This window comes from Andrographis paniculata, unplaced genomic scaffold, assembly GCF_009805555.1.
Source record: "Andrographis paniculata isolate CXL003 unplaced genomic scaffold, ASM980555v1 Contig38END, whole genome shotgun sequence".
NCBI lineage: Eukaryota > Viridiplantae > Streptophyta > Magnoliopsida > Lamiales > Acanthaceae > Andrographis > Andrographis paniculata.
In genome coordinates, this window is record NW_026137571.1 from 222,555 (window position 1) to 333,663 (window position 111,109).

At 33.6% G+C, this 111,109-nt stretch overlaps 15 protein-coding genes and 1 long non-coding RNA gene across 25 annotated transcripts; 6 read left to right on the top strand and 10 right to left on the bottom strand.

Annotated features, from left to right (window-relative positions):
- Positions 1-638: 638 nt before the first annotated feature.
- On the bottom strand, positions 639-4,558 carry LOC127251021 (uncharacterized). 2 transcript variants are annotated; one of them, XM_051274550.1, is made up of 10 exons: positions 4,430-4,558; positions 4,187-4,362; positions 4,022-4,084; positions 3,875-3,930; positions 3,515-3,608; positions 3,166-3,226; positions 2,325-2,406; positions 1,416-1,471; positions 1,247-1,310; positions 639-1,132 (listed from the first exon to the last, which is right to left on the bottom strand). In XM_051274550.1, the coding sequence occupies exons 2-10, from the start codon at positions 4,316-4,318 to the stop codon at positions 1,069-1,071; spliced, it is 672 nt and encodes a 223-aa protein (XP_051130507.1). In that variant the 5' UTR covers positions 4,319-4,362; positions 4,430-4,558; the 3' UTR covers positions 639-1,068. The 2 variants fall into 2 exon arrangements, with proteins under 2 accessions (XP_051130507.1, XP_051130505.1); XM_051274548.1 differs by having other exon boundaries at positions 4,187-4,517.
- Positions 4,559-9,335: 4,777 nt separating this feature from the next.
- On the top strand, positions 9,336-16,060 carry LOC127250934 (uncharacterized). 2 transcript variants are annotated; one of them, XM_051274421.1, is made up of 9 exons: positions 9,340-9,467; positions 9,767-9,996; positions 10,868-11,053; positions 12,267-12,359; positions 12,952-13,134; positions 13,213-13,315; positions 13,400-13,585; positions 13,945-15,029; positions 15,137-16,060. In XM_051274421.1, exons 2-9 carry the CDS (start codon positions 9,772-9,774, stop codon positions 15,518-15,520), a joined length of 2,445 nt encoding a protein of 814 aa, XP_051130378.1. In that variant the 5' UTR covers positions 9,340-9,467; positions 9,767-9,771; the 3' UTR covers positions 15,521-16,060. The 2 variants fall into 2 exon arrangements, with proteins under 2 accessions (XP_051130377.1, XP_051130378.1); XM_051274420.1 differs by having other exon boundaries at positions 9,336-9,996.
- Positions 16,061-18,722: 2,662 nt separating this feature from the next.
- LOC127251162 (transcription repressor OFP1-like) lies at positions 18,723-20,370 on the bottom strand. The gene has a single exon (XM_051274764.1). The coding sequence runs from the start codon at positions 20,126-20,128 to the stop codon at positions 18,863-18,865; it is 1,266 nt and encodes a 421-aa protein (XP_051130721.1). The 5' UTR covers positions 20,129-20,370; the 3' UTR covers positions 18,723-18,862.
- A 1,450-nt stretch (positions 20,371-21,820) lies between these two features.
- Positions 21,821-26,255, top strand: LOC127251119 (uncharacterized). 4 transcript variants are annotated; one of them, XM_051274707.1, is made up of 4 exons: positions 21,821-21,962; positions 22,145-23,804; positions 24,163-25,166; positions 25,931-26,255. In XM_051274707.1, the coding sequence occupies exons 2-4, from the start codon at positions 22,371-22,373 to the stop codon at positions 26,052-26,054; spliced, it is 2,562 nt and encodes an 853-aa protein (XP_051130664.1). In that variant the 5' UTR covers positions 21,821-21,962; positions 22,145-22,370; the 3' UTR covers positions 26,055-26,255. The 4 variants fall into 4 exon arrangements, with proteins under 4 accessions (XP_051130664.1, XP_051130666.1, XP_051130667.1 ...); XM_051274709.1 differs by having other exon boundaries at positions 21,840-21,974; XM_051274710.1 differs by having other exon boundaries at positions 21,849-21,953; positions 22,040-23,804.
- Positions 26,256-26,557: 302 nt separating this feature from the next.
- Positions 26,558-28,888, bottom strand: LOC127251121 (CBL-interacting protein kinase 2-like). The gene is made up of 2 exons (XM_051274711.1): positions 28,754-28,888; positions 26,558-28,378 (listed from the first exon to the last, which is right to left on the bottom strand). The coding sequence occupies exon 2, from the start codon at positions 28,052-28,054 to the stop codon at positions 26,711-26,713; it is 1,344 nt and encodes a 447-aa protein (XP_051130668.1). The 5' UTR covers positions 28,055-28,378; positions 28,754-28,888; the 3' UTR covers positions 26,558-26,710.
- A 1,288-nt stretch (positions 28,889-30,176) lies between these two features.
- On the bottom strand, positions 30,177-32,803 carry LOC127251148 (WEB family protein At2g38370-like). Its single transcript, XM_051274748.1, has 2 exons — positions 32,447-32,803; positions 30,177-31,860 (listed from the first exon to the last, which is right to left on the bottom strand). Exons 1-2 carry the CDS (start codon positions 32,615-32,617, stop codon positions 30,370-30,372), a joined length of 1,662 nt encoding a protein of 553 aa, XP_051130705.1. The 5' UTR covers positions 32,618-32,803; the 3' UTR covers positions 30,177-30,369.
- A 6,792-nt stretch (positions 32,804-39,595) lies between these two features.
- On the bottom strand, positions 39,596-42,379 carry LOC127251003 (cationic peroxidase 1-like). Its single transcript, XM_051274523.1, has 4 exons — positions 42,067-42,379; positions 41,192-41,383; positions 40,910-41,075; positions 39,596-40,228 (listed from the first exon to the last, which is right to left on the bottom strand). Exons 1-4 carry the CDS (start codon positions 42,280-42,282, stop codon positions 39,843-39,845), a joined length of 960 nt encoding a protein of 319 aa, XP_051130480.1. The 5' UTR covers positions 42,283-42,379; the 3' UTR covers positions 39,596-39,842.
- A 4,178-nt stretch (positions 42,380-46,557) lies between these two features.
- LOC127250805 (EP1-like glycoprotein 3) lies at positions 46,558-48,413 on the bottom strand. Its single transcript, XM_051274229.1, has 2 exons — positions 47,808-48,413; positions 46,558-47,729 (listed from the first exon to the last, which is right to left on the bottom strand). The coding sequence occupies exons 1-2, from the start codon at positions 48,210-48,212 to the stop codon at positions 46,758-46,760; spliced, it is 1,377 nt and encodes a 458-aa protein (XP_051130186.1). The 5' UTR covers positions 48,213-48,413; the 3' UTR covers positions 46,558-46,757.
- A 639-nt stretch (positions 48,414-49,052) lies between these two features.
- Positions 49,053-51,218, top strand: LOC127251147 (uncharacterized). Of its 2 annotated transcripts, none has more exons than XM_051274746.1 (4): positions 49,053-49,369; positions 49,656-50,270; positions 50,421-50,765; positions 50,844-51,218. In XM_051274746.1, exons 1-4 carry the CDS (start codon positions 49,241-49,243, stop codon positions 51,117-51,119), a joined length of 1,365 nt encoding a protein of 454 aa, XP_051130703.1. In that variant the 5' UTR covers positions 49,053-49,240; the 3' UTR covers positions 51,120-51,218. The 2 variants fall into 2 exon arrangements, with proteins under 2 accessions (XP_051130703.1, XP_051130704.1); XM_051274747.1 differs by having other exon boundaries at positions 49,055-49,369; positions 49,668-50,270.
- Positions 51,219-60,210: 8,992 nt separating this feature from the next.
- LOC127250865 (regulatory-associated protein of TOR 1) lies at positions 60,211-73,427 on the top strand. 2 transcript variants are annotated; one of them, XM_051274303.1, is made up of 23 exons: positions 60,211-60,997; positions 63,000-63,102; positions 63,441-63,523; positions 63,835-64,008; positions 64,107-64,223; positions 64,314-64,471; positions 65,230-65,384; positions 65,483-65,627; positions 65,723-65,801; positions 66,433-66,534; positions 67,085-67,168; positions 67,274-67,384; positions 67,921-68,274; positions 68,422-68,608; positions 68,774-69,388; positions 69,558-69,890; positions 69,966-70,089; positions 70,781-70,905; positions 71,017-71,162; positions 71,291-71,392; positions 72,138-72,223; positions 72,511-72,595; positions 72,677-73,427. In XM_051274303.1, exons 1-23 carry the CDS (start codon positions 60,662-60,664, stop codon positions 73,013-73,015), a joined length of 4,143 nt encoding a protein of 1,380 aa, XP_051130260.1. In that variant the 5' UTR covers positions 60,211-60,661; the 3' UTR covers positions 73,016-73,427. The 2 variants fall into 2 exon arrangements, with proteins under 2 accessions (XP_051130260.1, XP_051130261.1); XM_051274304.1 differs by having other exon boundaries at positions 63,835-63,993.
- Positions 73,428-74,063: 636 nt separating this feature from the next.
- LOC127250949 (TOM1-like protein 6) lies at positions 74,064-78,076 on the bottom strand. Its single transcript, XM_051274446.1, has 9 exons — positions 77,751-78,076; positions 77,203-77,281; positions 76,926-77,024; positions 76,360-76,473; positions 75,928-76,088; positions 75,715-75,796; positions 75,550-75,635; positions 75,182-75,466; positions 74,064-75,099 (listed from the first exon to the last, which is right to left on the bottom strand). The coding sequence occupies exons 1-9, from the start codon at positions 77,900-77,902 to the stop codon at positions 74,244-74,246; spliced, it is 1,914 nt and encodes a 637-aa protein (XP_051130403.1). The 5' UTR covers positions 77,903-78,076; the 3' UTR covers positions 74,064-74,243.
- A 7,040-nt stretch (positions 78,077-85,116) lies between these two features.
- Positions 85,117-86,127, bottom strand: LOC127250772 (protein LURP-one-related 15). The gene is made up of 3 exons (XM_051274191.1): positions 85,790-86,127; positions 85,459-85,686; positions 85,117-85,391 (listed from the first exon to the last, which is right to left on the bottom strand). Exons 1-3 carry the CDS (start codon positions 86,036-86,038, stop codon positions 85,242-85,244), a joined length of 627 nt encoding a protein of 208 aa, XP_051130148.1. The 5' UTR covers positions 86,039-86,127; the 3' UTR covers positions 85,117-85,241.
- Positions 86,128-86,880: 753 nt separating this feature from the next.
- On the bottom strand, positions 86,881-87,738 carry LOC127251124 (protein LURP-one-related 10-like). Its single transcript, XM_051274720.1, has 3 exons — positions 87,478-87,738; positions 87,154-87,372; positions 86,881-87,047 (listed from the first exon to the last, which is right to left on the bottom strand). The coding sequence occupies exons 1-3, from the start codon at positions 87,736-87,738 to the stop codon at positions 86,910-86,912; spliced, it is 618 nt and encodes a 205-aa protein (XP_051130677.1). The 3' UTR covers positions 86,881-86,909.
- An 81-nt stretch (positions 87,739-87,819) lies between these two features.
- Positions 87,820-96,318, top strand: LOC127251125 (uncharacterized). Of its 2 annotated transcripts, XR_007838839.1 has the most exons (4): positions 87,820-87,952; positions 88,028-88,668; positions 94,206-94,362; positions 95,825-96,318. It is a non-coding gene; the product is annotated as an uncharacterized LOC127251125 (long non-coding RNA). The 2 variants fall into 2 exon arrangements; XR_007838838.1 differs by lacking the exon at positions 95,825-96,318 and having other exon boundaries at positions 94,206-95,507.
- Positions 96,319-97,478: 1,160 nt separating this feature from the next.
- Positions 97,479-106,626, top strand: LOC127251142 (uncharacterized). 2 transcript variants are annotated; one of them, XM_051274740.1, is made up of 24 exons: positions 97,480-97,898; positions 98,014-98,085; positions 98,175-98,218; positions 98,290-98,401; positions 98,520-98,591; positions 99,019-99,081; positions 99,550-99,627; positions 99,723-99,815; positions 100,188-100,307; positions 101,236-101,322; positions 101,454-101,660; positions 101,750-101,797; positions 101,947-102,198; positions 102,407-102,513; positions 102,725-102,969; positions 103,471-103,539; positions 103,691-103,755; positions 104,172-104,341; positions 104,422-104,500; positions 104,921-105,176; positions 105,344-105,389; positions 105,700-105,808; positions 105,894-105,956; positions 106,195-106,626. In XM_051274740.1, exons 1-24 carry the CDS (start codon positions 97,584-97,586, stop codon positions 106,264-106,266), a joined length of 2,844 nt encoding a protein of 947 aa, XP_051130697.1. In that variant the 5' UTR covers positions 97,480-97,583; the 3' UTR covers positions 106,267-106,626. The 2 variants fall into 2 exon arrangements, with proteins under 2 accessions (XP_051130698.1, XP_051130697.1); XM_051274741.1 differs by lacking the exons at positions 105,700-105,808; positions 105,894-105,956; positions 106,195-106,626 and adding an exon at positions 105,560-105,648 and having other exon boundaries at positions 97,479-97,898.
- Positions 106,627-108,321: 1,695 nt separating this feature from the next.
- Positions 108,322-109,691, bottom strand: LOC127251016 (short-chain dehydrogenase reductase 2a). Its single transcript, XM_051274541.1, has 2 exons — positions 109,467-109,691; positions 108,322-109,365 (listed from the first exon to the last, which is right to left on the bottom strand). Exons 1-2 carry the CDS (start codon positions 109,541-109,543, stop codon positions 108,567-108,569), a joined length of 876 nt encoding a protein of 291 aa, XP_051130498.1. The 5' UTR covers positions 109,544-109,691; the 3' UTR covers positions 108,322-108,566.
- Between the last annotated feature and the right edge of the window lie 1,418 nt (positions 109,692-111,109).

Here is a 111,109-nt window from a genome sequence, read left to right on the forward strand (position 1 = left end):
AACAAAGAGCATTACCAAGATAGTTCAAAGTAGAAAAGACAAAGTCAAAAAGAACCAGAGAACACTGGAACAGACTTACTAATTTTTTTTTAAAAAAAAAAAACCACTCTTATTATAAAGAGAGTGAAAGTTTGATTATCTGTACATGGTCATTGGTAGTGGTCACAAGTAAACAGGTCTGGTGCTAATGCCACTAGATTAGCAGCTTTAGTTGGACTTGTCTGCAGCAAGTAATAAGAGATCCTGTTGTTTTATCCATTTATTTTTTCTTCTCTCTACCTAAGAAAGTCACAGCAACATTTAGATGGAAATCTCTTTCATTTTTGTTAAGAAGAGATCCGGGGTTCCAACTTAAAACCAACTGGTATTAAGTGGAATAGCCCTTTGCAATTATAAGTAAGGGGGAGTTCCCAAATTTTCCCGATGTAGGGCAATATTCAACAATCTCCCCTCGAGATGAGGATACCATTTTAAGGCAACTCTTATCACCAATTGCTCTAAGGATGGAGCCCGGATTCCTTTCTTAACAGTTCATCAGCAAAAGCCGCAAAACTGGAAGAGCAATTATATTTAATTATAAAAATTAAATAGCACTTGAATGGCACATAACAGCGGCAAAGAGATCATTAACAGGAAAATCAGGTTAAAAAAAGAATTATATTACAATGGAAGAAAGATCACTTTCTGCTCTATAACCAAACTTAAACAGCTGAATTATAATGAAATGGATATTGCGTGAATAATGCATTTGGGCCAAAGGCCATTATGCAATACTCAATCCGAATATATCCTATAATTACCAATACTATTAGATTCCAGGTATTATCCAGTTATGGAAATAGCCCTGAGCAGGCCTTCCCATAAGCCTATTGGATGCAGTCAGATTCCATAAGATTTTCTAGTTTCCAATCTAACTCAATACCAACCCATTAAATGTTTTGATAAAATGATTCGCGATCAGTCATGATACCAATGTGGGCTGAAATCTTTCACAGGATAAGTAGCAGTTTCCAAGAGAAATTGATCACATCTACGGCAGGCGCACACACCTTGTTTTTCAAGGAAAGATCACTCGACTTTAGCAACTCCCCCGGCAGGCATGCTGCTTTCGGCTACAGTCTCCTTCACAAACCTATAGTCGCAAAATGCGCAACACAAAGTAAGAACTACAATTATAAGTCTTCAGTTCTTTCATGATAGCCAGAAAAAGAGATGACAAAGTAAGTCATGTTGGAGGGAATAACACCTTGTCAATTTATCTTGAGATGACTGTAAAACATAGATTGCAAGAATGACAGAAAGCATCAGCCCTGCTTGTGAACCAATTGAGGAAAGAATATTAAACACAATATGTTCATCTCAGTTAATAAATACCTCAAACCTTGAGCACATCAATTTATTAAAAATTTGCTTACCTGACCCAAATAGAAAATAAAAGCCAGATGCCACATCTATCTCTGACTGTTCATCCCTGTAAATCAGAAATGCAAGCACATATGCTTCAAATATGATGTGAATTGTAAGCATGTCAAAAGGTAGATGCGGCTCAGAAATGATGTGAATTGTAAGCATATCAAAATAGATCCCTAGAAGTATGATTCAAGCTCGCTCATGAAATCAACAACTGGAAACTTAATGAGCAACCCAGTTTTGTTTCTCCAAACATTGGTATATTGCAGCTTTCTGGATATTTATGTCTAGTTGTCACTGTACACCAATCTTATGAAAATTAAAACAAAAAGGAGGCCCCCCACAAGTTACTTGCATGTGTAAAACGTTGGAATAAGTATTATATAGTTTTATTTGTAATAAGTGTCACTGAGACCTGAGGTCACAAGTTTCAACTACTCTTTAAATTAGCTTATATAACAAATCTTTTGGAGAGAAAACTTTTGTACAGGATGGGAAAAACGGATGGTTCACTTTGCAAAGCCCAGAACCACGCCTGTCAAGTTTACACCTTCAATTCTAGTCACTATGCCAGTTCTTGATTCTGGCATTTAGTAAAAGCTCAAGCAAACAAAGTTCTTTTTCCACGCCTAAGCAACAAAGCACTTTTCTAGTTGCTTTTTCAGACTTGACCAAATTTAGCATGTGTGTCAGATATACACAGTTTATTTCCTTGGAGTACTAACAAGCTCAACTTAGAACATCTACCAACATACATCCACAAAACCTACTTCACAAGTGTAGCATGCATGGACGAAATTATCCAGATAAGCCGACAGTGTCCAGGCAGAAAAACTATCCCCTTTGCCAACACACACATAAATAAATAAATGAAAAATATTCCATCCATAAATGAAATGGAAGAAGCAGTATACCAAGTGTATCGCACAAGAATGTGCTTTGGCCACTGCTGCTGATCCCAAAATTGTTTACGAATATCAGGATGAAGTTCTACATCTGCTTAAACAAAAGAATATATGAGAAACTCAGTATGAGCAATCGAACAATTGAGTTTTAAAGAAACTTCATGTACAAAAGATGTAAATGGGCTCTAGACTAATGATGCCAGGGTACCCTGATTACAAATACCATGCTGCAAAAAAGTAGTAAATCAAACAGATAGAAATTGTTTACAATGAAAAGTTATCAGAATTTGTAGATGAATGCTTCTGGCCAGGAGCAGAAGAAGAAAACAGAGTTAAAATTCTAAAAATGTTGCAGCCGTAAAATCACCACCAAATAACAGCAGAAGGAATAATAGTATAATACAGGTGTCAAATTCATTGAAAAGTTGCAGCATTGATCATCATAAAAATAGTCTGAATCGGAAAGGAAAATTTTCAGATAAACAATATATATATGCAAAAAAAAAAAAACAATACCCATCATATTCACTATTTTATTATAACTGGAACCAACTTAACAAATATAGTAGCAAATAGAACTTTCATGTACAGAAAAGTCGCCTTTGAATCATGATTGGATCCATGAAAAATATCATACACACTATCTTGAAGTTAATATTGAACATGAGACACACATATGATCATAAAATATATGTCTTCGCCTATGAGCATTGTGATAGAAGGTGATATCATTGAAGTCAATGTATATTTAAGTTGTAATATTTGAAATATAGAAGTCAAAGAGTCATGCAAATGTTAACAAACAAAGATTATGATTAAGGGTAGATAGCATTAAGGAAGGGAAACTTACAACTGTTAGGCATATCTATAACTTTTGCAGTGACCCCAAGCAAATCACCCCCTGAATATCTCTAAAAATGAAGCATGCATCATCAATTAGCATGACATACACACAAGATCAACATCTATTAAGTATTAACACGGCATATACACAAAATCAACATTATATCGGCAATGGTTCATTATAGTGCATCTAAGTGACTCATCTCCAGGAACATGAAACCAAGCACATATTTTAATTCAAGTGTATCAATCTCAATTGCGCTCTATTAATACCAGTAAAAAATACATAAGAGCAAATAATGTTCCGAATTTAATAGCTTGTGAATATAGTATCAAATGCAGACCATAGGCCTTACCAGATGCATCTCAATCATTGGGACATTAGAACTCTTTCGGTTTATCACAAAAAGCCATGGGACATAAAACTTTTCTCTTCCAACTTGGAATGATCTGTACCATAATAACTCTCAGAAATGAGTGCCATGTCCAACTCAAATAATCATTGACATAGATTTCATGCACATAATTCTCTTCTCATTGAAGAATTTTTTGACTGCATCTGCACCCTGAAGATACTACATAATTAACAGAGCATGTATAGAACTCAATTCCTAAACTTCTCTTCTTACACCACTTTTTCTTCCAATACCTTCTAATTTGATCCAATTATTAGTTGTTCTTTAAAACTAGAACGAGTTGAAACGAACAAATCATACATTTTGTACGGGTCAGCTCCAGTGTATCCAGTGGGCTTAGGTATAGGAATCAACGCCTGCACACAAAATTAAACAGCAATGAGCAAACCCAAACAAGAAACCCCTAAAAGCAAACCAAACGAAACCCTAAATATATATATATATAACCTCACGATTAACAGCGAACATCGGACAATGCTTGCCGATCATATCATGCCAAACGGTTCTACTCTGCAAGTTTCTCAGTTTATCAAAGACTGAATAAATCATCAAGTAACAATATATAAGTCGTTCCATAAATATCAAATTCACATAGAAGAGCGAAAAGATTACTGAGTGGTATTGGCCCATGCGGCTCATGGGAACGATGTCCCCCGGTCGATAAGCTACGGCTATAGAGATCGCCTCACTCAATAAAACAACAAGAAACACCGCCATTCGAGTGACGCCACAAAATCTGTCCATGGTTTCGCCAAGCACAGATCGCAAGCGATCGGGGATGTAAAAACCTGTAGAAATCGTTAATTTGACCAAAAAACCTTGAAACTTGACTTGAAGGTAGGGCTATGCTGCTACCATGGCGGTTGATAATGCCAGTGAAAAATCCTTACTGCCACACCAGAATCATGCGAAACCTCTCAACTATCCCTCCAATTTAATTTGATTTAATTCTAATTTCTTTTCTATTTCATCTTTAAATATAACAATTGCGCCGAGTGCCGGTTACTTTAACTTATCCCTCGGTCCGGCTATATCATAGGAGTGATACTTTTTAACCGTGGTGCTCAATTCAGCAGGTGAAGTATTATATTACGGTCATGTTTCCTTTTACCAACGGCAAGGTCTATATAATTTAAAAGTATATTAGTGAAAATAATTATTTTATAATATAAATAATTATAAATTAAAATTAATATAATTTATTAATTTAATTAAAATTAAAAATAAAAAAATTTAAATAAGATTAAAATATGTAATTATTTTTTTAAAAAAAATGTCTTAAAATATGGACAACAAAAACTACAATGTCAACATAACAAGTGGGACAGAAAAGTTATATTCAAATACTCACAGTGAGAGTTATTTTTATGTACAATAATATTTTGGAAATAATGAATAGATAATATGTCATTTCAAAATGGAAAAGTTCTAAATAAAATCACATATCAATTTTATATTATTTTGCCTTAAAAACCGATACAATTATACAAAATAATACACTATCTTAATATAAAAATAATATAAATAAAAAAATTAAATAAAATATTATTAATCAGTAAAGCACGAATTTGACTAGTTGAATACATTCGTTATTGTTTGGTAAAATAAGAATTTATTTTTAACAGTTTATATGTTAAATAAAAATTAAAATCATTTGAATATTTTATGTTTAAAATATTTAATTGTATTTTATAGGATTATTAGAACAATTATTATTAGTTATTATAAATTATGAATATGTTATTAAAATATTTTTACTTTTGTTACTTTTTAAATATTATGTAATAAAACTACCACTTACAATGGTTACATATTTTTATTTTTGGACGTTGAATTACAAAATTAATATTTCATTAAATACCTTACTTTTTTTTCAATAATACTTTTACTTTACATCACATCATAAGTTTTGCAAAAAAAAAAATAAGGGCAAAAATGTCATTACATTACTTTTAACTACATATAAAAAATAATATTTTATTTGTCAATTCAATTGTGCTTTTATTTGATCGGGGCACGAATTTAAGAAAAATAAATAAAAATATTTTTTTAATTTAAAAAATTAGAATAAAAATTAAAATAAATTTAAATAACGGATGAAGTAATACGTTAAATTTTTATGAAAAATAAAATATATATTAAAAATTGTGTAAAATAATTATGCAAGCAAACTAGTGAATGTATTTAATGTATTAATATTTAAAAACAATATGATAAAGAAAATTTAGGAAAAACAAAGTCATACTCATTATTACTATTATTATAATATAAAAATTAAAATAAATATTCAATTTACTATTTTTAAGAATTTTTCTTAAACCATCTCGTTTTTCTCTAAACTAGCGGAATATCTATGTACGGTGAAATCAACCAAAAAATTATAATCATATTTTTTTTTGTTTAATAGTAATTTCTTTATATATTATATATATTTTTAATCAATATAAAAAAAATAAAATAATATCAGTAAATTATACTATCTCCGTAAATATTAAATTTTGTAGCATTTTACTTTTATTTCTTAATTGAATATAAGATATAATAGTATTACTTAAAATAATTTTAAATGCAAAATAAATTACATTTTAAAAATTTAATATATTTTTTTTATATCTTCTTTATAACCGTAATTACAAATAAAAATTATTTATCAATATATACATGGTAATTCTAGAATAAATTTAAAACATAAGTCTATACTTTTTTTAAACATATATATGTATTTACATAATTATTTTAAAAATTAATAAAATATATGCATTTAACTAGTACTATTCATTTATTTTAAATGTATTTTATCATTTTTAATTACAAATATATTAAAAATTAATTAATAAAAAAAATATATCCACAATCTACACAACCTCATCTTTCCACTAAATATTATATAATAAATTAAGAAAAAATATATATAATTTGAAATAAATTTTTCATTCTACTGCTTAATATACAAAGAAAAGCCGGATTTTCTGCAAACTCGAACTAAAAACACCATCATCATCTACCATCATCCACTAATTCTTGGTCAAACACATGCACCAAATAAAGTTGGCATCAGTTCACCTCTGCAGAAACTTTTCCGGAAATAAATATGTAATATAAATTATGATTCACATTATATATTTGAAATAAAATATGCAATATAACTAAAATAATTTAATGTTAAAATTTGGAATAAAATATGCAATATAACTAAAATAATTTAATGTTAAAATAACAATTTAATTTATTATGAACAAAATCAATTAAAAAATATATAAAAACTATACATATATTTGGATATGTTTATAATTTGATTGATTATGAAAATAAAATTATTATTCATATACATATTACAATTTCTGTTTTTTACAACTTAAAAAATAAAATCAATTCCTAAGATAACTTAATTACAGTATTGCAACTTTCTATGATGAAAAAAATAATAAAAATAACATATAACTTAATATAAATTATGATTAATTGATAATAAGAATTTAAATTACACTTAAATTTATAATAAAATAATTTTTATATATTACAAATTAAAAAATCACCAAACTTATCGCTAACAACTTCCGATATAAACAATTTAGAAAAAACCAAAAAAATCTAAAAATTATAAATATATATATAAATAAAATACTATCAATAAAAATAATATTATCAATAAAAAATTTTTTATCAAAAAATATTTGAGATTCCATCTTTATGACTGGACAGAAAAAACACAATAAAATAAACAATTTAGAAAGAACAAAAAAAAATTTAAAAATTATAAATATATATAATATTATTAATAAAGAAAAATAGTAAAACAACTCAATATTATCAAAAAAAATAAAAAAAATATTATCAATAAAAAAATTATCAAAAAAACAACAATTCATTGTAAATGCATTGATAATAAATTTTAATATTCTTATTCTCACCTTTCTTTAGTCGCATTACCTCTCTTTCATATGTCTATGAAAAAGAAAAAAAAAAACAGTTTTCTCCACTAACAATCTTAATAATTTTACAAAATGTGGAGTCCAGTTTTAAACTCTTATATATATATATATATATGATACTTCCTCCGTCCACGTGTTTACATATTTCTATTTTGGGATGTCCAATTACAAAGTTAACATTTCATTAAATATTTTACTTTTTCTACAAATACCCTTACTTATATCACATCGTTACTTTTATTATAAAAAAAAAAAATATATCATTACATTATTTTTAATTACTTTTATACGAGGGATGAAGCATATGATTTGTAGGGCAGCGGTTAAAATGATGGCTCCAATGGACCTTGCCTTTTTATAGGTAGCACCCACGGCCCACCTAGTTGGATGGGTGCTTTTTTTATTTTTTATTTTTTATTTTAAAAATTCTAAAATAATTTAAATATATTCATAAATTCTACTTTATTTTATTTTTTTATATTTAGTTTTGATTGTTTATAAAATAATTATTTTTTTATATTTAAAGTTAAAAATATTAATATTTCCCATCAATTATATATTTATTAATATTTATAATTAATTAATTATATATAATTACGTAAAAACTAATATAAATTATTTAATTATTAAATTTAAATCATTATAATACACATTTAATAATATTATAAATAATGAAATAAATAATCAATTATTGTAACAATAGCAAAATGTTGGATGTTATTTATGAATTCAAAAAAATGATATAAAATAATAATATAAAAAATATTTTTTAATCCAATAAAAATAAATGGTGGAAGATAGTCATAAAAAACCCTCAACGCACAATTAATTGCTTTGTTAGACATAAATTGGCACACGGATTATCGAAGCTCCTGGGACCGCAAAACCTTGGGTGAAGAAGTCCAGGACCTTTCATTTTCTGGAGTTATTTACGGGTTCACTCTCAGCGTCCGGCTCCGGCTCCGTCTCCGTCTCCGTCTGTTTTTATTTATTTTTTTAAAAATAATATTTAGAAGATCTATAAGTAGTAAATAATTTAAAATATATTAATAAAAAGATTTTTAAATTAAAATTAAATAACAAATTAATTTAATTAAAATTTAAAAATTATAAATTAAATTTTTTTAAATGAATTTAAAGTGTGTAATTCTTTAAAAAGAAAAAAATGACGGAATAGGTGGTATACATAAAAATAAAAAAATAGAACAAAGTAAATGAGACTACTATTTTCGTTTACTTTATAAGTAGAATGTATATATTTATTTTTTGATATTTTAATGATAATAAATAATGGTTATATACATAAAATTATTATGAAACAAATAGGAGAATATTTATAATTTATATTGAAGTTCGTTTAGAGAAATGAGTAGTATATATATGCTTACAAGTGGAGGGAGAGAGAGAGGAAGTATAAAATAAAAGTTTATTAACTCAAGGAATAAATACCATAGAAAAAAGGACGTAAACAGTGTCTTTTCTTGCTTTTCTTTATGCAGAAGGGGATAAAAAGAATTCGTTACATTACACCAGTCCATATCTACAACAAGTCAAGCACACAATCATACAATGCATACGAGAGTGTTTTGGTTTTTATTTTTTTTGTGATTGAGGGGAATACAAATGATGATAGGTGACTTTTAAGTTTAACTGTGGTCGGTAATTCGGGAGTAAATTAGAATGATTTAAAATTTTACTCAAGGGGAAAAACAAAGTAAAAAGACACAAATTTGCCGTGTTTGTTTGTGTGAGAATTTATAGTGATCCGCAGTAGGTAGATACATGTGTGAGTATATATATATATATATATATATTTGACATATGCGTGTGTGTATATATATATGATTGGGTATTTAGAGGAACGTTAGCACTTCAAAGGCCAGACAGATTTGCGGGTTTATGTTTGTGTCTACGCAAATCCAAATCATACTCGGCGGAAGCTCTCCAGTGTTGTCGTCTTTGTGTGCCCTCCGAAACCCCTTCTCTCATTCGGTTCATTTTCTTCGCGTATTTTGGTTTTTGGGTTTTCCCCCAAACCCCCGCTTTTGACCCATTTCGCGCAGGGACGGAAAAGAAAGCGTCGTGTTGCTTTCGCGTTCCGATTTACTTCTGTTCTTTTTTTTTTCTTTCCAATTGAAACCTGTTTGCTAATGCTGCTTTATGTTTGTCGGGTTTTAATATTTGTTTGTACGGAATATTGAACTTAAAAACGGATTGATTGATTCGCTGATTTTCTCTACTGAAATCGATTGAACGATAGATTAAATGGGTGATCCTGTGGGCGGCGGTGAAGCGGCGGAGATGACACCCGCGTCCACCTCTTCCGCGGAGCCCTACCCATTGGGGTTTGGCGGAGAGAATTGGGTAGGGGCAGAAAGAGCCGCCTGTGAGATAATCCGGAAGGTCCAACCCACTTCTGTTTCTGAAGGGAGAAGAATAGAGGTTGTTGATTATATCCAGAGATTAATCAGGAATGGCCTGAGTGTGGAGGTGGGGAAATTCCATCTGCCTGTTTTGAACTGATTTCTATGTGTTACATTCATCTGTGTGCATTCTATATTGCTCCTAATAACAGGTATGAGTGCATCTTCTGTGATATTATTGCACATGTTTTTGTTTAGTGTTTGGCTTGCATGCATGTGCATCTCTGGTGTTGACTGCCGAGGTACATTAATGGTAATTCATCGCCGATAGGCGATAATTTGTATATTCGTAAGTATAATGAAATGGGATAAGGTCGGCAATACAAGTGTCATATTTCTAACGCTTGCGGAAGCTTATCTTTAGGAAATGATACACTTGTCAAGCTGTCTAATTTATTAGGAAAGTGCGGCTGCCTTTTACCACGTGTCGTGGTGTAGCTACTAGAATTTGGATATTGAGGTAATCCTGGAAGCTATCATTAATACAATGTTGTAGGATCTGTTAGTAGTTACGGCTTCTAAAAGCACTTCTAGACGGGTACGTGTTTGTCCGTTTAGTATATATGGCTAAAAGGTGTTTGTTTGTCAGATTATGTATGTATTATTTGATCAAAGTTGTTACACGCTTTGTTGCCTAGGAACTTCAGGTAATCAATATTGCTTGTTTGTTGAAGATCTTAACATGATGCTGAATTGTGGTTCCTTGTTTAAGAATGGTTATACTTATTGTGGCTTCTTGCAATACTATATTGGTGTCCTCTTTATTGTCTGTAGTTTATAAAGAAGGAATATTTTACTATATTTCTCTTTTGGCATTTTTTTTGTCATCATGTTCTCTATTAACCCCACAGGTACAGGATATGAATGATTCTGTCAATTCTTACTTTGGTCTCCTACTCATATTTGTGTTCATTGGGTTAAACAATTGAAAATTTCAGGTATTCCCATTTGGCTCTGTGCCATTGAAAACTTACCTTCCAGATGGAGACATTGATTTGACTGCTTTTGGTGGTGCGAATGTTGAAGATGCTCTGGCTGATGATATCAAATATTTATTGGAACAAGAAGAAAAAAATATGGCCTCAGACTTTGTAGTAAAGGATGTCCAGCTCATTCGTGCAGAGGTTTGCACATTTTATTAGTATGCGGAAAGATTTACTAAATTCTTTAACAAATTTCTCACATACCAGAATTGGAAATTTGCATCTAGCGCTTTAAATTTATTGAGATTCATGTTTTCGCATCACTTACTGTAACATAAAATGTTGTATTCTGGAGGCAGGTTCAATATTAACTCAGTAACACAGATGCGTATGCTAAAACTGTGAGAGGTTAAAATAAGAATGAACAATGGATCTTGGATAATGTGATATCTGTTGCAGCATAATTTGTTATAAGCAAATAACTTATAAAATCTGGATCCACTTTACCAAGGTTGCCAAAGAGGTTTTCCTGAAACTGGCATAGTGACAATGATTTAAGTATTAGTGGCTGTCTTTGGGAGAAGGTGCTAATCTTCCTGTAGTTATTTTGCCATGAAAATGGATCTATTCACTGAACTTTGCAATATATGGGCTTCATAAAAGAAACCTAGGCCTCATGATTAGGTTTTCTACTTCCGGTAAGTATGATTGGTAAGTACATGCTATGTATAAATTATATAGCCACAGCTGCCATATTGGATTTGGAATGCACAATTTGGCCCAACAGAGAATAGGGGAGTCATATTGGCTATGGCTGCCCATTCGACACACTAGGTTTAAGTTTGTATTGCAACTAGGTATGTTTGGTCGAATGCTGCATGAACCACTTCATAGCAATTAGAATACAGCAAAGATTTCGTAACAATGATGGCCGTCAACTTTACATTTAATTTAATGCCATTGGATCTAGTTTTCTTGCATTTGGACTGCCTTTTTCAGTCTCCAATTTCATGCGCTGCCCATTTGGAATCCATAATTGATATTTATACATGACCACGTTGTCTTTTTTCTCTTGTATCTTTATTTCAAATTATTGTGGTTTTCCTGTTCTGCTGACAGAAATTTCAGGCCACCTTTGAGTGTACCTTTGAATTGGATATAATGGCTCAACATACCACATGAACTAAGTATGGATTTGTAGAGTTAGGACAATAAATTTTATTGGTAAATTTAAGCACAAGATTGTGATAAGGGTAAAATGTTTGTTACATATATTTCGAATTTTTTTTGTTCCCTTATGTGTAGGTTTGTTATTTTTATATTCCTAGTTCCACTGCACACCACTTTGAAATTTGTCTTTTTGAGTTTTTGAATTGTAACCGTGCCTCATTGACACGTGGCTATTATGTGGCAGGTAAAGCTTGTGAAATGTATTGTTCAAGATATTGTTGTAGATTTGTCCTTCAATCAAATCGGTGGTCTTTGCACTTTATGCTTTCTTGAGCAGGTAACTATGCTCTAAAAATCTTGAAGGTGAAAAATTGTTGAGATATTTATCTTATTGCTCGAAAAGGAATCTTATCAAGACTGACGTTCCATTTGTCTTATTTGTATCTGGTATGGTTGTACTTAATGAATTCAGAATTGATCAATTTGTTTATCCATCACATAAAGCTTTTCCTTTTTTTGTGACTTCAAAAGAGAGAGAAAACACTGCTACTCATGTTTTCATAGATCCATATTTGACTCGTGATAATCTCACTGTACTACTGCTTGAAATGTTATGAATTTACTGCAACTACTCAAATGATTTTGTGTTTGTGGGTATGTGATATCTACCGGAGAGAGTATACAATAAATCTTATATGCCTTGTATCAAGTGCAGTAAAATGATTGCCTTGGGGTGATGTATGCAAAGTGAAAACATCTATATTCTTGTGTTCATTTATGCAAAGTAGGACTTGATAATTTTGTAACACTGTAACTTCAGCCTATGAATGATTGCCTTGGGGTGATGTATGCAATGTGAAATAACTTTCAGATGTAGTTGAAGGAGGATCCAATTTATGATTTCACAATTGCTGTGATTAATATTACAGGTTGACCATCTCATTGGCAAAGATCACCTCTTTAAACGCAGCATCATCCTTATCAAAGCGTGGTGCTACTATGAGAGTCGCATCCTTGGTGCTCATCATGGATTAATTTCTACATATGCTTTGGAGACCCTGGTGTTGTACATTTTCCAATTTTTTCGCTCAACATTGGATGGACCTTTAGCTGTGAGTGTACTAAGGACAATTTTCGTTTCTTCAGTTTGTCTCCACAGCAGTAACCTAATGATTAAAATTTTACTTTAGGTCTTGCATAAATTTTTGGTTTACTTCAGCAAATTTGATTGGGAGACTCACTGTGTTAGCTTAAATGGCCCTATTCGCCTTTCTTCACTGCCTGAAATTGTTGGTGAGATTCTTTTTAAAGTTTGAGTTACATATCTTAAATTATGAAGATGTAATGATTGAATTTTATCTGTTTATCCTGTTTCAGTTGATTTGCCAGAAGATAGTGACAGAGGTTTGCTTTTGAGCAGTGATTTCCTGAGTTCTTGTGCTAGCAGTTTTTTAGTTCCTTCTAGAGGTAGTGACAGAAATCCGCGTGGGTTTCAGCTCAAGCACCTTAACATTGTTGATCCACTTAAAGAGACCAATAATCTTGGGCGTAGTGTGAGCAAAGGTATGATCATTTATGTTACTTCCTGTTCAGTGGAAATGTCATTATTGCTTGTGAGAGAAAACTATTGATTGCCAAGTACCATAAACTTCAGCTGCGTAAATTATTTATGAACTAAATGACATGGTTTCTACTTTTATATATGATGCTTGTTAAAAATGTGACAATAAAATTTTCTCTTCCAGATTGATGTTTGGCATTTACAACAGATCGCATTTCAGAGAAATATAATAAAGCTAAACAGCCTTATCTACACCACCTTTTTTAAAACTGTGGTGGCTCCCTGTCGCTACTTGATTTATACTTTCAGTTATTTAGTTTATTGGTATTTGTTTAAATATTTACCATTGTGTTTTATACAGGTAGTTTTTATCGCATACGCAGCGCCGTCTCTTATGGGGCTACAAAACTCGCACAGATACTTTTGCAGCCTGAAGATTCTATTGCCGTTGAACTTAATAAATTTTTCTCTAATACTATGGCAAGGCATGGAGGTGGACAGTGGCATGATGTTCAGGGTTTGGACCCAACACTTATTTCTAAGAAGTCTACTTCTGGAATGCGGATTTCTGACCACTCATATGAGTTTGATGAAGAGGCTGTCTCTAGTGGAGCTCTGCAGTCTAGGTCAGTTAAATTGTCCCAAGATTCACTCAAATGGGTAGAGGGATCATCTACAGATATTGCTGCAAATCGAGAGCCTTCTAAACACAATTCTCTGGGTCCTGCTTTTCATGGAAGCTTGAGTGACCTTGCCACTGTTGGTTTTGGAGGTCTAAAGATTTCTTCTGATTCATCCAATTTTGGAACTCCTCATCTAACAGAGAGTCCTCGTGCAATTGCTAGTTCCAAGACCATAGCTTGTAATGGAAGTACACAGGTTGTTGACCCAAATTCAGCTAGGCTGGAGAATTATGAAAAGAATACACTTCCCCGGGTCTTGTCAGGAGTTTATGGGGAAAGAATTGCTGGTACTGGGCGCCCAGACAAGAATCAATTGGTAGACAGTGCCGAAGCTGTGGCTTCGAGTAATTTCAAGGCTGTTTCTTGGGCTCTAAACACTTCTTCTTTATCAGTGGATCCTACTCATATAGATGTGGAACAGGCCTCACCTGACAGGAGTGAGACATCTGACCTTTTAAGCACATCCGATCTCACAGGGAATTATGATAGATTCTTGCAATGGCTACACTTTGGTAGATGGTGCTATGAATATGGCTTAAGTATGCAGACTTTGACAATGCCACCTCCCTTGCCAAGCACACAATGGGACGGCCTCTTGCCTCCATCACATTTTGAGCAGAATGGGTTTTCCCATGGCCCCTATAATGGCTTGCATCCAAGTCCACCAATGTATGTCTTGCAGCCCGTGCTAATACCAGGTGCTGCGTTCAGGTTTGAAGAAGTGGCTAAACCCAGAGGAACAGGAACATATTTTCCGCATATGGTATGCTACACTATGTGTGCCTAACTTTGGACCTTTTAAAATGTATTTATGACTTGCTAGTACTCACGGCTTCTTTTACCATCACAGTAACTTGTTTCATTATGCAGGCTCAACCCCCACGGGGTTATAGGTCTTCATCCATGAAAGGAAGGAATCAGGGATCATTAAGATCACCGCGTGACTATGGAAGAAACATGATTTTTGCGCCGCATCTGATAGACAGAAGCAGAAGCAACTATGAAACAGCGCAACCTCAAGTCCCCGTTGACAGAAGTGTGATGGGCTGTAGTGATAACCATCCGGCAGCGCTCTCTCCTCGAGGTAATGGGTTTCCAGAACCAGTTGGGTCATCTGCCCAATCTGAAGGAGTGGTTGAATTGGGGTTGATTGGACAGTCATCTAGATCATCCATGTTAGGAAAGAGCAGGCGGCAAAGATCTGCATCTGCATCCTCATTATCTCCTAGAAGTTTGTCTGATAGAGCAGGATAGGTAGAAGGATCTTGGAGCATGCCAACATACATACACATAAATACTAGAAATGTGGCTGGCTGTTGCTGCGGATGAAGATGATATCCCTCCTCCATTGCCTGCCCCTCAGAAAGACAGAGAAGATTTAAAAAAAAAAAAAAAAAAAAAACGAAGGTATTTTCTTTGTAGAGAGCAAGCCTGTTGTTTACACATTTGCATGCACTCAGAGCTTGTTTATACAATTTTACAAATATTTTTTTTAGGAAGAAACGGGATGGATTGTGTGTTTGTATGTGGCAACTTTTTTCTCCCCCTGGTGGGTGTAGTAGATTCATTGTGAACCTTATATGTATAGAGAGAAGCATTCTAGCCTCCAGGCTCCAACCATCGTATGGATCCCATATTGTATGCTGGAGTTAAATGGAATGATGTCCAGTGTAGTGAGGGAGAGATGGGGAATTTTGGTGATTCATCAAATACTAGTGATAAGCTTATGTTGTTAATTGGTTAGTTAGTTCACATATGAATGATATGATATGGATTTTGGGGTTGGTTATCTTATCCTATCTTTGGGCTGGGCTGTGGTGACGGTGGTTGTGGTTTATGTATATGGTTGGTGGGATGTCCAGCCGGCGATAGATAGATAGATAGTTGGCTTGATCGATCAAATGGTCATCATCCTCGCCTGTCCTATTCTAACATGTCCTCTCTTGGTGGTGTTTGAATGCAATTGCCCAACAATCAATCACCAGCCATCACATATGTATTGTTCTGTGTTGTATACGTATTGGTAAGGGGCTAAGGAGTAGGTGCAGGGCAGGGGAGGGTGAGATTGCTCTGCTCTTCTATGTCGTCTATACATCATATTGGGGATTAATTTATAGATGGTTTTGATCTATCTGGTGTGGTGAACTGGTGGTGGTGGCCTGCCTGCCTGCCATTAACGTGCAAGTGCAAGTGCTAGTGCTAGCTAACACAACACAAGATAGTACAATGTCACTAGGACAAGACGACACAGTCAGTCTCAATATTAGTAGAGAGCTATGGTAGCGAGCTTGCAATATAATCTAGTTTCCTTCCTCCTCCCTTCCTTGATGATGATGATGATGATGATGATAGTGGTACAGTAGAGTCATTTTTACGTGGTGGGGAGGGATTACTTAGAATAATCATTCATACATATACATACATACATATATATGATTTGAATCAGATGAATGGGAGGAGGAGGAGGAAGAAGACCTTAGCCTGGGGGGTGCGGTACGGTGCCCGTGCCCGTGCCCGTGCCCGTGCCCCCACAAAGATATCTAGTAATGTCACCTGTACTGCACCCACAATAAATAAATAAATAAAATAAAATTCAATATATATTTGATGTGGGAAACTCAATCAGATCAGATATCGTATCTGCAAACTTACACATCACACGAATTCATTCATTCATCAATAATTCATCAACCCAATCTCATCATCATCACTGCACTGCTGCTGCTTGATTCGATCGATATGATCATTGATCATCATTATTAGTATTATTATATTGACGAGACACTGATAAGCATTTTAGATGATAATAACAACAGTAAATGTAAGTGATTAGCAATTAGAGAGAATGAGAGTGAGAGAAGGACAACAAGCAGTAAGTACAAGGATGTGCATTATTGGAGAGAGAGAGAGAGAGAGAGAGAGGAAGGAGGATCATGACAGGTACCATATATACTATATTATATTATATTGCTGCATTCGTGTGCGTGCTGTGGCTACCAGTGATCTGTATGTATATATTGTATATGAGCACAGAACTCTCTGCTCTGCTCTGCTCTACTCTACTCTCCTCTCTTACATCATAGTAATATTCATCTATATATATATATATATACATATGACATGACAAAAGTACTGGCTGGCTGGTTGGTATATATATTTGGCAAAAACTACAACTTATTTACATGCACACATTTGTAGTTGTATAGTACGTAGCGTACCATAGTCTAATTTAATTAATTAATTGTACATCCAGAATCTGCGCCTTGTGTTGGCTGGCCTGCCTATTTCCACACCTCTACACACATATGTATCCATACATGAATATGAATATGAATATAAATATATATATATATATATTTTTTTTTTTTTTTTTGGTGCCGACAACCCACCCTACCCTAGCTAACCATTTCTCTTCCTTCAATAATACTACTAATAATAATAATTCTCAACGTAACATTCTGTCATACATTTGATTGATTAAACTCCAAGTGCTACGACTATTAATTATATACTAATTAATTGGAGATAGCTAATTAATTAAGACTCCAGTATATATGACCATGCACACACGTACGTACATTAAAACAAATTAAAACGTTCATATTCCGACCAGAGATATATATATATGTGGATGGGTAATTTAAACAACGATTCACAATCAATATAAATAATACAGAGAGAGAGAGAGAGAGAGAGAGAGAGAGAGAGAGAGAGAGAGAGAGAGAGAGAGAGAGAGAAATTAAAGGTGAAAGCGACGAGTAGAAGAGGACGACATCAATATCTTATTCAATTAATGCCAATGTCACATGCATGCGTCTCTTCTACCTTTATTAATTATTATATACTATCATCAAATTAATTACTTCACATACCTACCTAACGTTCCCATACCATTTGTTTTTAATTTTTTTGTAATTTTGCATCTGCCTGCCTGATCCATCGAATTGAAAAGTAATTAAATCAAATGTATGTGAGTGAGTGAGTAGTTGGAGAAAATGATTATATAAAATGGAAAAAGATCAAGTGTATCAAAACGTATCTTGAATGAAAACGTTTGTCCCTCAAAGCCTAGACACCCACAATCACCGCTGCATACCTTTCAATATTTAATTAAGTAAAAAATTCATGCACCGCGCAGTGTCAAAACACACACACATTCCTACGTTAAACATAAATAAATAAAAGTAATGATATTTGTGTAATACACTGTAAGGTGTGAAAGGATATTTTTTTCTTTTTTTTATGTTAAATAGATAGTACAATTACTAAATTAAGAAATGATAAGTAACGAAAAGAAAAAATAACGTTTGAGTATGTAGTTTCTTTCGATTTCAACACAACAGCTGGCTTGGCTGGGCTGGGCTGGGCTGAGCTGAGCTGAGCTAGGTATCTTCAATTTAATTTACGTAAAGCTGAATATAGCACCTACCTAGAGACATACTAATATACAAGTTCATAAAAATAAATGAATGGCGTGGCTATTTAATTTATTTATTAATATATACACATACATCCATACATATAATTGGAATGGAACTTAAAGCTGGCTATCTGCTTAATATTAATGGAGACCATTTAATTTAATTTTAAATGAAATTAGTTAATGTGAAACCAAATGTGCTTGAAGACGTTGATGATGAGGTCATGGTATTCGTCAGCATTGAGCGAGAGATAGCAGGCCAGCAGCTCCTCCAAATCCTTGGAACCCCGTAGCTCGTTCTCCACGATCATCTCCACCATCGACTCCATGAAGTCCCTCCGCGGGTCCTGGGACGATTTCACCACCGCAAATGCACTCTCCGACACGCTCCGCCGCCGCCGCCACGCCGACGCCGGCGACGATGATGATGTGCTCTTCCTCCGCCGCCCGTTTGAGATTCTCGGAGAATTCGTGCGGAGCCTCACCCCCGCTGCACCTGGAGACGACGCCCATGGATTCCGCCTCATTTTGTCGATCTGCTCCTCCTCGCCGCCGGCGGTTACCAAATCCTCTCTCACAACCCTAACGCGGAGGGATCCGTACGCGCTGCAGCTCTTCTTGGTGGCAATCGGGGGCAGATTGGAGGCACTCTGATCTGCACGCCGCACGCCGCCTCCGCCGCCGCCGTCGTCTATCTCGAGCACGATGTCGTTTCGGGCTTTGCACTTGCAGGAGGGGGTTGAGCAAGAAACCCCACCGCCGTCGTCGTCGTCGTCGAGTGTATAATCGGTGGTAAGGCCACGATCGGAGCCGCATTCAGGGACGACAGAATCGTGCTCCGAATTAGAAGAGGTTGGATCGATAATATCCTCCGGGGAATTGGGGAGCGCTACGTCGGGAGCGGAATCAGGGGGCTTCGCCGCCGCCGCCGTCGTCCAGACGGAATCCACGCTGGCACGGCAGCTACAGCTTGGCGGAGGAGTGGGAGGCTGAGGGTGAGGGTGAGGGTGGGGTCGCTTGAAGCTTCTTCTTCCTCTGGTTTTCCTCTTGGGCTTGCCGGCGATGGATGATTTTCTTGGAGGGTCGTGGTGATGTTTGACAGGGATGAGGTTGTCCTGGTCCTGGTCCGGCCTGGTAATATAGTAGGATTTTCTCTGGTCTGACAGGTGGGGCTGCTGCTGCTGCAGGGTGGAGCTGGAGGAATGATGTTGGTGATGATTTGGCAGGGACGATGATGATGAGGATGATGAGGAGGAGGAGGAGGAGGAGGAAGATGAAGATGAAGAGGGAGCGTTCGTGACTTTGTTGTTGTTGCTGGATGATGGAGGGGGTGGGGGTGGGTTGTTGGTCGATTTGGCCATGTCCCTGAGCTTGTAGAACCAGGTGGAGCTGGGAATCATGTCTGATAATCTGAACCTCCTCCTCCTCCTGTAATTGCCCATTGATCGATCAGAACAAAGCCAAAGGCAGAGGCAGGTGGATAATACTATAATGGAGCGATGGAGAATATATATAGTGGTATAATATAATGATCACTGCTGCTTGCTTGCTTGCTTTCATAATTGTCTTAAGATTATACGTGATCTTTATTTATTTATATATAAAGATATATGGAGAAAGGGTGGGGCTGAGCGAGCCCACGCACGGCACGAACAAGAAATTTGTACGCTTCTGTCGCCCGACACTCTGCAAAATGGTAATACTACTACATATATATATATATATATACTATTGATTACTTATATTACTGGTGGAACGAGATTTATTTATTTATTTATTGTTTTATGACTTGGGAATTTGCAGGTGATCTGAAGCTTCGTAAGCTTCGTAGGTCTGGATTCATGACCTCATGGTCACATATCCAATCCTTACACTATCAGACAATCTCCTACGGGATAATTAAAATGAAATTTTTGACCTGACCTCAGGTGAATGATTAGTTTTCAAAAAATATTTTCATATTAAAAAATTAATTTTTCAAATATGAGAACATATATATTTTTAATTAATTATTATATTATAGTATTGTAAATATATTTATGAAACATGATAAATAAATTTACATTCTATATATATATATATATATAAATAAAAATGGTAGAGAAGCTTATTTTAGTAGTCTTCTTTTGTTTCAATTTAAAATTATACTATATTAGTAATGTATTTCATAATTGTTAGGTCTTTTTCTTCCAACATTCCCCTCTCTCTCTCTCTCTCATTTGCATTTGCATTTCGGTACACCGCACCACTACACTGGAGCGAAGAAAAACAAAAATTGAAGGAAAGGGACCATATATGTATGTATGTATGTATGTAATAATAATGATAATAATAACAAATTAAGGTAATTGATGATAATGGTGCTAGCTGTCGTTGTTTGTAGCTTATTCATATTTAAAGAAACTTTCTCCTTAGCTTAGGTGTTTTGATGGATTTAGAATTATATTGGCAGTATAGTAGTATATACACATCTTTGTTATGTATAAATACTGAGTGACTGATTGATTGATTGATTAGTGATTACTCAACCCAAAGTGCTCATCACACTTTCATTTCTCCAAAGCCAAAGTCAATACCCCACCAATATCAAATTCATAGAAAAAATATTCGTCTTCATCTTCATCTTCATTTTGCAGTCACTCACGCAATAATAAATCTTAATCATACTTAATACTCTTCTCTACGTATGCATATATATATATATATATGTATACATGTATGTTGCAGTAGTGATCTGATCTGAGAGAATCTGAAACACACACGAGCAGATCAGTCAGTGGATCTATCTTAAATATAGCAACTGAGAGTGCACTCAACTTTTCGGTGTCTGTCTCCCACAAATTAATTATTTTCATTATATTATATATATATTTTTTATAACGTGAAAATTTATAACATTTATCCTAAAGTGAACTCGAGATAAACTCCGATCTAATCTAATACTTTGCAAACTAAGGTCCAGCCACGCTAAGCCTTGTCTCAATGTCTGTCTTTCATCAGTCAATTAATTAACCGTTATTGGACCGAACCTCCACCAGTGCTACTACATGGGCCTATTGGGCCGAACATAGTAGTCCAAGGTCCAATATTTGGGTCCAACTTCATTCCTTCCAACAATTCACAACATAGCTAAGCTAACTAGCTACTTTGCACCCGCCTCTTAATTGTCTCCTCTCTCCCTCTGTCTTCTTGTCGAATCATTTCGTAAAATTTATATTGCAAACCTCGAATGCCAAGTTCGCTGGGGACGGACCATCTCTGATGACTGTAATAGACGTACGCCTTCAAGTTCGTATCTCTCGTTTTTGTTGTTCCGCTCTGTAATCGATTGTTGTGCTTTTCGTGATATCTAGGTTTCGCAGCTTGATAAAACGCGGTTGGAATACTTAGTAATTCAACTTTTGTGGATTTCAGAAGCTTTGCGTTTTTATCTCTTTTTGTAATTTTTTGTTAATTAGGACGTTCCACGTAAGTTGCTTCACCGCTTGGAGGGGGAATTGAAGGAATTGGTTTTGAAATTGAAGCATTGAACAGAACAAGCTGGGAGGCTAGGGTTTACCATCTTTCTCTTGTTTTTTTTGGGATTCGTCGGATTATCTGATTACTCGGTTTGGGAAGTGAGGTTTCTTGAAACGTTTTTCTGTTTTCAAGAGTTGGGAAGAAGGGGTGTTGGTGGGGGAGGATATGTGTATACTTTGCGTTGTTCAGAAGTGGTCGCGGAGGATTGCTACCATGTTGCCGTGGCTGGTAATTCCACTGATTGGCCTCTGGGCTTTATCACAGCTCTTTCCACCTGCTTTCCGGTTTGAAATTACGTCATCAAGGCTTGCCTGCGTGTTGGTGCTACTGGTAACCCTGTTCTGGTACGAGGTGTTGATGCCTCAGCTGTCAGCATGGCAGATCAGGAGGAATGATAGGCTCAAGGAGAGGAAGAGGTCTGAAGCTATTGAATTACAGAAATTGCGAAAGACTGCTACTAGAAGATGCAGGAATTGCTTTACTGCTTATCGTGATCAGAATCCAGGTGGGGGTAAGTTTATGTGCTCTTACTGTGGCCATATTTCAAAGAGGCCAGTTCTCGATTTCCCTGTGCTTTCAGGGATGGAAAATTCGGGAATTTGGAAGAATCTGGTCAGTAAAAGTGGAAAGATATTAAATGGCAAGGCTTGGCTAGATAATGGGTTGGTCTGTGGGCAGGAATGGCTTGAGAATAGCAATTGTGGAAGCGGACCTATTTACCGGAACTCAATCGATAGACAGAAGAATAGTGGTGATTTATTTGGAGATCATGACAATTGTTTGACAGAAAGATCTTACTCTCACGGTTTTCTTTTTGGTTCCCAAGCATTAACGAGATTTTTCTTTCATGTCACCTGGCTTTGTAGAAAGCTTTTTAGAGTTCGATCTTCCAGAGATGATTCTTCAGTTGATTCAAAGAGCAGAGCAGTGATAGATAATTGTGGTGAGAATGGGGTGAGTTGTCAGGAGAGTAAAGCAGAAAAAGCTCGTAGAAAAGCCGAGGAGAAAAGGCTTGCTAGATTAGAGAAGGAGCTACTGGAAGAGGAAGAAAGAAAGCAGAGAGAGGAGGTTGCAAAATTGGTTGAAGAGCGAAGGAGATTGAGAGATGAGAAAATGGAAGCTGAAAAAGAACATGGAAAAGGATCGTCTCGACTTAAGGAAAGAGGGGGTAATAAGGAGTCTGAAAGGAAATGCCAGGAGAAAAAGAAGGAAAAAGATCGAGGGTCAAGTAAAAGCAACTCTGATGCTGAGGAGCTAGAAAAAAGAGCAAACAAGGATAGAAAGGAGCAGCAAAGAACTGGACTTGAATGTACGAAACCTCATGGTGCAGAAATGGGTTCTGGATTTAGGGGTGCTACTGCTAGCAATCATAACCAAGGAATTGCTGGAACAAGATACCTGGATCGCATGAGGGGCACTCTTTTATCTTCTTCCAGAGCATTTACTGGAGGTGGTTTTTTTGGAAACAGCAGTAATGCAACTACTGTTTCAAGAGGAAACAAGCCTAATACATTAGTAGAAAATATTCAAACTTCTACACATGGAAAAGATTCTGGAAGAGCAACCGCAAACAGAGACAATAAAACTTCCAACCACCCTGTAAGTAGCTCATCGCATTTAGTGGTTTGTCTTCTAATATTTTTTCATTACTACTTTTTTTTCATTCAAGTTGTGGGGTGGGTGGGAGGGGTGATTGGCATGGGTTTCATGGAAATCTATGTACGATTGTTGATACTAATTTGTCATGAAACAATCATCTTCTGTTATTAATTTTTCGGCCCTGATCTATATCATCAATTGATGACATCTAATTGGAACTTTACTCCTGCTGCTGTTGGATTCTCATCTCACCATATTCACATTGATCTTTGATCCCCTGGAATATACTTCTGTTGGTACTTGTTGATATGTTGTGTACTTATGTGGCCAAGTTAACTTATACTGATATACACTGCAGGTGCTTGTTGAAGCTCAGCCAAGCACCGGACCAAAAAAGTCCTGGCAGCAACTATTTACTCGCTCCTCTGCTGTACTTCCACCATCTAGTTCGAATGTTATAAGCAGACCTATCGGGAAATGTGAAGCAGTTCAGAGTCCACCTTTTTCTGGTCATCCGAATCCAACCCAATCAGCTGAGAATCCTACCAATTTTGGATTGTCATCACCGTTCAGCTTACCTTCATTTTCTCTTGGATCAAGTGGCAGCAATGCAGTTCTTTCTGAACCAATGCTTTCCAACATGAAAGATTCACCTCATCAATTTTTACCAGAGGAGTCGGAGATTTTTGAAGACCCTTGTTATGATCCAGACCCCATATCCTTGCTAGGTCCGGTTTCTGAATCACTAGATGAATTTCAACAGGACCTTGGTTTTTTGAAGGACACTGAATTCAAAGAACCATTTGCTGTGAAGGCTAAAGCTGGACCCTCTGAAATCACAAAGCCATTGCCTATTGAGTCTCCATTGTTGAGACCACCAGTTTCAGAGGAAAGGCATGCCAGTTCAGTTCTTTTTCCTTCTTTCAGGGCTCAGGATAATCCCAACACCATGAATGATGCTGGAACATGGCAGATGTGGAATACCCCTGCTCTTGGGCAGGATGGTCTTGGTTTAGTTAGTCGGCCTGCCAGTTGGGTTTTACATCCTGATAACTTCCCTTACCAAGAAGATAGAATAAACCCAATGCCTCAAAGAACAATGGCTTCGTTGTTCAAGAAGGATGAGCAGGCCACTTTTGGTTCTCTTTCTTCTCAAAATGTTCCATTTCAAAATTCTCAGAATGGTGGGAAATTCAATGCACCTGTCCCTCCTGTTCCTGATGATCCATGGTCGTCAAACAACTTGTTCGGGCAGATTTCAAGGCCTGAAAATCCAATTCTTTCAAAGCCCAATGAGCTAGCTGGTTCAAATGGACGGGTTTATGACAATCCCGGTGCCCCTGCTGCTAATTCATGGGACAAGTAAGATAGCCTGAACTGAACTCTGTTTTTTATACTCTTGAACAAGGAAGAGAATTTCTTGTTTTAAGATTGCTGCCTATGGATTTCTTGTTCGATATACTTGTGTCTGCATATGAGTTTTCCCAGCTTAAAATTGTCGATTAGATGCTATTTTCATGCCAAGTACATATAGGTTCATTTGCATATGTATAAATATACATGTAAGCTCACTTGTTGATGTCAGTGGTTCATTATGGCATTAGGAGCGTGTCTAGTTTAGCACACCAAACCTTATAATCTATACTTTTATCTCCAGTTTTGAATCTAAGGGTTTTATTATTGCAACTTTGCAACACGACTGATAATCAACATTTACGATACTAACATAAAGGCATAGCTGTTTATGTCTGCTGTGATCAAGGATTCTCTCTGCACAGCGACTTGGATTGGGATCTGGACTTCTCTGCCCTTGTTAAATGTGTAGGAGATGTTGCTGATGGTTGACCTTGGAATCCGTTGTCAAGATATGATATTCAGTTTATTTGTCTAAGTAAACACTGTCCTCAAATCAGAACCTCAAAGCAGGGCTTGGGTTATAGTTTAGATAAAACTATCACTCAATGAAATGCGCTACAATTTTGTTCAGAATTTGATATTAAGTTTATTTGTCTACCCTTGAGTGTCTCATCATGAACACATTTATATAGCAGAACAATTTTGTTTTGATGTCATGGATGCTCAATTCTAGTGGTAATGTGTGTTTGTTTTGTGCTTTTCTTCCGCAGAAAAGATTGGCCAGTGCAAGGTTCACATGAAGATGGTATTGGGAGATCTACCACCAGCGGCTCCCAAGTGGAGGCCTGCACGCCACCTCGGATGTACAGTCTCTTTGGTCACATGATTAGATGAGGAAAAATAAACATAGAAAGTGAAGGACCAAGTATGAGGAACATGAATGCTTTTAACTCTTGTACTGACGACGAGACTATAATAGTATTATATCAAACTCCATCCATTATAGCATCCTCTCCTTATTTTCTATATAAGGAAGATTTAATTTAGCCTGCCCGGCACAAACTTGGTATGTTATGCATCATTTTTATTCTCTCATGACCAGAGATGTTAACAGGGCTAGTGCTGAGTATGGGGGCTGGTTAGTTGAGCCTAAGGAAGTTAATTATGAGAAAGAATCATATAGACAAGTGAGGGGATTCTTGTACTAAAACTATGATTTCTGTTCTTCCCAAAATTGGCATGCTATTGTAGATGCTAGCCTAAGTGGTGGTACATTTAACAAATAATCTCATCTGCTGCTAGGTTGGTAGTATTGTCTTGTAATTCTTAAAATTGCACATTGAGAAGTGAAGCAAGAAAAGAAAAGAGATACAAAAACATTTCCTTCACAAAAATAGTTAAAATAAACTGGCTGATTTTATTTGTGCTCAAGCTCAAATCTAGAGTTAAAACAATTTCCGAAAAGCAACTGCAACTGAGCATTCTAATGGTTATTTATAGCAATGGTTGAACTAAGGTGCTGGTTATTTAACTGATCGACTCAGGAATCTCTAGTTGATGGTGGCGCTGGCCGGGTGAGGACAGGCGACGCGATCTTCCCCTTGCCATGCCCAAACAATGTCATTCAGAGATGGCCTTACGCCCCGATTCATCAGCTTCTGATATTCCAATGTATCTCCACTGGACTTCTTCATCTCAACCAAATGGAAGCTTGGGGTGACCTCCAAGATTTCTGCATCGACAGACAGCACGCCCTTCCTGCCAGCCTTTGATCCTTCCAGTTTGAGCATTCCTCCATCCTTCTTCGTCACCTTCAGCTTCAGACGCTTGCCTAAGTCTTCTATCTTAGAGATGATGGCCTTTGCCGACTGCTTTGATGTGAACTTGACTTCCTTCTTCAGATTAGCATCATCATCTTCGAACAAACCTGATAAATCTAAACCAGCCGAGAGGGATATTATATCAAAGGCATTCAAGTGTGCAGGCTTTGAGACTTCCACCTTACTGTCTGCCACAGTGTCGATGGTGGTTGCATCTGAACTTCTAATATCCTCTTCCTTCGAATTTCTCTTCACTCTGGATAAGAAACCTTTACGGAACCAGGAGTTCTTCATGATCTTTGCTATGGGGATCCGGGTGCTTGCTTTAGGATCCAAAATTTCAGAGATAAGCGCACGAGCATCAGGCGAGATACAGCTGGGGTATTTGATATCAGCTTCACTTATTTTCCGGTACAGCTCCATCAAATTCGCATCATGGAAAGGAAGGCATCCCGTTAGTAGAACAAATAAGATCACCCCACATGACCAGATATCAGCTTTGAGGCCATCATAGCCTTTCCTGCCAACAACTTCTGGGGCAACGTAAGCAGGTGTCCCGCAGGCAGTGTGGAGTAACCCATCCTGTCTCTTCGATTCCGCGAGTGTGCTCAATCCGAAGTCCGAGATCTTCAGATTCCCATTTTCATCCAACAGTAGGTTCTCCGGTTTCAGATCCCGGTGACAAACTCCCCTGCTGTGGCAGAAATCAACAGCACTAATAAGCTGTTGAAAGTATTTCCTGGCGGCCCCTTCCTTCAGTTTCCCTTTCGCCAGCTTATTAAACAGCTCGCCTCCTCGTACATATTCCATCACGAAATATATCTTGGCTTTACTGGCCATAACCTCGTAGAGCTGCACAATGTTGGGATGCCTCACAAGTTTCATTACAGAGACTTCTCTCATAATTTGATCCATCATCCCAACCCTAATGATCTTCTCTTTGTCGATGATCTTGATGGCCACACTCATCCCAGTCTCGAGGTTTCTAGCATGATACACCTTGGCAAAAGTGCCTTGTCCAAGGAATTTCCCCAACTCATACTTTTGCATCAGAACTCTTCCTTTACTCTCCATCCCAGCAACAGATCTAGTTGAACTCAGACAACAACTTCGGCAGCAAATTCAATTACAGTACGGGGAGAAAGCGAGCAACTTTAAGAAAGCAAGGATTCAACCGTCTTCGCAGAGGTCATTGTATGAGACATATTGTCCTCTGAAATATTGAGTCAATGTTGGCATCGGAAGGCAGAAATATACAGGGCTGTAAACTGCGTGTCCACACTCATCAAGGACAGAGGAATGCAGCTTGGATGGAGCTTCTGCTTCATCAAAGTTGGAAAACAACCCTTGTCTACACAGCAACCGCATCTTTCCGCATTCCCTGGTTCTTGTTTCCAACTGAGGAATACAATAGAAGAAGATGAGGAATTCTATTAGGACAACAGAAACAAAAAACAACCAAGTGTTTGATACTTCAATTTGAAAAAAATCATGGATCTTTCTAGAATCTGAAATAATAAGAACACAAAATTTTCCACGAGAGCTTCTTCCCTTAGTAAGAACAATCACTAAACTAAAAAACCATCTCAACGAATTAAAAGAGAAACAAACAGAAAGAAGAAAACCAGAACAAAACCATCAGGAACACAACTTCATCTCAATCACTCCATATTTATCAAGACATATTTGAGAGAGAACAAACAAGCAAGCATAAGATTTTTAGGAAAAAGCATACATGAATCGAATAGAGATTGTGATTGATTGCACGCATACCTATTAGAAACGAAGGATCCCGAACCCGGCGGCGCAGAGAATTGCAAGGTTGAGAGAATTGAGATCTGTGAAAATGGTTTGGCTGATCAGAAAGTAAAGGGGGAGAGTACTATTTTATAGTGGAAACGAGAGGGCAACCATGCGGGTGCGGGTTCGGGTGGCGGTGCCGTGATGGATATCTCGACTCTAACCTAGCCTTGGGGGAGCCTAATTCGGGTCGGGTCCCCCGTCCACGTAAGTATGACACACACACATAAATGACTGGACTCCACGCGCTAGCCAGCCTAAAGCCAACTTTCATAACTTACCTTAATTTACACTTGTTTTATTTATGGAGTAGTATTAATTAATTTCTATAAATATAATTTAATCTCTAATTTTAGAGGTCTACTCATCGATCCCATCCGGATTGTGCGAAATATTCTTTTATAATACGCACAAGATCATTATCATTTTGTGATCTTTATCGTGAATATTAATATTAATATTATTGTTGCCTGTTGGGTCCTCTAGTGCAAAAGTTGGCAGCATATGTAAGGAAAAAGATTAAATTAATGAAATCGGACGCGGCAAATTGAGCATTTATTTATTCGGAAAGAATTAGAACAAGACAAGGGCGAGTTGATGAATATTACTCACTAGTGTAAATTAAATCATGATTTATTTATTCATAATCCTAATCCTAATGATTGTTTGTTTGTTTATTATTGTGATGAATGGGTGGGTTGTAAAGGCACGTGAAACATATTAACAAATAAAAAGAGACAGTCTTTGATTTATTATAGAAGATTCAAACAATTCAATATTGGCTACCGCCACTACTACTACTGCTGCTGCTGCCTTATAGCGTGAGTGTCTCTCTCTTTCTGCCTCTATTCGTTTCAATTTTCAATTATGACAACTATGACAACACAGTAGCTAAATTTGAACCTTCTCGGAACCACCGTATATATAACTTCATTCATGTCTATCCATATTTATTTATATTAAGACTCTCCGTTGGTTTATTTTTGTTAGGAATGAATCTAATGGAACATGCTGAATCAAATCAATAATTTTGCACATTAAATTTTCTGTCGATTGTATCAGTATTACCATTATTAGATCTTAGGCAAAGAAAGAAAGTCATATTCGTATATCATGAAATGGCCGGTCTAGTCTCGACTCGACTCGACTCATGATAACAAGTAAAATTTAATTTTTAGTTATAGATTGGTCAGAAATGGGATTTCCAGCCACACAAATTGCTGTCATGAATTTATTGCACAGTGTCTCTTCCAACGAATTCGATTTCGATATGTCTCTCCTCCAGGTTAAGGTTAGGTTTCATGGCTCACGCTGCTGCAAGTGTTTGATTCCCTTCTCTTTTCCAGACTCAATTGTGTGATTATGAAAGAATGTACCAAGAAATCAGCACCGTCCATTTTAAGACTCGAAACCACACCATACCATACACACAATATCATACAAGCGTTCGATTCCAACACAACCTAATCCATGAATTAAAACGATTCCTAGTAAATCTACCTAAGAAAGCACAGCGCCATTGCAGGAGGATAAGCTAAGAACACACAGACAGAGTTAGCAGCTTCGGTAATAAATTAAATCATTCCCCGTCACATTGATCTTGGAGCTAAGCTCTTCTTCTTCTTGCTTTGCTTCGTTACGAGGAGGGAGATTCGACCAAAACTAAACTTCTTCCTCTTCCAAGGGGCATCCTTGTTTTCTTTCCCGGATTTCTTACCGGGATGTGGATGATCAGTGTTCATCTTGCTAAGCATTTGTCCCAGCGAAACCTTACGCTTCCCCACGATCTTCTCGTTTCGAATCCCATTCTCATAATCTTCCGTCAGCAGCAGTTTCTGGCTCAGTATCTGCCCGATTGACAGTGTTGGCTTCAGAACTGGTTTCACCTCATCACCATTGACAAGATTCAGCCCATTTACATCTAGAAGACGGGCATCTCTCCTGTGTGCCGATGGATGAGGATTCTTGAATTTAGTAGAGCTGTGGAGATTGCGCCGCTTGTGGCCATGCTCAGATCTCCATATCCGCAGAGCTTCCTCGACTGCTAATTTACCTTTATTGGCTGCCTCTACTCGACTAAGCGCCTCCTCCAACGCCCGTTTGCTGACTTTCACTTCTTCCGTAGCTTCTTCGACCTTCTTCAAGATTTCTGTTTTCGAAACATTTGCCTCATCCACTCGAACCATTGCATCCACGACTCGATCCTTGCATAATTTCTCTCCTTCTCGAGCTTTCGAAAGCAACGACGAATACTCATCAAAAGTAAGGGTCACATCTTCGGAACTCTTCTTTTCACTTTTCGACAGTGCTTTAATCTCCATTAGAACCAAAGCTTCCGAAGCTCTGGCCGCTTCCTTCATTTTTTTCGCGGCGACAAGTCTTATCTCAGCAGTCCTAATCTTAGCCTTTGTCTCTTCAATCTTGGACGTTGCCGTCACAACCTCCGTCTTTGCAGTTTCCCCGACTTTCTTAAATTGTTCCATTTCCGAACTTAATTTCTGCAGATCCTTCGAAACATCATCAAAACCACCTATCCCTTCAGAAACTCTTGTCATCAGCTCTTGCTTCTTTCTTGTTTCTTTCAGCTCCTTCTCCAGACTTGAAATTTTCGAGGTGTTTGCAGAAAACCTTTGCCGCGTCTTCTCCAGTGACGCGTTCTCTTTCTCAATTTTCTTCTTGTACAGATCAACTGTAGCCCGAATATCAGCAAGATCATCGGTTGTCCTTTTTAAGTTCAATTTAGCCTGCTTCAGCTCGAGGAGGATGAATCCAGGTGCATCTGAAGGACACAGATCCAAACCATTGATTCCATTTGGTCGACAAACAGTCTTATCACCCTCGAGATTTTTTTCCTCTTCGGGTGGTTGAGCACCAATATTCACATTGCTGTTTTCTTTGAGAGTGACATCAACTTTCACCGCCTCGTTCTGCAGCTTTACTTTCAGTTCTTCCACAACATTCTTGGTTAATTCCAACTCCTTCAAAACATCAAGTGTCTCCCTTTCCTTCTTCATAAGATCCCTTTCCAATTGTGCAGCCTCATCCTCCAGATCAACAATGCCGGCAATCTCTTTATTGCGCTGCATTGCATGAAACCGAACTCGTCAATATCCAAAGCAATATCTAGCAGAATCCACAATAACTATTCAAACGAAATTCCCAGATTTGAAGCTTTGATTTGAATGTTCAACACATCCTTCCACATTCTTGTGTAGCTAGCTAAGCATGCACTAATATTTTGATTTAAAAAATATGAACTAAAGCATATAAGTTTATTCAAAAACTTCAACCAACTTCATGCTTTAATAATTTTCCCCAAAAGTTAATATTGCGCTATGATGCAGATAATAAAGGCAATAACTTTGTAGGGAAGGCTGTTGTAAATGGATGATAATTAATCACTCATACAGATAATAAAAAGGTAAATTTGCTGCAAAAAGAAGATGGATTCAGCTGATAAAAGTTTAACAGACACATATCTCAAGAAGATACCACCAAAAATTTACAACCTTTAACCATTAGTTAGGTAAGTAAGTACAGATCTTCTCAAAAATCAGTCATGGCTACAAACAGCAGAAGAAACCCAAAAAAATATAAATAAATAAACATAAGAAAGTGGGAAATGTTAATTAAGAAATTGGGAGAAGGAAGCCATTAACAAACAACCTGATGCGAAATGGGTTTCCAGGACGCCATTCCACCGAACCGATTCGCAGCTTCCTTAACCGACTCGAACGGAGCCGACGTGTCGATTACAGCTCTCCCCGAAGTGTTTTCACTTTTGGGAGACGAATCGACTGCGCACGGCCCCTGGATTTCAGAAGCTTCCATAGCCATTCCTGAGCTTGTAATTGGGTAGATTTGATAATGGAGGAGAGTAAAAAAACAGAAACACGAAGAAATTTGGGAACGATAGGGAGGGAAAGCACGACGAAACCCACCAGTAGCAGGCAGGGAGTGGGAGTGGGAGTGGGAGTGACCAGGTCGAGGAGGACGAAGAGTTAAATGTCGGGGTTTGACGATGACAGCAGAAAAGTGAAAAAGCAAGGCAAGTGTGGATGGACTGTTGGTAATAAAGGGCAAGAAATGCAAATGAAAAAAATATGAAATACAGAGCAGACCGGCAGGTTTATTTAATTGTAATTAATATACTATTATTATCATTGGCGGTTATAAAAGTACTTGTTAGTGTTACTACTTGATGTTTTTTACCTTAATCTTCTTGATTACAGATTCGACCGTTGCACCAAAGCAAATTGTGGAGCCGCCACACCAAAAGTTCTTTTGCTTGGTACCAACGGATACTACGCCCAACGACTATCATCTAAACTCATTATACAACAAAAACTTTTACCTTCATAAATAATAATAATAATAATATGTAAAGAAAAACATATTACACATGAATTTCAAACATGACAATCTAGATCTCTCTCTCTCTCTCTCTCTCTCTCTCTCTCTCTCAAAAATAAAATAAAATAAAATAAATAAAAAATTGTTAATTAAATAATCACGGTATTAATTAGCACCAGATTTAAATGAAATTAAGTATAATAACAAAACTTGTGTTTGTTTATTTTGTGTGTGTGTGTGTGTTTTTTTATTGTTTGTAATTTGTAATTTTTATTATTCTCAAATGAAATAGTTATTAAACTCTTATATATTAAATAAAAAATGATAAATAAACAAACCCTTTATTCAACATGTCATATTTAACTTTTTAAAGTTTTTCAAACATTTTTATAACGATGATAACAATACTTTTATTTATGGACTGTTGGATTAAAAATTATGTCCACTTGTTTTTTCTGGGATTTTTTTATTTATATTTTAAATAATAGTTTGAATTCATTTTTTATGTATACCTTGGGAATGATATTCTTTTTAATCGAATTATTTGGAGTTGGTAGAGTTATTGTGTTCAAAATTAATTATTGATAGCAGTTATTGTTCCATTCAATTGTATAGAATGTTTACGTTTGTCCGTCAAGAACATTCAATACTTTGCACAATAATTTTTTAATCCACAACAAGGTATACATCAAGTCATTGATTTTTTATTTTTTATTTTCGAACATACAATCGTAAGTATTTAAGATAATAAGAGTACGTGGTGGATAAAATTAACAAAATGGGACACTTTTATCCAAACTACCCAAAAAAAAAAAAAAAAAAGTTAAACTAAACGACTGTTCTTTAAATTTAAAACAAGTTTCACACTATTTATCAAAAAAAACAAAACAAAATCCTCAAAATTATTAAATAAAATACTTATTTTCTATTTAATATATTATAAAAAAATTATTTAAAAAATAAAATATAAATTTATGTCATATCAAATTCTATTTCAATTCAAATTTCTTATTATTTTACAACTCTAAACTCAAATTATTATTTTTTTATATTTATTATAAAGGAACATATCCATAATAATTAATTCACAAACCCAAATGAAGCAACTAATAATTGAGCCCAACAGGATAGGATGCCTGTGTCCAAACTCCAAATAAACATCGTTAGGCTCTTTAAATTGTGTTAATAGTTTAAGTTAAGTTGACTATCTTATTGACTAAAAGCTTTTATCAAATCAAGTTGAATTAAGTTCCCTTAAATTTTATAACTCGGCCTCGTTATATGTATGTATTTTTTGAATTTGAGTTTTATTTATAAGTTTATTATTTACATAATTTTATTACGAAGCACTCATAAAACTTTTAAATATGTATATATATATATTTCAAATTGGAGATTGTTGTTTTGTTAGCACGATGAACGAAAAACTCAAACATATATAATTGATGGAACCTTAATTGTTTCATATTCAATGGTCAATTTAATTTTGGCCATAATGCTGTCATTCTCAAACTTTCATTCGGACCACAACCCAATTCAATTAAAAGACCCCATTTGTATATATCCCCCAATTTTAAATTAATAATAATATTATATGCGATAATTATTGGCTCAATCAATTCACCATATATATATATATATATATATAAATATTCAATGATGTCGAAATATCTTTAAATTTGATTAATTAGTACCTGAGATTAGGAATTTCTAAACACTGTAAGATATATACAATCAACTGGAAATTAAAATATTGGAAATTGTAAGTGATGATCCCAAAATCTGACTTTGCTTTTGTTGAAGTTGATCGAAGATAATCTGCCAGTTGCAAATTTTAATCCTTAAATATTTCTTGAGAAACGGTACTGGAAACCGTCGCCTGAACGGTTACAACGCCTCTTTTTCAACCGTCTGCTAACCCTTCTCCTGCAGACACGTGCCCTCAATCGACCGAAGTATTATTTTCGCTCACTCTCAACAGTATCTGATTCTTTGGACCGACCGCAGACCTTCCGCCCTTTTGGCCCAAACGCAAAGTATTATTTTCGCTCACTCTCAACAGTATCCGATTCTTTGAACCGACCGCAGACCTTCCGCCCTTTTGGCCCAAACGCAAATCTTCCGCCTTGTTGGTCCGACTACAAACCTTCCGCTTTGTTGGTCTGACTGCAAACCTCCCGATTTGCAGACCACCCGACTTGTTTGGTCTAGCCGCAAACCTCTCGACTTACAGACTATCCAATTTGTTGGTCCAACCGCAAACCTCCCGACTTTTAGACCATCAGACTTGTTAGTCCAGCCGTAAACCTCCCGACTTATAGACCAACCGACCCGCGGACTTTCCGAATTATGGACCTTCCGACCTGCGCACCTTCCGACATGCGGACCTTCCGTCCTGGGGATCTTCCGACCTGCTGACTTTCCGACTTGCGGACCTTCTGACCTACAGACTTTCCGACCTGCTATTTCCTTAGAAATATATCTATTTTCACCTGATTTTCCCGCGGCGCCCCTCAACCAGCTCGATCACCTCCATTATTAGACCCATTTTTGTTTTTACCTAGGGCTTTTTAATCTAATTCTAAATTTCATACGTAATTACATATTTATATAAATCAATTAACTAATTAGTAGTGCTATTATTCAACCAACACATTCAATATACATCGTATATATTCCAATTACCGTTACCCTGCTCTACCAGTAACTAAACAATAGTACTAGTATTTATCCAGCAATTAATTAAATCAAAATAAAAAGAACATATATATATATATATATATATTATATAATTTAGATAAATAACGAAATCAAGCTAAGGGCAGCCATGATTTGAGGGAACCCTTACCCAACCCATGCCATGAGGGAGGGAGGACCACAACCTAATAATAAATTAAACTACCTAACTCCTACTGCTTGTCCAAAATTAAATAAATATCTATATCTTTAATTTCCAGATATTCATTTATTAGCTATATACATATGCATACACGTATGCACATTGATGAATAGCCCAATTACATAAGATATATGGATGGATGGATGACCAATCATATATTCCACTAATTAATCAAACTCAAAATAACAACAAAATATCTTCCAATAACTAACTGTAAATTAAATTTATTAAATTGACAACTGCCCTTCCCTTCCAGTTAAACTATTCATACATATATATATATATCTACAGAACAATATATACCCCAAAATCATCTTCAGCTCTGCACTGCAGTAGATCAATTGATCGATAATTAACTTATCAATTGTTCGAATATGCCTCGCAAATGCAGTAGCCCTACTGATGATTTTCTTCACCAGAAATCCTTCAGAATCAAGCCCACCGGCGGCGATGAGAAGGTCTTCTTCACGTCCAAGGAGACCTCAAAAGCTTACCCTTCCTTCAGAGTGTACTATGGAGATGTTTCCGGCGCAGTTCCGTTCACGTGGGAGGCACGCCCCGGCACCCCCAAGCACCCATCTTCTTCCTCTTCTAATTATTACAATGATAACGTAATTAATTCCGACGACATTATCCCTCCCCTCACCCCGCCGCCTTCCTACTACTACGCCGCCGCCAATTTCAAAACCTCCGGCGGTTCCGGGACCAGCAAGTCCTCGTCGTCGTCGTCCAAGCTGCTTCTGCACACTTTGCTCAGAAGAATGAATCTCAAGAAGCCCAATAACAATAACCATAATAATAATAATAATAATAACAATCCTCCTCCTCCAGCGCCGTCGTCTAGTCTTTCGACATCGTCGTCATTCTCGTCCCTGCAGTCGTGGTCCTCATCCTCGTGCTCCTTGTTCTCAGATCCCACCATGACTCCGATGAGCACTTACCTTAACAAGATCAGAATCAGGAGGCGGCCGAGATTCTCCAGCTGGGGTTCGTCTTTCGACCACGGCGGCGCCGCAGTTGCCGATGAGATTTCCTGCCCTCCTAATTCCAAGCCCTTTCATTTTGGGATCGGCGGCGGCGGCAAGGACGACTTCTGCGGGGAGGGTCGAAAAGTTCACGGCGGCGGCGGAAGCTACTCTTTGTTGATTATGAAGAAGGCTTTTCTGTCCATCATTGGCAAGGGATCCTAGCTCCCTCCTAGTTAATAATTAAGGTATCATTAATTGCTTAAATATTTAATTGTTGGTTAATAATGCTTTTAGTTATTAATATGCCTAGTAATAATATATATATATATATATATAATGTGGTGATATTGCTCAATAGTACACATGTAATTTTATTCTATTTTGTTTTATTTTTATCTTGTGATGTACTTTTAGTGAATTCCATATATATTGCTGTTTGGTGTTGAAATGTATTATGTTTTTGTGTGAATTCTTCCTTAATGCATGATCAATATATGTATATATATACATACGGGTCCACGTTATAAATATATATATATATATATAAATGATATAAATGTAATAATAATGCATGCAAGCGAGTGAGCAGCCCCGTTGCGAGCCTAATTAATGAATATATATATATATATATATAAAAGAAAGAAAATAGTCGTTAGTTGCAGGTCTCTTTCTGGTCCACGAATAATATTTTGGATGGAAATCCTTTTGTTGTTTTTATGTTGCCCACATATATCACATAATTTAATTAATTAAAGACACATAGTAGCTGTCAAACAATATTTTTATTTAATTTATATACCCCACTAATCAATAATATATATGTGAAATAATCTGTCGCGTACAATTAGCTAGCGGTAATTAATTAGTTTAGCCATTTTTGTTATTAGACATTAAACTCTGATGCGTATTCGTGTCTGGTGCAAATTAACAATAAATTTGGATGATGTATAGTTGAAGGTCGACATCCTAGCTCTTTTGCGATGCATCACGTGTTTTTGTGAGAAAGCTAAGAAATTAACTACTAACGCAGAGTATACATAGATCGATATTTCCTGCAAGGTCTCGATCACATCCATCCATATATATATATATATATATTCACATTTTCACTAGTTAATTAGCTAGCTAGTGTCAGAAAATAACTAATTATGTATTACTGGCGATCAAAATAATTATGAAGTGGTGAAATATTTAATTATCGCTCCGATATATCAAAACAAATTAAACCCTGCATGCATGCTTAGTTATCATAATTATAGTGATTGTAATAAATATAATGATTGATATTGTACATACAACTAACTACCTTAACATAGAGTAGTGAAGATCGAATGAAGCAGGAGGCCCCATTAATTAATTCATTCCACCAATATATGTGTATAATTATATATATCTAGCTACCTTGTCGGCAGCGCCACCCTGTCTGTATCAATCAATTAATTAATTGAGGGTACAGCTTTCTTCATTAATTAATACAAAGATAAGTTGTTACATACATGCATGCAAGCATGCATGCTCCAGATTCATGAACCATATATATTGATCACAGATGGATATACTGATCTGTGGGAAATTAAATTATTTTATATATACATATAGATATTTGAAAGAATTAAGTTGCAGAGAAATAAAGAAATTCAAGTGTGATAATTCCATTACAATTACAATTACTCCCTTCCACCGACTGAAAGTAAGATACATATTTGACTTTTCCTCATGAATATAAATATATTAACAGTTTAAAACGTATAAGATAATACAAGAGTGTAAATCCTATTTTATCTTTGATATTTTTAATATTAAAAGAAGAAATACGAAAAGTATAAGCATTCTAGTATTTAATATTGAAAGAATATTTACTAAAACAATTATACTTTTGACTTGTATAAACAAAAATGACAAAATTGATAAGCTAATGCACACAGCCCATCTGGATCTGGAAGCATCAGATCGATTTCACAGCTTTGAAATAGTCGATAACAAGACAACCTACGATTTGAATTTAAGTACAATAATATTAAATAAGGGCGAAATTCGACTATAAAATTTAATGAGATATGGTTTTTAATTTCTTCCTAGATAAACAAGGGAATAATAACTTCTTTTTTAATTTAGTCCATTCATTTAAATTTAATTTTTCCTATTTTGGTCATTTTATTTCTAAAAGTATAGACAGATACATAGATATATAGCCAGGCAGTTATTTGAATTAAATACGTGTTATGATATCTTTGACAATTATTGTGTGTATGAGATCCCACTCTTCCATGCTTGCATCGAGCCGTACAGATTGGTACATTACGTAAAAGAATTTTCGTTTCTTATAGTTTTATTAAAGAGCTAATTATTTAATAATTCTATAAGTTTTAACTTTTAGGTGAAATAGTCCTTCTGCATCCCAATATCAAAAATGGGTCTGGATTTGCGCCCCAATGTCAAATGTAATATTTGTGTTTTAATTGTCAATTATAATATAATTTGGGATTAATCTGAAATTATATATAAATTATATTTGTCAAGTGATCTAATTATCATATGTACCTACGTTGTATAATTTTGCTTCAATTAATTACTGTACAGGTAATGATTGGTGACGTAAAACAGCAATTTAATTATTTCATATCATCAAACTTAGGATGTTCCATGCAACAGCGACACGACATACAACAGCACAGACAAGAAATTAAACAGTACTAGTACCAAATTAATCAATGCATTGCCTATTTCATCAGCCAGGCAACCATTTAATTAATTATTTATTTAAATCAAATCAAAGCACGCATGCATGCATCGAAATTATAAAATTCAATTAAAATTCAAAACTGTGATTATAATATTATTATTAGTTAACCCTCCTGCAGTTGGTTCTGATTTGGCCACTGGTGCCTGTGAGTGGGGCGAGGTTTGACATCTTGACCATGGCGCTGGCGAAGTCGTTGAAGAAGGAGGCTGAGTTGGCGGCGTACGCTCTTACCTGAGCGTCGGTAGAGACATTGTTGAAGAGCTGCTGGTCGGAATGGAGCAGACCTCTGAGCCCGACCAGGTTTGTGAAGTAATCGTTGTTGAATACGTTGGGGCTGAGGTTGTCCAGCGGCGACAGGTTGTTGTCGCCGCCGCTTTGCGGGCACTGTCCCCTCGCCGCCGTTGCGAACGCCGCGTTTATGTTGGTTTCGGTGTATATTCTCGTCCGGAATGTCGTGCACCGCGCCTGCCCTATGCTGTGCGACCCTATATAAAATTAAATCATTATTGTTGTGACGGACTAGAGTTAATGATCAAATGATAAACAGAAAACGTAAAGAACAAAGATTTATATAGTTCACCGACAATGTATTGGCTATATTCACGGTAAAAACAGATAATATATTTATTGAAGACACAAGTTATAAATTATAAATTTCATATCTCTAAGTCTATTCAAATAAACTAATAAACTAAGAGAATACATCAGCTCAACTCAATGCAAACTCAAAAGTTCAATACTGTATACGTCGAGGCCACTCCACGTCCCCGGACCCAGGCAAGGGGCAGTGACGGAACAAGCATCTAAATTCCGGGGGACAAAATTTTATAATTTACTTAATATTTAACTAATAAATTTAAATAAAAAAATAATAACAAAATTACATATGAATTTAGATAGTTTTAAATGGACAAATTGTATATAAATATATAAAAATTAATATTTTTAACACTAAAAAATTATAAAGAATTAGCCTTGAGTTCAATTGTCCCAAGCGCTAGTGTAGTTCTGTCTCAATTCCCAAAGGAGCTCCCCTTGATCCCGACTCGCTGAATGGACAACTAGATCCATAAAATTTAGCGTAGTAACAAACTTAATTCGAGACATATCAACAACTATTGTATTAATTAATTAATTAATGTATGAATAAGTAATTAATAAATTACCCGAGAGGGCAACGAGCTCCCGGGTATTGAAGCCTTTATTAGAGAAGGAAGTAATTAGGGCAGAAAGATTCAAGGTTGGTGCTGGGATTTGGCTGTTTGCAGCACTCAAGCTTGCAGTGGTTGAGTCTCTTCTCCCAAGCGTCACTCGCCAGCTTGGCCCTCTCAACTGATATATATATATATATATATACACGATTAGTTAATTAATTAATTATATATATCTTTATATTTATATTTATATATAGATTGATTGAAATAGATAGCTGGTTAATTACTACGTACTGCAACGACGCCGTCTCGGCCGGCCACAGCCAAAATATCGGCGCAGGAAACGACGCCGGGGCAGGACCTCTCGACGGAAGCTTTGATGGTGTCGATCACGTCGAAACCTCTCAAAGAATTGGCATTCGGACGGGCAGTTTTTTCTCCGGTGAAGTTTGCCGTGTCGTCCAGCAAAACCGACCCATCGCACCCCTGCAATATTATTCATATGACAATTTATGATAATATATATAAATACAATGTATAAACTAACAATACATGATAATAATCCACACAGCACGTACCACCATTAATTTCAATATATATCATATGTTAACATAATACACAATAACATATAATTTAATTATATTAATGTAATATAAATGCAATATATAAAAACTGATAAGAATGACAATAATCCTCACAAATTACACAATTGAACTCCACGTATACTATTTTCGTCTCAATTCAAAATATCACTTTTATTATTTTTGCCCGTCTCATTTCAAAGTATCACTCTTCTATCTTAAAAAAAGTAATTATATATTAATACCAAAATACCTTTAATTTTTATTTAAATTACAAATATACCACTACACATGTAATTAATTTATACATAAAGTTAAAAACAAAAATGTCAAAATCTCTTGCACTCTTCCACTAATCAATAAAATACAATTTTTTCTTAATATGCTACAAAATCTCAAAGGACCCATTTGACAAGGAACATAGGGAGTATCACATATCAACACAAGACAATATATAATGTATATAACTGAGCATACTTTAATGATATACACAAGATATGTTATTTCAACAACAGTCACATACTATGTATATATATATATATATATATATGAATTCAATCGATGAATATGAAGAAGAGCTATACTTACACCGACAAAGCAGTCGTGGAAATGGAGGCGAAGCAACGAGGCGCCCATTCGAGGATCGGATGCGACGGCAGAATCCACAGCAGTTTTGATAATGGTAAAAAGGTTAGGACATGATGAGGAGTAAAAATTTGAGGATAATTGGGCATTGGCAGTTCCTCCTACAAATATTATTACAACCACCATTGCTACCTTAAATCCACCATTAATGGCTGCCATAGTCTCTACTTTAATTAATTAATTAATTAATTATATGAGCTAGCTAGTAGCAGAGAAGATTATATTGTATATGGTTTTATTTTTATATATAGTTGGTAAGGTGTGACTGTGATGATTCTAAAGAATGAGTTTATTCAGGTATTTATAGCCAAAGGTTTTTTTGGGGTGTCTTTATAAGTCAACTGTAAGTGCTTTTCTAATTAAATTTGATTATTTCATCACATTTGCTTCCACCATATTCTCGAACTCAACAACTCTTTTGCTTCTTTAATTTAATTTTAATTACTACATTATATATTAATTGCTGCCTAACTTGAGAATTTTTGTCCCCATTTCTCTGAAAAAGATAAAAAAGATTTTATAATTTATGCGTGTATAGGTTAAATAATTGGTATTGTAATAAGGCTAGATATGTTTAAAGATTTTGATTTGTCTTGTGCATGTACATGCATGCGTCCATATAAAACATATGTATATATATATATATATATATTTGAATAATGGTTGCTAAAGTAATTATATTTACAAAGTGTAAAGAATTGGATCGATTGGCTGGTGTGAACATTCTAAAGGTGAGGAATATAATTCTTTTGCTAGATCTCTTTTTTGTTTTTGTTTTTTGCTACATCTCTTTCATTCTTCTATGTATATAGAGCTGCAGGTCAATTATTGTGTTGGATTTAAATTACATTTATTTATTGGGTGTGTTTTTTTTGTCATTTCTTTTCAAATATTACTATTTGAATTTTATGTTTTTAAATATATATAATATAACATCAAACCAATACTAGAGATTTATATATATTATTATTTATTTTAATGTTGGATTTCATAAATATATAATCAGATGTTTAATTTGTTATTTTGAATAAATTTTACTATGAGGTACAGAAATATAAGAAATATGTTGTATATTTAAAGAAATGCTACTAATACAAAATTATTTAATAACAATATAAGAGAGAGAAATTTTATTTTTTCAAAAATAAAAAATAAAAAAGAGGTGGGATGGTATAATGCATATGACTATAGTTGCAATAAAACTAAACTCATATTATTATCTCATACAAATAAAGTGTTATCAAGAGATCACCTGGTGGTGTAGGGACCGTGAGATCATGGATTCAAATCTCCGACGCCTCAGGTCACCTGTCACACATAGTTTACCCAGTGGGTATTCGAACTAATTGATAAGTTAATCTGACTTGTAATATATCGTTAAGCAAATTAATTAAATCTCAAGTTGGTGAATAAACACAGAGACACAGGTAGATGACTATACAATATGGTAATAATAAATATATAATGAAAATTTAGAGTCAAAATGACGTGTTTTCTAGAACCCATGGACTTACTGTGTTGGCTTTCAGTTTCAGATCAATAAAAAAGAGTAACAATATAATTTCAACCTAACTTGTAATTATTATATGATTAAGTATGATAATATAATTATATATGTATGCAAGGAACTGGTCACAGTGTTAATTGAGCTTGGGCACCCTTAGGGTGTGTTTGTTTGTGGGTTTGGATTTTGGATTGGGATTTGAATAGTAAAAATTTTGAATTTGAATAGTTGTATGATGTGATATAAATAGGTGTTGATGTAATGTTTTGAATGTAAAATTGATTTTTAGTATAATATAAAAAATGAAAAATAGTTGTTTGATTTGATGTTTTTTGGGGGAAAAATACGATAAATAGTAGAAATCCAAACAAATCCCTCAAACAAACGCACATGTTGTAGTATTTGAACACATATGTTATTTATTTATATTTATAGAGTATATTGTATGGACATATATTTTATACTGAAATCAATAATAATATGTATTGTTAGTTTATGTATTATATTAACATATATTGTATACTATCTATTATTGTTTGTCGTAATGTGATACACTAGCTACTACTCCCCAATTGTATGCTCATTTGACAGGACACGAGTTTTAAGAAAAAAAAAATAGAATCTACAATATGTTTCTTGATTAAACTAATTCAAATTGTAATTGTTAATTACATTAGTTAAAATAAATCTAATATATGGGAATAACCTAAGTATGTATATAAAGAAGTCGTATTATTGTATTTTTATTATATTTCATTTATTTGCATCATATAAGTAAATAAAACAAATTAATTGCATGAAAGGTCACAACTTAAAATAAAATTTTCATTAACTTTGAGATAATTGAAATAAAAGTGTCTACCTTTTTATAGGAATATGTAAGGAGGTCGTAAAATCACAATCAACCAATCATATATACTAATTAATTAAGACTAAACTACTAAAATCATTAAATAATTACTTAACTTGCCGATTGCATATTTGACTTTGGATTAATAATGATCATACTAAGAGTAACAAATTCTAAAGTTTGTTGAGATTTTTCAAAGAATAATTAATAATTTATATGACATGCAAATTTGTGTTAACATTAAAATTGTAAAGATTGGAATGTCGTTTTCACGTGTAAATAATTAATCTTAACTTTAACAATAGACGACATACTTTTATAAAAAGTTAGTTGACAATTTAGTATGAATAATAATAATAATAATAATAATAATAATTATTATTATTATTATTATTATTATTATTATCATTATTATTATTATTATTATTATGTGTATAGTAGTAGTTAGGCTTGAAGGCATCCCTTGGCCATGTAAGGCAAATGCAATGTTAGACCACTAATACTATAATATACTACAAAACACGCTTTTCCTTTTCCTTATAAATATGTATGTATGTATGTATATATTGAATAAAATGAAATAAAAAAGAATTGGTTAATGAACAATAGCAACTTCTCAACCAAAACTCGTGTCTTCTTCTTACCACTAATTATGCATAGATAGATAGATAGATAGATAGATAAATAACTACCTCATTATATATTATTCTATCTCTTTAATGAATTTTTGATATTACAAAGATCTTAGTATCAATTATTATCTCGTGTTTAAGAAAACTCTGGTTACTACTTTTGGCATATAGTACATACAATATATATATTTATATTGTCATAACGTCCAACACCATCAAAAAAATAAAATAAAATAAAATTTAAATTAATAAAAAATAATCACTTTGCACAAGGTTTTTGTAATAGTATTTTTATTTTGTTATTGTATTTATTTATTATGATTTTATAATTCCACTCATAAAACACTCGGATCCCTTTAATATTTATTATTTGGATTTGTGTATACAGCTCATCATCTTGGAAATTTTTGTATTTAGACATATAATTTTGAATCTTATAAAAGTTAGTCATCTTTTTTTTTTTAATCGGAAAAAAGTTAGTCATCTTTAATCTCATGATACATACTGACTCCAATGATATTAGATAATTCCTGTCCATCAAAGTCGTAGATTGATTGATTGATGTAATTGATTCGATATATAATTATTTACATGTCAGATATATATTATTTTAAAATAATATATATATATATATATATTACTGGAATATAAATAAATTTACCAAGTCATCAAAATTAATTGTTTATATATTTATTTGCTAGTTATATATAGTTGTATAATTTTATTCTTTTTAAAATAGTTATACAATATATATATATATATATATATGTTGTATACTCATATAAGATGTTGGTCTAAGACATACATATAATTGCTGCTGTCTCTATATTACTTCTTTATTTTTCAATTACATGTACTAAATACATATTGTTATTTGTATAATTGGCGTATGATGTAAAATAATTTAGTCTTCTTGTTGTCTGACGGTGTATAGTATTTATTTGTAAGATTTTGGTTTTTGAATAATAAAATTTTGAATTGAAATATTGATGTGATATAAATATATATTAAAGTAATGTTTTGAATGTAAAATTAAAAATAAATTTTATTATAATATAATAAATAAAAAATTGAGTGTTTGATTTGATATTGTTAGTAAAGATAAAATAAAAATTGAAACAGTAAAATAAGATAAAAAAAATTTGTACAAGTAAACACAAGTGTATTTTTTTCATACCAATGTCATTGAATATAATTAAAAAATAAATCAATCAATCAATCAAACTTCTAAAAGAATATTTGCGCTTAATTGAAATCTCTCTCACTTCGCTCATATATAAACATACATAAATAAATTATATAGACCCAACAAAACTTTATCAGCCCAGCCCAATTAATCTACACCAAAATAAACCCACCCAAATTGGGAGTCATTCAAGGCCCAATATTTACCAAATCAACAAATATCTTTGAATTAAATAAAACCCACCCTCATTCAAGGCCCAATATAAACCAAATCAACAAAAATCTTGAATTAAATTAAACCCACCCAAATTGGGCCCCATTCAAGGCCCAATATATAACCAAATCAACAAACTGTCCTCTTCTCACATTTTTCTCTTCACCTCAAAAATAACAACAACAATAATAATCATAATAAAAACAGTAACTGTTTGAAAAATCTTGAATTAAATTAAATTCACGACCCCTATCTTCTAACTGAAAAATTCATTCTTGACCTAAAATAATAATACCAACCAAGCCCCCCCAAAACAACAAAAATAATGAACCCATCCACCACCCCCACCACTATTATCACCCATCTCTTCAACCCCCCACCCCCACCCCCCTTCCCCCCTTCATCCCTTCTTCCACCCCCTCCCCCCACCTTCACCATATACCTTACCCCCCCACCCCCACCCTCCTTCACCCCCCTTACAACCTCATACACATAACACAATTCTTGATCCTCCAAATACTCAGCAGCCAAACACTCACACTCATCCACACAAACCTCCCCACACTCTTCCTTAGAACTCACATTCCCTTTGTACTCCACACCCCTCAGCACACTCACCACCCCCTCCACCTCCACCATTTCCGCCCCCCTCCCCCCACAAACCCCCTCCCCGCTGCCACCGCCGCCGCCGATGCACGAACACGACCCCGACGACATGCAAACGCCGTAAGGCCGGCACGACAACGGCAGATCACAAGTGTAGTTAATTGCTTGATACAATGCTTTGAACTCATTCTCCTCACTCGAATAATAATACATCCTTAAATTCCCTGTACTATTGTCCACTGCCAAGAACCTTATCGGCTCCGCCCCCGGCGGCGGCCTTATCTGATCGAACTTATGATCGCCGTCGAATATCTCGAGCCCGAATGTGCTCAGCTGCACAAACGTCACGCTGTGCCGGCTACTCGGCTGGTACTCCCAATACGAATACTTTTTCGATTTCGGGTTCCCGATGTTCAAGAAAAGTCCGATGTTGTCGTCCTGAATCTCCAAGGAATAGAACAGAGTCGAGTTTCGGACGAAGGAAGTTAATCTTGTCTGTGAACTTAGTTTCTGCCCCCAAAGCATAGTGTCCGTTGGAAAATTGAAGCTCTGCCATTTGATGGAGTTTTCATCGTCGACTAGAACAAGATTCCCTGTCCTCAACAACGTTAATCTCTGCACCCAAAATCAAGAATCAATCTCAGACATAGATGGAATCCAAAGACTGATAAATTTTTCATTACATTATATTACCTCGACCCCTTGTCCTGATGTCCCACTCCTCCATCCAATTCGTCCTGTCTGATCCTTGAGCCTCAAGTCTCCATCTTCAGCCAATTCGAGCACACATCTTTCAGCTGTGTGGAATCTCGACAAGTGTCCAGAACTCCACACTCTAACATTTCCTAACAAAACATCGAGGGAACACGAGTAGTTCTCTTTCTCTTCCACGCCCTCCACGGTCACTGCTGCCCTAAAATGAGGCATCCCTTGTTCATTCTCCATTACAAAAGCCCTCCCAAGAAACCCTTGTGTGTACTCACTGGGAATCGCCACTGTCACCTGATACCCATTCCGAATGTCCGATCCAGACATCACCGCCTGAGGAGGTAAGAAATTTATCATCAATAAAACAAGAACATGGATTCTCATGTACATGGAGTTTAATTGATTGATTCAGACAGCCATGGAGGAAAAATTTTGGGGGAAGCTGTGTAATGAGGCAAACGCTAGAGACAAACCCCAACCCACTCCCTTAATGGCATCCTCCATCCATCCATCTGCCTTAATTTAATTTTGCCATATGCAGATGCAAAAATTTACAGGCTGTGGCAATCAATTGCTACTTGCTCTGACCTCCTCGTCGTGTCCCTACTTGGTTAGTGTGTAGGAATTCCATGGAAGCTTTAAAATGGCTCCAAGATGATGATGGTGATGCGGATTTATAATATTTATATATCACTCAGTAGTGATGTGCTTTTCAGGTCACCAAGATGAGTGTGCTTTGCTTTTTGGTCTGTGCTCTGCTCTTGTCTCGTCTCTGTCATGTCTGAATCCTTAAAATATCACCTGCTGTCTGCTGATGTATTGCTTCTCTCATTCCTGCGTATGTCTCACTTCCATTAATGCGAGACTAAGCAAGAGTCGCTGGAATTTAAGATCATCCGCACTAAAAAAAAATTCTCCAAAATTTCTCTCAATTTTCACCTCATTTTTTTTTTTAATTTCACAATCTCTTTCAATCACCTCACTAAATAAAATAAATATATTTTTAATTTATATCAAAATAATTAATAATATCATTAAATTTAAATAAAATCATATCAATATATATCATTTTATAGAGAATAAAATTTTATATAATAAAAAATATAAAAAATAAATAAATAAATAATAATAATAATAATAATAATAAAAGGAATTTTGTAGGATTGTTCTGCCCAGCACCCTTTCACCAACCCTTATTTTCTACATCATCATTTTTTTTTTTAAACTGCAGAGAACCCCGATGCTATGCCCTAATAAACGCGACTTTAGAAGCGCTTCTTCATCTTCCATTATCGTCTTACAAAGTAGCGACTTCTAATCTTCTCTGAGCGCCTCCTTTTCTGTGTGCATAAATAAGAAACACTTAAACAGGTTTAGAGAAGAGACTTACTTGATCGCTTCAATCCACGCTGCAGCTAATGAGATTGGGATTTTGCTGGAACAGATTAGCGGCGCCGCGGTTCTTCGAGTTGTCCGGTGTCGGGAAAACGACGATCAGAGGCATGCAATCGAAGAGTGATGGAAATTCTACCGATCGCCGGGATACCGTGAGTCTATTGCTTAATTTGCTTTCGTTTATCTCTATGCTTGACAGGCAATTTATCAAACAGTTGGTGTGCGCAAACGTGGAGCATTCTTAGGTCTGTAGATATATTGATATGCAAAATAGCACCTTAGTGTAGTGTAGTGTTCATGGACCTCAACTTGTTTCTGAGTTTCGATTTAGAATTCAGCTTAGTGGATTGAATATTTGAATCAGATTCAGAGAGCTAGTACCTTATCGATAATTCTGTAGGTTAATTTTTCAACAATGATTGTCCTTATGAACTGTAGCAAATTCAACAGTCGTCAGGCAAGGAACAGGGACAACCACAGCAATGGCATACTCCACAATCCTATGAGGATCATTTTCCTTCGCTCTCCGCCAGTGTTGGGTTCAAGACCAAAGGAAGAAGGAGAACTAGGGTAGACTTGGGGAACTCTTCAGAACAGAAATCCAAGGAGATTAAGAATAATGCCGCATTGAAACATGAAACATTAACTTCAATTATTCATCAGAGAGATACAGGCTTGAAGGAAAAAGGGCATTTATCTTGTAACGAGTCGAAGACTACCCGAGCACATGATGGACATGGAGAGCTAAAGAAAAGCCCGATGTCTTCGACGCAGGCTTTCAGAAGGGTTGGAGAGCTAAAGAAAAGCCCAACGTCTTTGATGCAGGCTGTCAAAGATGAACCTTTCGACATATGTCTCCCCAAGGGAAAAAGTTCTGTGATGGAGGTAAATGGACAAAGATGGGTTAGAAAGGTTAAGGTAGATGTTGAATCAGCTGAAGAAGATTATGAATCAAATGATAATTGGCAAAGAGATGATGCAGTTGGTGAGTCTGGTCAGGTGCTGAGACCTGGAATGGTTTTATTCAAGAATTATCTTTCCCTACATGAACAGGTATTTTATCTATCTTTTAAATCAATGATATACTATAATTAACATACTTGGTGACAATTTTTGCCACTGAGTAACCAATCACAAGGAGAACTTTAGTCAGTTTGATCACCTCTGCATCGTATGGTGTTTTTCTACACGTTCATCTTGCAGGTAAATATTGTGAAGAAATGCCGGGAATTAGGCTGCTGTCCCGGAGGGTTTTACCGACCTGGTTATAATGATGGTGCAAAACTGCGTTTGTATATGATGTGTCTCGGTCTTGACTGGGATCCTCAGACAAGAAGTTACGGAGAAATCTGCTGCCGTGACAATGTTAAACCTCCTGCTATTCCTTCTGAATTCGCTTCAATAGTAAGCCGAGCACTTGATGACTCCCATGCACTTATCAGAAGAGACAATGAAACAATAGATGCCAAGGAAGTACTGCCCAAAATATCTCCAGATGTGTGTATTGTTAACTTCTACGCAACTACCGGGAGACTTGGCCTTCATCAGGTTTGTGGCAAGTAATGTTGTTGTATGTAAAATTGTTCCTTCTCCGATTGCTGATATATTGTTGTGTTTTTTATATAGGATCGGGATGAAAGTGCTGCATCTCTTGATAAAGGATTGCCTGTTGTTTCGATATCAATTGGTGATTCGGCTGAGTTCTTGTATGGGGACAATAGAGATGTTGACAGGGCTACATGTGAGAAACTAGAGTCAGGTGATGTCCTTATATTTGGCGGTGAATCGAGACATATTTTCCATGGTGTGAGAGCCATCCTTCCGGATACAGCTCCTCCTCCATTGCTGGAGATTACAAATCTTCGGTCCGGTCGTCTCAACCTTACCTTCAGAAAATACTGAAATAGAGCATGAGCTTTCATAATTGATTCTTGCTTAAATGTACCTTTGTGCTTGAAATGTGGATCTCTGCCACTAAAATTTTGACGAGCTGTTGTTGCCTATAGTGTTTCCATGCCTAAATTTTGATTTCAACACAACATTTTTGTCTTTGTTGTCAATTGCAGTAGAAATTCCAATAAGATTCCAACTTGTTTCTGCCTCCTAAGTTCTCACTACATTCTTATAATGAGATTCTCCTCTATGAGACAGAGAGTTGGGCAAATATTTTACTGCAGATTTCTTTACCCTGCATGTAGAAGAGCAAGCTGTAGGCTAGCTTTGTATTTGTTCTCCCACCAGTAGCCTGTTGTAGTTTTGAAGCCCATGGGGTTTGCATACATCTTATTAGGATGACAATCTGCTTTTTACTGGGTTTTTATCACTTTAATACTCTATTCCAATATTTTTATACTTACATACACACTTTTATAAGCTCTTATACCACCAAATAAATAGCTTTTTAACTATTTTAGTTTTTTTACTATTTTAAATATTCTCCAGATTTTCAAAATTCTTATCTAAATAAAACATTAGTTTTTCTAATCCATAATGTAATATATTCTTCAATCTTCTTAGGCAAATGTAATATGTTTTGATGTTTCATGCTTCCTAGAGTGTTAGCAATCCTCCTAAAGCAATTTGTTCCGAGACAAATAATATAAATATACATCCCGACTTGTTAAACTTTTTCAACATCTCTTTAGTCTCCACAGCCTATAACTGCAATGACAGCTTTCTAATATAACCAACACTCGATTGTTCTGGGATATAGTAAATAATCCCTTCCGGTTAAGGAAATCTTCTTCCATAATATATTTATTACGAGACGAGCACAAACTAATATCTCATTATCAATTTGAAAAAAGAGTTTTTCACACAACAAAACTCTTCTTTGAGCACACCAGCCATTTCAATACATAAGATACTTCATTGCAACTTCTTAGCCGATAAATAATCATAGTACCTAAAAGCTTAAATTAATAGGAAAATATATCAATAATTACATACTATATATAGTCTTCTAACATTGTTCATTATTAATTCCCATTGCAGCACAGCTTCCAGAATTTGAAATGGTAGTCTATCCTTATTCATCGTGTTAATAAAATAATAATTACAACAAAGACAAACTTATTCAAAGTACCATTCTTTCAAAAAACTAAAGATTTTTTGAATTTTGAAAAAAATTGAAAAAAAGAAAAATCAATATTTAATGTGAAATTTTGCTAGAGAATATAAATATTGGTTAAGTTTTTTGGAAAAATGACTGATGATGCTCAAGCCTTCAAAGGTATTGTGTAAACACAGCTTTAATCCTATGAATATAAGATATTATCAATAACTCCAATAAGAAGAATTCCAATTGTCATATTTTATATTTCTAATTATGAGTTTTTAATACCATTTAATCAATGAGTTGTTAAGAATATTTTAGGTTATGGAGTTTTATTTTCTTCAAAGGTATTCTTTTTTTACTGTTATAGGAAATTCTAAATAAAAAATGCATAAACTTCATTAATCCACTAAATATGGTCTGTTAATTTAAAACTCAGGCTTATTTGCATGTTCCTATACAGTGTTTACATTGCTACCTTTCTAAATACTTAGAATTACCAAGCGAGAAAATTATGTACTCAGATCTGAACACATCTGCCTCAATCTCAGTTCATCGAAGTTTCTACTCGTTAGTGGTTAATGAAACGCAAGTGAAGGCGGTATGGCATGTGTTAGAGCCTAAGGAATCGGATCTCATATTCGCCAAAAAGAGAAGAAAAGGTTGGAATGCGTTAACACAGCTCAAATCTAAAACAAGTCATTATTAACAATGACAAGTAAAATGAATCAAAATCATTATTGGTACATCGAATGAAAGAAATTCATCGAGTAGAACATCTTTTCACGACGTGATCTCGGTGAACAAAAGATGAAGAGAAGGTAAAAAGAGTGAGTGATCGATGAATCTCAACTTACCGTAACTAACAATACATACTCTAACCATCATAGCGAAGAAACGCAGACGACCTCGGCGAGTAGTGGCGACCTGAAACCGCCTCCGATCTCCACATAAACAAGCCTGAAATTCGCACAACTGAAGTTAGCAGTGAAACAACATGAGTCACCACAAACGCTACTTCGCGATAAATGCTCATGCTTTTCCTCATAATAACGTGCATCAATACAGATAAAACACTCTCAGAAATTCTAGCCATTTTTCTGGCCTTTGAGTTCACATTTCCATGGAATGATTGGCATTATAAGGGGTACATTATAATGAATTGTACTGCAGATCGAGCTGCATCAACAGTTACTGAAATACCCTCGCTTCACAACTTCACTGAATTTTCACGTGATTTGATCCGGAAGATGATTTTTTCACTGTAAAACAACTAGAATTGAAGTTTGACCCACCTGGTAAGGCAATACAATTCAAATGAAGCTCAAAGAGACGAGCTGTAACTGGTGCACCCTCCAAGTGATTTCACTTCCGCAACAACTTCTGTGACGGACGAAGTGCAGAAAAGCCTGACTGTACGAAGAGTTTTTACAGCGGAGGGCAACAATGTAATTAAGGAAGACTAGTAGGGGCTGGCTTGTAATTCTGTGATGACGACATCATGTGCTCATCTTACGGCGGAGATTGCAATCCTTATATCAATTGCCAGTACAACTATGCGGTTGCGCCGAGACTTTGCATCAAACATGTCGACATGCCTCGCCGATTTTCTTTTATTTTTTATTGTATGAGGGTACAGAAATGGACACCACTCTTTTTTAAAAAATAAATATATATATTTTTAATATGAACGTTTAAATTATTATCAACATATATATATATATAATGAAAAAAATAATATATCACCCACTAAACATTATTTTAAAAATTAATTATTCTTGAATGATTTTGTGCTAAAAGTTTCTTCTAAGCATTAGTTGATTGGTTGGCAATCAACTTAATAAGTTCTAATAGTCCTCTGTCCAATTTTAATGGATATATTATTTTTTTCATAAATTGATAATTTTTATTTTAGGTAAAATTTACTAAATTAAAATATATTTAATAAATATAAATCAACTTATTAATTAAATAACATATAAACACTACTCATTCAAAATCTCTCTATTTTTTATTTATTTGTATTATAAAAAAATAATTTATATAAAATAATATTTATATTATATATATATTTTTATTAAGATATAAGTTTTAAAATATTTAAATATATATTCTAATTTTTTTAATTATATATATTAAATTTATTTAAAAACTTTTAATATTATTAATTATATAAAAATAATAAAATAATAGCATAATTTACTATTATTAACTAATTAAATATCGTTATTAAACTAATATATTACTAATAAAAAGAATAATTGTTCAGAAAAAAAAAAGTAGTATTAATTATTTTACAAATTAAAGATATGTGAAGTAAAAATAATAATTACATCTTATATTACCTCCGTCCGATTTTAAAGATCTTATTTATTTTTTTGTGTGTTAATATTTGAATATTAATTGTTATATAAAAGTGTAATACAAATTAAAAAAAAATGACAAAAATATTTCTATTAGTGTCTTAAAATACTATTACAATGACATTTATGTAAAAAATTTATACAAATATATAAATATTTTTAATGTTAACTACAATGACGTAAATAAAAGTCTTAGAAACAAACTGATAGAGTATTATATTTTTACACAAAAAAATAGATCATACAAGAAACTAAAAAAATAGATCAAACAAGAATAAATTTATTATTTTTACACAAAAATTAAAATAGAAAACAAAAACTTGGGGGAAGGGGGGGAATTTATTTTTTAAACTAAAAATGACAAACAAATTTCGGGGGCTGAGGTCACGTGCCCCTAGCCCCATGTGGTTTCGTTCCTGCTCACAATTGCTGAACTTAAAAATAAAAAAAAATAAAAAAAAGAGGCAAATCGATAAGAATATCTTATCGGTCATTGATCGGAAAAAGGTTCTTCGTCCCCCATCTCGTCTTGATGCCGGCAGCCACAATTTCAATGGAGATTTAGGGTTTATACGGAGATAGTTGGGTGAAAATTTGCGCAAAAAGAAAGATATAAAGAACACTTGTAGGGATAAAATACTTATTTTTCAAAATAAATTATGTCAAAAAGAAGCTTCAACACATATACGTCACATAAGTAATTGAGGAATTTACAGCGACGAGCTGTTGTGTATGCTTTAACGGTGTGTTTTTTTTGTAAAAATTCTTTCAACATATTTTATAAAAAAAATTAATATATTACACATGTATTATTTTTATATTATTTGACAATTTATTGTACCTCACATAAAAAAATATTTCATAAAACAATTTTACAAAACAAACAAGATTATTCTTTATATTGAGTTTTTATTACATTTAACACAAAAAAAAAATACTTAAAATAAATATATAAAATTCTAGATAAACCTTAAAATTTTAATTATTTTTTATGATTATACTTCCTACTTTTGAACTAAATGTATTTTTTTATAGTAAATTATAAAATAATAATATTTTATTAATTAGTAAATGTGTACATATTTTAACATTTTCATGATAAGTACAAAAAATAAATATTTTTATAGAAATTAATTTTAGTATTTGAATATTTGAAAAGAAATACTTTTGAATTAAAACCAATAAAAACGATAGAAACCTATACTGATATGTAACAGAGGAGTATAATTTATTAAAATAATTATAATTATATCAACTAAAAATATTGTTTACTTATATACATATATTATGTAAAATGCAATATATTAAATAAAAAAATACTTATAAGTTTCAATTTAAAATATTATTTTTGTTTTTCACATTCAAAATTATTGTTTTCTTATTATAATAAATATAATTACACATAAATATTAAAATATTTTAAATTTTTAATGTATTTTTATTAATTAATAAAATATTATTATTTTAAATTTATTACAAAATTTTAAAATAATATTTTAAACTAAGACCGAATGAGTGGTATTTAGTATGCTAAAAGAATGGTGGTAAAATAAGTTTTTAAAAGTTAATAATAAATTTTGATCAATTTTAATTGATATTTTGTAATATTAGTAATAAAGATCTCGTAATAATTTATTATTACAAAACGGTTTTACAATTTTTTTGTAATATTTTAAAATATTATTGCAAATTATAGAGGAGTATATAATATCAATTCTTGTAATATGTTGTATTACAAAAATTAGTCTACAAGTATTTTATTTTATCAGAGTAAAACTTTTGAGTGTATTTATGGGTGTGTTTTTCTTTCTTTTTTTTTTCTTTTTTTTTTTAAAAAAAAATTGTTTTGATTTTGAATTTTTGAATTAAAATAATTATTTAAGTGACATAAATTGATGTAATATTTTAAATATAAATTTAATTTTAAATAATATAATATAATAAATAGAAAACTAATTTGATATTTTTATTAAAAATTTATTTTTAAATTTAAAATATAATATAATAAATAAAAATTAAGAGTTTGATTTGATATTTTTATTAAAAATAATTAAATAATAAAATCAAGTGCAAAATGTTAGGAATAGACACACGATATTGACATTTTTAGTATATTTGATTTGTATTACTATTACGTTTATATATTACTTCATATCATTAAAAAAAAAAATGTTATGAAAAAATAGACTCATTTTATTTCTGAGTGAAATTATATTATTTTCATCATTTTTTGTAGAATATCTTAATCTTTTTTTTTGTTTTTTGTTTTTATTTTTTCTTATAATGTGAAAATTCATTACGTTTTTTTTAGTGTGCTATTGATAAACCTTCAACCAAAAATAATAATCTACGAATTAGATTTAATCAGACAAATTAGACTAAATGAACGGTGTATTTTTGAAATAGTTCAAATAGCCATAAACTACACATTCCATTTACTTAGGACATTCATGTCTCTTCTAAACAAATGTAGCAGTATTAAGTATACATATAACAGTACAAAACAGTTATTTTATTATAGTAATATATAACGAAAAAATCGTTACTTAAAGCGAATTCATATTACTTCCTATAAATTTCATCAACGTACAAAATGTGTATTGATCATTATTACATATTATATTACGACGATCAATTTGTAGTACATAAAGAATGTTCAATAATGCATGAACAAATACTTTTCGTCTTTCCTTAAATCAACTATACCAAAAATCTCGGAATTTTTTTATTTATTATTTTTTACATTTATTTTGCTAATATTATAGATCTACATACAAGGAAAAAGATAACAAAAGTACAATAGTTATAAACTTTTTGTTCAATATTTTATTTTTCAATATAGAATTATTCAATCCTAGTTTGATTTTCTATTATCATTTGGATCAAGCAACCCACAATTTGAATTTATAGCAATTATTGAATTGTATCATCAATAATAATTGTTATTAATTAATAATAATTTATCAAATATTGAACATTATTTATATATGGATTTATTAGCTTCATGGAAAGTCAATACTAAATATAAAAGTACATTATACATTGTGTGAATTTGTGTATATTATATATATATATTCTATAATCATGATATTATTTGAATGAACCTCAATATTCATAATAATCGTTTTTATTCATAAAATTTAATAATTTAAATATGCATACATATATTTACAAAATATTACATAAAATATAAATATACACAAATTACTAATTCAAACTCAACCAAACAAATTATGGACAATGATGGAATATTGACATAAATTAAATTTGAAATTATTTTACTTATATTTACATGGTTGGACTAATTCATAATATACATGATTTTTATTCAAATAAATTTATTTGTTTAGTATTTTAATTTGAATATTTTTTTATGAGATACAAAAATTGTATCGTTAATATAAAAAGTAATATTTTATATTAAATGTTGAGTTTGATAAAATAATAAAATATAGTATATCAAAAATAACGTTAAAAAAAAATCTTAAGCAAACAAGTGTTTTGATTTGAAATATTTTTATTTTAATTTATATGGAGTATAAGAAATCATATGAGTAATATAAAAAATAACATTTTATATTGAAGGTTAATTTTTTGTGAGATGATATAATATATAATTTTGTTATATATATTAAAATTTGTATTTATTATATCAATAATATTACATTAAATTATAATATAAAGATAAAAAAAACTACATAAAAAAATAGATATTTTTTTAGAAAAAAAAATATCATTTCAAACAATTATTTTTTTATATTATATTGTAAATTTATTTTACATTTAAAACATAACATCAACCTTTGTTTATATCATATCAAATAACTATTCAAATTCAACTTTTTACTATTAAAAAATTTAAACTAAAAAATTAAAACCCACAAACAAACACACCCTATATATTACTGTTTAAATATTATTAGTTTTTTTAATATTACCGAAAGTTATGACGTGTTTGACAATTAGCTGATAGCTGTTAGCTGATTCAATTAGCTGATAGCTGTTAACTGATTGAATTAGTTGGTTTGACTAGCTGATTCGATTAGTTGTTTGTATTAAAATGTTTGGTAAAACAAATGTTTGATATTAGCTGTTTATACGTAAATGACAATTGATGACATTTATATTTTATTTGTGTTTCTAATATATTCAATTATGTTCTTTTGAGTTTAGAATGTTTAAAATTTTTTGTTATTAGTTATTGAAATTATAAAAGTGTTATTAAAGTATTTATTTTTATTACAGTTAGATTTAAGAAATAATATATTTTTATTAAAATATATAAATAATTTTTTCTATTAAAAATAATATAAAATATAAAATAATAAATTTTGAGTATTACGATAGTTATCGATTAGTTCATTATATTTATAATCTTCAATAAATTTAATTTATTTAATTCATTTTTAGTATAAAATTTATATAATGTAATTTTAATAAGAAAATAAATTATTAATATTTATATTTTCTATTTTATGTTAATTTTAATAAATTTATATATTTTATAATTAAAATATTTTTTATATAAAAATTAATTATTTTAAATTTATAAAAGTAAAATTATAATATAATAAAATATTATAATATAATTAATAAATAATCAAAATATATCTATTTGTGTAAAATACATAATAAAGTTTTAAGGACATATAAGGAATAAAGTTGTTTTTTTTTTTTTTTTACAGAAAAAACTATTTCAAAACGTTGGGTAAGTTAGCTTTTCAGAAATTAGCTTTTTGGGTCCAAAAAGCTATTCCAAAAAGCTAATTTACTAAACATTTACATTAGTTTTTTGACTGGTCCTAAAAGCTGTTCAATAAACTAAAACGTCTTCAAAAAGCTATTTGTCAAACACCCCCTAATATTATTATGATCTTACAAAAATACATATTTAATGTAATTTTTCTTTTTAAAAGTATTCATTCTATCCCGAATTAAATGACTTTTGAAATTCTATAGTAAATTAAAAAATAATACTCCCTCCGTCCAATTTCTATTGTCCTAAAGCATATTTGTACGGTTTTTAGTTTTTAAGTGATTGTCTTTTTGTTATGAATCAACAAATTTGCCCTTAATTGTATAGTAGAGATTAAAAATAATAAATGAATGAAGGATAAAAATGTAAAATTTGTGTTTAAAAAAGAAAATAGGATAATAGTTTTTGAACGTCCAAATAGAAAAGTAGAAAATTAGTTTGTGGACGGAGAAAGTAATATTTATTAGCTAATGAAAATATGTAAGAATTTTTTATATTTGATTTTATATATAAAATAATTATATATGTTTGTAATTAAGTAAAAATTAGTATTAGTCTAAGATAAAAAAAGAGACGAAAATAAAAAATTAACTTTTTAAATAGAACGGAGAGGAGCAATACAATTTTTAAATTATTACGAATAAGATTTTTTTTAAAAAAATATACCATTACTTTTAAAACACAAATTCTGTCTAATTTCAGTTTTATTTTATCAATATTACGACAGTAGGATTTTCCTCTAAAAATAATAATAAAAAAAAAAAAATAAATAACGAGTGGAGTAATAAAACCCTCAAATATTACATTTGACAGCTCCGCTTTTGGTTTTGCTCCAACAGGCAACAGCCACACTCGCTCTCTCTCTCTCTCTTCCCCTCTCTCTCTCTCTCATGTATATCTACGCCTCCATCGATTCTTCCATCTGTGCCGCCGCCGCCGCCGCTGTGACCGTCACCGTCACCGTCACAGCCGGTTCGTACGCCTCTGCTGCGTAGAATCATCTAGAGCTGGATTCTCTCTTCTTTCTTCTCCCAATCACTCTGCGCCGTTCGTTCACCGGCTTTGTCGATTAATCACCACTAGCCACCGAAACCTAAATCTCACCGGCTTCATCTCCATTTACATCTGGAAAACATCTGGGGCCGGAGCTTGTTCGAGGCTTCGTGTTTCCCGATTAATCGGTGCGATTAGGGTTCTTGTTATGTGCTGTCCCCCGATTTCGGTTCGACTAGGGCAGGGCTAAAAACTATTGGAGAATTAGGGTAGTTTTATGGCATTGGGGGATTTGATGACTGCTTCTCGGTTTTCACAGTCTACGGCGTCGGTTTCGAACAACTTGGACCAGTTGTCCGCGAATGGGAATCATGTCGGAGAGGATGGCGAGAGAAGTGTTTTTGGTGGGGAAGCCGTTGATAGCAGCAGCAATGCTCGGGATTATACTGAGGAAGCAAGTAGTAGCTACACAGCGATGACAACCACAACAAGCATGGCATATTTGCCGCAGACTGTTGTGTTGTGCGAGCTTCGGCATGATGGGTTTGAAGACTGCATACCCTCGGGGCCTTCAGATAGTGGTTTAGTGTCTAAATGGAGGCCCAAGGATCGAGTAAGCTCCATGGTGTCCTCTTTGTTCTGTTTGCAATTTACCATTCAAGTTTTCTTCGCTGAACTAAATTCCTGATTTCTTTTGAGTCTCCTAATTTAAGGTTTGCTAGAAGATGTGAAATTATTCGTGATGGTATTAAGCTAGGGTCTTTCATCGTATACACACTAAAATTCATGTAGGGCTTACTTGCAGTTGTTGCTTCTCGAATTTTGTTGACTTGTTGTAGCTATCACTATAATGCAGGGTGTAGAAATGATTAGTAGCAATTCTGTTTGATAGTTTGTGGCATTGAATGAGCTTCATAGTGATTTTGCAATGATGCAGGCTGCCTTGTGTACTTCTATGATGGTAATTTACTAAATTTGTGAACAGTTGCTTGTGTGCTCAAGCTGACTAGATTGCAGGGGGATGCAAGTATGCAATTATTACTGTGAAGACTCTATAACGAATTAGTTATAGTTCATGATGATTACCTGACATTTGTTGTTGATCAGGCTTTCTCTATACGCCATGCTTAAAAGATATATGCCAAAGATACGATTCTAAATGGATACTTTCTGTAATTGCTAATAAATTCGACTTTTTGACACGTGACAAATGATTACTGGCGATAGTATGCTTTTAATCCATTTTCTAAGACGTGAAAAGTGTCATCTACTTTATTGTGTAATACTGTAATACAATTCATAGCTGCATAGTAATTAATAGCAGGCAGACCCTCTCAAATGATTTATTCAAGTCAACTGCACACAAGCATCTCCTTGAACCAAGTTTACATAAATAAATTAAATACTTATACTCCTTTTAGTTCTTAGTAATAGCCACATTTTAACCCTATCTTACACCTTTTGTTTTGTTCTTTCTCTTCAGGTTAAGTTTTAGTATTTCAAAATGATCTTGACATATGTTAAGACGTAATACCGGTGATAATTTCCTAAATACTATATTAATAATATTACAAATTATTGAGACATGTTTAACCAAACTTGAAACAAAAATAATTTTTAAAAAAAAGAGTAGTGGTTAAATGGGAAACCTATACAGATAAGGAATACCAGAAGAAAGAACAATAAAGAGGGGAAAACAAGTGCGTTGGACAGGAAAAAGACTTAGGCCAAAGCTTAATCTTATATTTTTTATGCTTGATAAAGAAGTATTATGAGTCTTCATGAGCGCTGGTAGATGACATGATGTCACCTAATTGCATGTTAAGAGCTTTGTATCGTAATGTATGCAACTGTGCATGAATCAGCTTCTCTGTACTTGGTTTCTAATATCAAACATGATAATTCTTTGAGAATTCCCTTAATGCAGTCCAAGTTAGTTTTTTAGCATTCCAATGTTTAATACCTGTCAAAATATGAAAGTCTTGTATTTGAAACAAATAATCATTCCAACATAGGACACAAACTCATACATGATGTTTTGATGATTCTGCTGTATGAAAATTTCAATTCATTCAGGACTGATGTTGTTTTATTTTGCTGTTTTGGAAGCCAATCAAGATTAGATGTATAGGATCTATTCAAGCCCCATGTATTTGTGATCTTCTAATAGGAGTGTCTTTCATGTGAATGTTTGTGCAACCATGTTTTCAAAACTGTCAGATGCTTCATGGTGAAAAACTAAGCTTGTTTTGGTTTGACATGGATATTTCTCTTGGTCCAGAAGTGTAGTGAGCTTATTGTTTCTTGGATTCTAACGATAGTTTTAACTTGTTACAGTATGCGTTTCTCTTGAATTTTTTATACATAGTCCTAGCATATAGTGTTTATGTGCTGTTGAAGACTACTAGCCAGAACTATAACTAGAACGTCTGTCTTAGGGCAGTTGATTTGGGTCAGGGCATATCATTTCTGATAATGAACTTTCCCTTTTGCATGCTTGTTCAATTCAATTCCTTGCCGACTTCACTTTATGGTTTATTTCCCTTCTGTAACCTATAGTTTGTTTTTCGGACAAATTGTTTAATGAAATATTGTTACTTTTTATTCACATGCAGATGAAGACAGGATGTGTTGCTCTAGTCTTATGTTTGAATATCAGTGTTGATCCCCCTGATGTAATAAGGATATCTCCTTGTGCTCGGATGGAATGCTGGATTGGTATAATTTCTTCCGTCCATTATTCTTGATATTCTTCCTTCTGTATGATAACTGTACTGCAATGTAGTTGTATCTACTTGATTTCTTCCTGTTTATCATTCTGGAGAGGTTTAGTCTAAGTTGCACCTGTAGCTCTGCCATTACTTATACCTCACCATATTGGTGATTTCATGCCTGGACAGACGAGCTCCCTGCTTGTTTAGCAGTCAATATCATAATGGGAGACCTTTGCAACTAGTACATGTGTATTTATCTTTATAGATAGGGTAACTTTTGTGGCTTGTTTCTGTATGCTAATAAAAATGTATTGTTTGAATGCTTTATCACTGTCTTTATAGACCCATTTTCAATGACACCCGAAAAGGCTATTGAAGCAATTGGAAAAACCTTGAATCAACAGTATGAGAGGTGGCAACCCAAGGTATGATAAGTTACTGTTACTGCTTCCTTTAGTAAAGGATGCTTTTCTATTTCAAAAATAAAAAAGATGCTAGCATATTTCTCTTTTATATTGTTATTTTCCTTGTAAGTTTAAAAACGTAATTAAGTTTAAAACTCATTGCTTCATATTGTATTGTAGCTGAACTGCATAATAGAATATTTTCTAGTATGTTGGGGAAAAAAAAATTTGAGAGAGAAAAAAGAAAGTAAAAAAGTATTGAACACATTTTTGCCAACATAAAATTGTTAAATATGGGTTTTCTTCTTACATATTTGTTGGCTTATGAGCAGGCCCGTTACAAGTATTCCCTAGATCCCACCGTTGAAGATGTCAAGAAGCTCTGCATGACATGTCGCAAATATGCGAAATCTGAGAGAGTTCTTTTTCACTACAATGGACATGGTGTACCCAAGCCAACACCAAGTGGTGAAATTTGGCTATTTAATAAGGTCCAAGTTTCACTGGTCTCTCCCTGCGCTCTGTCTACAACCCCCACTTCCCTCTTACCTCTCTCCCCCCATTTCCTGTTTCCTTACCTGTTCTAATTTAGCTGTTTCTGTAGAGCTATACACAGTACATCCCGCTACAAATCATTGATCTCGATTCCTGGTTGAAGACCCCCTCAATATATGTTTTTGATTGCTCTGCTGCTGGATTTATTGTGAATGCCTTCATTGAGGTAAAGTTTTCCTACGAAGAAAGCTTCATTCGAGCTAGTGAGTTGGTTTTAACCTTTTTTTCTTTTTTTCTCTATATTTTAACAACACAGCTCCAGGAAAATAGTACCTCAAGTTCTGGGTCTTCCATGAGGGACTGTATTTTGCTAGCAGCCTGTGAAGCTCATGAGACGCTACCACAAAGTGCTGAGTTTCCTGCTGATGTATTTACTTCCTGCCTTACAACACCCATAAAAATGGCACTAAGATGGTGATCCACAACTCAATTTTATTCCTAATTTGAATTGCCATTTACATCATGTTTTTGGTTTATGTTCCATTATTATGTAGCTATCACCAGTTGGTTAGTGTCTGTTGTTTGTGTTGGTGAAATGAAGAATAGTCTATCTCCTCTCTCTCTCTCAGAATGTCCTGTAGGTGGCTCGAACAGGATGCAATTGCATATTCTCTATGAGCTATATTAAATTGAATGATTGAAAAAGAATGAAATCACTTGTTGATATAATCCTATGTGGATTTTTTCTATTTTTTTTAAAAATAGTTATTGTTCATTGAAACTAACTAGGCTACTAGCCTTTATTAGGAGTCTGAATCCTGAATATCTAAACATGTTAATTTTTCTGATATATAATTGTCTTCGCTTGATAAGATATTTTTTGATCATGCATTTTGATGACCAATTACCTGTTCAGCTAGTTTATTTGTTTTTGTTTTGTATCTTTTCTGTTTCCTGTATGGTTTCAACCCAATTGCAGGCTCTCACTATCAGAGGTTTCTCATGTGATGGGTTGTGTGCTACTTCATGAATTTTATCTCTTTTGAATGTATGATATCTTCCTTTTTTGTCTTCTATCTTGTGAATGCAACTAAAGGTATTTGTTGGGAATGAATGTTATGCTTGACTTGGTTGGCAATTATCTTTGTTTTCTATTTTTTCGGTTTTGCCATCTTGTTCCATTCCTCTCTTAAAAGTTATTGCTAATAATTATGTGGTTCATTTTATTTCAGGTTCTGTTCTCGGTCACTTCTTCATGAATCAATTGATTATTCTCTGATTGATAGAATTCCTGGCCGCCAAACAGACAGGAAGACCCTTCTTGGGGAGTTGAACTGGATATTCACAGCTGTGACTGATACTATTGCATGGAATGTACTTCCTCATGGTAACAAAGACCTAATGTCATTATTTCTATGTTTTATTCTAATCTTAGCTATCATATTTTGTTCTTAATCTAATTGAAGGAGACTTTGAATGCTACAGATTTATTCCAGAGATTGTTCAGGCAAGATCTTTTGGTTGCCAGCCTGTTTCGAAATTTTTTGCTTGCTGAAAGGATAATGCGGTCTGCAAATTGTTCGCCAGTTTCACATCCAATGTTACCACCAACCCATCAGCACCATATGTGGTAACTATTTGTGCTTGTCTGTCAAATGTACATCTAAGACATGTGTTCTTCATTAATTGGTATTTATCTGTGTCTTATATCCTTGTGATTTGCAGGGATGCATGGGACATGGCAGCTGAAATATGCCTTTCTCAGCTTCCAACATTAGTTGAGGACCCAGAGGCCGAGTTCCAGGTATCTCTGATTATTACTTGTATTTTGTGCAGTTCAGAATTTATCATGTAGCGTTGATGTCGCGATTATCTTATCCAATTGACAATTTAGTTCTCTTCTGGCTCACTTTACATTTAGCAATTAATCACAACATTCCGCCTAGATTGACCTCGAGGGCTGGCTTTGTTGTTGTATTTCATTAACCCTGGATTTTATCAATGGCATTTAAACCATCAAATAACTAATTTACCTTTAGATACTTTTATGACTTGTATCATTTTGTTTGTTTAGGTAGTTTCAACTTTTGTTTCCTACCTTTATTTCCACCACTAATTGTAGCCACCCATTAAACTCCAAAGAAATGTAGAGCAGAGGAAGTTGAATAAAGAAATGAAAAACAAAAATATTATGTATTCGTTTTGATATTCCAATAAATTGGTTTATACTTGAGATTCGATGATATAGAAAAATAAAGGAAATTTTAGAGTACTCATTATAAAGTGAGTCCTAGTTGGTGTACTGTGAAATAAAAAATCTGTGGAGTACTTGTGTAGAAATAATGGAGAAATTTAGAAAGGGCACACCTATCTTATATATGATGAGGTAATACCCTATCCTAATTTATATATATATATTTTTTTGATATCTGCAGCCGAGCCCATTTTTTACACAGCAGTTGACAGCTTTTGAAGTGTGGCTCGATCATGGATCTGAACATAAAAAGCCACCAGAACAGTTGCCAATTGTACTTCAGGTAGCAACATTCTTGTTTAACATGGGGACTACCTGTTTATGCCTGCTATATAATTACAATTGTAAAAATTCCCGTATTCACGTGTATGTATATGTGTGAACATTAATTTTCTCTCCAGTTAAATAAGCTAATTATTGAACATATTTCCAGAAGGCAAAGAGGACAAGTTTTTTTTAAAATGTTTAAAATAGTTGTCGTGTTCGTGCTTAATAATTTTCTTATGGGCATTTGTTTCTCCCCTATGAATGGTATGAACAGATTATTTGCGGGCTGATACTAAGAAGTCTTAGTTTAGTGAATTTAATCAACTGTATTTCTTAATAATAATGCATTGGGCAGTTTTCTACAGTCAAAGATGTCCAGTGATCTGGTGTCTCTAGAAAAAAGGAAGATGTTTGTGTTCTTCACTGGTTTTGACTTTATTATTATTTTGAATAAAATCTTCTATTATATTTCTATATCTATGAATTGTCTGATCCTGTTTACATCATCTCATTTGTTTGGATAAATAATATATTTGAAACAAGTTCCCTGTCTTTCTGCTATCCAGGTTTTACTCAGTCAATGCCATAGATTTCGAGCTCTGGTACTTTTGGGTAGATTTTTAGACATGGGACCGTGGGCTGTGGATCTCGTAAGTTTTACGCGATTCATTGTTGATTAATCATACTTCATACTTAAGGTTTGGATGAATATGAATCTGGGATATGTATATCCAATGTTTCTGTTCCCCTTGCAGGCTTTATCTGTAGGAATTTTTCCATACGTATTGAAACTACTACAAACCACCACTCCAGAGCTTCGGCAGATTCTTGTCTTTATATGGACAAAAATACTTGCTCTAGATAAGGTAATAAACATGGAACACTGTTTTTAATGAGCCAGTATTCACTTGTGCGAACTCCTTCAGGCATTCCCTTGTTATTGTTTTTTCTTCAATTTTAGCTTTGAAAGAGTTGCTTTATAAATAGCGCAGCTTCATTATTGGAACTCCATCAAAATATGCAGCTGCCAGCCTGCCACGGCATGTTTGTAGCTGTGGTTAAACTAAAACATTGATTTTTGCAACACCCTGATTTTTCCTCAAGTTAACATTTAATTTTACATGTTAGGCTCTTTTAAATGATATTGATAGTGACTTGGTAAGGTTTGTGTGAATATTATCAATGTATGCTGATTCTTATTATTTTATGTTATCATTATAGCTCTTAAGCTAGCAATCTATGCATTATCAGGGACTATTACTGCTTTTAAAGTGTCTTATATCTTAAGGTAGTAGCTACTTGCAAAGGTCGACATTTGTGTAAATAGCGATGGATATTATTATGTGATTTTTTTATTTTTAATTTATATGTGGAGCATTTACACCATTTTGTGTTTCTGTAGTCTTGTCAGGTTGATCTCGTGAAGGATGGTGGACACACATATTTTATTAGGTTTCTTGACAGTGTTGAAGCTTATCCTGAGCAGCGTGCAATGGCTGCATTTGTTTTGGCTGTCATTGTAGATGGCCACAGGCGTGGCCAGGAAGCCTGCATTGAAGCCGACCTCATTCATGTCTGCCTCAAGCACCTTCAGCGCACAACCCCTAGTGATGCACCAACCGAACCATTATTTCTTCAGTGGATATGTTTGTGTCTTGGGAAGCTGTGGGAGGATTTCATAGATGCCCAAATGCTAGGTTTGCAGGCTGATGCACCTGCTATTCTTTCGCCCCTGCTTTCTGAGCCCCAGCCTGAGGTTTATTTCTTTAATATTTGCTGTGTACTTGTGTTTAACTATATTCATATATATGTATATTATACTTTATTAATCAATCCCTCCTATAGAAACTTTTCATGCACATGCTTACATGGTGTACCTGTTTTTGTGAATATATTCTGAAAGGTACGTGCAGCGGCTGTTTTTGCTCTAGGCACTGCTCTTGATGTAGGTTTTGACACATCACGAGATCTTCATGGGGATGAAGATTGTGATAACGATGAAAAAGTTCAGGTTGAAACTAGTATTATCAAGAACCTTCTGAATGTTGTTTCTGATGGAAGTCCTCTGGTTCGGGCTGAAGTTGCTGTAGGTATGTATCGGCATTGTTGCTACCATGAAGCATTGTGTCTATGCGTACTTTGTGTTTTCTCCTCATTTATTTATTTTTCCATATCTTCTTCAGTCATCTTTATTATTAAGTTAGCTTCTTATGTTATCCCTTTTCATTATTGACCAACTTTATCAATACCTGCAGCTCTGTCCCGGTTTGCTTTTGGCCACAACAAACATCTAAAGTCGGTTGCTGCTGCATACTGGAAGCCCCAATCAAGTTCTGTGCTCACTTCACTGCCATCTTTTGTGGTTAGGGGCTCTGCTAGTGGCTATACAACTCCAACACACTACATGCCCCATGGAAGTATAGTTTCATCACCTGTTGCTCCTTTAATTCGTCCTGGAAATGACAGCCAATCTGTGGGTCGTGATGGGAGAGCATCAACCAGTAGCCCTCTTGCTACCCCTGGAATGATGCATGGATCTCCACTATCTGATGATTCATCTCAGCATTCTGATTCTGGGGTGCTGAATGACTGTGTTAGCAATGGGGTCCTCAACCATTCAAAGAGAAGGCCGCTAGATAATGCTCTATATTCCCAATGCGTATTAACTTTGTGTAATCTGGCCAAGGATCCGTCACCTCGTGTTGCCAGTCTTGGGAGGCGAGTGTTGTCCATCATTGGCATTGAACAAGTAGTTGCAAAATCTATTAAACCTGCTGGTGCAAGCACTCGTCCTGCTGAGTTAGCTACAACAGCTAGCACTAGTCTTGCTGGATTGGCTCGTTCATCTTCTTGGTTTGAATTAAATGGAGGTAAGTCGAGCTAATTGTGTGTACTATTATATTTATTTTTATGTGGGTGGCGACTGGTGAGTAATCTTATGCATTTTGAGTTATCATTCATGCAGTACTAAAGTTGTGTTCGCTTTTTATTTGTGTTATTAGCTACACTTTTTGTTGATTTTTTTTTCTTTTTTTCCAGGTGGGCATGTGCCACTGACTTTTAGAACCCCTCCAGTTAGTCCTCCCAGGTCAAGCTATTTGGCGGGTATGCGAAGAGTTTGCTCTTTGGAGTTTAGGCCAAATTTGATTAGTTCTCCAGATTCTGGGCTCGCAGATCCTCTTTTGGGTTCATCTGGACCATCTGGTGCTTTGGATCGAAGTTTTCTTCCACCATCAATGATCTATAATTGGAGCTGTGGTCACTTTTCAAAGCCACTTCTCACTGCAATGGATGATAGTGAAGATATAGCTACTAGAAGAGAGGAAAGGGAGAAAGTGGTCCTGGATCATATAGTGAAATGCCAACACTCCTGTAAGTTATTTACCTGATTTTTAACCAACAACGCCCTCGAACTTTCTATATCATAATATTGTAATTTCTTGGCAGCTGTAACGAAACTGCATAATCAAATTGCAAGCTGGGATACTAAATTTGAGACTGGCACCAAGACTGCTTTGCTGCAGCCTTTTTCACCTGTTGTCATTGCTTCAGATGAAAATGAAAGGATTAGGTGGGGATTTCTGTGGGGTTTGTTACTCATAAGCTTAGTATGATTGATTTGCTGAATGAGTTGTCAATGTGATGTTCTTATGGTACTATATTGTAGTTTTTGTTTTTATATGTTCATCTAAGAAGATAAATTGGCGTAAGACCAAAAGATTTTCTTCTTGATGACCTGGCTTTGAGACTTCATTGTGGGTTACACATGAGAGGTCTTATGAAAGAAAGCAGAGTATATTGAAGCTGAGTGATCACTGTGCTTGTTGTTGATATAATTATAGCATCATGATTTTCACCAAACATTTCCAGATGATCACGATGGATTTTTTTTTAGATTATATAATTGCACAAAATTGTGTAACATTTATTTGAAAATGTCATGAAAAAACATGTTCAGTAGTATAGAGATAGAAGTGGTGAAAGATTTTTCTGCTGTTTGTCTTGCAAAAACTTTCAAGTTGCATGCATGCAACAGAACACGTCCCCTGTATACAAGTTCATAATATATTTGTCATGAAGGCTGATAGTTTGAAGCTGCTTGCTATTCTTTCTCATCTAGAATATTTCTTAAGCTAGTCAGTCAATCCTTGTGAACTCTACCAAAAATTCTTTTGTGAAAAGCGTAACCTTTTCTTTTTTTCATTCACTGATTTGTGTATGTTCTTTGTTGTGAATGAATTTTTCTGCATGCTATTCATCAGGATATGGAATTATGAGGAAGCAACTCTGCTGAACAGTTTCAGCAACCATGATTACCCTGATAAAGGTGTTTCAAAGTTGTGCCTTGTGAATGAACTTGACGAGAACTTGCTTCTTGTTGCATCAAGTAATTTGTTTACCTTCAATGGAGTTCCTTGTGGATTATTATTATTATTATTAGTATTAGTATTATTATTTTAGTTGTATCTAAATTCTCCCTATTCTTATGCTGATACAGGTGATGGAAATGTCCGGATCTGGAAAGATTACAGTGTAAAAGGACGACAGAAATTAGTTACTGCTTTTGCTTCAATTCAGGGCCATAGACCTGGTGTCCGCAGTGTGAAAGCTGTTGTGGATTGGCAACAGCAATCTGGATATCTTGTATGTTATTGCACTTCTAACTGTTATATTATGTTTTAATGCATTTAATTTATAACGTTAGCAGTTACAAATTTATGCATCTTCCTCTTTCTGACTGTCCATTAATCTCCTCTATTTGGCTGCGCTAGTTTGCTTCTGGTGAGATTTCATCAATCATGGCTTGGGATCTTGACAAAGAGCTACTTGTCAGTTCCATTCCCTTGGAATCTGATTCTAGCATTTCAGCACTGGTGGGTTTTAACTATAACTGAACTTGATGATTTTTTGTTTGATATTCTGAACTTTGTTTACTCATTGCTATTTTATTTTATTGTTCTTTTGATCTTGGGGATTATGAGTCACTATAATGAATTCTGATCATTCGTCCATTTTTATAAATTTTCCCATTCCTTATATATTTGTTTATAATTACATATATATATATATATACATAAGTTGGCAAGGCTTCATTGTAATTTATCTCTAGGTATACTATTCATCTCCATTGGACAAGGGAACATTTATGACTAAGTCTCTTTGTCCATCAAAACATTGCGCATGCCCCTTGCATACAATTCTTGATTGCATCAGTGTTCATCTCCTACATTATTCATCCTTCTATTAAAAAATTCTCGAACAAAAGTTCTGTGCAGAAAGGTTTTGATGTTTGACATGTGGTCTGTGACCTCTGTTTTCTTTGCATGTATCTGAGGCACCAAGCAAGTTAATTAAGTTCCACTAACTTCCACCCAATTAGTGAACTATCATGTCCGCCTTCTCCTTTATTCTATTATTTCTTGGTGTTACAAAGTACTTATCCTAAGTGGCAGATCTAGCAGGTGTAAGTGCTGCATAGTGCTCTAATTCTAAGTTAATAAAATATGAAGTGAATAAGAAGTGTTAGCCTCTTAAATTTTCCTGGTTGACTTTGTGTACTCTATAGTCTGTCCACCGCACTTGGACTCTGCTCTACTGAATAATTTTGATTTCGTGTAGGCTGCTTCCCAAGTTCACGGAGGTCAATTTGCTGCTGGTTTCATGGATGGTTATGTCAGGTTATACGACATTCGTACTCCTGAGATGTAAGCATTGTTTGACCGTACTTATTTAATATTTACACCATCAAAAGCTATAAATCTTTATAAACTGCTGCTTTTCATATGGCTGCATAACCATCAATCCATACAAACATCTACATGTGTTTCATATTGGCTATGTATAGCCCTTTGTACTTAGTCTAAAGCTTTCACGCTCCTTCTATGTCATATTCGTGAACACTGGAGGATATGACGAGCACATTTTGTTTTTTCTTTTTACCATTATTTTTAAAGGTTAGTGTGTAATATTTGTATGTTGCTTTCCTATGCAGGCTCGTTAGTTCAACTCGCCCTCACACACAAGAAGCTGATAAAGTTGTAGGGCTTGGCTTCCTACCTGGTCTGGAACCGGCAAAGGTAAGTTCTCCCCTCTTCTCAATATTATTAAGGTACCCTCCATTATAGTGCTTGCACGTCTTGACAATTTCCACTTTTCAGATCGTTAGCGCATCACAAGCTGGAAACATTCAGTTCCTAGACATGAGACGGCCCATACCAAAATACCTTACAATCGAAGCCCATAGAGGTTCTCTCACAGCTTTAGCTGTTCACCGGCATGCCCCCATCATAGCGAGTGGCTCTGCCAAGCAACTAATCAAAGTATTCAATCTTGAGGGCGATCCACTGGGGTCCATCCGCTACTATCCGACTTTCATGGCACAGAAGATAGGAGCTGTTAGCTGCCTCACCTTCCATCCTCATCAAGTACTACTCGCTGCTGGCGCAGCCGATGCCTGCGTCTCAATATATGCCGATGAGATCTCTCCTCCTAGGTAAATTCTCTGTTATTTTAAAAGCCATGCGTGGATTCCCTTCCTGTCACAATTTCACCAGACCAGATTGTCCCAAACTACAGCCCGTGAAGATCAATCTTCGAGGTGTATTTAAAAAAGACTAAAAAAGAAAGAGTTTATATTAAATTGAGCCTTCCTTGATCGAGTGGACTCAAAAGTTTTTATGGAGGCTTTGGTGAATAATCCATCTGTCATTGTTTATAGGTGAACAAAGTTGTAAATATTTACCCCTCTGTTTTCTTTGGTGTGCTTGTCGTATTTTCTGTGCTTTTTCCATTTTCCAGAGCTAAATCTGTAAAGTCTTTTCAGTCGCAATTGGGTTATTGGTAACCTGGTCAAATGAATGGATGACTGATGGATGATGTTAATTTTAGTGGGATTTGCAATTTATTCTACATCGAAGGAATATTGTGACTGCCAACTTATAAGGCGGCGGCTACCGTGCTTAATTTTACAGCATGCGGTGTGTTGTTTGACAACACATGATATTATCACACTATATATACTCCCTCCGTCCCGGTGCAAGGTTGTTGTTTACTTTTTGCACGTAGATTTTTTAATATTACTATTATAATGAGTTGTAGTAAAAAAGATGAAAATACTCCTATTACAATTGTGTAATATAAAAGTAATGGTATTTGTGTAATATAGTGTAAGTTGGAAGGGTATTAATTATGTTAGCTAGGCGAAAATAAAAAATGGTAACCTTTCAAGGAAATATTAATATAATATAAATACAGCATGTGAACAAAGAACAAATGTTATAATATAATACATATGCAACACATGTTATAGTCTCATGTAACAATAATGTGTTTGTATATATAATGCGTTTTTAAATCGGTACCATAATCATCCCCTATAACACCGAGTTAGAATTAGAAAGCCTAGAATGTGTGCCAAATTTGAATTTGCTGATCTGGTGTGATAATTGATTATCCAATATGTTCATTTTGATTGCCTCCCCAACAATGGCTATATTTATTGCTTCAAATTTCACAACTGAATAACATTATCATCACTAATAATGCTACAGATACAAATCTTCCATCAACAGTCAGCAGCAGTACATATAAATTATTCTAGCAATTACAGTGCTAAGACAATCGCCATGGTTTATCAAAACAAATTAAACTATAGATAGTAGTCATGTACATCAAATCGGCAGTCTGCTAAATTACATAGTCACTCCAGTCGAGCTCGCGGTGTGGTCACTTCCCCCCTCCAACCATATTTTGGTTGTTTGATCCCAGCAAGTTAGGCGGCGAGTTGCTCACTGCTTTGAATCTCCTATCTGTGTTACCAAACACATCAAGATCTTCGAACAATCTATACGATGGAATAAAGGGCTTTTGTCCAGCATTGGTTGGAGTAGGCCTTGCATTGGAATTGACCTGCAACTCTCCATTGATGGACATTTGATGCGATGATGGTCCAACATTTGGCGAAGAAACTGGCCTACCAGTTGTATATGTGTAAGCTGGTCTGGATACCGAGCTTTGATTGCTGAAGTACCCGGGAGTGGCAGCCCATGGCGGAGGAGGATAGCCATAGTTGTACTGAGGAAATTGTTGCTGCGCCTGGGGTGCTGGTGCATGTAAATTCGGCTGATGATACTGCATTTCTGGGCGAGGTTGGATTTCTGCATGTTGAGGCTGAGGCTGGGGATAAGATGCATACTCTGGCTTCATTTGAGGCTGCGGCTGAGGATAAGATGCATACTCCGGCTTAGGTTGAGGCTGGGCCCAGGGAGCGACGTAATTGTTGAAGGACACAGCAGGATAGGGTTCGGAAGAAAATGGAACCCCTGAGGTAGAAGAGGGAATCTGGCCTGGACCCGGTGAGGGCATATAGGAGGTAGGGGTCTCTGGGGTTTGGCCACTTGATATAGGAGTCGATAAGGTGATACTAAGGAGGTCTATGATGTCTTGATCCTTTGATCTCTCTGAAGCAGGCGTTGTCGTGCTCACTGGAACTATTGCATTGCTGGGGACCCCTTCCGAATGTGCTGCATCACTTTTACACTCGGATGTATTAGCAGAACCATTTATTAAAGTTTTTGAATGCCTGCATTCGATAATAAGTCATCAGAAAGTTGTATAATGTTATTTTAATCATGATGTAGCAGTAAAAAGTAAAATGGATGGACCTTCGAGCCAGCAGTGCAAAGTCATCTTCCTCTTCATCCTCCTCGTCAATAATAACATTCCTGTTGTCGGGGTGAACTGGGACAGGAGTGGAATCCTTCGATACTGTATTGGGCACGTTTGCTTCAGCAGGTTTAACATTAGAATCATGTTTCTCGGATACTCCATCAGTGATATTTGTTACTTCGGGTGGCAATGGAGAACCAGAAGCGATGGCGTCATGTTTTGCAAGCACGCTCTGCAGGCCGTCATTCAGTTCCAGACCCTGACCGAGAAATTCTTCATCCCTGCAAAAAGGGATGGATCAAATTTTAAGTGAAAATGTATTTTGATTCACTAGCCAGCTGAAAGGGATTTAAGAAACACTGACGATGTTGTGGCCAATGACTGCACCAACTTCCTTTGATTGGCTCGGCATTGCTCAACAAGGTCGATTATCACTTCGTCTTTGATAGCCTGCAAAATAATATGAACACCTCTTAAAGACATTTGCAGCATGCTTATCATGGATAAGTAAAGGTGCTCTTCAACATACCGAGCGATCATTGGGATCAACAGCTTTCAGCATATCAGCCAAGAGATTAAGAACCTCCAGCACGGAGCTCAAGTTTGATAAACTACAAGACAAAATAGTTGGTGAGGGATTAATAGAGTTCCATTTCAAAAGTTTAAGAATGAGGCCTCAAATTTTGGGAATAGCAACCGTGCGTATACAGACAACTGTCAACTGGCTAAGATATAATCTGACCTTAAACTTTCTTCAGCAGCCATAGCTTCGTCAAGCCTTGTAGAAGAACCACTTGGCATTCCAAATCCTGGTTGAGGTTGTCTTGGTATTGGATGTGTAGCAGGTGGAGTAAATATCGGAACTGGATCTGGTGAACGCTGAGGAAATTGTATGCCAGATCTCTGCCAAGATGTTCAACAGTCGGGAGTTGATCATAGGAATATACTAATCGCAATCACAAATTGACAATTCAAAGCATTTCCAACAACCATAAAATTGGGAACTCGGCATCAAGTATAGGTTATACAGAAAACCAATAAATCCTCTGTGGATTTAACTAACTCTGTAAAGTAGTGGAAAAACTCAAACCAACAGCTCAATAAGAGCATTCATTATGGATCACGTCACTTACACAGTGACAATGGAATAAAGGAAATAAGATTTACGATTTACCCTTAAGTCCTCATAGGCTATATAATATTGAGGATATCTTCCACCTGGCCCACCAAATGCTTCATGCCAAGAACCAACCAGGGTTAAAATTTTATCCCTCACATGCATATCAGCCTGAAAGAGCATTTTAGAACCAATGAATTAGACTGGAGCCCTTACATGTATAGCAACATTACATATATGAAGCAAAACATCAATCTAAAAGTTGCAAACTAAATATAAATGGAGTTGGTTTATTGATTCAAATGCATATTGGACTATTTGCTTATTAAGTAGAGTTCACATAAGTAGAGCTCAGCTACAACTGGAAGTTCCGAACACTTCTTGAAAAATATGTAACAGAACAATTTCGAACCAACAACTCTTTGCAAATATCAAACAAAACTAGATCTGTTCTATATTTTGGAGCAGCAGCCAACATATATCTACAGATATCCACAAATAGTCATCAACAAAACAGTCTTTATAGTTTCACACTAGCAAATAATGGCCAAAGTGGTTGGCCTTACTCGGGTAAAATCTACAGCATTATGCCAGAGATAATCAACAGATACAAAAAACTTCACCTTTTTCTTAACAATCTTGACCATCTCCGGCAATATACTTCTCTCTGCAATTTGAAAATGCACATAGTCACCACAGTTCTTGACCATCGTCTCCAGGAGCTGAAGAGAACACATGGTAATTCACTTAATTAGGGATCTACAGTAGCACCTTCAAAAGGTAGCGCCTTGAAGTACCAATTAACTTATTTATCTCAGAATCGAAACCTGCTTCTATTACACATTTAAGTTTTGTATTGAACAAATCACATGGAAAGGTAAGTAGTTTTCAACAAAATACCGTTAAAGCAAGTAATTGAACTTTAGGGTTCTTGTGCTGCAATCGTTTCTTCACCGCTTTCACAACATCTTTTGCTAACCTGAGAAGTGCCACAGAAGCCAATCCACTTTTAAAGTTTCCTCTTATGTGGTAAAATCCATAAATTGAAACCAAAAAACAGCAACAGCAACAACAACAATATCCCCATCCCCATCCCCATCCCCATCCCCATCCCCATGCCTTCCTTCATGTATCAAACAAGTCTCTTAGAAACAATAATTTATCAAAAAACATATTTGCTTTACCAAAATTGAGTCTAAGGAGAATAGGAACGCAAAATTGAAACAAAGGCTTTTCCTATTCCAACGGACATATGAACCACCCACATATAAATTCGATAACTCATACACAAACAACAAACCAAACCAATAATTCGACAATCAACAGAAGATAGTGAGGAAGAAGCATCCCTTGCATGAATAAAGAGAAGTCAACATAATATCCAAAAAAGAATTTGGGAAAGAATATAAAAGAGAAAAAAAAAATCATTTCTATTTACATATACATACATCTGATTGGAATTGATGGTGTCGCAAATATCCATGTTCAGAGTCCAATCAGGTCCGATCAAGAACTCACTGGTCGCTTTCTCAACTCTCACCGTAGCTGACGGCGACGATGACGACGACGACGAAGAAATCGAAGCCATAGACGGAATCATCTTTCCAAAGCTCTTCCTTCACAGCGACGAAGAAATTAATCAAAAAAACCCTCCACCCAAAGATTTCCTGCCGGTTTGACTATTGTCGTCCGTAATTTCTTGAGAGCATATCTCTTTCTCTTTCTCCCCTCGGAATTAAAAAGTTGTTTGTTCTTCGACTGCTTTAGGGCCACTTTTATTGCGCCATTATTGAATTCTCAGAAAATTAAAAATATACTATAGTTATAATTATTTTTATTTTTATTTTTATTTCACAATTATTCTTTTCTTTGTTCCTTTTTAATTTTATTCCCTCGAAACTGATCAGTAGCTCCTCCCACGCGCTCTCTTCTATCGCCGCATTGCACTCGCCGCCAACCGCTGCACGCCACACTTCTCTCTCGGATACACGCGCCCCATTTCACGCGCCTACACACCATGCTTAATGTATTCAAATAAATATAGCTCTATATCCATTTACTATTATAAATTAAATCAAAATTATTTATTTGATATTATTATTATTTTTATCCTTAACTCACATTTATATTTTGCATTATTGTATTAACATAAAAAATTTTATTAGTATTACAAAATACCGAATTATTTTTTACATTTTTGTTTTAATTTGTACTTAGTTTTATTATAATAATAATATTTAAAGATCAACATATAAAAATTAAACGAGATTCTTAGAATCGAACGAAGTATTATTTTCTCTCTAAAATATCATAGGAAAATACTATTTGTCCCTTAACAGTTTATCTATTTTTTCATTTTGATCTGTCTCGTAACGAAGTATCTATTTCTTTTTTTAGTAATTGTACCATCTACTTAACATTGCAAATACCTTTCCAATTTACAATATATCACACAAATGTCATTACATTTATATTATACAATACTAATATGATTAATTTAGCCTTTTTACCTTTATTTATGCTATATCGCAATATAATACTAATATTTCTAAAACTTCGTGCATCAAATAGATATATAGATATGAGACGGATAGAATATTATTTAAGCAAAATTTCAAACAAACATTAATTTTAAATTAATTTTAAACTATAAAGGAACAAAATCTAAATTTTTGTAGACATAATCTAAAACAAAATCAATATTACTATTTTCATTGCCTCACAAGATATATCTATTCTTTAATTTTTGTTTTGGGGTTTGAATTTTAAGTTGAAATTTAAATAATAAAAATTTTGAATTTGAATAATTGTATGATGTGATATAAATAGAAGTTAATGTGATATTTTGAATGTAAAATTGATTTTTAGCCTAATATAAAAAATAAAAAATAAGTGTTTAATTTGATATTTTGGGAAAAAAAAATTAGATGAATAATATATTTAAAATCCAATCTCCAAAACAAACACACCCTAAGTTTTATTCATTGTAAAAATCTATATTTATTCATTGTAAAAATTTATATTTTCAAATTTATTTTCTTTCATTGTGCATCCATTGTGCGTATTTCATTTATATCAATTCAATTCAATTCAACTCAAATCTATTTTGTTTTATATATTTTTTAATAAAAATATCTAATTTTTTTTTTTCATATAATATCAAGTTAAAATACTATTTAAATAAGAATTTAAATTAATATTTCATTGTAAATTAATTTCAAACTCCAACTAAACAAACTAAAGAAACTTTATTTTTCTTTGCTACTATTTATATATATATTAGAAACTGAAATTCTTTATTTCAATTAAAAGAATACGTATATATTTATAGTGATATACAAATCGGCTGAATAAGACAAGAATCCTACGAATCTCTTAAATAAAGCACCAATCATAAATATAATATATTGTTTCTAAATATATTTTAACACTCATCCTCAAACTCAAGATATGATTGAACAAACTTAAGTTTGTCAGAAGTGACTGAGAAAGGTATAGCCGAGATTTTTAACGAACAAACTTGAAGTTGCCATTGACTAAAGGTGGTGTAGTCGTCCACTGAATCAAAGTTAGAATCAAAACTCAACACCGTTAAAGTTGGACTCACTTGTTCACAACAGAACTAAAGTTGAAAATAGGACTCGGTCGTTCACAACGAAACTAGAGCCGGAAACAGGACTCGCTCGCTCACAACAGAGTTAGAGTCGGAAACAAGACTCACTCGCTCTCAATAAAGTTAGAGTCGAAAACAGGATTCTCAACGGCGTTAGAGTTGAAAGTAGAACTCTGTCAATAGACATCGAAATAATAGAAATTAAGACGGCATGAAAATGACAGCACGATCGTGGATAGAAGCAAATACATCAATAAAATATATACGAGATATAACGGGTCATGGATATACACGGAGAGAATTTGACTCTGATAATATGTTAGAATATAAAATTGAAATTCTCTATTTCAATAATAAAAATACGTAAATTTTTATAGTGATATACAAATAGTCTAAATAAGACAATAATCTACAAATCTTTTAAACAATGCACCTACCATAAATATAATATATTACTTTTAAATATATTTTAACAATATATTTTAACTATAAATGATAATTGACAATCTTATTATTTAAAAACATCAAGATAAATGTAAACGACGATCAACTTGTGTTTTATTATGTGTCTCTATGAGTGTGTTTGTTGGTATTTACAATTTGAGAGGTTTTGAATTTTAATATATGTAAAAAAAAATGTTTTAACAAATTTAGATTTATAATATATTATTAAAAATAAACAAATATTGTTCTACAAAAAGGTTTCTAAACTTTACAATTTTACATAACACAAGAATATGCATGTATCTAAAAAATGTTATCTCATTATATATATTTTGTATAATGTAACTTTTTTGTAAATACTATTAAAATTTAATACGATATATTTTAGCTAACCATCTTATTGTTATTATTATTATTAGCAAGTTAATATTGTAAACAAAAATATATTTGCTTATTATCCATTACCAATATATATATATATATATATTAATGTTTTCAAATAAAGCTAAAAAAAATTGAGATGAAGAGAATATATATATAGAGAGAGAGACAGACAATAGCACGAATATTTCTAGAATAATTGATAGTAGCTATGAAATAAAATGCAATAATTAATTAGACAAAAAATAAAATAATAATAACATTAAAAAGGAAAATTTGTCACGAGTTGAAAATTGGTTTTGTATTCTACGCACTTATTGCAATATGTACTGATTTTTGTCTTATGGCGTTGGGATAAGATAACTTACACACACATTAATGCTATCATCAATTTTAATTTACAAATTTTCATCAAGTTACAAAATTAAAATCAGGACACGACACGTACGATGCACCACTATATTTGTGACAATTTGCTTTTATTTAAGCTCTATTTACATAAATATGTATGTAATAAAATTTTAAACAATATAGAATTAGTATATTGTAAAAAAATAATATTTTATTTAATATTTTAAAAAAACATTATTATAAATAAACAATACTTATTTTAAAATATATATAGGTAAATAGAGTTATTATGTAAGTACCATATATATATATATATATATATATATATGAGATTAGAATAGACTTTTAGGAGGGACTTTCCATGTCATCAGGTTGTTTGATGATATTACTACTTTTTCCAATATAATTTTTTTATATTTTTTATTTTCGTTAGTCCTACATAATTTATTATATTTTTTAAAAATATAATTATATATTTTTATTATATTTTAAAAAATTATATTTATAATTTTAATCAAATTATTTAGTCATATTAATTTAATTTATAATTATATTATAATTATTTTTATTAATATATTTTTTAATTATTTATTAAATATATAATATATAAAACTCCAATATTTAAGCTAAAATAGACAATTAATTGTGACGAAAGAATAGTATTTAGGAACTATTTCCCAAGGCTGGTTCCGAGGAAAATACTGTGCAAATACTATGCACAATATTTTTTTCCCGAACCAATCCGATTCCCCTTTACATGACAAAGGCCGCAAATGCACCTTTTGCTACGTTCTTTTTTTTTTTTAATATAAATATTTTAAAATATTATATTTATTTAATATTTATAATAATTATACCTTTTGCTACGTTCTTTTTTTTTTTAATATAAATATTTTAAAATATTATATTTATTTAATATTTATAATAATTATAGGATACAAGAGTATATACAATATATATCATTTTGTAGAAAATAAATTTTTTTATAATATCAATAAAAAAAATTTAAATATATATATATTGGGTATAATATAACTTCATAATCAAATAATACCAAATTAATTTTATCAATTAAATTTAATACATATTTATATTATTTTATTCATTATCCATCGAATCAATATACATCAAAACTCTCCAAACTCCAATCAAATCCAAATACAAGAAAAACAACAAAATTCAAATTTATTATAAAATTTAAATAAAAATCAAATCCAAACTCAAATCCTCCCATCCCTCTAAAGAAACACACCATTTTAGTACCACAAGTCAAATATAATTGCTGTGTAGGGTAGGCCATCACATGAGAAAGGATAATGATGATTATTTATATATTTATTTGTTAGTTAACCCCCAATTCCTCTTTCATATAAATAATACTCCCTTCCATCATGAGTTATGTATATAATTATTTTCTTACTATGTTCAATCGAAATATATTTATTTATTTTTTCCAGGGTTTATTTATTTACTAGTAAAAATATTATTTACTTATCATGAGAAAATATTCTTATTTTTTAACCAAAAAAATTTCTTTTATATATATTTTTTCTTCTTACATAAAATTAGATTTGTCTAAATATATGTTAAGATTAACGTATTAAAATCAAATAAAAATAAACATTTACTCGAATTCCTATAAATAATATAAAAAATATAAATATAAATATAAATGCACATGTTTGACTTTTAATTCTCTGTCCATTGAATATTTTGCTTGGATAAAATTGCAATTTTGCAACTTGCTTGTCCCTTTAATTTGGATCATTAGACCATCTCCAATTTTTATAGAGTCGAAAAAAAAAAATTGCTCTAACCCAACCTACAATTTTGCAGAATTCACCCGCTGAAATTAGAGCGAAATATTGTAACACTCGTTGATTCCAGCTGAGTGTAATTTTCTTTTTTATTTTAATATAATTATCTATTTATTTATATAATTATCTACTTTTTTTTTAATATTATCTATTTATTAATATAGTTATCTATTTTTTTATATTTATTTAATTTAAAATTTTTAAAATTTCATCAACAAAATAAAATATATTTTTATATTTTATTTATTTTATTTTATTTATTTTATTTTATTTTTATTTTGTTTTAAGCTTATATTTTATATATTTTATTTTATTTTATTTTTGTTACTTTTAATTTTATTATTTTTTATTATAATTTTGTAATTAATATTTATAGTAAATTATTTATTTATTTAATATTTATTAAAATTTATAATTAATTGATTATGGTAAAATTATTATAAATTATATATATTAAATTTAAAATATTATAATATTTATAAATAAAAAATAACATTAATTATAAAAAATATCATAATATTAAATAAAAGATAAACTTAAGAATATAATATAAAATTATGCGTACAATATTAATAAATATAATTTTTCGGCATGATATTTAAAATATTAATTAAAAATATTATTATAATTTAAATGTATAAAAATAATAAAATATTAAATTTTATTTGTAATTTTAAAAATTATGTAAAATAAAATATAAAGATAATATTTTTTAATCTGCAAAAATAGAGGGTATAGTTGAAGATGGAAAAATGTATTGTAAATCCTGCAAAAATAAAAAAATATATTGTAGATCCTGTAAAAATGGAGTTATAGGTTGAAGATGGTCTAATGAAAAACACTTGGTCCAACACCAGACCATTAATACTACGATCCCATTATTTGGCGTTCGGGGTCCTGGTGCTCCCAACAATAACCTCCAACACCAACAAATATTTTGGTCAAATTTCAGTTTTTTTTTTTTTCTAAAAAAAATTAGAATATAATCCTTCGTTCCAATCCATTATTTCGACTTAATAATAATAATATTTTTTTATTAATAAATAAAAATATATAAAATGATTTTAATATTTTCTAGATAAAAGATGTTAAAATAAATTTTAATTTTAACTGATTTGTTTTGAAGTATAAAAAATTATAAAAATAATATTTTATAGTACATTGTTTTTATATGTATATATAAAATATGATGTATTCATTCGGTTTCAATTAAAATATTTTTTATTATTTTTTTTCTTATTAAAACAATATTTAGTAAAATAATTTATGGGTAAATATTAAAATATTTTTAATTTTTAAAAAAATATTATTTTTTTATATTTGTAAAAATAAAAATATTAAAATAATATTATACATTTTCATTATCTAATAAAATACTAATATTTCTTAATATATTAGAAAAAACAACAAAAAAAATACTGAAGAAGGGTACGTTCTATTTTTTTTTAATATTACTTTTAAAAAATTATATAAAACTACATCAAGTAGATGTAGGCAAAGTTAAACGAAATTGTATTCTTTATATATAAATTATAAGAGTTTGTTTTCTCCATGCTGTTTTGAGGAAAAATACTGTGCAAACACTTTCCCCCAAACTTCCCCAACCATGATAATATATTTAATATTTATAATAATTATAGGGTAAAAATATATACAATATATATATATACATATGTCATTTTATAAAGAATAAAATTTTGTATAACACGAATAAATAAAAATTTAAATATATATTTTTGGTATAATATAAATTTATAATCAAATTATACAATATAAATTTTATCAATTAAATTTAATATATATCTATATTATTTTATTCATTATCCATCACATCAATACAAATCAAAATTCTCCAACAAAAGAAACCTCATAATTCAAAATCATTCCAAAATTCAAATAAAAATAAAATCCAAACTCAAATTTTCTCAAACAAACACACCCTAAATTAAGCATTCAAATACTTTGAAAGATAAAAAGAATATTTGATACTTGTTCAATTTAATTTTGATTTTTAATATTTTTTCAGTAAATCGAGCTAAACATAATACAATATGTTTATATTATTCTATTTTAAAAGTCATATTAATAATTATATTATATTTAGTTCAATTTCAATAAAGTTGATAATTTCAAATATTTTGGATTCGATTCAAATATGAAATGATGCTCCAATGAGTAAAAAAACAAAAGCCTTGGACAATAACAACATTAACACATAACACCAACAATTCCAAATCATTACCAAAACCACAATCCAATCTAACCAACAACAAACAACAATCTTGAAAATCCAAAAACAAAAATAATGAATTAAAATTCAAACTTATTCTTAATTAATTACCACCTCCTTCTCTATCTGTGTTGATTTCTTCAAGAATGACCACAAGAGCTACAATGAAGGCATAGTCAACATTGGGATGAACAGTCACCATAAAGTGATCCTTCCCAAGAAGAACACTCGACGCCGAATGCTTCCTGTGCATCTGCAAATCAAGACACAATCAGATAAACTTCAATTCACCTGCTTAATAATTACAATCTGTTCTTCACCTTGGCCAGAATGATATCGGAATTTCCGGCGTATATGACGCAGGATCTCTCGAACCAGCTGCCTTCAATTCTGAAATCGCAGATTTCCTCTCGAGTGTTGGACGCCATGAAAACCTCCAATTTGGTCCTCATTTGCAGAATCGAAGATTTCCTCACGCTGAAGATCATATCCCTTTCGTCGTTGCTTTGCCCTCTGAACGCCTGCCATCGCCGGCGAGGCGACCAGAGCTGAAAATTAAAAATTACGAATCGAATCGCCATTACGTGACTTGACTGTATACTGTTGAAGATCCTAATTGATTTAATTTAAATTCGAGGTCGATTTGAGTACCTTTTGTTGGTAGGTTATGATAGGGTTTCCGGCGGCGTCGAGCAGGAGGCGCCGGTCGTGCAACGTCATCAGCTTCCCTTTGGTCGTGAACATTACGCCGCCGTTGGAATCGGAGATCGTGAAGCTCCCTTCCGACAGAGTCATCAATTTCCGAACTATGTGGAGATCCACGGCGTATCCGACGCAGAAATTAGGGCTAATCACCGCCACCGGAGCGGCGGCGGAGGCGTAGCTCGAGTTGCCGGCCATTTTCCGATTGCGTATTTCGTTTGTTGAGAGCGTGGGAAGGACGGAGGAGATATTTTTATTTATTTTTTTTTTTTTTCTGGAAAATTTTCTACGGAAAATTCTTTTATTTATAGATTATTGCGTCTCAAATGGAAATTAAAACCGTCAAAAAGATTTTTTATCAATAAATGGAAGGAGTCAACGTCTCGGCGTGTGAGCCTTGGGGACGCCCTGGAGTGTGACTCCAGATGACGCGTCACTATGAACGGTGAGCATCTACCGATTGAACGGTACAACAGATTCAGTCCAAGGCGGCGGTAGGACTTGGTGGTGAACGCGTGTGTAACCCAAATTTATTTTATTTTTTATTGTTATTTTATTTGAAATAATTCAATCCTGATCCGATTTGTGTACTGTCATATCAGGCTTTATGGTAACCGGTTTATTATCGTGTAATCCGTATACATAATTATTTTAAAATATTCAATTCAATTTAAATTATTTTTTTTCGAATTATCGTGTTATGTCAATTTTTGTCGGTTCTAGTGTAATGTGTATAATAAATCAACTTAAATTATTTAAAATTAAATTTAATTTAAATTAATATGCAAATTAGTTATCAAATTAGAATTATTTTACATATATAATAAATATATTAATTAATAGTAATATATCATAATGGGTTGTGATATCAAGTTGAGAGTTTCAATCCTTCTCCGACCATTTTATTAGCGTAGTATAGTTTATTAGGTTGGGCTGCATTGAGTTTTCCATTGATCATTCATTTTTTATTTTTATTTTTTAATATCAAATTAAATCATATTTAAATAATTATTTTAATTCATTATTACATCGTAGTCTCACAAATACAATTGAAAATACTCCGCGTCAATTAATTTTCCTTATCTTCTTTGGCCTCACAAAGTAGGACAACCAAAGTAACTATGAAGGCATAATCCACTTTGGAAGAAACGGTCAGATGGAACGTCTCCTTCCCAAGGATGCTGGTTCCTCTCGACTTCTTCTCCATCTGCAAATCACATATCATTAGTAGTTTCATTACAGGAATTAGTCAACAATAACAATTAACAAGAAGATTTAATAAGAGCAAAGAGATCGAAGTAGTAGAGTAGTACTCGAGCAATGGGTTTGAAGTCTCTATCGTACACAACAAAAGACCTCTCCTTCCAGCACCCACCAACCTTAAAATCCCAAAAATAATCCTGTTTCTTGTTGCCAGCTAAGTACACCTCAACTTCGATCTTTGAGTGGATAGGGGAGCAGTTCTTGGCAGTGAAGAGTAGGTTCGAGCTACTTCCTTGAAAGACTTGCCATTTTTTGAGACCACTAAACAGCTAAAAGCAATCGAAACGATAGCAATTAAAGTATTGGTTCCACAGATGCAAGAAAGCAGACAAGAGAAATGTAATTACAAAAACAAAAAGAACTAGTCCGTACACCTTTTTCTTGCAGGTGGCAATGGGATTCGTCTCAGTATCCGTGATGACGTGGCGGCCATGAATGCTCCACAGCGTCTCCTTAACGCCCAACAAGTGGTGGGCCTTTTCATCGGTGATCAAATACTTGCCGCTGTCAGTTACGGCTATGGGGTTTCTAACAACAGTCAGATGGACAGGATATTGATGGCAGAATCGAGGGCTTATTACAGCAGACATATCGCCCTTCATTTCGTGCATTGGGTTCATTGTTCTTGCAAGCATCGTTAGCTGTTTGGATTAATTTATAGGAAGGATATTACAATCAAGAAATGGCGGCAGGCCACCATGGAAGGTTAAAGAAGACTTGTCTATTTCTGGGAAATCAGCATTTGCACTTGTACAAAACTGATTAGAGTTTCTGGTCTTTGGAAAATCTTTCTATGATTATAGATTGGCAAATTCTGTCCTGGGCAGACAATTTAACGTAAGACGAAAGGTATTGATTCATAGTTTTCAGCCTTTATTACAATAATTTTATTGCCCACCGCTAAAGAGAGAATACGAATTGCAGATCCGAGAAGATTTTTGCGTGGCCTTTTGAGATTGGGCTTGAGGATCCAAGACTGCAATTTTCATTTTTTAGTGCTTTGTTGGATTGCTAAAGATTTGTTGGGTTGTGATTTGTTTGGTCGATTTTTTTGAGACCTAATTAACTCTTTTGCTGCCTATGAAATCGAATCATCCATCGTATAATTTTCTTTTTAAAGTTTTGATTTCAAAAGCCACACTCAGATTAGTGAAACCAGATGGGCAAACTCTTGATCACATTGAAAACGTTGAAATACCTGAAAGTATATTAATCGGTTTGAATATGTTGTATTCTTGAATGCCATTAGGTTTTTGGTGAGAAAGGGAAAGGATTTGGACGGTCTGAAATTGCTAAAACAAATGAAGATGAATGACACAAAGCTGGATGTAATGTGCTACACTTTGGTACTTGATGAGCTGATTCACAATAGGGATTTTTATTTTTTACTTTTAGAGCACACAAAGTGTTCGATGAATTGCTTCTTTCAGGGTGAATGGTTTGTCTTCAAAAGCAGTTGAACTGCTGGAGGTGGGAAACGATGCTGCACCAGGGGCAAGAACATGGCAAGCACAGATTCAAGGTCCTAGATGTTGAGAAGATTGATGAATTGGCCAAAATTCAAGGTCCTAATCTCTATGCCACTTGTAGTTTAATAATTTGAACTAAAAGGTAATTTGCTCGAGATTATCTACAGCGTATGATCAAAGCACTCTAAGATTCATGCCACTTATTTACTGTGTAAAACAGTTGCTGCTTAAAGAACAGATTAGTTAATTATGATTTCAAATTATGTAAGAAGAAAGTGGAGCATATTGTAGTTTGATCTCACCTGTCTTGTTGGGCCATTTAGGGTCTCTTCAAACTGTTGGTTTCTGACTTCATGAATAAGAGACAAGCTTCTTACAAGACTGCTACAATGTTTTTTCTGTATCTGGCATCGATTGGCTTCTAGTCCAAAAATGCATCATAAATCTCCACGAAGCATAGCATGATTGAACCTGTAGATTCCCAGAATTTCAGCTTATTATTTTCAAAAGGAAGTATGCAATCACTCAATAGAGTTATCACCAGGCAAGATTTGACAGAAATTATTGTAGGTGTCATATCTATATTAATGGATAGAACCAATTACTTGAATAACTCCAACACTTATTTGGACTGTAGAAGAATTCTGATGTTTAGTTCAAAGGCTCTCATCCATTTGTGCGAGGAAGAGAAATATCGAATTTGACCTTTTGATTACCCTGCCTCTACACCTGTTCACTGAAGGATTTGGAACACCATTATTGGAATTGGATAGCATAAGATATGATCGATAGAAGTCAGTTTCTTAACATAAAGCAGCACGTCTTCGCTGCAAATATTGAATTTTACCAAGTGACAACTCAAAAATATAGGCTGAATATGCTATGATGAACATAGTGCTATAAAACAGTAATGAGTCAATGTTCCTGTCAAGATCACTTGCCCTTAGCCATAGGTCTGCTTAACAAGATAGTGCATCTAACGTGTCAGATGATAGAACTTAAGAGGTGACAACCATAAATTTATGCGACCCAATAATAAATTTTTGCTTGCTTGTTTGGTTTGAGACTGAAGAGTAAATTGAATTAGCAGCATACATGCAATGCTAATTAGTTGCCATAACATTGCTTATAATTGAAGCAAAAGGGATTGATTGATTAAATTCTTTCTCACCAGCTTAGGAGATTGTCAGATACATTACCATTCTGAAATCATGATATTAAGTGCTATACCAATTTTCAACTACAGATGTAATTAGGAAAGTACTTTGTGAATCTGCATCTGCCGGCTTATTATTGAACACATGACAGTTCCTTTTTGTTATTTTGAAAAGTTAACATATGATACTTTATATGGGATTTGATTATTTGTGTTGATTCCTTTGAATGCCGGAATAACAGACATACCTGTCGAAAGTTTTTCTGTCATAACATTTTCCTAGTTTCATATTATAAAGTGAATGTTATGTCTAACATAAATGTAAGAATATATTGATGCTTTTCATTACACACTCCTTTACTTCATTCATTAGCTAAATTTTTATGGATCAAAATCGTTTAAGACAGGAGACGGACAAGTCTATCAGTACGGCATAAAATCTTGAATGATCATTTGAAAGACAGATAGTTATTTATATCTACTTTTTGTCATTGTAAGATTAAGGAGAAAATAGAACACCCTTCAATTATGTAACATCTCTATCAAGCATTTATCAATGTAAAAAACAGAGAAGATACTTTGTTCACATATGAAAATTGATTAGATTATACCAAAAGTTCCCTTTTTTTGACTTAAATAACATACGGCATCATATAATGAATATACTAACCATTACACCACTAAAATCCATATAAATAATCACAGTTCAGATGGCATAATTTCTTTCCTATAGTTCTCTTATTCAGCATTAGGTGGGAAATGATAATACAAACCACTTCCTGAAACCTATAATTTCAGTGGCGGACCCATATTTGAATCTCCTCCCAGATTGAGTACTAATCCTTATTATATCATAATTGCAATATATTTTATGGAATTATAGCCACATGTATGATTTCTATACATATGAGACATGACCCATGCCTTTGAATTCAACGAATATTAACAAGGTTGAAGAATCTGCACCTTTGAATTCAATACATGATGCTTGATTTTACAAGAATATGCAAATCACTAACAGTCAAAAGTCGCGATTCATGAAAACTTTGCTCTAAAATCATCGAAATCAAGTCAACACTATCAAAGGCATACCACACTAGATTCGTCTTTATCTTCATTACCAAAAATTTCATTATCAGGAGACAAACTTCATAATAATGATAATGAGTTTCAATCATTATGCTTTAGAATTTTACTATATGGCATCAAAAAGATATTATCCAAAAAGGAGATATATGAAGCGAACCTGAGACATTGTTATGGATATTCACCTGGAGATGCAGCTTTGAAAATAGCATCTGCTGCAATGTTTTGATGGCAGAAGATGATCTTTTGCTTCATAAATAAACTGTACAAAAAGATTGAGTGGTCATGATGGGGAAGAAGGGCACATGAAGTACTAACTCATTGCATTTGGCATGCATGAGTTAGTAATGCACGTGCCCTGCTTCTCCATCTTGCTCGGCACTCACCTTCTCAACCTGCAAAGCTTCTGAAAGTCGATCATCTTACTTTGGCAGGTAAGGGAATGGGTTGGTGAACTTAGAGAACTGCTAGGCAATATAAGCAGTAGGCTTCCCTTTTGTTCTCAACTATTTATAACATGTGTGGCACAAGGAAATCTAATTTTCAAGTGCTTGAGTGAGTATATGGTAGAAATTCTGGAACAGCCTTTAAGTATTTAGAAGAACCCTTTCTAGGGATTGCAGAAAAAAATAAATGGTACCGCAAAGGCAGATCCCTTCACTGGTGTTAGGATGAAATGTGAAAATATTAGTTGAAGTGGGACCCCTATTTTGCAGCCTAAGAAAGTTTTCCATAAGAAAAGAGGACCACTGGAAATCACTGTAGAATTGATGTTACAGCATTATAGCCTTCATCCTAAAAATGACATTTCCAACATATGCACCAACACTTGAACACACCATGGAGTGTTTTTCTGGTGATGAGTCTTGATCAAAATTTAATTATAGGGTTTAAAGCTATTTGGTTTTTGCATGACCACGGTAAGATAGTCTCGCAACACATCAAGAAGCTTAAACATTAGTCTTCGTAATTTGATTAAACAGAAACTGGGGACATTGTGATTTAAAGCCAGGAAAGAGAGATTCATTTGCTCTTAAAAATCTTCAAAATATAATGATTAATTATGTGAGGTAGGAAACAATGAAAATAATCGACCTTATATTAAGATTCTTTTCTACCTTTCCTCTTTATTAAGCCTTGAGAAAGTAGAGGTACTGAAGAATTTTCTCTTTATTACAAATGTGTCATTTTTTTCTGTTTATATTATATAATTTTCACGTTTGGTAAACATACATCAAGGTTTCTGGAGGTGAATATCGTATTATGCTGGTAAAAGAATAATCTTGAGTTGGTGGATTTTGGAATGCAAACAAGCCTGAAATCTGTTTGTTTTATGTTGCCGGTCTGAATTGTGCATATTGAGGGAAGTTAAGCAGCTGCAAAGTACTGCTGGCACGATGTCGCTTTTGTGCTGTGACATACTCTGTTGAAGCTTCATAGTCCCCACTTCTAATTCTTGCATCGTATAACATGTGCAGACAACAATAATCTGCTGATACTAAAGATTGAGATGAAACAGAATAAGTATAATGGATCTGAACATTAGTTTCTTTCTTTTTTGTTATTTATTTATTTATTCACAAAAGCACTCCAATCCTGAGTGGTTTGTGTCATTTTTACTCTCCATCATCTTAATTCCAGACATACCTACCACTGGTTGGTTTATTTAAGGGATAGTGGGAATGAACTGGTGGAGGGGATGTTGATTGGCTTGGTGGAGTGCTTAGAAGCACACGGGACCATTAGAAATAAAGTAAAAATGCACGTACCTCTCTTAGATCACAATTGAGAAGACACTACTATTGTTTTACATAATGTGCTCCATCGTAGACTTGTCTATTGTTGTTATTTTTGCATCTTATAGAAATGATGGATAAGCCATTTGTTGCCACAGAACATGCCTCTATAACCCCAACTTGAACACAGCTCTATCTTACTTGGTGAGGCTTCATCTAATTAAATTTCTTTAGATTAAAATATGCAGCGCCGACGCTCTACAATAGAATAGTATTATCCTAATTCCTCTAGAGAGTAAACATGGAAGAGCCAATAAGTACCTTTTCCTTAAAATTACTCACCATTCCAATACAAGAGTTAACATATTTCATAATCCATTATGAAGTAATTAAAGTAACAATGTATCCTCTTTAGTTGACTCTTCTCTCTAACACTTACACACTCGACTCTATTTCTTAGGATTATACAATGATGGCTGTCTTAATAAGTTTCACCTAGATGCTGCTTTGTTACAACTCAATTTCAATTTAGAATATCAGTAGGTTCTTTCTTGGACAGAAAAGTTACCTGCATTTTACAAATCAATCTCATTTTAGATCCTTTTTTTTTTGGTTTTTTTTTTCTTTCTTTGTCCCTCTTATCGACCTAACAATGGAATTACTATGGTGTTACACTGAAGATGCTACAAAATTAACAATTAAGACACTAGCAATAATCTATCATGTGGTACAAAATTCTGGAACCAAACATGAAGGTGTTGTGAGAAATTAATGTATGGTAGAAAGGATCATATTTTGGTGGGGAAAAGTATGAAAACTACGTATCTTAGCACTGGGGATTTTATAGCTCTTGAAACTTTGTCAAATAAACATATGCTTCCAAAAGACATCACATTAACACATGCTTCCAAAAAACCTCAAGAAGTACACTGTTCAATTTTCTTTTGGAATTATTGCCAACTGTTCTCATTTCTTTGTTGATTTGATTTAGTCAGAGATTCTTCTCATGTCTTAATAGTCTTTTGAGTTTCAAAGAATTTCTCTTACACTATCTTTTTACCTTTTAGTAACATTGTCACTTGATTTTTGTATTCTATTATTTCTTCTCCATCAAGGGGTAAATTATCTGTAGAAGATCTGATATGAAATCCCAATTTGTATGTACTCCTAATTTTAATTAGATGTAATTGAATCTGTATGGTATGTGTAATTGTAATTACCTTCTGTTTCTAAAGTTTTTTCTATGGAAAGTATCAACAGCATAGATAGTGATGGCCTGATTGGCAATATATATGAGTAGACATCCATATTCTCCACAAAAAGGATTGCCAAAATCTTGATCAGCTTATAAGAAACAATTTGAAATATAATAATAATTATGCAATGGAAAATGGTCCAGGCTGGAGAGGAAAAAGTTTTAAGTTAAAAAAATTGGTGGTGGATATATACAGATAACATACATACTTACACATACACACACCATTCTATGCTTGTACTGAGATTTTCTGCTACTGGATTAATAAAAAAGTGCCCTTCACATTTGTACCTAATTTGCACCATTAACCAATTCAAGTAGGTGTATTATTTCACTTGCATTTACCACTCAATTGTACAGTACTGATGTTTTTTCTGTGTATGTCTGTAAAAATGCATAGCTAAAGAATTACAGATTGAAAGTAATTGTTGTGGATCCCGGGATTCGAGCTCCAGGCTTAATCCAGTGCAATCACCAGGCCATGAATGGTGTATATTTTCTCAGGAGCTGGCCTCCCTGGATCCCCCAAGAATCTAACAAATTGTGGAATGAGACAGGTGTGTATCTCTTGATTGTCTACTTTATTACATAAATATAGAAACACATATATATTCTTTTGACATGGATTTCCACTGCCTAGAAGTGAGTAAACAATGGCAACAATCATTTATGTAAATGCATAATGTGTGTATTTATACATGTCTTGGAAACCGTTCAATTAGATATATATTTCCAGCGAAAATGGCTGATTCAGAGATGTCAATTTCCAAACTATACTTGACATCATAAGATCTAAGAAAAATGATTAATATTGTTGTGCAATTAGTGGTTAATGGGTTGTTAAGACCATTCCCATGGATTAAGGAAAAAAGCATATGAGACAGGCACAAAAACCAGACATGTCATATAATTAATTGGTATGATAGGGAATGTATTTCCAAACCACCTAAAATTAAATATTATTAAATTAGTAGTAGTGGGATGGATTTTTAAGTGATGGGATGTAAGTAAAAACATGGCCCTACTTCTCCTGGATATAAAAAAGTTGAACTTTAATTAGATAATTAAATTAGTATAACCTTTCTTGTTGATTCCCACTTCACTGTCCTGTTAATGTGACTTGAGTCATGTAGCATTTGAATTTTACATAACCCAAAAAGATTTATTTCTTTTTATATTATGGCCAATTGGGATGATTAATTAATTAAACCACAAGACAGTACTAGAAGCTTAATTATTTATTAGAACAGAAACCCTAAAAACCCTATTTCTGAAATCAAACTAATTCATAATCTTGATGTTAATTACTACAACAAACTATTATTTCTGACTTTTGTTTGCTGCAATCTGATTATTTTTTTTGTCTTACAGTACTTGGATTAGTTCCAAGTGGGATTAATTGATCGATTTTTAAAGTTTATGATCTTCTGAGAGCATTCTAGGGTTTATAGTGGGGAACATTTTCACTGGTTATATGCCCATTTTTGCTGATATATGCAATCATCATGATGACACACACACACCAACATTACTGCTCTTTTTCCACTGTCTTGTAAATAAATACTTTAAGATTAGTGCACGATAATTAACTCATCTTTGAATTCTAAGCATAAGACAAATTTAAAAAGCTTTATATAAATTTTTTTGATCAAGAAAGTGACAGCCATTAAACCCTAATTTGAGTCTAATCATATATGATCAATTCAATCCTTACACAGGTATATCTCATCTATGCGCTGCATTCTTTTCATCAAATACATTATATTTAGGATTCATTATAACAACATTCATTTCAATTAATTCTATGTAGTATATGATCATATATATTTCATTATTTTTGCTTGTGTTACTGAAAAAAAAAAAAAAAAAAAAAAAACACCTTTTCCATTTTGTTTATTTCATTCATGATCATTAATTAAATTTAGTGCACAGCTATGCATGCTAATCTTGGAGGAAGCAAGAAAGTGATCCATCACTTTCCTCACTCCAATTATTATTACATTTGGTATATTATTACAGACTACCAAGAAATCATGGAGATTGGGACTGATGTTTATGGTGCTGAGAAATTAATCTTACAGGACCCTACAAGCCACTTTGAGGAAAAAGGTAAAAGCAATTCATTTATGATGGAGGTAATTAAATATTTTTCCCCAAAATGTTTGAAAGAACAAAAGAATAGAAAACCCACAGATTTTAATGCAAATTAAAATCATGCCCCCCTTACTTACATGTATATATTAATTATGGGTGGTGGGAATTAGTTATTAGTGTGACATAAATTTCTGTTTTTTCTTGGTGCAGTGTTTCTTATTTTTCAAATTTGATTAATTTGTAGAACTTGTGAAAGAAACATGATAGAATTTTAGACCAAACAGCACAGCCCCACTTAAGATATTCCAGCTTTTCCTATATTATTATAAATTGACATATTACCTAGAGATATGATTCTAAAATTTCAGACACACGCACACACATGTATAAAATTTAATTATTATATCTATAATGTTGTATTGGGCTTATGTTGTTAATATCAAAACTTTATATTGCTAAATTGACTTGGGCCAATAACATGTATTTTTTATTATTATTGTTATTTTGTTTAATTTTGGGCCAATGATTTTGTGACAATGTAATAATTGGGCTGTCCTGATGGGCGGACCCATTGCATCTAATAATAGTTGAAGAGTTCTGTTTCTATTTTAAAAAATTTAAAAATAAAAACCATAATAATAATAATAATAGGGGCAATTGGATTTAAATACTTCGGACATTAAAAATATTTAATTTCAATCCCTTATTATTTTGTACTTATACTGCACTCCATACTTTTCGTTAAAAATAACTTCTTTATTAATATTCATAAAGTTTTGTCGTGACTATTGGCCGGTCTTTGGCTATTATAATATTTATTAAATTATTATTATGGTAAAGATTCCACGAATTGCCTGAATTAATAAACCATAGCGCTGATACCTAATTTGACGTCTACTATTGTACACATTTTTTTTTATATATTTTAAATAATAATTAGATGTAATGTTGTATAACAAATGGTAGAATAAAAAATTTTATTTTATTTTTTTAAAAAGATACGGAGAGAAAAGTTGAATGCCCAGAATTTTAATACTAATGAATCATATATTATTGTTGTGTTCTATAATATAGAACAGTAATGAACACAATAGAAGACAAAGATGTCAATGATTTATAAATCAACCTAAATGGTATTTTAATGTTGTTTACCAACAAGAGAAAGAAGACAAAAAATAATAACAATAATAATTATAATAACTCTGCCGTCCAAATATTTATATGTAAAATTCCAAATAAAAAATTTTAAAAGAAAATTTAGGACACTAGTTTTCATTTACCTACAAAAAAACGACACACGGGAGATTTTATTTATTTTATGTCGAAATTATTCTAATTATTATTTAATCTCTTCTTCCTTTATTTAAATTTATTTTTATTTTTTTATTGATTGTCATTCAAATTTATTTTCGTTTTAATTTTTTAATAAAAAATATCATTTTTTTATAAATATTTTTATTTTTATATAATTTTTTTAAATTTGTATTTGATCAAATGAATATTGACGTAGGGAGGAGTATTTTTTATTTCTTTATTTTAAAAAAAAAAGAACATGTATAGACAGCCAGAAAAATCAAGGTGGCGCGTGGGCGCGCGTGGTGTGTATTTATTTCGTTGGCGCGATCGTTAGAAACTGTACCATTGCTGGACACACAGCCTGACGCTTACTCTTAGCTCCGCTCCGATGGCTCTTTCTTCCACCGCACTGAATTCCGGCGTCCTTCCCGATGAGATTCGCTCGTCTCTGCCTCGGAAAACTCCCTTCACAATTCGTCGTTGCGCTTCATATAAATTTCCATTACACGTCTTTCCAAAATCGGTTTTGAAGTGCCGGCGTGTGGTGGAAGCCTCTATTGCGGCGCCGGAATCGAAGGCGGAGAGAAATTCTTCCATTGACGAAGAAGGTAGAGTGTTGCGAGTCGGAGTTATCTGCGGCGGTCCTTCGGCCGAGCGCGGGATCTCGCTTAATTCCGCTCGCTCTGTTCTGGATCACATTCAGGTCTGTAGTTTCATTGGATAAAGGAGAGTTATGGAACTTCCGATGAATTTAGTTAACTAAGTTTCATTTTTTCCCACTGATTCGAACTTGAAATTAAGCAAAAAAAAATTTACAGGGGAATGATTTGCATGTGAGTTGCTATTACGTTGACTGCAATCTCAAAGCGTACGCCATATCCTCTGCTCAGGTTCGAGTTTTGTTCAATGTTTTTTTTTTTTTTTCCCTAGAAATTATCCGAAGTTCATGTTAAGAGTGATTGAAAATTTTACATTTTAGGTGTACTCAAACACACCTGCTGATTTTGACTTCAAACTTGAAAGGTAAGCTTTTTCAGTGCTATTTGAAGTTTACAATAGGTTTTCTTTAATTCAAACAAATAAGATTATTGCAGTCTTGCCCAAGGTTTCAAATCATTGAATGAGTTTGCTGAACACCTTGCCTCCTTTGTGGACATAGTGTTTCCTGTCATACATGGTCGTTTTGGTGAAGATGGTGGCATCCAAGTGAGATTGTATTTTCATATATATATATATATAATATGTTTGTTATAGTTGCATTCTCCATAAAACCGCCTACCAACTTATATATACTTCTCTAATCTTTTTGTGTTATGCACTCTAGGAATTGTTGGAGAAATTTAACATTCCATTTGTTGGGACCCAATCCAATGAATGTCGCAAAGCATTTGACAAGGTAACTTCCGTGCTCCTTCGGTCAGTATTTATTTTGATGGTTTGAGGTTAAATTCTTGTTGGGTGAGAATACCTAATGAAATATAAAAGGATTCATAATATACACCTTTTAAAGTGTTTTTTCTACTTGTGCATATTCTTGTCATTCATCATAAATCCTTAGCAGCACAAGCTAATTCAGCTGTTAGAGAGTTGCATTCCACCTAATTTGGTCAATGATCACATCTAAATTTACACCAAATGAAGTGTTGCATGTGGAATGGTATATAAGTAATTGAATTACAGAATCCTCTAATGGATTGAATGGTGGATCCCTATTAAGGAATCTCATCTCTGAAAGGCAACAGAAACTGGTCATATTGTCATATCCTGTTGTGTTTGGGTGTGTTTGGAAATTTAATGCGCTCTTTTACTTGACTTGTTTGCAGTATGATGCCTCTTTGGAGCTTGATAAACACGGCTTCGTTACTGTACCAAGTTTTCTTGTTCAGGTGACTTTCAACTTTATGATTCATGTTAACCGGGGGATCTACCAGGAATCCTTCATCTTCTTCACAACAGCCACTGATGCTAATCTAGCAGAAAGTTTGTGCTTGAAAGTTCTCTTATCTATCATTTCAAAAGAGCATTTATCCTTCTTTGGTAGTTTGCGGATTCTATGATCCTTTTTCTCCAGGTGCTAGTGATATATAGCAATTTTTATATTGTCATATGCTATGATTCAGTTAATGAGGAAAATGTTTGTTCGTGCATGTCTCGATTTTCTTGGCTCAATAAGAGCTTTAAAAGTTTCAAATAATTTATCTCGAGAAGGTGGCTCTTTTATATCCTATATTCAAGCCTCCTGGAAATTCATATTACTATCCATGATGTTTATACAAACCCACATTTCTTATCCATTGAGTACTTTCTAATAGGTTTGATATTTGAAACTGAAGCACTTGGAGAACTGATTTCAGGGAAGTGAATTGGAAGAAACTGAGCTCTTAACATGGTTCACCAAAAATCATCTGGATGTTAAACATGGAAAAGTTGTGGTAAGACTGTTTCTTGTGTTTTTCAGGTATGAGACATTGACAAACACAAGTAGATGAGTTTCCTTTACTGCCCCTCTGTTATTGGGTAATTGCAGGTAAAGCCCACGAGGGCAGGATCAAGTATTGGTGTCACTGTTGCTTATGGTGTTTCTGATTCTCTCATTAAAGCTAATGCAATTATCTCAGAGGTAAGTCTTCATGGTACTCTTAAAAGTTTTGTATTATCAAATATATAATTCTACCAACACTGCTTCCATTTGTGATATGATGATTTGGGTAAAGGCCTTTAGTGTTGAACCTTTGAATATTGCCAGACTCAGTAAAATCTGACTGCGACACGAGCAACAGTGATAATAATATTTTGCATGATGACATGAATGAAATGCAACTGGCTGCTTTGAAACCATGTATAGTTAATAGTGCCATATTTAGTTATGATGGATGGTGACTGTCTGAAAAGGTAAGTGATAAAATTTGAAACTAAAATTGAACAAATTCACTACTTGGGGACCTGCCCATGTACTATTCTCTGATCAATCCAAATTTTCATCATTTATCAGGGAATTGATGATAAAGTCCTCATAGAAATTTTTTTGGAAGGCGGTAGAGAATTCACAACCATTGTCCTTGATGTGGGTTCATCTTTTGAGTCCCATCCTGTTGCCTTACTTCCAACAGAGGTATGGGGTATAATCTCCTCTGTGGTAGATACTGCATGTAACATTACTGCACTATCAATTGTCTTTTAAAACTATATCATAAATTACTGTAGCATTTTCTTTTAATGTATTTTAAGAGTAACAGATGATTACCTTAAATATGTTTGTTTGGTTTACTATGGTTTAAGCTTGTATATATACATAATAATAGTGTAATATAGTCTTAATATGTTATAGCCCACGAGAGTAGTGATTTGATAATATTGTACGAATGTACATAAATGTGGCTTCTGTCTGCGTCTCTTTGTGATGATTTGATTCAGGTAACATTTAGGTTTTGAATATTTGCTTTTAAAACTTCAATTTTCTGTGTATATATTATGATGGGAAAAAGGATTGCAATGGGGGAACAATGCCTTCATTAACTTTTTATTTCAGATATTCTTATAAGACCAGTCACTCCAGACTGGGAGAAGTATGAACTATGATAATTGCCTGATTAGATTCTATATCTAGACAAAGTATTTATGACTTCTGAGGTGTTTCAAGTTTCCAATTTAAGGATGTATGGCTGAGTATCTTATTATACAAGTCCAGGGTAATAAATTTATCTCTACTTGGCTAGAGGAAGTCAAGTATCTCACATTACCTTGCTGTTAGTACAAACATAGATTTAATGACTAATAGTTTAGGATTTAGTTTAAGCACCAACATAGTCCAGGTTTTCTCCAGTCACTGTGTTATTTCTATATCAAATTAAGATACTCTTAACTTCAACATGTCACACATTGAATAAATTAGCTTCAAGAGTGATTATTTTGTTATCTCTTGCCCACAAATCCAATATTTCTTTAAGTGTTAAATCTACTTAAAGTTTATTGCTAAGGTAATCTGGCATAATTGGTCTCTTTTAATTCACTTATCTTAAGCTTGGCTTGTCCATTGCCAGGTGGAACTTCAATCTCATGGCAGTGTTGATTCCAGCGAAAAGGACATCATTTTCAATTATAGGAGGAAATATCTACCAACACAACAGGTATTAAGAGTTTTTCGAAATTCCTAATGGACTGTTATTTTGCTACGTTACCATGAAAATTTCTTCCAAATTTATGGTATCAGTATCACTCTCCCATTGAAATGAAGGCATTTAACCTTGTAACTTTGCAGGTTGCTTACCATACACCACCTCGATTTCCTGAAGATATAATTGGAAATATTCGTGAAGGAGCTTCCTTACTATTTCAAAAACTCAGCCTATGTGATTTTGCTAGAATTGATGGTTGGTTTTTGCCACCTACTCATACTGATTGCCTGACTGGCAATAAGTTCGGACATTCTGAATCAGGCACAGTGGTGTTTACTGACATTAACTTGGTGAGATATCTATCTCATATTTATTATGTTTTGTTTTTTGGCACAGTCTCTATGTTTAACATAATACTTAAATCCTTTTTCCTATGCAGATCAGTGGGATGGAGCAAACAAGTTTTTTATTTCAGCAAGCTTCAAAGGTTCTCTCAATTTGGTTCATAATTTGATCATCTTGCTTTTTGGTCAATCAACAACTAAAAGTGAATTCAGTATACAAGACCAAGTGTTTTGCATAAAAGTATATTTTGATTTGGTCTATGAGACTCCTTAAGTGTTTTATCATCTACAGGTTGGATTTTCACACTCTAACATTCTCCGCACTGTAGTTCAACATGCTAGCCTGAGGTTTCCAGAGATTAGCCAACGTACTATGGCATCAAGTGCCTCTATAAGAAACAAATCTTCACAAACTAAAATTGGTTTTCCGCACCACAAAGATCTGAAGAAAGTTTTTGTTGTTTTTGGTGGAGACACTTCGGAGCGGCAAGTCTCTCTTATGAGTGGAACTAATGTTTGGTTGAATCTTCAAGCATCTGACGATGTAAGTCTTCAGGACTATTTTTAACCATCAGCAATTTTAGTTTTGCAAATCTTACTTTTATATGTTCAATGCTTCATTCCGGAAAATATCCTTATGCAAAAATATCTTTATAACCAAATGTCTAAGCATTGAATTATGCTTTCTTAATTTCTTGAGTGATAAATAAAAAAGCTTTGGTTCATTCTTTCTCTATGTTGAATTATCGCAGCTTGAAGTAATTCCATGCCTGCTTGCCCCTGCAAATGGTTGCTTATCCAATGAAGATGCTGACAAGACTGAGCTAGGAATCACCTCAAGGGTTGTTTGGTCCTTGCCGTGAGTTAATTTTTTGTTGTGCTTAAACTTCTTCCTGTTGAACTCAATTGTTTTAAACTCAAATCTAAAAGATTAATAAATTACATGCTGTCTTTTTGAGCATCATACAAAATCCAAACTGTTTAATAGTGCATTTAATATTTGATTATTCGATTCTCATTTTATGATAGGTTTTCTTGTATCAGTAAAATTGCTGGTTTTTGGTGCACAGATATTCAGTGGTGCTCAGACATACTACTGAAGAAGTTCTTGATGCATGCATTGAAGCAATTGAGCCAGTTCGGGCAGCACTGACATCTCGGTGGCGGAGAAAAGTGATGGATGACATCATAGAAGGCTTACAGAAACATGATTGGTTCAAAGGGTTTGATATATCTGATGATTTACCAAAGAAATATTCCCTTGAACAATGGGTCGAGCAAGCCAAGAATGTTGGGGCAACTGTTTTTATTGCAGGTGCAATAAAGTTCATATGTTTACCAATATCCCACACTTTCTTAATCATTTATCTTCTTCAGTTATATTTGTGTTATTTGGTCATCATTCCACATTTCACTTTTTTCCAAATTCTAGTTGATTCCCTCTTTATCGCGTGCATAACACGTATGCTTACCACGTGTTATGCATTACCACCTTCAATTGATACAATGAAAAAGTATGTATATATAGATCCAAAATTAGTAATATTCAGAGATTTTTCAGAATAGAACTTTGGGTAGGATTATGCATGTTTCTGGAATTTTGGGCACAGCCGATTTGCATAATAGTGAAGTTAGATATGTTTACGTTTGGGTTTATGTAGTCAAATAACAGATGGAGAAGTTTGATGGTTTTCCAGGAAAACACTAGTTTTTGCACAAAAAACATAGATTCATATATGAAGAATTAAATAATCGGAAATGATAATTTTTTGCATGGTTCTATGCAACTGTACTGATCAGTTGACACACTTGGCAGTTCATGGGGGCATAGGTGAAGATGGAACGCTACAGTCACTGTTGGAGGCTAAAGGAATTCCCCATACAGGTAAGTATTGCAGCCTTGAAGTTTGTTTGATAAGAAATGAAGCCTATCCTCATCAGCACTGACATTAAGCCACGTTCTGTAAATATCTATTAGATGATTTCTTTGAATAACTTCAGTAACAAATTGGATGATATTTTTTTCTCCAACTTAGGTCCTGGTGTAATTGCTTCTCAGACATGCATGGATAAAGTAGCTACATCCCTTGCTCTTCAACATGTATGGTAATAGTGTTGTGTGAATTACTTTTTTCAACATGATATATTCATTGTTTTCTTAATATATGCATTGTCAGTCATTTGATTTTTCTCAGATAATTTTGTCCATAAGTGGTTGCAGTCTTTGTATGTATATTAAAATTTTCTAGAATATAATTGAGTTGACTATGGTCATCCCAACCCAAACCTCCTTGGCATAATTTATATTGTCCAAAATATAATTGAGTTGACTGCTTTCACAATTTCCCAAATAACAGTGAAACTTCAGTATCTTTTCCTTCATGGTTCTTACATTTGTAATTACTATCGTTTTTCACTGCCATTTACATTTGTTTTGCATGTTTCTGAAGTTACGCGTGAGTATTGGTGATTCATATTATATATTGTTTTCACGTACCTAATTTATTCCGGTTACAGCTTACTGATCAGGGTGTCCTCACAATTGCTAAGGAAATAAGATCCAAGGGAGATTTACTGAAAAATTCTCCACATGACATTTGGTATGATTTGACATCAAAACTTAGGTGTGAAACTTTATGTGTCAAACCAGCCAGAGATGGTTGTTCAACTGGAGTAGCAAGATTGTGGTACGTAAACATGTTACTTGAGATTGTGTATTGGTTGATAGAATTCTGACATGCTGTACGATATTCATTTCGTGGCATAGTTGTGACGGCGACCTTGATGTGTACATCAAAGCATTGGAAAACTGTTTATCACAGATTCTTCCCAATAGTTTATCAAAGGTAGTGACAATAGATTTCAAAATATTTCATCCGAAGCCAAACCATGCTATCTATACTTGTTTTACCATCACAATGTGGCTATGTTGACATTTAACGGGAATGTTTTCAAATGCAGGATTCAGATAATAAAATTGAGCTGAATAAGTATCTAGCTTTGCATAATATGATATAGTTTCTTCTTGTCTGGATTTGTCCATTTGTATCTCATCCGGATACAAAATGTTTGAGCATATTTTATTGTAACCACTCAAACTGTAATTTTTTAAGATTTTCAGGTTGAATATGCTATAGTGCAGGTTGATCTGTGCTGTATTGTTACCTTCTCTGTTCTCAAAACTAGATTCCACAGATTTATAAATGTATCATTATCATTATACTTTCTTTTGACTTAGCTAAATTGTTATGCTGAATTTTCTACAGGGACATGGACTGATTGAAATGCCAGTTCCTTCTCCGGAGAACTTGATATTTGAGCCTTTTATTGAGACAGATGAAATCGTTGTTTCATCCCAATCAAATTCTGGGAATGCAGACAATCTTCTTTGGGAAGGAAACAGCCGATGGGTGGAAATTACAGTTGGTGTTCTAGGAAAACGTGGTTCAATGCGATCATTGACTCCCAGCATTACTGTGAAAGAATCCGGAGATATATTATCACTTGAGGAGAAATTTCAAGGTATCCATACTCCTAATCAGGTTTCATATTTGTCTTTTTTGGGCTTCTGTACATATGTATAAGTGAATTTGTTTATTTCTCCTGACGCAACAAATCAATAATATACGGGACAATTTACTTCATCGATAATGATTATCTGATGCAATTGGTTTTTCATCTTCTGTCAGGTGGAACTGGAATCAACTTGACTCCACCTCCTCCCTCTATTATAAGGTTTGCATTGGCCTTTTCCTTCAGTAGTTCTTAAGATATTGGATACTGCCTCTTCATGAAAAAATTCACAACTCCTTAGTTACTTTTTCAGTACTTGAATTGTTTCCTTCACCATCTATCATTTCACTTAATCTAAACTATTCACAAACATTATATATATATGATTTAAGGTGGCATTGTCCATGGAGAACCCACGGCAAAAAACAAATGGCTCACATCCGAATTAGTTTAGCTCGCTACCATGTTCTCTAGATTCATCTATCTTTCACATGGCATCTCAGCTGACATGACTTTTTTCTTTTAACTGCAGTACTGATGCACTAAATAACTGTAAGAAACGTATAGAACTCATAGCAAACACTCTGCAGTTGGAGGGATTTTCGCGTATTGATGCATTTGTCAATGTGGACAGTGGCGAGGTAAGTTGAAACCTAAGTTTACTCAAAGCAGATATACTAAATTGTACAATGCTTCAATTGTTTGCATCTCTGAGCCCTGTTGCAGGTGCTGATCATTGAGGTGAACACCGTTCCTGGGATGACACCTTCTACCGTCCTCATTCACCAGGTGATTATTACAACATTCTAATTCTCATTTTCATGCGGGTAAATCTACAGGCCAACATGCATAAGCTAGTCTTCATATGATTCAATTTGTAGATGAAATTGGTTCTATTTTTGGCCTGAATATCTAGTGATGCATAACATATGTTTTTCCATAGTTCTTTTGTCTTTAAATTTTGGTTAGAAGTACTCTTTCGTAGTTTTTTTTTTTCTAACCATTTGTAGCTGCTCCTCTTGTTTAGGCTCTTGCCGAAGATCCTCCCATGTATCCTCACCAATTCTTCCGCAAACTGCTTGATTTGGCATCCGAATGAGCCGCGTAAAGGTTTGCCTTTTGAACTTCTACTTTTGTGCCTTCGAAACAATTTACTGTCTTCCCTTACATTATCATATCATCTGCTGCTCTTCCTAACAAAATTTGACATGAAAAAGTGTGTATTGGGAAAGGAATTTCAATCCTCACTTGGCATGAAAATTTCCCAGTTTCTTCTTCTTACATGTTATGTTTCATTGTTAGGAAGTAGGAACTAAACTCATAGCAGCTTGCAATACACGAAAAGAAATTGTTAAGACAACCTGGATTTTAAGAATAGTCGATAAATAGGATGATGTTGATTGGAAAGATGAGCTCAAAAGATTGAATTGAATAATCACTGCAACTAGTCTGCCTCGTGATACTTACAGTGTGTGTATATATATATGCTGCATTTTTTAATTGCCTGGCTTGAGAACTTCGACCCTATTTTTTCCCAACTACTTGATTACATATAAAAATCAGTCAAATCTCACCATTATTTAAAACTAGCTACCAATTGACAGGTTCAAAAAAGGTAGAGAGGTTGACAGATACATATCAATATACGTTATGTTTTTTTTATTTGGTAAAATCCTTTGGATTAAATTAAAATTTGTCCAAAACAGCTCTTAGTCCAAAGACTAATCTGATAGAAAGAAAAAGGTAATATATTAATTATTTTTTTTAATTACATAAATAAATAATTTATTCATCTTTCATTTTATCATTTTTTAAGATAAATTTTAGAGAAAATATTATTTCTTATCGCATTCAATATCATAATTATCAATTTTGGTCTCATTAAAATTTTTTTATCCATTTTCGTCTCACTGAAATGAAAATTTATCAATTTAGTTCCAAAATGGTTGACTGGACTGAACACCGTGATGTTGGTTTGAACACGAGTCCCCAACACGGCCATATTTATTACCTTGTACTTCTGAACACGGCCGTGTTCCTGCCCGTGTTATCAACGTTGCCATGTTCACAGCCATATTTTACGACCATGTTTTACGACCATGTTTCAATATAAGTATTGTAGGTGATGTTTATTATTATTTTCACTTGTTAGTTACAATTATTATATATATAATATATATTTATAATTCATAAAAAATATTTTTTACAATTATTTTATAATATAAAAATAATTAATTTTTAATATTTTAAAAAAATAATTGCAAAAATAATAATAATATATTAATAAGTAAAAATTATAAATTATAAATTATAAATATATATATCAAATAATTTTAACTAATAATAAGTAAAAATAATAATAAACATGACCTACAATATGATTATATTGAAAACATGGTGGCCTAGAACGGTTGTGTTCAAAATACGGGTAGGAACACGGCCGTGTTCAGAAGTGCAGAGTAATCAACACGCCGTGTTGGCTGCTTGGGAAGCTCAGTCACCTTATGAATCATCGACACGGCCTTGTTCAATCACAGTTAATTATTTTAGGACTAAAATTGATAAATTTTTATTTGAGTGAGACCAAAAAAAATTTGAATTGAACCAAAAATGATTTTTTCTGTGATTTTTATAAAAATTATAAAAATTAATCAATTATTTATTTATAAATTTTATTAAAAAAATATTTAAAATATTTTACTGTTAAACATCAATTTTAGATGTTTTATGCAAATTTTAGTTAAAATTTCACACAATAAATAAAAAAAATAAAATATAAGAAAATAGTTATACAATTTATCTATATATACATATCATAATTTATGTATACAAGAATCTCTACAGTAATTGGCATGGATGATGTCATCATGGATCCCACCATTGGATCCTTCTCCAAAGGCAATATATAAAATATAAAGATCCCATTTTTATTACCATGAATTCAAGAAAGTAAGTTCCCTGAAATTGCCAACAATTTCGGCTCCATACACGTAGAAGTTTGAGAATTTTTTTAAAATAATAAAAAGTTAGTGATTAGATTTTGAACCTTCAACCCTATCTATGGTGCTCAATGTGGTTTGTGCAATGCACATAGGTCAGACGGGATGACTCGTTAAAGTCTAAATGTATCAAGAAGTGGGGGGATAAATGTTAATAAGAATTTTCCTAGTAACATTGAGCGACCAATTTGAGAATATAGGAAAAGAAACTTACAAAAAATTCTTTAAGTGTCCATTTAAAGAGAGCAACCTTTCTTCTATTTAACCTCAACAAGAAACATTGATACAACTTTCACTAGAGAATAATAATAAAACCACAAACAACTTCTTCCCCTATACGGAAATGAAATGGACCCAAAGATTTAAATATATATTAATTAGTTATACGTACAGACCTGATCTACAGCCCCACACAATTCTGCGCCGCCGTAACGCCGCCGTCCACCACCAGATTGTGGCCGCTTATATATTTGGATTCATCGCTGGCCAGGAACACCGCCGCCTCCGCTATGTCCTTCGCCCTCAGCGTCTCCCCTTTTAGGTTCCCCATCCTCCTCACCATTTCTTCCACCCTCTCCACCTCCTCCGCGCCGCCGTCCTCCTCCCCCTCCCCTCGCCACGCCGCCACCAGCATCCTCGTCGCCACTCCGAACGGCGATATGCAGTTCACTCGAATTCCGTACTTCCCCAATTCGCACGCCGCGTTCTTCGTTAACCCTACGACGGCGTGCTTCGACGCCGTGTAGGCGTGTGGCCCCAGCCCCCCCATCACCCCCGCCACGCTCGCAGTCGATATTATGCATCCGCCGCGGCGGATCATCGCGCCGGCGGCGTGCTTCATCCCCAGCGCCGCGCCTCGGACGTTGACTCTCATGACCTCGTCGAACTCGTCGGCGTCGAAATCGAGGATGCTCTTGTGCCTCGCCTGGTCGCCGAGGATTCCGGCGTTGCTAAAGTAGATGTCGAGGCCGCCGTGATCGGTAACCGCCGCGGTTATCAGATTCCTGATGTCAACCTCCGACGCGACGTCGCAGTGGACGTAGGTCACGTGAGGAGCGAGTGACTCCGCCACTGAAATCCCCAATTTGTCCTCCACATCAGCTATAATTACCTTCGCACCATGAGCTGCGAACAGCCTCACCGTCGCCTCCCCAATCCCCCTCGCGCCGCCGGTGACGATGGCCACCTTCCCCTCCAACCTGCTCACATTTCCGATTACCAAAACAAACATTCACCAGAATTAAACACTCAACAATGCTCGAGCTACAAAAAATCCAGAAATGAAAGAGAAGCATGTTACCTTTTGTAGAACGGAGAAGCTCCGTCCCTTCCATGGCCTCCGCCGAAGGAAATCTCAGGCATCAACTGCGCCGGCATTGCTTCTCAATCTCGATAAGATTCCCCGAAGCGAATTCACGGTGAGAAATTAGGGCACACACTGTCACAGACGCGTAAATATATAAGGAGTACGTACTCACACACACACAATTTTCTTCCTTTTTAGTTTAACCAATTAATTATATTGATTACCATTTCTAATCATTTCAGCTTCCAGCTTTATAGGAAATTATTATCCATTTTATATGCAAAGAATTCCTTCAAATTGCCACATAATTTTGGTATGTGATTAAAAAAGGTTGTTGGTATAGTTAGTTTTGAATAAATATATTTAATTAATAGTGTCATATAACAACAAAAATACTTGCAAGTAATAGTTTATATGTTCATGAGAAGGTATATATATTAACACGTAACAACGGGTTTGATAAATATGTATAATATTATAAATAAGTATATATATATATAGAAAGAAGAGCAGACCAGATACGTTATGCACACCACGTTACTCACGCCCAACCTTAATCTATCTCCATATACTAATTACTAATAACTCTGTCTACATATAAACATTTTATATATCATTTTTGTCATTTCAGGTGTCGATATATTTTATAAAACATATATAAATAAATTATACACAATCGATTGGAAAGTATAATCAAGTAGGAAATACGAAAATTTAGACTAATGTAAAAATAATAAAAAAATAAATACTTAATTTTAAATATTAGATTCGATGTGCGTGTTACATGTTCTTTTTAAATAAGAAATTGTATATGTTTTTTAGAAAGTTTATAAACAATATTATAAAGATCATTTTTAAAATATGTAAAGAATGAAAGTAAATTTATTGCCAATCAAACTAATAAAAATTTAGGATTTTTTTTTTTATTTTTGGTATTTTATTAATCTTAAAGCAAATAAAATCCAATTGTTGATCTTACCGAGTCAAAGCTTGAAAGTCAACGTGCATAGCTGTTGATTTGAATTTTGTAAAATTAAAAATTAGCCAATAAGAATATTTAGAAAGATTTGGAAAGATGCACTCACACTATGTCATAACTTTTATTTTATTTAAATAATATTAGTATTTGATTTCAGATCCTTATTTTAGGGGAAGTCAGAGGCTGTAGGATACTCGTGTTTTTTTTAAATAATAAAATTTGCCTCCTTTGTTTAAACTATCTGATTTTTGTTGCACCATGAATATATATTTTGGAATCATATAATATTTTTTTTAATGGTTTGAAATTTTGCAATAATTGAAAAATAAAAAAAATATTTGATATGATATTTAATTAATACACTGTTTCCGTTTCAAAATAAAAGAGTTGTGAATAGAAACAAAGAGAAGAGAGAGAAAAGAGAATCGGTAGTCAAAGAAATTTTCTATATTTTTTATTTTAAAAAAATAAATATTGTCAAAATCGAAAAAACGGTGTTGTCTAAACAAATATATATGTATTTATTTTGCTATTTAATTTATTTATTCCATTTTTTTTTTTTTTTTTAGTAATTATACTTTTCATTTAAACAAAAAAAATACTATTATATTTTATACAATATTACAAAATATCATTAAAAAACAATTGAGTGTAAGAT

Bases quoted from the DNA above. Each gene is read 5' to 3' on its own strand.
- LOC127251021 (XM_051274550.1), bottom strand. From the start codon at position 4,318: ATGGACAGATTTTGTGGCGTCACTCGAATGGCGGTGTTTCTTGTTGTT. The intron at 2,407-3,165 runs GTAAGTTTCCCT...TTGTTTAAGCAG, and splicing joins TATAGATATGCCTAACAGTT to ATGTAGAACTTCATCCTGAT. The intron at 1,133-1,246 runs GTGTTATTCCCT...TTGCGACTATAG, and splicing joins TCTCAAGATAAATTGACAAG to GTTTGTGAAGGAGACTGTAG.
- LOC127250934 (XM_051274420.1), top strand. From the start codon at position 9,772: ATGGGTGATCCTGTGGGCGGCGGTGAAGCGGCGGAGATGACACCCGCG. The intron at 11,054-12,266 runs GTTTGCACATTT...ATTATGTGGCAG, and splicing joins TCCAGCTCATTCGTGCAGAG to GTAAAGCTTGTGAAATGTAT. The intron at 13,316-13,399 runs GTGAGATTCTTT...ATCCTGTTTCAG, and splicing joins TTCACTGCCTGAAATTGTTG to TTGATTTGCCAGAAGATAGT.
- LOC127251162 (XM_051274764.1), bottom strand. From the start codon at position 20,128: ATGGGCAATTACAGGAGGAGGAGGAGGTTCAGATTATCAGACATGATT.
- LOC127251119 (XM_051274707.1), top strand. From the start codon at position 22,371: ATGTGTATACTTTGCGTTGTTCAGAAGTGGTCGCGGAGGATTGCTACC. The intron at 23,805-24,162 runs GTAAGTAGCTCA...TATACACTGCAG, and splicing joins ATAAAACTTCCAACCACCCT to GTGCTTGTTGAAGCTCAGCC. The intron at 25,167-25,930 runs GTAAGATAGCCT...TTTCTTCCGCAG, and splicing joins GCTGCTAATTCATGGGACAA to AAAAGATTGGCCAGTGCAAG.
- LOC127251121 (XM_051274711.1), bottom strand. From the start codon at position 28,054: ATGGAGAGTAAAGGAAGAGTTCTGATGCAAAAGTATGAGTTGGGGAAA.
- LOC127251148 (XM_051274748.1), bottom strand. From the start codon at position 32,617: ATGGCTATGGAAGCTTCTGAAATCCAGGGGCCGTGCGCAGTCGATTCG. The intron at 31,861-32,446 runs GTTGTTTGTTAA...CATGCAATGCAG, and splicing joins GGAAACCCATTTCGCATCAG to CGCAATAAAGAGATTGCCGG.
- LOC127251003 (XM_051274523.1), bottom strand. From the start codon at position 42,282: ATGGCAGCCATTAATGGTGGATTTAAGGTAGCAATGGTGGTTGTAATA. The intron at 41,384-42,066 runs GTAAGTATAGCT...ATAATATTGCAG, and splicing joins TCCACGACTGCTTTGTCGGT to GGGTGCGATGGGTCGGTTTT. The intron at 40,229-40,909 runs GTAATTTATTAA...AATTTTATATAG, and splicing joins GGAGCTCGTTGCCCTCTCGG to GGTCGCACAGCATAGGGCAG.
- LOC127250805 (XM_051274229.1), bottom strand. From the start codon at position 48,212: ATGTACATGAGAATCCATGTTCTTGTTTTATTGATGATAAATTTCTTA. The intron at 47,730-47,807 runs GTAATATAATGT...TTTTGGGTGCAG, and splicing joins CATCAGGACAAGGGGTCGAG to AGATTAACGTTGTTGAGGAC.
- LOC127251147 (XM_051274746.1), top strand. From the start codon at position 49,241: ATGAGATTGGGATTTTGCTGGAACAGATTAGCGGCGCCGCGGTTCTTC. The intron at 49,370-49,655 runs GTGAGTCTATTG...TATGAACTGTAG, and splicing joins CTACCGATCGCCGGGATACC to CAAATTCAACAGTCGTCAGG. The intron at 50,271-50,420 runs GTATTTTATCTA...TTCATCTTGCAG, and splicing joins ATCTTTCCCTACATGAACAG to GTAAATATTGTGAAGAAATG.
- LOC127250865 (XM_051274303.1), top strand. From the start codon at position 60,662: ATGGCATTGGGGGATTTGATGACTGCTTCTCGGTTTTCACAGTCTACG. The intron at 64,009-64,106 runs GTCTCTCCCTGC...CTGTTTCTGTAG, and splicing joins ATAAGGTCCAAGTTTCACTG to AGCTATACACAGTACATCCC. The intron at 70,906-71,016 runs GTAATTTGTTTA...ATGCTGATACAG, and splicing joins CTTGCTTCTTGTTGCATCAA to GTGATGGAAATGTCCGGATC.
- LOC127250949 (XM_051274446.1), bottom strand. From the start codon at position 77,902: ATGATTCCGTCTATGGCTTCGATTTCTTCGTCGTCGTCGTCATCGTCG. The intron at 77,025-77,202 runs GTATTTTGTTGA...TGTTCTCTTCAG, and splicing joins TTCAATTACTTGCTTTAACG to CTCCTGGAGACGATGGTCAA. The intron at 75,467-75,549 runs GTCAGTGTTTCT...CCCTTTTTGCAG, and splicing joins CAGTCATTGGCCACAACATC to GGATGAAGAATTTCTCGGTC.
- LOC127250772 (XM_051274191.1), bottom strand. From the start codon at position 86,038: ATGGCCGGCAACTCGAGCTACGCCTCCGCCGCCGCTCCGGTGGCGGTG. The intron at 85,687-85,789 runs GTACTCAAATCG...TTTAATTTTCAG, and splicing joins TCATAACCTACCAACAAAAG to CTCTGGTCGCCTCGCCGGCG. The intron at 85,392-85,458 runs GTGAAGAACAGA...CTTGATTTGCAG, and splicing joins CCGATATCATTCTGGCCAAG to ATGCACAGGAAGCATTCGGC.
- LOC127251124 (XM_051274720.1), bottom strand. From the start codon at position 87,738: ATGCTTGCAAGAACAATGAACCCAATGCACGAAATGAAGGGCGATATG. The intron at 87,373-87,477 runs GTGTACGGACTA...GATTGCTTTTAG, and splicing joins TTGCCACCTGCAAGAAAAAG to CTGTTTAGTGGTCTCAAAAA. The intron at 87,048-87,153 runs GTACTACTCTAC...TGTGATTTGCAG, and splicing joins ACTTCAAACCCATTGCTCGA to ATGGAGAAGAAGTCGAGAGG.
- LOC127251142 (XM_051274740.1), top strand. From the start codon at position 97,584: ATGGCTCTTTCTTCCACCGCACTGAATTCCGGCGTCCTTCCCGATGAG. The intron at 98,086-98,174 runs GTTCGAGTTTTG...TTTACATTTTAG, and splicing joins ACGCCATATCCTCTGCTCAG to GTGTACTCAAACACACCTGC. The intron at 105,809-105,893 runs GTAAGTTGAAAC...GCCCTGTTGCAG, and splicing joins TCAATGTGGACAGTGGCGAG to GTGCTGATCATTGAGGTGAA.
- LOC127251016 (XM_051274541.1), bottom strand. From the start codon at position 109,543: ATGCCGGCGCAGTTGATGCCTGAGATTTCCTTCGGCGGAGGCCATGGA. The intron at 109,366-109,466 runs GTAACATGCTTC...AAATGTGAGCAG, and splicing joins GCTTCTCCGTTCTACAAAAG to GTTGGAGGGGAAGGTGGCCA.